Genomic DNA, 144179 nt, shown 5'->3' with positions numbered 1-144179 from the left:
CCTGGACAGGAAGCTGCTGCTGGCCTTCTACCACTCGTCCATCGAGAGCCTGTTGACGTACTGTGTCTCCACCTGGTACAGCGGCTGCACTGAGGCGGACAGAGTGAGGCTCCAGAGGACAGTCAAAACAGCGCAAAGGATTATTGGCTGCCCTCTCCCCTCACTGTCGGACATCTACACCGCCCGGTGCCTCAGAAGGGCTCTCAACATCGTCAAAGACAATACCCACCCAAACTCACACCTGTTCGACCTGATTCATCAAATCAAGGACCAATAGACTGAGAAACAGTTTCTTTCCAAGAGCCATCTCCATTCTAAACTCACACACACACACACACACACACACGCACCCCCCCCCCCCCCCCACACACGCACCCCCCCCACACACACACACTTTTCGTTCTCACACACACACAGCTGCGCAGCGCCACAATTCACGCACACACGTTGTACAAAAGACTCATATTTCCTTATTTTTTGCAGGCAGTGTTCGGGCAGCTAGGCGGGGTCCTTCATCGCTCTGGCGCCGCGGTCGAGAGAGAGAGAGAGAGAGAGAGGGGGACAGGGCGAGAGCGCGAGAGTGCGACCAGTCGGAGCAGTTACGGCGAAGTTAAAGTGTGCCGCCGATAGAAGTTCGTGATTTGATCCGTGTGTTTTCCTCTGAGCTGAAAATGTGCCAATCTCGAGTGTGCGTCCATGTGAGGTGAGTCGCGTTGCCTTTCAGTGTTTATCTTTCTTCTGACGGCGAAGCTTAAGACTTCCTCCTGCTACCAACGAGTGAATGCGGTTAGCATTAGCTGGCGCTACGTTGTATGCTCGCGTATGTTATTTGGCTTGTCTACCTGCTTGATGTCAAATGGATAAGCATATTTAACTTCTATGTGTAGTTGCTTATTTTGGTTTATTTCTCCCTGTTTAGAGACCACACATACACATCTCCAGGCCATATATAATCCTTATTGCCAGCCCTATTTGACATATATCCATAACTACGGACACCCAAACACACAAGACTCATCCAACCACTCGACGTTTCACCTAGTGGCCTCCACGGCAGGAAACCACACAAAAGGGACACATTGTAATGGACTTTAATGGACACTGTTGTGAATTTGGATGTTAATTGCCAAACTGTTGGATAAATTGCTTAAAGCAGCCACCTGCCTCCTCCTTATTCCGCCATCCTGCACCATTTGCCCTTCCAAACAACCCGGCCGCGAAGTGGCGCTCTGGCCGGCGCCCCAGGCTCCAGTAAGATAAAAAATCTGAACCACCTGATTAACAGTCAAGACTGACACACACTGCTATCGACATAGCCTCCACAACATTGATGGTCCTTCGAGCCGGATCGTATATCAAACTCGAGCCTGATAGGATGGATGTTCCCCAGTATGAAGCATATGGTGCACGTCCCCGCCGCCACAGGCACCCCCCCCTCCGCTACGAAGACTATGAGACCAATCTAGATGGCCTTGGATCTCAACGGTATGGGCAGACGACCTCCAAGGGAGTGGCCGAGATGACACCCCTTTCCTCCCAGTGTTCCACCCCCTCCCGTACGCAGCCGAGTCGGGATGCCGTTCTCCAGCAAAACAGTGCCTCCTACACGCCTGAGGAACAGCTAGCCCAACCGATGCGTACATACAGGGAACCTGGGGGGGTTTGTGATCCCTCTTACTCTCTCCATACCTCGAGCCCTGCCAGCCACGAAGTCTTGGTCTCCGGAATGGAGTTACAGGAAATCCAACGGGAACGACACCTGCTCCAACAGTTCCAACAGCGCATGATGGCCGACCTCCATGAGTTAAAGGCAGTCAGTGCAAATATCCAGCAATTGGTTCAGGCCACATGTGTCCCCCAACCATCCAACAGAGTCCCTAGTCATCATCTCAAGCCAGCAGAAGAGGCGGATGAGGATTGGCCCCTACCGCCACCGCCGTGTGTCTGGGAGGACATGAATCAACCTACAGGTGAATGCCTCAGCCGATTAATGGGAGAACTTCAAGTGCCGAAGCACGAGAATTCGTCGGCTCCTACCCATAATCAACCCAGAGTAGATTACTCAACCCACGCCCACCAGGCTAACCTAAGTCAGCCTCCTGCATGGCCCGGTGGGGCTACATCAACACCGAGGTTGACCTCCACACCTCATGAAGTGCCTCTTCACCTCCCACCAAGCCACGCTATGCAAGCTCCTTGTCCCCCACCGTTGCAATCTTCTGCCTATATGCCCAAGCAGTCCTCAACTTATGCCTCGCCCTCGAATCAGAGCACAAACGTGAATGTAGTATACCATGGGCCCCATCCAACCATTCCTGATCTCAATCACAGAGACCCTGGTGAGTTTGCTCACCTTAAGATTGCCTTGGAGAACTTGTTACCAGCCGACAGTTCTGAACTGTTCAGGTATCAAGTGCTGATAAACCACCTCAAGTTGGAGGAAGCTAAACTAATCGCTGATGCTTACCTCCACTCCCAGACTCCCTTTACAGACACCATGGCGGCTCTGAATGAAAAGTTTGGACAGCCCCACCAGTTAGCCTTGAAGAAGATTGCCTCAGTGATGGACTCTCCCGATGTCCGAAGAGGAGACTATGCTGCCTTTGAAAGATTTGCCCTGCAAATCCAGGCACTGGTAGGGATGCTGAAGACGCTTGGCCCAGATGGAGAAGTGGAGCTGCAGTGCGGATCTCACGTTGCCCGCTTAATTAGTAAGCTACCCCCAGAGCAGCGAGCTGAGTTTCGCAGATGCATGTTCGCTCGGCGCGGCAATAGCTACACCCTTGACGACCTCGCCCAATGGCTCAAGTATGAGTCTTGGTGTCAAGACCTAGACGGCCAGCTAAACCCAACCAAGAACAAAGACAAGGAGAAAATCTCCAAGTTTGACAAACGGCCACACCAGCGCCCCGTAACAGTGCTCCATGGCTCCGATAACACACCAAAGGAGGCGCCGCCACCAAGTACTTCCCCTGCCGAAGCCAAACCTCCACCACGTTGCGCCTTCTGTGACAGCCTCGAACACCACCTCAGCCAGTGTGGAGCCGTCAGCCAACTCAACAAATACCAGCTCACTGAGTGGATTAAGTCCAACAAACGGTGTTGGCGCTGTGCTCGTTCCCATCGAGCGGCGCAATGCAACCTAAAGAAGGCTTGTCCGCTCTGCCAAGGTCGTCACCTACGTGTCTTGCATGACATCAACACAGGGGAAAGAAGAGGAGCAACTCCAGCCGTTTCACCACAAGATGGTGGTGAGAGTTCTACCAGAGTGTTATACCTTGGCAGGCCCACAGTGAGCGGAAGGACCCTGCTTAAAGTTGTCCCTGTGTCCCTACACCATGCTAATCGCACCCTCGAGACCTACGCTGTGCTAGATGATGGGTCTGAAAGAACCATGTTACTGCCGATTGCCGCCCAGAAGTTAGGCCTTCAAGGCCCCCCTGAAAGCCTGCCACTACGCACGATCAGACCGGATGTTCAAAACGTTCAAGGCAGTCGCGTGTCCTTCATGATTTCACCCAGGGCTAGGCCACGGACTCGATATCGTGTCAGCAACGCCTTCACTGCAGGTCCTATCGATTTAGCAGACCAGACTTATCCCATAGAATGGCTCCAGAGAAAATATCGACACCTGTCAGGCGTCCCCCTTCAGGCTTTCCAGGATGTCAAACCGCTGCTGCTCATCGGCAGCGACCATCCACACCTTGTCACTCCCACTGCGCCGGTGCGCATGGGACCTCCTGGCAGTCCTGCTGCTGTCCACACCCGGCTGGGCTGGACACTCCAAGGCCCCTCAAGTGTCATCTGCCTGTCGACCGACCCTCAACAGTGCCTATTTGGCTCTGTGTCACCTCAAGTGAGCGACTTGATAAAGCATGTAGAGCGACTGTGGCGGACAGACATCATCCCCCTTCAAAGAGACAAAGCAGTGACACGCTCAAAGCAGGATAACATGGCCATCAGCCAATTGGAGGATAAAACCACACGTGTGGAAGTCGATGGTGTACTACGCTATGCTACTCCGTTACTGCGTTGCAGAGACATGCCACGACTTCACGCAACCATCAATGCCGTCATGCCCACCTTGAGAGGAGTAGAAAGGAGACTCCACAAGGACCCCGAGAAGACTGAGGTATACCGGGCAGAGATGGAGAAGTTGATCCGAACCGGATCGGTTGTCAAGATCAACCAGCCAGACGTGAACCAAGGGGGCGAGTCATGGAACATTCCCCACCATCTCGTTAGCCACAATGGAAAACATAGACTGGTGTTCAACTGCTCATTCCAGCATAAAGGCCAGAACTTGAATGATTACCTCCTACCTGGGCCCAGCTTAGAGGCATCGCTGTTAGGGGTCCTCCTCAGATTCCGTGAGCACCCTGTGGCTGTTAGTGGAGACATCAAGTCTATGTTCCACCAAGTTCGTCTCCTGCCCGAGGACCGCCCCCTCCTGCGCTATGTGTGGCGTGACCTGCGGCCAGAGGACCCGGTGTCAGTATACGAGTGGCAAGTACTCCCGTTCGGCAGCACCTGCAGCCCCTGCTGTGCTGCGTTTGCCCTGCAACGCCACGCAAGGGATCACAGCCAGCCTGGTGATGAGGTAAGGACCTCCATTGAACGATGCTTTTACGTTGACAACTGCCTCCAAAGTCTTGCCTCCACCACAGCAGCAAGAGACCTGGTGGACAAGCTCAGATCCCTGCTGTCGTCTGCTGGATTTGTTCTGCGTCAGTGGGCCAGTAACGAACCCAGAGTCATTAACCACCTTCCAGAAGATGCTAGGTCTGACAGCGCGGACCTCTGGCTCACACATAACAAAACTGACAGTCCTGAGTCAACTCTTGGCCTCAGTTGGCACTTTTCCACGGACTTGATGGGCTACAAACACCGGCCAGTGCAATATGGTGAGCTCACCATGTGCAACACCTACAAGGTACTCGCCAGCCAGTACGATCATTTAGGCTTCATCCTGCCATTCACCACCCGAGCCAAGATGCTTGTGAGGAACCTGTGGGACAAGCCAAGAGAATGGGATGACCCTCGGCTTCCTCCCGACCTCCTTCAACAGTGGAAGAATTGGGAAGAAGAGCTGCGTTTCCTGCCAGAAGTGCACTTCCCCCGTCCATACCTACCAAAGAGAGTTCATGCGCCAGTCAAGAAAAGAGAGCTGCACATCTTCTGTGATGCATCTGAGCAAGCTTATGGGGCAGTGGCTTACCTCAGGACGGTGGCAGATGATGGCTCAGCCCACTTAGCCTTTGTGATGGCTCGATCCAGGGTTTCCCCAAGACGCTTGCACTCAATGCCAAGACTGGAGCTGTGCGGCGCACTAACAGGAGCTCAGATTGCCAAGCTCCTGGATGAAGAACTCACTCTGGAGATTAGTGAGACTGTCATGTGGACTGACTCGACCACTGTGCTGACTTGGTTGCAATCAGAATCATGCCGCTTCAAAGTCTTCGTCGGCACTCGTGTGGCCGAGATCCACGAACTTACCTCTCAGCACCGCTGGCGCTATGTTGATTCCCCGCAGAACCCTGCGGATGACATCACCCGTGGCAAGGCGCTGCAGGACCTGGTGCGTCCCAATCGTTGGTGCCAAGGTCCTCCCTTCCTCCTTATGAACACAGATCAGTGGCCAACAGATCCAATCGGTCTCTCGGCCGATCCACCAGATCCCACTGAGCTCCGCAAGCAAACGTTCTGTGGCATGACAAGTTTAGCCTCCGATCCAGTCTCCACAGACTTGCTCCAATATAACACGTGGAAGGATCTAGTCCAAGCCACCACCCAGACGCTTCATGGGGCGGCCACAGATAACGTGTGCATCAGCGCTGAGGTCTACCGCCAAGCTGAAAGACTCCTTCTAAGGAGGGCCCAACAAGACAGCTTCCCTGAAGAACTCCGCCTTCTCAAGGCAGGTAAGCCTGTCGCCCACAGTAGTCGTCTTCTTAACCTGTCTCCAGAGTTCGATCACACGATAGAGCTCATCCGAGTTGGTGGTCGCCTACGACGTGCGGAGGATCTGGCCTACGATAACCAACACCCATTGGTGCTTGACCCATCACATCCCGTGACCCGCCTTCTCATCCAGGACTTTGACTGTCGCTTGAAACACGCGGGCCCAGAACGTGTCTTTGCTGAGATTCGCCGCACGTACTGGATCCTGCGAGGCAGAGAAGCCATCCGTCGCTTTCAGAGAACCTGTGTAGAATGCCGACTTTGGCGAGCCAAACCGACTGTGCCCAAAATGGCTGACCTGCCAGCAGCCCGGCTTCATCTCCACAAACCGGCGTTCTACTCCACCGGAGTTGACTGCTTTGGTCCGTTCAGTGTCAAAGTGGGGCGGCGCTTCGAGAAGAGATGGGGCATCCTGTTTAAATGCCTCACAGTCCGAGCGGTTCACCAAGACCTCCTGTCAGCAATTGACACCGACTCCTTCCTTATGGCCCTCCGTCGCTTCATAGCTCGGAGAGGAACCCCAGCCGAACTATACTCAGACCAAGGGACTAACTTTAAAGGCGGAGAAAGAGAACTGCATGAGGCCTTTGCAGCAATGTCACCGGCCCTCCAGACAATTCTAAGCCCCTTTAAGATCCATTTCCACTTCAACCCGCCTGGTTCTCCCCACTTTGGAGGTGCGTGGGAGCGAGAGATTCGCTCTGTTAAGACGGCCCTATACACCACCGTTGGAGCGCAACCCTTACAAGAAGAGGTCCTCCGCACCGTCCTCATCGAGGTCGAAGGAATCCTCAACTCTAAACCCCTTGGCTACGTTCCCTCGGACGTCAGTGACCTTGATCCTGTGACGCCCAACTGTCTGCTGATGGGGCGGCCTGACGGTTCCCTACCTCAAGTCGCCTACCCCAAGGAGGAACTACTCAGCCGTCGCCGGTGGAAGCACGCCCAGCTGCTCGCTGATCATTTCTGGACCCGCTTCATCCGGCTTTACCTACCTGGACTCCAGTCCCGACAGAAGTGGCAGTCAACTCCAGCCGACGTCGCCGAGGGCTCTGCGGTCATGGTGGTGGACCCCCAGCTTCCTCGGGCCCTTTGGCCTACTGGGCGCATCATTAAAGTTCACCCCAGTCCTGATGGTCACGTCAGGTCCGCAGATGTGAAGATCAAGAACAGCATCTACACCCGGCCAGTTGCTCGACTGGTCATCCTGCCTGCCCTTCCGGCTGAAGATGGGCGGCCTCCTTGAACTGGTTTGGACAGTATCGCCTTTGTTGGTTTCAAATGTACGTTATACATTTGGGGGCGGCTGTACAAAAGACTCATATTTCCTTATTTTATGCAGGCAGTGTTCGGGCAGCTAGGCGGGGTCCTTCATCGCTCTGGCGCCGCGGTCGAGAGAGAGAGAGAGAGAGAGAGGGGGACAGGGCGAGAGCGCGAGAGTGCGACCAGTCGGAGCAGTTACGGCGAAGTTAAAGTGTGCCGCCGATAGAAGTTCGTGATTTGATCCGTGTGTTTTCCTCTGAGCTGAAAATGTGCCAATCTCGAGTGTGCGTCCATGTGAGGTGAGTCGCGTTGCCTTTCAGTGTTTATCTTTCTTCTGACGGCGAAGCTTAAGACTTCCTCCTGCTACCAACGAGTGAATGCGGTTAGCATTAGCTGGCGCTACGTTGTATGCTCGCGTATGTTATTTGGCTTGTCTACCTGCTTGATGTCAAATGGATAAGCATATTTAACTTCTATGTGTAGTTGCTTATTTTGGTTTATTTCTCCCTGTTTAGAGACCACACATACACATCTCCAGGCCATATATAATCCTTATTGCCAGCCCTGTTTGACATATATCCATAACTACGGACACCCAAACACACAAGACTCATCCAACCACTCGACGTTTCACCTAGTGGCCTCCACGGCAGGAAACCACACAAAAGGGACACATTGTAATGGACTTTAATGGACACTGTTGTGAATTTGGATGTTAATTGCCAAACTGTTGGATAAATTGCTTAAAGCAGCCACCTGCCTCCTCCTTATTCCGCCATCCTGCACCATTTGCCCTTCCAAACAACCCGGCCGCGAAGTGGCGCTCTGGCCGGCGCCCCAGGCTCCAGTAAGATAAAAAATCTGAACCACCTGATTAACAGTCAAGACTGACACACACTGCTATCGACATAGCCTCCACAACACACGTCTCAGTCAAACAAGCAGTCTGCTTACCAAAAAATTCAAATAAAAACCACCGAAAATAATGCCCTTATTCCCTAAATTTTAATGTGAAATTGTGAGTAGACCTTGTCCAAGTGCGATCATTTCTCGATTTATCGACACCGGAGGGAACCTTCTAATTTTCGCGGAAACCTCGTTTCCCTTCTCTAGGTTGTCGTCTTTTCTCTAAAATCTGCTCAATTTCTCACCGAGTTATGGCCCAATTCGCCACCTTCAACACCGAGGAAACACTACTCAATTTGTTCACCATGCTATCCGTATCTCTAAAATTTGCTCAGTTTCAACGAGTCACAGCTCAGTTTCAACGAGATATGGTCAATTCGCTACCGATGAGTTATGGCCTAATTTGTTACCGATTATTTTTATATAACTCCTTGGACTAGCACGATGCAGTTTTGTTACCGTACTGACTAAACGGTCGAGGCCTGGCCTCTGCGCGCGCTGTCTCACTCACCTCTTTCACTCCCCTTCCAATTGTTTTAACATTTTAAAATTTTAAAATGGTGGTACAAAATAATTTGAAAAACAATACCTGGTTTCCTCTGGATCAGCCTTGTCCGATCGGCAACCGGCATCCGGGCGGTGCACCGTCGCAGGAACTTGGAGGCCTCGCTTTCTCAATGTTGAAGCGCTGACGTCAGATTCAATGGCGTCCAAGGATCCGAGACGACGCCCGTCCGAGTGCGGTTGCCCGCATTCTCCACCAAATAAATGCCGGGTTTAAATGGCCCTGACGCCTTTTGGGAGAGCTTACTGAAATAACTTACTAAATCTAACGACCGAAATAAAACGCAAGCTGAAAGGCCAGGAGGAAACAGACACCGTTGTTCATTTTCACCGCCGGCGGGGGAAAAGAGTGGGACAGAGAGGCCGCGAGCAGAAGCTCGCCTGCTCGCAGCCGCTCCATGCAACTCCTCTACCTGCGTGAAGTTGGCCCCCAGCACAAACGAAACAAACTATTTCCCCCTATTTTTGCAAGAAATGGGGGGCCAACTTCACACAGGTAACTCCTCTCACTCCTCCTCTCACCGGCTCTGCTTTTATTAGCTTGACTCAAGAATCACAAGAAATTAAAATACAATGAAGGTCTGTTTAGCCTAAACTAAATCACCAGAAGACAGGAGATTACTTAACAATGGTGGTCTGTCCTAGACTAAACTAATCAGCAGAAGACAGAAAACAATAACTAATCATCAGGAGACAGCAAGCATAAAATGACAACTCACGGTGTAAAGGTTACTTTAACTAAACGCATCTTCAGGATACTGTGTCTGTGTGTAGTTAAAGCAACGTGTGTATGTGTGTTCCAGCTGTGCGTGTGTGCTATAACATAAATGTCAGTATGTGTGTGTGCAAATATTAATGAGTGTATATAAACATGATCAAAAATACACAAAACTGATTACATAAAGTTACTTTAAGTCAATGTGATCCTCAATTTATCTTACAACAGTGCTACCTTGACTTGTGCCTGCCGCACACGGAGCAATGCGTGCGATGCCAACTTGGACCGGACCATGGGGGCATTTCACAAAATTACGTCCTACGATGTAAGCCTCCATTTTCTAGCAGCACAACAGTGATGAACGAGCATCTAAAAAGGAAGCACGTTGCGGCTGATGCCCGATTTCATTCTGGACAAAGTCACAGACGTTTCTGGAAGCGAGCTGAAGTTAGCACACACAGGCTATTGTGTGCGTCTGATGGAACACCTGTTGTGGGACCCTAACTTATTGATGCAGACCACTGGGGGCCATCGCGACATAATGCAAATTGATAGAATAGGAACCCTTCAAGTGAAATATGTTTACAAATATTTCTTTTTGCATTAAGAGATAGAACTAAATGTTCCTGGTCTTGTTGGTAGAAAAGGGGGTTGTGACGTTCACCCTTTTTCAGCCCATAGTAAGCCAAAGATGCAGATGCATTCCTTGCAGCATGCGCTTGTTCACTGATGAGATCCGTGCAACCCTGGATGGATGCATTCAATGTATTTTAAATGTTTGGATGAGGTGAAACTACGCACATGTGCACAAAACAGTGCAGGGCCACCCGAGGTTCATTGACTCTCACCCAACCAAGACAGTACAAAGTTCATAAATAAATAGGACCAATACGTTCTTGATTAAAAAAACGTATTAATTTGTGTTTTATCCACTAAAATTGATCAACAGCCATTGATGTTTTTGCCGCAGTGTGCCCATTTTTTAGAGTGAGGCAGAATTGATTCCATAAGGAATTGCTTGAACAAGATATAAAACCCAGAAAATGTAAAATGTTAAATAATCAGTTCAAATTTTAAACTGAGGAAAAAAACATGGAGTTTACCCCCCACTATTGGTTATTCTTTGGCATTTATTTTCTGCACTGATTTCATTTGGCATAAACAACTGTTCAGCAAACCCGCAAGTAAAAGGCAATATTTAAAAATAAAACGGCAATAACCTTGAACGATTTCCCCAAACAACTTAATGTTGTGATGCATATTTTTAACGATAGAAAGTCGTTCTTTACAAAGCAAATAAGAGTCAGACGCGTACAAACCTGCTTTGTGTAGCACAAGATAAGGCTGGTTCCAACCTTCGCCCAGCAGTTGAAGATGTTGCTCGTTCTCTTCTTTTATTCCACAAAGTACCTCTTTGTACTTGGGTGTCGTTCTTTCACACATTTTCAAACGCCAAACTTAGTGATGGGTCCAGCGACACTGAGACGTCGATGCGCGCGCCGAGCTTCCAGGGCAAACCCCGTGTCGGTGCGCGTACCGCTTTAAGAAAGTCACGTGACCACTACCGGAATCGTGTGGACACGGCGGTCGCGCGCCAAACTGTGTTCATTGGGACGCGCATCTGTCAACAGGATGGACGCTCAAAACAAGCATCGAGTTATTGGCGCATTACTTTGCGTTAAATATCCACAAGATGGAAGACGTCACTGTTGATGCGCACTCAGAGGCGCAGCGCGAACGTCAGCAGGACACGTTGCACGTACGGAAGACCCGCTCTTATACTGGAAGTCCATGGAGGCAACGTTCCCTCACCTATTTATAGTAGCCACACAGGCGTTGTGCACACCGGCCTCTTCAGTGCCTTGTGAGAGGATCTTCTCAAAGGCGGGGGAAATTGCCTCAAAAAAAGAAATAGACTGAATAACAAAACGCTGGAGAAACTAATTTCTTTTGAATAAAAATATAGAATTACAATGAGTCCATTGTCATTCACAACACTTTTACTTGGGCATTCAGACAGATGTTCTCTTAATTTATCAACTGCGTCTCGAATATCAAAGATTTTTTTAATGAAATTGCATGTATGTAAAAATAATGTGAAAGCAAATGCCTAATCAGAATCAGAAATCCCTTTGTCATTGTACTCAAGTGTGCAACGAGATTAGAGAGCTCCCCTCTCCAGTGCAATACAACAATAATTCAGTTAAATATATAAATTAGATAAGAGAATAATTAGTGCAATGGAAAGTAATAAGAAATAGGATATATAAAAACACATCACGTCGCTAATCAATGGAATTGGATAAAATTAGTTTGACAGATCAGTGTCAGATGACCCTGTCAAATATTTCCTGCAAGTCCACCAGGTGTCAGTATTCAGCAACACAGTGTCAACACAGTGTCAATACATTGTGTCACTGTGTCGAAACGATACAGGATGCCTCATCTACCCATCACTAGGCAATAGCGAGCGCAAAGGCAATAGCGAGCGCAAAGGCAATAGCGAGCGCAAAGGCAATAGCGAGCGCAAAGGCAATAGCGAGCGCAAAGGCAATAGCGAGCGCAAAGGCAATAGCGAGCGCAAAGGCAATAGCGAGCGCAAAGGCAATAGCGAGCGCAAAGGCAATAGCGAGCGCAAAGGCAATAGCGAGCGCAAAGGCAATAGCGAGCGCAAAGGCAATAGCGAGCGCAAAGGCAATAGCGAGCGCAAAGGCAATAGCGAGCGCAAAGGCAATAGAAAGGGCAAAGGCAATAGAAAGGGCAAAGGCAATAGAAAGGGCAAAGGCAATAGAAAGGGCAAAGGCAATAGAAAGGGCACATAGGCGAGAGCAAGTTGGGTCAATAATCCGACGCGTCTGTGTGCGCGTCGAGGGCTTAAATAGTCAGAAATCAGGAGATGATGGGGTGCAGCTGGGAAGTCTCGTGAGCGCGTCCCGCTCGCGGCCGCGTCTCTGGGCAACGCGCCGTCGACCACGCCCACTCGGCTGCAACAAAGAGGCACGATCGTGACACAAACTCAAACAGAAAATTGCATATAACAGAGCTACAAAACATCTGGAACCTCTTTCTGAGAAAGACACTGTAAGGATCGAGGGACCTAATTGTTGGGACAGAAAAGCGACTGTCCTTAGCGAAGCCGGACCAAGATCTTACATTGTGGAAACAAAGGATGGACAAAGAGTGAGGAGGAACAGGATGAGTCTTTTGAAGGTTCCCGGGGACGAGTGATGGGTCCAGCGACACTGAGGCGTCGATGCGTGCGCCGAGCTTCCACGGCAAACCCCGTGTTGGTGCGCGTACCGCTTTAAGAAAGTCACGTGACCACTACCGGAATCGTGTCTACACGGCGGTCGCGCACCAAACTGTGTTTATAAGGAAGCGCATCTGTCAACAGGATGGACGCTCAAAACAAGCATCGAGTTATTGGCGCGTTACTCTGCGTTAAATATCTGCAAGATGGAAGACGTCACTGTTGATGCGCACTCAGAGGTGCAGCGCTATATGTCAGCAGGACACGTTGCACGTACGGAAGACCCGCTCTTATACGTTGTGCACACCGGCCTCTTCAGTGCCTTGTGGGAGGATCTGCTCAAAGGCGGGGGAAATTGCCTAAAAAAAAAAGATATAAATAGACTGAATAACAAAACGCTGGAGAAACTAATTTTTTTTAATAAAAATATTTAATTCTAATGAGGCCATTGTCATTCACAACACTTTTACTTCGGCATTTAGACAGATTTTCACTTAATTTATCAACTGCGTCTCGAATATCAACGATTTTTTTTATGAAAGTATGTATATGTAAAAATAATGTGAATGCAAATGCCTAATCAATGGAATTGGATAAAATTAGTTTGACAGATCAGAGTCTGATGACCCTGTCAAATTTTTCCTGCAAGTCCACCAGGTGTCAGTATTCAGCAACACAGTGTCAACACAGTGTCAATACAGTGTGTCACTGTGTCAAAACGATACAGGATGCCTCAACTACCCATCACTACCGAGGACTGCAAGAAATCTTCTGATAAGGCTGAGGCTGCAAAGCAGGCGGATACATCGAAGGAGCACAGACCTCAACCACCAGCAATTTCTGGGATTACTGAACCTCTTCGAAGATCAACAAGAGTTAGACGACAACCGGACAGGCTGATTGAAAATGTTTAATGTTGTGTTATTGTTCCTAAAATGGTTGTAGAGCTGCTTGTTGTCATAAAAAAATGGGTAGATATTGATCAGAAGTGAAAATAATTGATAATAAAACAAAATTATTATAATAATAATAAAATAAAAAAAAAATAATTTAAAAAAGTCATAGGCATTGTTTAACGTTTGAAAGGGAGATGTAATGATAGCAGTTATATCATTAGTCACTAGTTAGCAGTATTGCCTGACGTGTGTTTGGTTACCAGACGAACAAGTGTGTACACACATAGACGAGAATGCAAGTCAATAACTAAAGAGACACAAGCTTGCAGCATCACTGGACCTGCGTGACTTCTTAAGATAGAAGACAAAACTTTACAGTAACCATTGAAAAAACGGATAGTCACCATAATTTAAAAAAAAAAAAAAAAACGTATCGTAAACATACTAAAGCTGTTGCTTTATGTTATTTACAAAGAATTTTTGTTTAAAATCCCCCTGGCTCTTCTTTTTGTCTTTTCTATATTATGTATGAATTAATAACTGTGTTTGGTTGTTAATGTTAATAAAGGTTTCCACAAATAAAATTGACTTGACTTGACTTTTTTTTTTTTTTACAAAAAACGTATGAGTAAATATTTATCATCTCATCAATATTTGCACCATAGAGTACTGAGTTTTGAGATCCTTACGATAATATTTCTCAAAATTATATTTCTTGTCAATTTAGCTTAGTTAAGGGATATTTTAATGACAATCTAACATCAATCTACAAAGACAGAAAACAAATTGGTGGTGGGGAGGCGCGAATCTTTACCTTCTTGGTAGGGGCGGGCGTGAAATAATTGAGAAGCACTGCTAGTATTTGCAGACATTATATTCATACAATCTTGCAGCCCGAGTGAACCACAGCATTGTTGCAAGTTCGGTAGGAGAAACGTAAACGTCCCACTGTTGTTCCAGCAGCGGCTACTCGGGGCATAGGCGGAAGTGACGTAAGAGCTGACGCGCAAATGTGGCGTTAATTTAGTTTTTTTTTTTTATCAACCGAATTAAAATATTATATAAAATATATATTAAAATAGAACAGCCAGTGTCAAAAACAAACGCAGAGGCAAAGAAATATATTTGAAAAATTCGTGCTTAAAGCATGACGTCATTAGCAAGCGCGCAGCTTCCGAAGGCCCGTCCACACCGGAACAAAAACACCCACTGCTAAATTCTTCTGATTTAGTGTGGAACTGACTGTAATTTTCTCAAAGGATGTCCAGTGCTACTCTAAAGGACGTCGACATAATTCATTAAGTCTTTGTGTCCCGATAACCTCATCTTTGCGCGTTGATGCTTTTTGGTGTAGTTAGCTTAGCTTGTTAGCTAGCTAGCCGCTAACGAAAAGAGGCACACGACTCATCGCCAAGCAGAGATCAAGTACGGATTTTTTGGAATTATCATTTGAAAATGTGTGCAAGAACGACGCCCAAGTACAAAGAGGAACTTTGCGGAATAAAAGAAGAAGAGAACGAGCAACATCTTCAACTGCTGGACGAAGGTTGCAACCAGCTTCGTGTTGTGCCACTCAAAGCAGGTTTGTACACGTTTTACTCCCATTTGCTTTGTCAAGAACGACATTGCATGCATCACAACAATAAGTTGTTTGGGGAAATGCGTTCAAGGTTATTGACGTTTTATTTTTAAATATTGCTTGTCGGCTTGCTAAATATTTGTTTATGCCAAATTAAATCAGTGCAGAAAATAAATGCCAAAGAATAACCAATAGTGGGGGGTGAACTCCATGTTTTTTTTCTCAGTTTAAAATTCGAACTGATTATTTAAGATTTTACATTTTCTGGTTTTTATATCTTGTTCAAGCAATGACTTAGGGAAGGAAGTCTGCCTGACTCTAAAAAATGTGCACACTGCGGCGAAAACATCAATGGCGGTTGATCAATTTTAGTGGATAAAACGCAAAATATTACGTTTAAAAAAAAACAAGTACGTATTGGTCTTATTTGTTTATTAACTTTTTACTGGATTGGTCGGGTGACAGTCAATGGACCTCGGGTGCGTAGTTTCACCCCATCCAAACATTTCAATTACATTAATGCATCCATCCAGGGTTGCACGGTTCTCATCAGTGAACAAGCGCATGCTGCAAGGAATGCATCTGCATCTTTGTCTTGCTATGGTCTCAAAAAGGCTGAACGTCACAACCCCCTTTTCTACCAACAAGGCCAGGAACATTTAGTTATAATAAATAATAAAGTTCCTGTGGCCCAGGTGGTTTGCATCTCCCCCACAACTCAAAGTTCTTGATAATTTATGCAAATGACAATGATGATGTATCAGTGCGAGGTCTTGTGTTACTTTGTTACTCATTATTGACACCCTATGGCTGTTCAGCATCATTGCAGTTACAAAATAATTCAGTGAACTCTAATAATATTATGGTGTATCTTAGTCTAATTTTAATTCATATTGGATAACTTTTAAATATACATTATTCAAATATGTCAACATGAAAGTCAGAGTGAAAGTGTTGTTGCTTAATTTATGTGTAGGGATTTTGATTCTTCACACGTAATTTTGTTTAAAAATTTATTGAGAAACAGAAATTTTACCAAAAAAAAAATTAAAAAGGGGAATGTTGGAACGTACTAGCAGGCTAAATGTCATTTTGGGGAAAAGAAAACAAAACAAAAAACAAACATAAATCATGCAATAAATCGTGACTCTGATTCCAGGGCCCCTTTAATTCTTTTAGGTATACAGATTAGAATGGAAGCAAAAAGTACCCACGATGAAACCATCTCTAAATGCAAAATGAAAAATTTGTAAATATATTTCACTTGAAGGATTTCTATTCTATTAATGACATAATGTTGCGATGGCCCCCAGTGGTCTGCATCAATATGTTTGGGTCCCACAACAGGTGTTCCATCAGACGCACACAATAGCCTGTGTGTGCTAACTTCAGCTCGCTTCCAGAAACGTCTGTGACTCTGTCAGGAATTAAATCTGGCATCAGCCGCAACGTGCTTCCTTTTTAAATGCTCGTTTATCACAGTTGTGCTGCTAAAGGGAGGTTTACATCGTAGGACGTAATTTTGTGAAATGTCTCCATGGTCCGGTCCAAGTTGGGGTCGCACGCATTGCTCCGTATGCGGCAGGAACAAGTCAAGGTAGCACGGTAGAAAATAAGACAGTCGCCGCATGAGCTTTGATTTGACCAAACCAAATTTGTCTTTTTGTGTCCTGCAGACGTCAGTGAAAACGATCTCCGTTCTGTGAAAGAGGAGCCAGACTTGACTCACAACAAAAAGGAGGAGGAGGAGGAGGAGATCAACAAGTCACCAGTGAACGTTGTCCCAATAAAGACTGAAGATGTAAACAAGGATGAGAGTGAGGACAACAGAGGGGCGGAGCCTCCAAGCAGCAGCTCAAGTCATCACGTGACAACATAAGGTGATGAAGACCACTGGGGGCCATCACAAGCACATAATGAGGACACATCATCAGATGCTCTTGACGATGATGATACTAATGATGATGATGGGCATGGCAAAGGTGAAAGGGCATGTCACACTGACAATTGGGTATGTTCTCAGTGTGGGAAATCATCAACTTCAAAGTTGTCTTTAAAACGGCATACAAGGACACACAGTGGAGAAAAAACTTTTTCATGCTCAGTTTGTGGAAAATGCTTCTCTGAAAAGTCACATTTACAAATCCACACGAGAACACACAGTGGAGAAAAACCTCTTTGCTGCTCAGTTTGCGGTAAATGCTTCACTCAAAAGTCTCATTTAGTAAGGCACACAAGAACGCACAGTGGAGAAAAACCCTTTTCATGCTCAGTTTGTGGCAAAAGCTTCTCTCGAAAGTTTGATGTAACAATCCACACAAGAACACACAGTGGAGAAAAAACTTTTTCATGCTCAGTTTGTGGAAAATGCTTCTCTGAAAAGTCACATTTACAAATCCACACGAGAACACACAGTGGAGAAAAACCTCTTTCCTGCTCAATTTGCGGTAAATGCTTCACTCAAAAGTCTCTAGTAAGGCACACAAGAACACACAGTGGAGAAAAACCCTTTTCATGCTCAGTTTGTGGCAAATGCTTCTCTCGAAAGTCTCCTTTAGTAAGGCACACAAGAACGCACACTGGAGAAAAACCTTTTTCTTGCTCAGTTTGTGGCAAACGCTTCTCTCGAAAGTTTGATATAACAATCCACACAAGAACGCACAGTGGAGAAAACCCTTTTTCTTGCTCAGTTTGTGGAAAATGCTTCTCTCAAAAGGCACATTTAACAGAACACGCAAGAACCCATAGTGGAGAAAAACCTTTTTCCTGCTCAGTTTGTAGGAAAAGTTTCACTCAAAAATCAACTTTAACAAGGCACGCAAGAACGCACGCTGGCGAAAAACTCTTTTCCTGCTCAGTTTGTGGAAAGAGTTTCTATCGTAAGTCGCATTTAACGAGCCACACAAGAACACACACTGGAGACAAGCCATTCCGTTGCAGCGTTTGTGCTAAAAAATTCTTTTCTAAAAGTGGTGCTGAGAGTCACAATTGTGCTGGTGAGAATTGCAGCGATCCTTGAAGCTTAAAAAATGACAAAAAAAACTGAAGGAACCGACTCTTTGTGGTAAGACGTGAATGTGATTTTCAATAAAATATGATGAAATTGAATTTTGCAAAGATCTTTTATTGACACAAAGCCAATGTGATCAGTGTCAGAAGAACCATTGTGTCTGAGTGATGATGAGTTTTTTGTGTGTTTACATCAAACATGTAAATGAAATTAATTGCCTTTGCCTGGAACAACATTTGTTAACATTATGCTTTTCAGTTTTCTTTTTAATCGTACTTAATGGAAAAGGTGTGAGAAGAAACGGTGCTTATGAAATCTGTGCCTTCCACAATCATCAATAAAATCACTTGTTCCACTTGCTCAACTGGCCTTCATTACACTGTGAAAAGGTGAAAAACTGAACTAGAAGTTGAACTATAAAAAGAACCAGAAAGAGAAACGCAAATAGTCTGTTTCTCTCAAAGGTTTTGGAATGTCAGGAGTTGGCAACTTGATGGCGACTGGAGTCAGCGCTGGTTTTCTCGCTGTGTTTGGCTGGCTCGTATATGTATGGTTCATTGAACATAACTCAAACTCTTCAAATATGCCCTCACATACATTTAATATTTCACTTTCTGAATAAATTTCTGACTTGCTAAAACCACTTTCTAGATTGAGCTCTATCAAGCGTTTGGGGTTTGTTGCTAAGCAGGATCTCACTTCGGAAAAAACGTATCATTTTGTCAAATATACCAAATATTTTTTTTCATGCTATATTATATTTTTTCTACATTGGATTACCTTATTTTCACAGTCATCAGGCGCACTTTAAAGTCCTGAAACTCGTCCAAGAAAGCCAGGGCGCCTTTTGAGGTGGAGCGCCCATTATGTGGACCAAGTGCAACAAGTGCACCGCTGGGCTGACTGCGAACATTTACTGCCTGCACACCGCTTATATAGAGAGAGAAGGCGGGCGTGGCTAACGACAGCAGGGGGCGTGAGAGGGGAACGATGGGCGTGAACGACAATGCAAAGGCACCCCCCCAGTGCAAAGCAGCCCCGATGCCTCTATGTATACCAGGTGCAACACGTTGCTCAGGCAATTAATCAGCAAAAATGGCATCAATGAAGAGACACTCTTACGAAGCACAGTTCAAGCTACAAGCCATCAGCTACGCAAATGTTCATGGGAATCGAGCAGCTGCGAGGGAATTAAAAATCAACGAATCCATGGTTCGCAAGACGAGGAAGCAGGAAGACAGAGTCAAGAAAGTCAAGAAAACTACACTGAGTTTTCGTGGAAGCAAGGCAAGATGGCCCGTGTTGGAAGACCAGCTCGAGCAATGGATTGCTGCTCACAGAACAGCTGGGAGAAGCGTATCTACCATCACCATTCGACAGAGGGCAGTAATGCTTGCTGGCGAATTGAACATCGTACATTTCCAAGGAGGGGCGTCTTGGTATTTTCGTTTTATGAAACGGCGCCATCTATCCATCCGGGCAAAGACGACCGTCGCACAGCAACTCCCAGAGGATTACAAGGAGAAGATAGTCGCCTTCCGCTCTTACTGCAGCAAAAAGATTACCGACAAACGTATCCAGCCCAGTCACATCACCAATATGGACGAGGTGCCGCTAACTTTCGACATCCCGGCGAGCCGCACTGTGGAGAAGAAGGGGGTCAGCACGGTAGCAATCCGCACAACGGGGCACGAGAAGTCGGCTTTTACTGTTGTCCTAGCTTGCCATGCTAACGGACAAAAATTGCCACCTATGGTGATTTTTAAGCGGAAGACGCTGCCTAAAGAGAAGTTTCCTGCCGGCGTTATCATCAAGGCCAATCAAAAGGGCTGGATGGACGAGGACAAAATAAGAGAGTGGCTGAGTGAGGTGTACGTAAAGAGACCCGTTGGTTTTTTCCATGCGTCACCGTCGCTGTTGGTCTGTGACTCCATGCGTGCCCATCTGACAGCCGCTGTGAAAGGTCAAGTCACGCATATGTACTCAGAGCTTGCCATCATCCCGGGAGGCTTGACAAAGGAACTCCAACCACTCGACATTAGTATAAACAGGGCGTTCAAAGTGAAGTTGCGTGCTGCGTGGGAGCGATGGATGGCGGAGGGCGAACACAGCTTCACAAAGGCTGGGAGACAGCGAAGAGCAAGTTATGCCACAATTTGCGAGTGGATTGTAGGTGCTTGGACGAACGTGTCTGCTAGCTCTATTGTAAGAGCTTTCGCGAAAGCCGGCATTACATCCGAGGAGCCGCTCAGCAGTGACACAGAATTGGACAATGACGAGAGGGAACCTGGCATGTTTGTGGGAGAACTTGCCCAACTGTTTGTATCTGATACGGAAGAATCTGATTTTGAAGGATTTGTGGATGACTGATCAATATTAATGTGAGTACATTGTTAAATAAAATACAACCAAACTCAGTTTTGCTCCTGTTGCCTTTTTAAAAACAGCTAGCCATGCTATCTTCTGTTTTAGTGTGTATGCATGTTAACTAAGCTAGTGTATGGTAGGCTGGGCCTACACTATTATGCTATTCAGTTGATTTGGGGTGATAGTTTTAGTTTTAATGTAACTCCGTGACCGCACATCGTTTGTTGATTAGTGATTTGCTCACGCCGGCATTGTGTCGGCATCCCAACTGAGGGGCTGCGCCGCAGCGAGACGGCGAGGCAGACTGATAATGACTCTCGTGTTTAGTGGAGAACTGTCCCTCTGTTTATCTTGGATAGAGAAGAAATGGACTTGGTGCATTTTTGGATAAGGACAACTTCAGCACGTTGTTAAGAGCTAAAATAAAATACCACAGAACTCCCGCTGCCATTTTAAAAACACGTGAGCGCGACTGAGCAGCTAGCGCGACTGCTCGGTTGCTTGGTTCTGTTTGCGCCCAATGATACGGTGCGTTCTATCTATGTATCAAATACAGAAATAGCACCCTCACCTGGGACTGCGCCCTTTGATACGGCGCGTCTTTTGGCCGCGTCTCTCCAGCCATGACGACATGAACAGGAACAAGCGCTGGAAGGAAACGCCCCCACTCCAGCTGGGCAAAAACAAAACAAAAACATGACAGGACAAAAAGGACCATGACGCAAAGGGATTAGGTTTTTGGGACAGGTTTTAATTGAAACATTTTATGATCATGTTTAAAGAAAATCTTTAGAACAGGAGATGTCTCGCAATTGATGAGAGGTTTACCAAGTATAAAGTTGGATTAAATAGTTCGGCAGCTGATTTATTAACTGATGTGTATCAAATGTAACAAAGGTGGACGACAGATGTTTTATGACTATGCGACACCAGCCCTGACATGACAACTTTTAAGGGACAAGACAGCATTCCATAAATACCAGACTGCTAACATCCGCATCTATGAGCTGTTTGACGTCACAGGTGCCGGATCGTCAGCTACGTCCAGGAGGAACAGGAGAAACGATTTCATGGAGACTGAATGGGAAAATCTACAAACGCACAGTGGTAAACTTTGGCATATGCTGGCTAAATTGAGGCTAAATTAGCGCCGAGGGAGGGGTCTCTGTGTGGAATTGGAAAGTATCTTTTTGGTAAATGAAAGTCTGACAGAAAAAGTGTTTGTATGTCTACGTGGTTTTTGAGTGAATGTTAAAGGGACGGGCCTCAGGAAAGAAACCTGATGAAGGGCACCGGCAAGCCCTTACAGTACTTAGGATGCAATGGGCGGACAGGTCTGATCAACCTGGATCCCTATTGCACTCCCAAGTACTGATTTTCAAATTGTTATTGGAGACAGATTGGACTAATCAAATTCAAGCATCAAGTGAATGATTGATTGACATTATTACACAAAATTTATGCAAAACTGAACGTTTCAGAAGAGAGGTAATTTACCCCTTCTCACTGGCAAGTGCCACTCCTCCAGTTCTCTCCACAGGTTCTAGGTGACATGTGACCCGTGTGACTAGAAGGTCGGAGAACGCTTCAAATAGCGCCGCATCACGCCCATCCCGGAGTTTCTCCTCAACAAGAAGGGAGATATAAGATATTCTAAGTTAGGGTCCACAAAAACAGATTAAGATATAGTTGTTGCTTTAGCCTGCTCATGTGCTCCGCAGTTTTTATTATTATTCACATTGGGTGCACGAAGAGATAACACACACCCAGTCCAGGATAGGGCACAATTTTGTTGTATTGTTAAGACTTTTCCATAATATACGGCACCACAGCGGTGATACTTGAGGTTAATTTCAGTTAAGTTGGCGGTGGCGCTGTTTTTATGAAAATTACTCACTTAACGCAAGGGTAGGTTCTTCGTAGAGGGGATTACAGAGTTACATGCGGGACAAAATTTACTTGTCAGGAACTGTCCTTACTTGAGGCCGAGGCCAGACCTACAGACCAGCATGACGGTCACCGGCTGAATGGGGACACCTCAGGTGAGATTGGCCGTGCCGTGCATCAGATATTTCTGGCCCCGTTGGGGCCGATGTTGCTGTATCTTTCAGGTGGGGAGCGGAGGAGACAGGCCTGGTCTATGTGGCCAGGGCGAGACGTGAATGGAGTGAGACTTCCGACAGTGACCCATCCAATAATGTCGTCATTCCGCAGCTGTTCCAGTTGGCCGTCCTTTGGGCGTGTCCTTCCGGTTACGGACATCATGTGAAACAGTCCATCAATGAAAAAATGCTAATCAGTCTCAGGAGTACACATTTTTTTTTACATCATTTTGCACGACATCAGAAAAGGAAAATGTGGGATTGGATTAAGGAGCGTTACTAAAAATTGTTGTACTTGCAGGTTCAGGTGGCCAAGAGGGCTAAAAATTATAAAATAAAAAAAATTTTAAAAAGGGGTGGGGCAGCTAATGCATGCAGCTCCCATTGCACCTGCGCCTTCCGCTTCTGCTGCTCCTAGGCAAGGTTCGGTTGACGCGGCACCACAGCAGATTGGCTGTCCGTACCCGGCCGGTCAACGAGGTCTGGATTGCGGTAACAGAGGTAGGGGTGGTTATAGACGGGGGTTGTGAGTGGGGTGTGCTCTTGCTGCGGGGTCACTGGGTGATGAGCTGTCCATACCGAGCCACTTCCTGGAATGTGCCATCCTCTGGTCCGGTGCCATTCCTGTCGCCCAGAGCTCAACCAGCGCAGGGGGCGCCACCGTTACCCACTCCCAACGCACTCTTGACACCAACCCGCTGGTACCCCATTCCATGACAGGGGGCCGCGGAGCATATGTGGTGCTCTCCTCCATTCCAGTGGCTGAACTGAAACATCTGAGGGCAGCTCTGAAACCTGGTTCTCCATCCTCCCGCGGTGGGTATGCCCTGTTCCTGATCCAACCTCCACCCATTCACCAATTGACCCAGTACATTGTACACTGTACATATGATCGCACACATGATTTGGTTTATCAAAATGCATTCATTCAAATTTAGTCAGGAGTTCATCTTGCATTAGGATTATATATGTGTTAAGTCTACCGGCGTTGCCTCGCATGCGTGCCTTGTCCCTGAGCAGCAGAAATGGTATGAATTGTTTACTTTTGCTGAGCCACAAATCACATTGACTATTGATGCGCGTCTTCATACTAAAGATCTAGGCCCCATGGTAAAGCGGTGTGTAGAGGCAGTTGGCTGGGTTTAGACGTCTATTACAAATGTTGAATACTCCGCGTCACAAACAGGGTATCATACTTCAGCACCCACTACAAATTCTTCGGTTTTGGGAACGTGACTTAATTTCAAAATTTTACGAAACGGGTCACTCGGGAGAGGTAGCTTTGTGTGCGTCTCTGCCGGAGGGTTTGTGGACACGGGGCCCAACTGATTTTGGGCTCTGCTCCACAGCTCCCCCAATTGTTTTACTGTCTCTACACCCTCGCTCAGTTGACAGAATCAGAGTTGGCACAGCCTGGAGGTGGAGGGAGGCATTCGGGAGACAATAGGAGGTGAAGACTGCAGCGGTCTTGGATTTGTCTACATCTTGGAGAGCACCTATTCTTCCTGTAAAAAATGGTTTAATTTGGTATCTGCGTAATTCTAGTTTGGGATTTTTATTTATTTATTTTTTTTTTTATCATAAATGGTTACTATTTCATTTGGGTTGCTTTAAAGATTTGCCAAAAAACGGTCAAAATTGGAGCATTAGCTCAGGGCTTAATTTATAATCTCTAGACAGTTAGATATTTGAACTCAGTGAACTACATTTTTTTTAATTCAGGAATAATTTGCCCATCTTGCAAAGCCAAATTCTAACATTGTGCCATATTAGCTGGATATCATTCAGACATAAATGCAAACCAACACTGCTGGATTCTGGTGATTATCGGCAAAACTAAATGTATACGTTGGAAAATTGTTTCTGGGGGCAATGCCTGTGAGGATGCCACTGTCTAGATTATATACAAAGAAAGCTTTTACAACAGTTTGGGAATTGAAATAGATATAAAATTTGGTGGGTCTACGTTAATTACAATATCTTATTCAAGTGCCTGATACAAGCTTCACAAACAAGTTTAAAAAGTTGATTGAGTGCAATTAATGGTTACCAGACAAACAAGTGTGTCTGCACATAGATGAGAATGCAAGTCAGTAAATAAAGAGACACAAGCTTGCAGCATTACGTTACCTGCGTGACTTCTTAAGATAGAAGACAGAACATTACATGGTACCAGGTCGCGGGTCAAGAAAAGGACTGACGCGAGATGGACTCCGTAAGGCCACCAGAAGCGCTGAAAATGACGGGAAATGTGGACGCGAGTTCAAGCAACAATTCCTGCTCTACCTTGCCGACGTGGGAGTCGGAAACAGAGCGGACGAAAGAAAAATAGCCCTTTTGCGAACCAATGCCGGAGCCGAGGCCATTGAGGTATTCAACACCTTTGTTTATGATGAACCCGAAGATAAAGACAAGTTTGAAAAGGTCCTGTGGATTTAATTGCAGATCCACTTGCAAGGACATTTTCAAATCGGACCTTTCAAGAGAAGCTATATCGTCCAACACTCACTCAGTGGTGCGTGAGTGTGTTTCTGGATATTATTTGTCCAGCCGTGGTGTCATAAATGATGGTATTTTGATGGGGATTCATTCAAGTAGAACAAAGTAGGACTTCACTGAAGGCACAGGTATGAAATGCACTGAAGTAACTTAAAAATTAAAAGTAAAAAAATTACGATTGTTTCAGAATTTGCAAGAAAGAACTCAATCTGATCGAAATGTTGTGCTTTGACGAATGTTGATAAATAATATTTTCCAGGAGGTATTTATTTCTTTGTTGTTTATTCATTCAATTCTATACTTATTTCAATATTTGAGTATTGTTTTTCTTTCAATATGTCGTATATTTTGTCTTTGAAGTGTGGGTCCTTGCTGCCTTCCGGAGAGGCAGCCGAGCAAGGCTGGATTGGTGATGGAAAAGAACTGGTTCGAAAAAGATGTTTTTCTCGTCACATGCTGATGTCAAAAGAAGTCTCCCCAAAAACGTGTGCGTGTGTGCGCTCCGCGCGTGTGTGAGCCCCCTCTCAGACATTCCCTTCTTATAGGGAATGCCCAAAAAGGACATGAATATCTAATTTTCCCTTGTTGCATATGCATTCCCATCCCGCTAGTCTTCTGGATTTCCCTCCAAAAGTCCCCCAGAGGGAGAGAAGGTGCGTCTCCCCGTTGATACGACCAGTCTACTCGTGACCACCTTAAATTACTCTCATACCCTGGAAGGTCACTGACCTGGCGAGAGAATTGCCCCCACCATAAACAATGCTCAGGCCTATTTTCTCTCAGGGCAGTATCTGGTTACATCGGAACTTCAGAACCAAGACTTGTCACTTCTGTGAGCTCCAGTCCCTTCATAGTTTCATAAAGAGAATTACTTCCCAGATCTATATTAGGCCATTTAAAAAAAACATGAATTTTTAAAAAATGTATTTCAATGTATATTTAAGCTTGCTGATGTAATACTACAATATTTATTCAATTATTTTAATGTGGAATTATATCAATATTAATTTAAACCTTTTTATTTCACACTTGAATATTTCTTAACATATTTGTTCATTTGAATATGTATGCAATTTAAATTATTCCATCCATCCAGCCATTTTCTGCCGCTCATCCGGGGTCGGGTTATTGAATTAATTTAATACATAAGTATTTTTTATATTTCAATATTTATTTCAATACTGGGACTCTTCTCAATGAGTTCAATATTTATGAAATGTTTCGATATTTCTTATTAATTGAATTAAGTCTGTATGTGGTTTCCAATTTTAATATTTCCCGATTTAATTATATAACTAATCCAATGTATAAAAAGCATAATATAGCATGAACAAAAATATTTGGTATTATATTTGACAAAATGACAGTTTTTCCAAAGTGAGATTCTGCTTAGCAACAAACCCCAAACACTTGATAGAGCTCAACCTAGAAAGTGTATTTAGCAAGTCAGAAATTTATTCAGAAAGTGAAATATTAAATGTATATGAGGGGATATTTGAAGAGTGTGAGTTTTGTTTAATGGACCATTCATACCCGAGCGAGCCAAACACAGCGAGAAAACCAGCGCTGACTCCAGTCGCCATCAAGTTGCCAACTCCTGACATACCAAAACCTTTGAGAGAAACTGAGACTATTCGCGTTTCTCCTTCTGGCTCTTTTTATCGTTCAACTTCTCTATCTGTTTTTAACCTTTTCACACAGCGTAATGAAGGCGAGTTGAGCAAGTGGAACAAGTGATTTTATTGATGATTGTGGAAGGCACCGATTTCATAAGCACTGTTTCTTCTCACACCTTTTCCATTAAGTAAAAAGAAAACTGAAAAGCATAATGTTAACAAATGTTGTTCCAGGCAAAGGCAATTAATTTTATTTACATGTTTTATGTAAACACACAAAAAAATCATCACACAAACACATTGATAATTCTGGCTCTGACCCCATTGGCTTCGTGCCAATAAAAGAGCTTTGCAAAATTAAAATTTTCAGATTTTATTCAAAATCAAAATTTACATCTTACCACAAAGAGTCAGTTCCTTCAGTTTTTTGTTGTCTTTTTTTAAGCTTCAAGGATTGCTGCAATTCTCACCAGCACAATCGTGTCTCTCAGCACTACGTTGAGTGAAGAATTTTTTTGCACAAACGCTGCAACTGAATGGCTTGTCTCCACTGTGTGCTCTTGTGTGGCGTCGTAAATGCGACTTTTGAGAGAAACTCTTGACACAAATTGAGCAGAAAAAGGGTTTTCTCCAGTGTGTGTTCTTGTGTGACAAGTTAAATTTGACTTTACAGAGAAGCGTCTACCACAAACTGAGCAGGGAAAAGGGTTTTCTCCAGTGTGCTTTCTTGTGTGGCTTGTTAAACTTGACTTTTGTGAGAAGCATTTTCCACAAACTGAGCAAGAAAAAGGTTTTTCTCCACTGTGTGTTCTTGTGTGTTCTGTTAAACTTGACTTTTGAGAGAAGCATTTTCCACAAACTGAGCAAGAAAAAGGTTTTTCTCCACTGTGCTTTCTTGTGTGATATGTTAAATGTCCCTTTTCAGAGAATCCTTAGCCACAAACTGAGCAAGAAAAAAGGTTTTTCTCCACTGTGCGTTCCTGTGTGCCTTACTAAATGAGACTTCCGAGAGAAGCTTTTGCCGCAAACTGAGCAAGAAAAGGGTTTTTCTCCACTGTGCGTTCCTGTGTGCCTTACTAAATGAGACTTCCGAGAGAAGCTTTTGCCGCAAACTGAGCAAGAAAAAGGTTTTTCTCCACTGTGCGTTCTTGTGTGCCTTACTAAATGAGACTTTTGAGAGAAGCTTTTGCCACATACTGAGCAGGTAAAAGATGTTTCTCCACTGTGTGTTCTTGTGTGGATTGTTAAATGAAACTTTCGAGAGAAGCTTTTGCCACAAACCGAGCAAGAAAAAGGTTTTTCACCACTGTGAGTTTTTCCGTGCCCTTTTAAAGACAGCTTTGAAGTGAATGAGTCAGTGTGACATGCCCTTTCACCTTTGGCTTGCCCATCATCATCATCATCATCATCATCGTCACGTGTCCTTATTATGTACTTGTGATGGCCCCCAGTGGTCTTCATCACCTTCTGTTATCACGTGATGACTTGAGCTGCTGCTTGTAGGCTCCGCCCCTTTGTTGTCGTCACTCTCATCCTTGTTTTCATCTTCAGTCTTGATAGGGAGAACGTTCACTGGTGACTTGTTGATCTCCTCCTCCTCCTTCTTTTTGATGTGAGTCAAGTCTGGCTCCTCTTTCACAGAAAGAAAATCGTTTTCACTGACGTCTGCAGGACACAGAAAGACAAATTTGGTTTGGTCAAGTCAAACCTCATGCGTCGACTTTGTCTTATATTGTTTCTACCGTGCTACCTTTACTTGTGCCTGCCGCATACGGAGCAATGCGTGGTCCCCAACTTGGACCGGACCATGGGGGCATTTCACAAAATTACGTCCTACGATGTAAACCTCCCTTTCGCAGCACAACTGTGCTCAACGAGCATTTAAAAAGGAAGCACGTTGCAGCTGATGCCCGATTTCATTCCTGACATAGTCACAGACGTTTCTGGAATATGTATTATAATTCAACTAAGATACACCATAATATTTTAAGAGTTCACTGAATTATTTTGGAACCGCAATGATGCTTAACAGCCATAGGGTGTCAGTAATGAGTAATAAAGGAACACAAGACCTCCCACTGATACATCATCATTGACATTTGCATAAATTATCAAGAACTTTGACTTGTGGGGGAGATGCAAACCACCTGGGCCACAGGAACTTTATTACCAGGAACTAAATGTTCTTGGCCTTGTTGGTAGAAAAGGGGGTTGTGGCATACTCCCTTTTTAAGCCCATAGTAAGACAAAGATGCAGATGGATTCCTTGCAGCATGCGCTTGTTCACTGATAAGATCCGTGCAACCTTGGGTGGATGCATTCAATGTATTTTAATTGTTTGGATGAGGTGAAACTATGCACACGTGCACAGAACAGTGCAGGGCCACCCGAGGTTCATTGACCGAGCCAGTAAAAAGTTAATAAATAAATAATACCAATACGTACTTGATTTTTTTTTTTAAAAAAACTTAATATTTTGTGTTTTATTCACTAAAATTGATCAACCGCCATTTACTTTTTCGCGGCAGTGTGCACATTTTTAGTAAGAAATTGCTTGAACAAAATATAAAAACCAGAAAATGTAAAATGTTAAATAATCAGTTCAAATTTTATACTGGGAAAAACATGGAGTTCACCCCCCACTATTGGTTATTCTTTGGCAAACGTTTTCCGCACTGATTTCATTTGGCATCAACAAATGTTCAGCAACCCGGCAAGTAAAAGGCAATATTTAAAAAAAAAAACGGCAATAACCTTGAACGATTTCCCCAAACAACTTAATGTTGTGATGCATATTTTTAACGATAGAAAGTCGTTCTTTACAAAGCAAATGAGAGTAAAACGTGTACAAACCTGCTTTGTTCTCTTCTTTTATTCCACAAAGTTCCTCTTTGTCCTTGGGTGTCATTCTTTCGCACATTTTCAAATAATAATTCCAAAAAATCCGCACTTGATCTCTGCTTGGCGATGAGTCATGTGCCTCTTTTCGTCAGCGGCTAGCTAGCTAACAAGATAAGCTAAGAAGCTAAGCTAACTACGCCGAAAAGCATCAACGCGCGAAGATGAGGTTATCGGGACACAAAGACTTAATGAATTATATCGTAGTCCTTTAGAGTAGCACTGGACATTCTGTGAGAAATTTACAGTCAGTTCTACACTAAATCAGAAGAATTTAGTGGTGGGTGTTTTTGTTTCGGTGTGGACGGGTCGGTGGATGTGGTCGAGGCCCTTTTTTTTTTTTTTTTTTTAACAAACTTTATTGAACATTTTGAATAGACAGTACAACAGTATCACAAGTTCACTTCAGGTATTAAACTAACATATACATTTTCATCCTTAAATAGAATTCACAACGAAGGGTAATGAATGTAGAAAAAAATTTATAATATAAAATAAAATAAAATAAAAATACACAGTAAAACATGAACAATGTCTCTGGATATATGTAATTAAGGCTTTTAAAGGAAAAAGGCATTCAAAAATGTCAATATCTTGTTGCTTTTCTTGTTGTTAATTAATTTTGTGGTCGAGGCCCTTCGGAAGCTGCGCGCTTGCTAATGACGTCATGCTTCAAGTGCGTATTTTTCAAATATCTTTCTTTGCCTCTGTGTTTGGTTTTACCCATGGATGTTCTATTTTAATATATATTTTATATAATATTTAAATTCAGTTGATACAAAAAATAACAAAATAATTAAATTAACGCCACATTGGCGACTCAGCTCCTACGTCACTTCCGCCTCTGTCCCGAGAAGCCGCCGCTGCAACAGCAGTGGGACGTTTCCGTTTTTCCGACCGAACTTGCAACAATGCTGTGGTTCACTCGGGCTGCTAGATTGTATGAATATAATGTCTGCATATACTAGCAGTGCTTCTCTATTATTTCACACCCGCCCCTACCAAGAGGAAAAAGATTTGCTCCCCCCCACCACCAATTTTTTTTCTGCCTTTGTAGATTGAGATTAGATTGTCAATAAAATATCCCTTAACTAAGATAAATTGATAAGAAATATAATTTTGAGAACTATTATAGTGAGGATCTCGAAACTCAGTACTCTGTTGTGCAAATATTGATGACAGTATGGCAGTTGAAATGAGTACACACGACTGACTACGAACACGTCTTTTTTCCAAGACTGCCAACAACAACTGAAGGACAATCAGAAATTGGCGCCCACAACATTCACATGAATACGCCCCCACCCGGGATGCCTACTGGGTCAGAGGCATGGTCGTAATGTCCGCCACAATAGGACAAATATTTGTCATGTCATGTCATTATCCACACTGCTTATCCTGTCCAGGGTCGCGGGAGGGTGTGTTCGTTTTTTGTACTCAAGAAGAAAAGGGTCAACTAAAGACTCAACAACTGATTAGAGTTCCGATATTTAGTTTCTTCAATTTCTGGAGTTCAGGAAATAGTACAAAGACAGATATCTGGGTGGCTTTTTCTTAATCTCACGAGAAAACTGCACTCGGGCGAGCACAGTCGAAAAATGCGCGCCATCTTTCAGCCCAGCTTCAGTTTTTATAGGAGTTTTTTTATGTCAAGGGTCATGTAGGTTGAATCAGTCGGCCTCGCTCGGGTCCACGTCCGAGGGAAGGTCCTCCCCAGGTTAGTCATCGTCTGTATAGTTGATTCCCGTCTGGTCCCCAAGACTGGCACGCCAAGGCTGGCCTTCTCCGGCGGGCAGTCTCTCCGTCTCTCTCCTCTCTGGCATTCCTCTGGAATCTTGTCGGTGTGCATGTGCACGTGTATATGCAGGTGTATGTAAGTGTCTGTGTGTGTCCATGCATATGTGCATGTGCTCTGATTTCCAATTCTTCAGTTTTTCGGAATGTGTTTTTCTTTTGATAGCGTCTATGTGAGTCCTCCAGTGCCCAATTTGGTATGTTTGCATCTCTACAGCCAATGTGGAGAATGTGCTTCGTCGTATTTGTCCATGAAGTGCTGTGAATGTGAATGCAAGTCATGGAAATGCTATGTGTGCAAATTTGTTCTCACTACCCAAAATTTCAAAAAAGTTCACACATTTAAACTAAGTACTCTAAATTTAGCATATGAGAAAAATATAATAAATCAGAAAACAGGACTACAATCCCAGTTATTCTTGTGACCCGTGCTTCTACTTTCATCTGATAAATGCTTTTTGTTTCATCAATGTTTAACATATTCCGTAAATATGAACCTGCTAAATTAAATAATTGACCTTCTGTCCCGTAAGTGTTTAAAATAATGCCAGCAATCATAATACAATCCTTCATTTATTGCAGTCATCTTATCATTGCAGTTGTCAGGGTCGCCGGTCGGCGAGGAGGAGGTGGACCCAGAATGCGAGGAAGCTGGAGAAGGTGTAACTTAAGCAATTTATTAGGGGACCAAAATAATGACAGACAACGGGGCAGGGTGCAAAATAAGAAAGACGAACTTAACGTGGCAAACTGGATCACAAGAGTGAGGAGCAAGGACAGGGACAAATGCTAGGGGGCGAGAGCGGGGGCGAGAGCGGGGGCGAGAGCGGGGGCGAGAGCGGGGGCGAGAGCGGGGGCGAGAGCGGGGGCGAGAGCGGGGGCGAGAGCGGGGGCGAGAGCGGGGGCGAGAGCGGGGGCGAGGACAAGAGCATGAACGAGATCAGAGAGCGGTCGTGACAGTCCGTAACGGAGCAATGCACTGACAATGAGTTGTTGGAGTGAGGTGTTCAAATAGTCCAGTAATTAGGGGAGCAGATGGGCATCAGGTGTGTGAGGGTAACGGGGAACAGGTGCGTGGCTGGTGGGGAACGAGTGCTGGAGGGAACGTCCCACTCAGCTGACTAAATAAACAGAATGAGCACATGGCAGGAAGGTGAAGAAAATAATAACAAAAACACTGACATGACCGACACGGGTTATGACAGCAGTATTTTTTATCATTGCAGCATTTTATTAATTTTCCCTCTGTACCATAGACAGACATTCGGAGTGTTTCCTTACACTTGTAAATGTTGTGGGATGTAAGTGTGTATATACACATGGGGATTTGTGTGTTTGCGTATATATTGTGTATATTCGCATAGGTTTGCTTTTTCTGAATGTCTGCTGCTAATGTTATACATTAACGGCCACATTGCACCACCGCCTCTGTGTGATCTATTTCTTTGCTGTCGTAACACTGCAAATTTACCCATTGTGGGACTATGAAAGGACATCTTTATCTTTATCTTTAAAAACCTTGTGTTGGTGCTTGCTAAATAATTTTCCATAAGGTTAAGATTGAACAAAATGGTGAAACAAAAATTTAAAAAGTAAATACTGTAACTATGAAACATTGAACACTAAATTATTCCTAAAACACTTCAATGAATCTTGAAATTAATAGTGAATTATTGTAGTTTATCGAATACTGAAACGAATAATGAAATATTAAAGTCCTTAAATAAATACCGAAATAACAAATAAATAAAACAGTGACATATTTTAATTTGAAATTCGCAACCACATCGCAACCTGTCGAAAAACCCTGTAAAAAGGCAAAGGTGCAAATATCTTGACATAAAGTATCACTTTATCATGTCAACTGATAATAATAGGGAAATACATTTGGAATACTATCCAACCAACAACATGGTGTCAGATGTGAAAACAAAACCAGCAACAAAAGTCAAATTCAATACATCGCTGAAGTTCATATTTGGGAACTAAAATGTTTGTTCATGTGCATACGGTTTAAATCTTACGTTTTTTCTCTGTTTCGAAGAAGATAACAATGATTTGCATCGCAAATGGCGACATCTGTCGGTGAGTTGGTGACAGTGCTCGACACAGCCAGCAGCCAATCATGTCACAGCGGGGTGTGTCCTGTTCTTCCGCTTTCGTAACGAACAGGAAGTCCTTTCCTTGCGACTTTGAAGAACGTCGCTCTTTCATTCGTCTCGTCGAACAAAGAGAAGCACACGAGTTAGCGCCAAGCAAAGACCAAGTGCGGATTTGTTGAGATTGACGTTTGAAAATGTGTGCAAGAACGACACCCAAGTACAAAGTGGAACTTAATGGAATAAAAGAAGAGAACGAGCAACATCTTCAACTGCTGGGCGAAGGTTGCAAGCAGCCTCGTGTTGTGCTACACAAAGCAGGTTTGTACATGTCTTACTTTCATTTGCTTTGTAAAGAACGACGTTAAAATATGCATCACAACATTAAGTTGTTTGGGGAAATCGGTCAAGGTTATTGCCGTTTTATTTTTTAATATGGGGGGGGGGCTAGCAGCGAGAGGGTGCACAGAGCTGAAGGAAGCAGGACGGCTGTAAAAATGAACAACAATGCCTGCTTTTTCCCTGGTGTCAGTCACCTTTATCTGGTGCACTAAGCTATTTCAGTCAGCAGCAAATTAAGCTCTCCCAAAGGCCTCAGGGCATTTCAACCTGACACCTCAAGTTTCAAAACTATGCTTACAGGTTAATAAAAGGTCACAAAAACATGGACCTCTTAAACAGGAAAACGTGAGTTCAGTGGTAACAGAGTTGTGTCTATGCTGGCAGTTGAGCAAGAAGCCACAAAAACAGATGCACGTCTTGAACCGTGTTTGACAGGAAACCGTTTAGCTCGCATTTAACAGAAGTGTGACCCAAACATGTCTTGTAAGCTGAAACCGTTCGAACAACAGGAAGAGCGTGGACGGGTGTGATGAAGTCAAAGTGTTCATGTTTTTGCATATACAAATTGCTTTGCTGTGCTTCAATAAAACGCCGCACAGGAGCGGGAAAGCTTTTCTCTTTGGCGGACTGCTCCTTGCAAGTGACAAAGACAATCTTGGCTGGGTGATTCATTTGTGCAGGCTTGTCTCGTTTTTGACAAAAACTCTGACATATCTTGTTCAAGCAATTCCTTACGGAAGGAATTCTGCCTGACTCTAAAAAATGTGCACACTGCGGCGAAAACATCAATGGCGGGTAATCAATTTTAGTGGATGAAACACAAAATATTACGTTTTTTTAAAAAATCAAGTACATATTGGTCTTATTTATGAACTTTGTACTGGCTTGGTCGTGTGAGAGTCAATGAACCTCGGGTGGCCCTGCACAGTTTTGTGCACATGTGCGTAGTTTCACCTCATCCAAACATTTAAAATACATTTAATGCATCCATCCAGGGTTGCACGGATCTCATCAGTGAACAAGCGCATGCTGCAAGGAATGCATCTGCATCTTTGGCTTACTATGGGCTTAAAAAGGGAGAACGTCACAACCCCCTTTTCTACCAACAAGCCCTGGAGCATTTAGTTCTATCTCTTAATGCAAAAAGAAATACTTTTATTTTACTTGAAGGATTCCTATTCTATCAATGTCATTATGTTGCGATGGCCCCCAGTGGTCTGCATCAATATGTTAAGGTCCCACAACAGGTGTTCCATCAGACGCACACAATAGCCTGTGTGTGATAACTTCAGCTCGCTTCCAGAAACGTCTGTGACTATGTCAGGAATGAAATCGGGCATCGGCCGCAACGTGCTTCCTTTTTAAATGCTCGTTTATCAGAGTTGTGCTGCTAAAAGGAGATTTACATCGTAGGACGTAATTTAGTGAAATGTCCCCATGGTCCGGTCCAAATCGGGGTCGCACGCATTAATCTGTGTGCAGCAGGCTCAAGTCAGGGTAGCACTGTAGAAAATAGGACAAAGTCGCCGCATGAGCTTTGACTTGACCAAACCAAATGTATGTTTGTCTTTTTGTGTCCGGCAGACGTCAGTGAATACGATCTCCGTTCTGTGAAAGAGGAGCCAGACTTGACTCACATCAAAAAGGAGGAGGAGGAGGAGGAGATCAACAAGTCACCAGTGAACGTTGTCCATATAAAGACTGACGATGAAAACAAGGATCAGAGTGAGGACAACAGAGGGGCGGAACCTCCAAGCGGCAGCTCAAGTCATCTCGTGACAACAGAAGGTGATGAAGACCACTGGGGGCCATCACAAGCACATAATGAGGACACATTATCAGACGCTCGTGACGATGATGATGATGGGCAAGCCAAAGGTGAAAGGGCATGTCACACTGACAGATGGATATGTTCTCACTGTGGGAAATCATGAACTTCAAAGTTGTCTTTAAAACCGCACACAAGAAAACACAGTGGAGATAAACCTTTTTCCTGCTCGGTTTGTGGCAAAAGCTTCTTTTTTAAGTCAAATTTAACAAGTCACGCAAGAACACACACTGGAGAAAACCCTTTTTCCTGCTCAGTTTGTGGCAAGAGTTTCTCTCTAAAGGCAAATTTAACAAGCCACACAATAACACACAGTGGTGAAAAACCTTTTTCCTGCTCAGTATTCGGAAAAAGTTTCTCTCGAAAGTCCCAATTAACTGCGCACTCAAGAGCACGCACTGGTGAAAAACCTTTTTCCTGCTCAGTTTGTGCCAAGAGTTTCTCTCAAAAGTCGCATTTACGAAGCCACACAAGAACACACAGTGGAGACAAGCCATTCAGTTGCAGCATTTGTGCTAAAAAAATTTCCACTAAACAAAGTGCTGAGAGACACAATTCAGGGTTCGCGGTTAACCGCTTCCCGATTGCCCGGGGCAAGTGAAATTTGGCCACGTGCAAGATAAAATTATGGGCAACTTACCCGACCGGGCAAGCATTTTTTTAAGCAGCCAAATATCTTTAATTTCGACGAAAACTGTGGTGTGATCCGTTTGTGTGCACTGTATGGTGATGGTTTAACCCAGACACCCCCTTATGTTGTGGTATGGTCCATTGGCCTTATCGGGGGCAATGGGCGGGCGCTACGGGGATCAGTTAGTTCAGTGAATGTCGAGTTAAAGTGGACGACAATAAATCCCGCAGTATTGGAACTCGCTGTAGTCGCATCCTCATTTGAAGTTTGAAAAACACAACAAAAACCGACGATATTTCGGCCGAAAATTGACAGCCGGAAGTTTTCTTACCTTCTGCGCATGTTTAAAGTGGCGACGAGTTCGCCCGAACATTTCGGATTCCTCTGACATGACAAAAATACCTCGAATATTTTTAAGTCGACAATTCAGTTGCGAGTAAGGAAGGGAGTAATATTCGATTATTGGCTGTTAATTCATTAGCTCCATGATGTGACCTGACATGTGTTCTGTTTATGCTATGAAACTTATGGAGGCAGCAACACAGGCACTGGTCTTAAAGGAATACACAAATTTCCCACACTCATAATTTACTCATGTGATTACTCAATTAATAGGCTGGACTTAAAATTGATCATCTGGATTGCTGTCATATCATTTTTCCAATTTAACATGCAGATTTGTTAATTATTAAAACTACAATTAACATTTTCATTAACTGCACAGGATGATACATGCTGTTGTGAGCAGGGTTTCATGGTTGATGATGAAAACAAGATTAATTTATGCTTATCAGATTATATGTTTATTTACATTTGTGGCGCACATTTTACAACCATAAACATTTTATTCTTAGAGAAAAAAAATTGTCACTTGCCCAAGTCAGGCAAGTAATTTGGCCAATCGGGCAAGGCAAATTTTAGTGGCACTTGCCCTATGGGCAAGCAGTTTTTAAAGTTAACCGCGAACCCTGACTAGACCTTTCTTTTCTTTATCTTCTGCACATTTCTCCCGCACTAGTCCCTATTTACTTAGTTCCTATCATTTTTTTTTCATTTATTTATTTATTTTTTCATACTTTTTCTAATGTTCTTTCATAGTGTGGTTACTTTGACATCTTTGAATGTTTTAATCATTTATAGAGGCCTCTTGTTTAAACAATAATTGAAACTAACACAGGGACATTTTCCATGACCAATCAGCCAGCAGACCCACACGCACAAGCTCACTTTAACGACCCCAAAAGCCCCGACCGCTTGGACACAGGCGCACAACACCCATTGTGAGTAAAAGCATCTCACCGAAAGTTCAGCCGGCCGGCTGTTGAACGCCTGCGCCCCAGCACCCTGAGACCCTCAATGGAGCAAAATGCCAAAAATGTGGTATATTTTGTTGTTGATGTGTGGGTCTGGCTCAACTTCCCTCCGGACAGGTCGCGGAGCATGGCAGAATTGGTGATGGAAAAAGATTCTCTGACACAGCCATTTTGGTGAGAAAGAGATTTTATTCTCGTCACATGCTGATGTCAAAAGAAGTCTCCCCAAAAAGAAAAAAGGGAAAGGTGTCCCCTCTCTCCGGCCTTCCCTTCTTATAGGGAATGGCCACACCAGACATGAATATTGAAGGTTTGTATTACGATTGCTGGCATTATTTTAAACACTTACGGGACAGACGGTCAATTCTTTAATTTAGCAGGTTCATATTTACTGAATATGTTTGACATTGATTAAACAAAAAGCATTTCTCAAATGAAAGTAGAAGTACAGTGCATCGATAAGATTGACTGGGATTGTAGTCATGGTGTTTACTGATACATTCATATACTAAATTTATGACTTAGTTTAAATGTAAGACCTCAACAGGGTTCGCGGTTAACTTTAAAAACTGCTTGCCCATAGGGCAAGTGCCACTAAAATTTGCCTTGCCCGAGTGGCCAAATTACTTGCCTGACTTGGGCAAGTGACAATTTTTTTTCTCTAAGAATAAAATGTTTATGGTTGTAAAATGTGCGCCACAAATGTAAATAAACATATAATCTGATAAACATAAATTAATCTTGTTTTCATCATCAACCATGAAACCCTACTCACAACAGCATGTATCATCCTGTGCAGTTAATGAAAATGTTAATTGTAGTTTTAATAATTAACAAATCTGCATGTTAAATTGGAAAAATGATATGACAGCAATCCAGATGATCAATTTTAAGTCCAGCCTATTAATTGAGGAATCACATGAGTAAATTATGAGTGTGGGAAATTTGTGTATTCCTTTAAGACCAGTGCCTGTGGTGCTGCCTCCATAAATTTCATAGCATAAACAGAACACATGTCAGGTCACATCATGGAGCTAATGAATTAACAGCCAATAATCAAATATTGCTCCCTTCCTTACTCACAACTGAATTGTCTACTTAAAAATATTCGAGCTATTTTAGTCATGTCAGAGGAATCCGAAATGTTCGGATTTGAACGAACTCGTCGCCACTTGTAAACATGCGCAGAAGTTAAGAAAACTTCCGGATGTCAATTTTCGGCCGAAATATCGTCGGTTTTTGTTGTGTTTTTCAAACTTCAAATGAGGATGCGACTACAGCGAGTTCCAATACTGCGGGATTTATTGTCGTCCACTTTAACTCGACATTCACTGAACTAACTGATCCCCGTAGCGCCCGCCCATTGCCCCCGATAAGGCCAATGGACCATACCACAACATAAGGGGGTGTCTGGGTTAAACCATCACCATGCAGTGCACACAAACGGATCACACCACAGTTTTCGTCGAAATTAAAGATATTTGGCTGCTTAAAAAAATGCTTGCCCGGTCGGGTAAGTTGCCCATAATTTTATCTTGCACGTGGCCAAATTTCACTTGCCCCGGGCAATCGGGAAGCGGTTAACCGCGAACCCTGTGTCGGTTTGCCGAACATTTGTTTATGCCAAATGAAATCAGTGCAGAAAATAAATGCCAAAGAATAACCAATAGTGGGGGGTGAACTCCATGTTTTCCCAGTATAAAATTTGAACTGATTATTTAACACATTTTCTGGTTTTTATATCTTGTTCAAGCAATTCCTTACGGAAGGAATTCTGCCCGACTCTAAAAAATGTACACACTGCGGCGAAACATCAATGGCAATTGATCAATTTTAGTGAATAAAACTAAGAATATAAATTTTTTTTTAAAAATATCAAGTGCGTATTGGTCTTATTTATTTATGAGCTTTGTACTGGCTCGGTCAAAGAACCTCGGGTGGCCCTGCACTGTTTTGTGCACGTGTGCATCGTTTCACCCCATCCAAACATTTAAAATACATTGAATGCATCCATCCAGGGTTGCACGGATCTCATCAGTGAACAAGCGCATGCTGCAAGGAATGCATCTGCATCTTTGGCTTACTATGGGCTTAAAAAGGGAGAACGTCACAACCCCCTTTTCCACCAACATTTAGTTCCTGGTAATAAAGTTCCTCTAGCCCAGGTGGTTTGCATCTCCCCCGCAACTCATAGTTCCTGGTAATTTATGCAAATGACAATGTTGTGTTACTCATTACTGACACCCTATGGCTGTTAAGCATCATTGCAGTTCCAAAATAATTCAGTGAACTCTTAAAATATTATGGTGTATCTTCGTCGAATTTGAATACATATTGGATAACTTTAAAATATACAGTCATAATTCAAATATGTCAACATGAAAGTCAGAGTGAAAGTGTTGTTGCTTAATGCTTATGTGGAGGGATTTTGACTCTTCAAACATAATGTTGTTTTAAAATTTATTTAAAAACTTGAAATTTTATAAAAATAAAAAGGGTAATGTCGGAACTTACTCGCAGGATAAATGTCATTTTGGGTAAAAAAAAAAACCCAAACGTAAATCATACAATAAATAGCCACTCTGATGCCAGGGCCCCTTTAATTCTTTTAGGGATCCAGATTATAATGGAAGCAAAAATACCCACGATGAAACTTTCTCTAAATGCAAAAAGAAATACTTGTAAACATATTTCACTTGAAGGATTCCTATTCTATCAATTACATTATGTTGCGATGGCCCCCAGTGGCCCCCATCAATAAGTTAGGGTCCCACAACAGGCGTTCCATCAGACGCACACAATAGCCTGTGTGTGTTAACTTCAGCTCGCTTCCAGAAACGTCTGTGACTATGTCAGGAATTAAATCGGGCATCAGCCGGAACGTGCTTCTTTTTTAAATGCTCGTTTATCACTGTTGTGCTGCTAGGAAAGGGAGGTTTACATCGTTGGCCGTAATTTTGTGAAATGTCCCCATGGTCCGGTCCAAGTTGGGGTCGCACGCATTGCTCCGTGTGCGGCAGGCACAAGTCAAGGTAGCACGGTATGAACTATATAAAAAATAGTCGCCACATGAGGTTTGACTCGACCAAATTAAATGTGTGTTTGTCTTATTGTGTCCTGCAGACATCAGTGAAAACGATCTCCGTTCTGTGAAAGAGGAGCCAGACTTGACTCACATCAAAAAGGAGGAGGAGGAGGAGGAGATCAACAAGTCACCAGTGAATGTTGTCCCTATAAAGACTGAAGATGAAAACAAGGATGAGAGTGAGGACAACAGAGGGGCGGAGCCTCCAAGCAGCAGTTCAAATCACCACGTGACAAAAGGTGATGAAGACCACTGGGGGCCATCACAAGCACAAAATGAGGACACATTATCAGGCGCTCGTGACGATGATGATGATAATGAGCAAACTAAAGGTGAAAGGGCATGTCACACTGACTCATTATCTTCAAAGTTGTCTTTAAAACTGCACAAAAAAACACACAGTGGAGAAAAAACATTTTCCTGCTCAGTTTGTGGCAATAGTTTCTCTCAAAAGTCAGGTTTAAAAACGCACACAAGAACACACACTGGAGAAAAACCTTTTTCTTGCTCAGTTTGTGGCAAGAGTTTCTCTCAGAAGTCGCATTTAACAAACCACACAAGAACACACAGTGGAGAAAAAACATTTTCCTGCTCAGTTTGTGGCAAGAGTTTCTCTCAAAAGTCAGGTTTAAAAACGCACACAAGAACACACACTGGAGAAAAACCTTTTTCTTGCTCAGTTTGTGGCAAGAGTTTCTCTCAAAAGTCGCATTTAACAAACCACACAAGAACACACAGTGGAGAAAAACCTTTTTCCTGCTCAGTTTGTGGCAAGAGTTTCTCTCAAAAGTCAAATTTAACAAAACATAGAAGAACACACACTGGAGAAAAACCTCTTTCCTGCTCAGTTTGTGGAAGATACTTCTCTAGAAAGTCAAATTTACAAATTCACACAAAAACACACTGTGGTGAAAAACCTTTTTCATGCTCAGTTTGTGGCAAAAGCTTCTCTGATATGTCAAGTTTGACAAGCCACACAAGAAAGCACACTGGAGAAAACAATTTTTCTTGCTCAGTTTGTGGTAAAAGCTTCTCTCAAAACTCAACGTTAACAAGCCACGCAAGAACACACAGTGGAGAAAAACCTTTTTCCTGCTCGGTTTGCGGTAAATCTTTCTCTGTAAAGTCAAATTTACGAATCCACACAAGAACGCACAGTGGAGACAAGACATTCAGTTGCAGCGTTTGTGCTAAAAAATTCGATCTGAAGCTTAAAAAAAGGACAAAAAAACTGAAGGAACCGACTCTTTGCGGTAAGATGTGATTTTGAATAAAATATGATAAATTAAAATTTGCAAAGCTTTTTTATTGACACTAAGCCAATGTGATCATTGCCAGAAGAACCATTGTGTCTGAGTGATGATGATTTGTTTTGGTGTTTACATCAAACATGTAAATAAAATAAATTGCCATTGCCTGGAACAACATTTTTTAACATTATGTTTTTCAGTTGTCTTTTTAATCGTACCTAATGGAAAAGGTGTGAGAAGAAACGGTGCTGATGATATCGGTGCCTTCCACAATCATAAATAAAATCACTTGTTCCACTTGCTCAACTGGCCTTCATTACGCCGTGAAAAGGTGAAAAATAGAACAAGAAGTTGAACGATAAAAAGAACAAGAAAGAGAAACGCAAATAGTCTCAGTTTCTCTCAAAGGTTTTTGTATGTCAGGAGTTGGCAACTTGATGGCGACTGGAGTCAGCGCTGGTTTTCTCGCTGTGTTTGGCTGGCTCGTACATGTATGGTCCATTGAACAAAACTCAAACTCTTCAAATATCCCCTCACATACATTTAATATTTCGCTTTCTGAATAAATTTCTGACTGGCCAAATACACTTTCTAGGTTGAGCTCAATCAATCGTTTGGGGTTTGTTGCGAAGCAGAATCTCACTTCGGAAAAAAACTATCATTTTGTCAAATATACCAAATTTTTTTTTTCATGCTGTATTATATTTTTTATACATTGGATTATTTATATATTGAAATAGGAAAATATTAAAATTTAAAATTGGAAACCACATACAGACTTAATTCAATTAATAATAAATATAGAAACATTTCATAAATATTGAACTAATTGAGAAGAGTCCTGATATTGAAATAAATATTGAATTATAAAAAATACTTAAAAAATCAATTCAATAACCCGACCCGGGATTAGCGGCAGAAAATGGCTGGATGGATGGAATAATTTAAATTGCATCCAAATTCAAAAGAACAAATATGTTAAGAAATATTCAAGTGTGAAATAAAAAGGTTTAATTTAATATTGATATAATTTTGCATATTAAAATAATTGAATAAATATTGTAGTATTACATAAGCAAGCTTAAATATAAATTGAAATAAATGAAAAAAAAAAGTCATGCATTTTTAAATGGCCTAATTTAGATATGGGAAGTAATTCTCTTTATGAAACTATGAAGGGACTGGAGCTCACAGAAGTGACCAGTCTTGGTTCTGAAGTTCCGATGTAACCAGATACTGCCCTGAGAGAAAATAGGCCTGAGCATTGTTTATGGTGGGGGCAATTCTCTCGCCAGGTCAGTGACCTTCCAGGGTATGAGAGTAATTTAAGGTGGTCACGAGTAGACTGGTCGTATCAACGGGGAGACGCATCTGCTCTCCCTCTGGGGGACTTTTGGAGGGAAATCCCAAAGATTAGCGTGATGGGAATGCATATGCAACAAGGGAAAATTAGATATTCATGTCCTATTTGGACATTCCCTATAAGAAGGGAATGTCTGAGAGGGGGCTCGCACGTTTTTGGGGAGACTTCTTTTGACATCAGCATGTGACGAGAATAAAATCTTTTTCGAACCAGTTCTTTTCCATCACCAATCCAGCCTTGCTCGGCTGCCTCTCCGGAAGGCAGCAAGGACCCACACTTCGAAGACAAAATATACTACATATTGAAAGAAAAATAATACTCAAATATTGAAATAAGTATAGAATTGAATGAATAAACAACAAATAAATAAATACCTCCTGAAAAATAGTATTTATCAACATTTGTCAACATTTTTCTTTCTTGCACATTCTTAAACACATTCTTTTTTTACTTTTACTTTTTAAGTTACTTCAGTGCATTTCACACCTGTGCCTTCAGTGAAGTCCTACTTTGTTCTCCTTGAATAAATCCCCATGAAAATACCATCATTTATGACACCACGGCTGGACAAATAATATCCAGAAACACACTTACGCACCACTGAGTGAGTGTTGGACGATATAGCTTCTCTTGAAAGGTCCGACTTGAAAATGTCCTTGCAAGTGGATCTGCAATTAAATCCACACTTTTCCCTCCTTCGGCCATTGTGGTTCAAAAAAAGCAAGAATATATTTTAGATTTTCGAACGGTCGCCAGTTACGACTTTTTGGTGTGTTGGTTCGGCATAGCGCCGCACTGCCCCGCAGTATTGGAACTCACTGGAGTTGCATCTTCATTTGAAGTTTGAAAAACACAACAAAAACCTACGATATTTCGTCCGAAAATTGACAGTCGGAAGTTTTCTTACCTTCCGCGCATGTTTATAAGTGGCGACAAGTTCGTTCAAATCCGAACATTTCGGATTCTGACATGACTAAAGTAGCTCGAATATTTTTAAGTAGACAATTCAGTTGCGAGTAAGGAAGGGAGTAATATTTGATTATTGGCTGTTAATTCATTAGCTCCATGATGTGACCTGACATAGTGTCAGTGACTGTGTTCTGTTTATGCTATGAAAACAAGACTGTGTAATTGTAATTCTGTTGTAATTCTTTCGAGGCACTGTCCGAAAAAAAAAAATTCATGCAATTTGTAATCAGACACTTTGTCATCCAAAAAGTCACTCAGGGCAAGGTAATTTAATCTTTGGGCAAGAGAAAAAAAATTGTCACTTGCCCAAGTTGGGCAAGTAATTTGGCCACTCGGGCAAGGCAAATTTTAGTGGCACTTGCCCTATGGGCTAGCAGTTTTTAAAGTTAACTTCGAAGCCTACGAGTGAACCACAGCATTGTTGCAAGTTCGGTTGGAGAAACGTAAACTCCCACTGCAGTTGCAGCAGCGGATTCTCCGGGCAAAGGCGGAAGTGACGTAAGAGCTGACTCGCCAATGTGGCGTTAATTTCTTTTTTTTATTTATTTTTTATCAACCGAATTCAAATATTATATAAAATATATATTAAAATAGAACAGCAAGGTGTAAAAACAGAAACAGAGGCAAAGAAATATATTTGAAAAATACGTGTCTGAAGCATGACGTCATTAGCAAGCGCGCAGCTTCCGAAGGACCTCGACCACATCCACCGACCCGTCCACACCGGAACAAAAACAGTCCACCGCTAAATTCTTCTGATTTAGTGTAGAACTGACTGTAATTATTTTACAGGATGTCCAGTGCTCATCTAAAGGACGTCGACATAATTCATTAAGTCTTTGTGTCCCGATAACCTCATCTTCGCGCGTTGATGCTTTTTGGCGTAGTTAGCTTGGCTTGTTAGCTTGCTAGCCGCTAACGAAAAGAGGCACATGACTCATCGCCAAGCAGAGATCAAGTGTGGATTTTTTGGAATTATCATTTGAAAATGTGTGCAAGAACGACACCCAAGTACAAAGAGGAACTTTGTGGAATAAAAGAAGAGAACGACCAACATCTTCAACTGCTGGGCGAAGTTTGCAACCAGCCTCGTGTTGTGCCACACAAAGCAGGTTTGTACACGTTTTACTCTCATTTGATTTGTAAAGAACGACTTTCTATCGTTCGAAATATGCATCACAACATTACGTTATTTGGGGAAATGCGTTCAAGGTTATTGCCGTTTTATTTTTATTTTTTGCTTTTAACTTGCCGGTCTGCTGAACATTTGTTGATGCCAAATTAAATCAGTGCAGGAAATAAATTCCAAAGAAAAACCATTAGTGGGGGGGGTAAACTCCATGTTTTTTTCCAGTATAAAATGTTAACTGATTATTTAACATTTGACATATGACAATGTCAAAGTGTTCATGTTTTTCCATTCTTTATGAGTTTGCATTTACAATTTGCTTTGCTGTGCTTCAATAAAACGCCGCACAGGAGCGGGAAAGCTTTTCTCTTTGGCGGACTGCTCCTCGCAAGTGACAAAGACAATCTTGGCTGGGTGATTCATTTATCAAGGCTTGTCTCGTTTTTGACAAAAACTCTGACATATCTTGTTCAAGCAATTCCTTATGGAATGATTGAACCTGACTCTAAAAACTGTGCACACTGTGGCAAAAAGATCAATGGCGTTGATGAATTTTAGTGGCTATAACACAATGGATTAAGTTTTTGAAAAAATCAAGTATGTATTGGTCTTATTTATTTATGAAATTTTTACTGGCTCGGCCAATGAACCTCGGGTGGTCCTGCACAGTTTTGTGCACGTGTGCGTAGTTTCACCTCATCCAAACATTTAAAATTCATTTAATGCATCCATCCAGGGTTGCACGGATCTCATCAGTGAACAAGCGCATGCTGCAAGGAATGCATCTGCATCTTTGGCTTACTATGGGCTTAAAAAGGGAGAACGTCACAACCCCCTTTTCCACCAACAAGTCCAGGAACATTTAGTTCCTGGTCATAAAGTTCCTGTGGCCCAGGTGGTTTGCATCTCCCCCGCAATTCAAAGTTCTTGATAATTTATGCAAATGGCAATTATGATGTATCAGAGGGAGGTCTTGTGTTACTTTGTTACTCATTACTGACACCCTATGGCTGTTAAGCATCATTGCAGTTACAAAATAATTCAGTGAACTCTAATAATATTATGGTGTATCTTAGTCTAATTTTAATACATATTGGATAACTTTAAAATACACCTTATTCATATATGTCAGAGTGAAAGTGTTGTTGCTTAATTTATGCGTAGGGATTTTGATTCTTCACACGTAATTTTGTTTTCAAATTTATTTAGAAACAGAAATTTTATAAAAAAAATTAAAAAGGGGAATGTTGGAATGTACTAGAAACAATATAAGACAAAGTCGCCGCATGAGGTTTGACTTGACCAAACCAAATTTGTCTTTTTGTGTCCTCCAGACGTCAGTGCAAACAATCTCAGTTCTGTGAAAGAGGAGCCAAACTTGACTCACATCAAGAAGGAGGAGGAGGAGATTAACAAGTCACCAGTGAACGTTGTCCCTACAAAGAGTGAAGATGAAAACAAGGATGAGAGTGAGGACAAGAGAGGGGCGGAGCCTCCAAGTAGCAGTTCAAGTCATCACGTGACAACAGAAGGTGATGAAGACCACTGGGGGCCATCACAAGCACATAATGAGGACACATTATCAGATGCTCATCATGATGATGATGGTGATCATGATGATGATAATGGGCAAGCTAAAGGTGAAAGGGCACGTCACACTGACTCATTAACTTTGTGTTTAAAAGGGCACAAAAAAACACACAGTGGTAAAAACCCTTTTTCTTGCTCAGTTCATGGTAAAAGCTCTCAAAATGCAACGTTAACAAGACACACAAGAACACACACTGGAGAAAAAACATTTTCCTGCTCAGTTTGTGGAAAATGCTTCTCGGAAAAGACGTATTTAACAGAACACACAAGAACACACAGTGGTGAAAAACCTTTTTCTTGCTCAGTTTGTGGCAAGAGTTTCTCTCAAAATTCAAGTTTAACAATCCACACAAGAACACACATTGGTGAAAAACCTTTTTCCTGCTCAGTTTGTGGCAGAAGCTTCTTTGATAAATCAACTTTAACAAACCATAGAAGAACACACAGTGGAGAAAAACCTTTTTCCTGCTCAGTTTGTGGCAAGAGTTTCTCTCAAAAGTCAAATTTAACAAAACATAGAAGAACACACACTGGAGAAAAACCTCTTTCCTGCTCAGTTTGTGGAAGATACTTCTCTAGAAAGTCAAATTTACAAATTCACACAAAAACACACTGTGGTGAAAAACCTTTTTCATGCTCAGTTTGTGGCAAAAGCTTCTCTGATATGTCAAGTTTGACAAGCCACACAAGAAAGCACACTGGAGAAAACAATTTTTCTTGCTCAGTTTGTGGTAAAAGCTTCTCTCAAAACTCAACGTTAACAAGCCACGCAAGAACACACAGTGGAGAAAAACCTTTTTCCTGCTCGGTTTGCGGTAAATCTTTCTCTGTAAAGTCAAATTTACGAATCCACACAAGAACGCACAGTGGAGACAAGACATTCAGTTGCAGCGTTTGTGCTAAAAAATTCGATCTGAAGCTTAAAAAAAGGACAAAAAAACTGAAGGAACCGACTCTTTGCGGTAAGATGTGATTTTGAATAAAATATGATAAATTGAAATTTGCAAAGCTTTTTTATTGACACTAAGCCAATGTGATCATTGCCAGAAGAACCATTGTGTCTGAGTGATGATGATTTGTTTTGGTGTTTACATCAAACATGTAAATAAAATAAATTGCCATTGCCTGGAACAACATTTTTTAACATTATGTTTTTCAGTTGTCTTTTTAATCGTACCTAATGGAAAAGGTGTGAGAAGAAACGGTGCTGATGATATCGGTGCCTTCCACAATCATAAATAAAATCACTTGTTCCACTTGCTCAACTGGCCTTCATTACGCCGTGAAAAGGTGAAAAATAGAACAAGAAGTTGAACGATAAAAAGAACAAGAAAGAGAAACGCAAATAGTCTCAGTTTCTCTCAAAGGTTTTTGTATGTCAGGAGTTGGCAACTTGATGGCGACTGGAGTCAGCGCTGGTTTTCTCGCTGTGTTTGGCTGGCTCGTACATGTATGGTCCATTGAACAAAACTCAAACTCTTCAAATATCCCCTCACATACATTTAATATTTCGCTTTCTGAATAAATTTCTGACTGGCCAAATACACTTTCTAGGTTGAGCTCAATCAATCGTTTGGGGTTTGTTGCGAAGCAGAATCTCACTTCGGAAAAAAACTATCATTTTGTCAAATATACCAAATTTTTTTTTTCATGCTGTATTATATTTTTTATACATTGGATTATTTATATATTGAAATAGGAAAATATTAAAATTTAAAATTGGAAACCACATACAGACTTAATTCAATTAATAATAAATATAGAAACATTTCATAAATATTGAACTAATTGAGAAGAGTCCTGATATTGAAATAAATATTGAATTATAAAAAATACTTAAAAAATCAATTCAATAACCCGACCCGGGATTAGCGGCAGAAAATGGCTGGATGGATGGAATAATTTAAATTGCATCCAAATTCAAAAGAACAAATATGTTAAGAAATATTCAAGTGTGAAATAAAAAGGTTTAATTTAATATTGATATAATTTTGCATATTAAAATAATTGAATAAATATTGTAGTATTACATAAGCAAGCTTAAATATAAATTGAAATAAATGAAAAAAAAAAGTCATGCATTTTTAAATGGCCTAATTTAGATATGGGAAGTAATTCTCTTTATGAAACTATGAAGGGACTGGAGCTCACAGAAGTGACCAGTCTTGGTTCTGAAGTTCCGATGTAACCAGATACTGCCCTGAGAGAAAATAGGCCTGAGCATTGTTTATGGTGGGGGCAATTCTCTCGCCAGGTCAGTGACCTTCCAGGGTATGAGAGTAATTTAAGGTGGTCACGAGTAGACTGGTCGTATCAACGGGGAGACGCATCTGCTCTCCCTCTGGGGGACTTTTGGACGGAAATCCCGAAGACTAGCGGGATGGGAATGCATATGCAACAAGGGAAAATTAGATATTCATGTCCTATTTGGGCATTCCCTGTAAGAAGGGAATGTCTGAGAGGGGGCTCGCACACGCGCGGAGCGCACACACGCACATGTTTTTGGGGAGACTTCTTTTGACATCAGCATGTGACGAGAATAAAATCTTTTTCGAACCAGTTCTTTTCCATCACCAATCCAGCCTTGCTCGGCTGGCTCTCCGGAAGGCAGCAAGGACCCACATTTCAAAGACAAAATATACTACATATTGAAAGAAAAATAATACTCCAATGTTGAAATAAGTATAGAATTGAATGAATAAACAACAAAGAAATAAATACCTCCTGGAAAATATCATTATTTATCAACATTTGTCAACATTTTTCTTTCTTGCACATTCTTAAACACATTCTTTTTTTACTTTTACTTTTTAAATTACTTCAGTGCATTTCACACCTGTGCCTTCAGTGAAGTCCTACTTTGTTCTCCTTGAATAAATCCCCATCAAAATACCATCATTTATGACACCACGGCTGGACAAATAATATCCAGAAACAACACTTACCGCACCACTAGGTGAGTGTTGGACGATATAGCTTCTCTTGAAAGGTCCGACTTGAAAATGTCCTTGCAAGTTTATCTGCAATTAAATCCACACTTTTCCCTCCTTCGGCCATTGTGGTTCAAAAAAAGCAAGAATATATTTTAGATTTTCGAACGGTCGCCAGTTACGACTTTTTGGTGTGTTGGTTCGGCATAGCGCCGCATGCCCCGCAGTATTGGAACTCACTGGAGTTGCATCTTCATTTGAAGTTTGAAAAACACAACAAAAACCTACGATATTTCTTCCGAAAATTGACAGTCGGAAGTTTTCTTACCTTCTGCGCATGTTTACAAGTGGCGACAAGTTCGTTCAAATCCGAACATTTCGGATTCTGACATGACTAAAGTAGCTCGAATATTTTTAAGTAGACAATTCAGTTGCGAGTAAGGAAGGGAGTAATATTTGATTATTGGCTGTTAATTCGTTAGCTCCATGATGTGACCTGACATCGTGTCATTGACTGTGTTCTGTTTATGCTATGAAACTTATGGAGGCAGCGCCACAGGCACTGGTCTTAAAGGAATACACAAATTTCCCACACTCATATTTTACTCATGTGATTAATATTGCCTTTATTAGTCCCACTATGGGGAAATTCGAGATTCGAACCCAGGCCTCCTGGGGAGACTGGGTCCGGAACGCGGCGCCTTAGACCACTCGGCCATCCTGGCAGCCAATTAATAGGCTCCCCTGGACTTAAAATTGATATCTGGATTGCTGTAATATAATTTCCCCAATTTAACATGAAGATTTGTTAATTATAAAAACTACAATTAACATTTTCAATAACTGCACAGGATGATACATGCTGTTGTGAGGAGGGTTTCATGGTTGATGATGAAAACAAGACTGTGTAATTGTAATTCTGTTGTAATTCTTTCGAGGCAGGAACTGTCCGAAAAAAAAATTCATGGAATTTGTAATCACACACTTTGTCATCCAAAAAGTCACTCAGGGCAAGGTAATTTAATCTTTGGGAAGGAGAAAAAAAATTGTCACTTGCCCAAGTTGGGCAAGTAATTTGGCCACTCGGGCAAGGCAAATTTTGGCACTTGCCCTAAGGGCAAGCAATTTTTAAAGTTAACTTCGAAGCCTGCGAGTGAACCACAGCATTGTTGCAAGTTCGGTCGGAGAAACGTAAACGTCCCACTGCAGTTGCAGCAGCGGATTCTACGGGCAAAGGCGGAAGTGACGTAAGAGCTGACTCGCCAATGTGGCGTTAATTTATTTTTTTAAATTTTTTTATTATCAACCGAATTCAAATATTATATAAAATATATATTAAAATAGAACATCAAGGTGTAAAAACAGACACAGAGGCAAAGAAATATATTTGAAAAATACGTGTCTGAAGCATGACGTCATTAGCAAGCGCGCAGCTTCCGAAGGACCTCGACCACATAAAAAAAAAAAATAAATAAATAAAAAAATTAATAAAAAATAAATAAATAAATAAAAAAAAAAAAAAATAAAAAAAGGACCTCGACCACATCCACCGACCCGTCCACACCGGAACAAAAACACCCATCGCTAAATTATTCTGATTTAGTGTGGAACTGACTGTAAATTTCTCACAGAATGTCCAGTGCTACTCTAAAGGACGACGACATAATTCATTAAGTCTTTGTGTCCAGATAACCTCATTTTCGCGCGTTGATGCTTTTCGGCGTAGTTAGCTTAGCTTGTTAGCTAGCTAGCCGCTAACGAAAAGAGGCACATGACTCATCGCCTAGCAGAGATCAAGTGCGCATTTTTTGGAATTATCATTTGAAAATGTGTGAAAGAACGACACCCAAGTACAAAGAGGAACTTTGTGGAATAAAAGAAGAGAACGACCAACATCTTCAACTGCTGGGCGAAGTTTGCAACCAGCCTCGTGCTGTGCCACACAAAGCAGGTTTGTACACGTTTTACTCTCATTTGATTTGTAAAGAACGACTTTCTATCGTTCGAAATATGCATCACAACATTACGTTATTTGGGGAAATGCGTTCAAGGTTATTGCCGTTTTATTTTTATTTTTTGCTTTTCACTTGCCGGTCTGCTGAACATTTGTTGATGCCAAATTAAATCAGTGCAGGAAATAAATGCCAAAGAAAAACCATTAGTGGGGGGTAAACTCCATGTTTTTTTCCAGTATAAAATTTGAACTGATTATTTCACATTTGACATATGACAATTGTGAGAGTATGTAAATAGTTTGTGTATTTTTAATCATGTTTTTTATACACTATTTGTATCAATGATAATTACACACACACTCACAGACACGCACATCATTGCTTCAGCACACATGCGCACACCCACACGCTTGTTTTAAGTTTCACTTTCCATAGGTTTCGTTTTTCTCTGAATAAAGTCCAGAGGGATGGGCGAAGGAGTCAGTGAGAGTGCGGGAGAGTGAACTGGCAAGACGTCTACTTCACTTCCTGGCTTCTCCTCCCATCGCGATGGAGAAAAGACAAAACCTTCCCTGGTTATTCCTCTAGTTCTCTGCATTTAATTCAGTCTAATGAAGGCGTCAGGACCTTTTAAACCTGACATTTATTGGTGCCGGTCAACCCGGGAGCCACACCCGGGCGGGCGAACGTCGCTGGATATTTCGGGGGCCAACGAATCTGACGTCAGCGCTTCACCATTTGAAAGCGGGTCCCTGAGCTGCGGCGCGGCCGTCCGCCCGGATGTCGGTTCCCTGTCGGACCAGGCGGATCCGGAGGAAGCCAGGTATTGTTTTTCAAATTATTTTGTGCCACCATTTTAAAATTTTAAATATTAACACAATTCGTAAGGGGTGATTTATGTGAGTAAGGAAGCGCGCGCCGGCCGTTTTGCAGTAGTTCGGTCGAAAAGAAAAGAAACTGGATCGTGCTCGTCTAAGGAGTTATAGAAAAATAATTAGGCCATAACTCATTGAGAAACTGGGTTTCTCGGGAGACAGGGTCTCCCTTACGGAAAGCACGGTTGCGTTGATTGACGGTTCTGCGGTCCGTCTGATAAAAAAAAAGAAGAAAGGAAAAAAACCGGATCGCGTTATTCAAGGAGTTACAAATAGTATTAGGCCGTAACTCATTGAGAAACTGGGTTTCTCGGGAGACTGGGTCTCCCTTACAGATAACGCGGTGGTAAAAAAGAACGTCCTGCGGTACGTCTAAACCGGATCGTGTTGTTTAGGGAGTTACAAAAAGAAGAAATTAGGTCGTAACTCGTTCAAACCGACAGCACGGTAGAGTCTATTAAAAGTTCCTCGGTGTCGATAAATAGAAATTATCGACGACTTAGAGGTCTACTCACAATTTCACATTGAAATTTAGGGAATAATAAGGCATTATTTTTGGTGGTTTTTATTATTTTTATTTGAATATTGTTTGTAGCTGCGCAGCTGTGTGTGTGTGTATGAGGACAAAGAGAAAAAAAAAAGGTGGGGGTTTGAGAAAGAGCGTATGTGCGTGAGGGGGCGTGCGTGCGTGTGTGTGTGTGTGTGTGGGTTTGGAGAAGTAGCTGACCAGACAACAGCAAAAGAAGAGGTCTGGCTGGGCCAAGCCTGAAGGATCAGGTTTCAGGGTAGTGAGAGAAGAATTTGCAGAGAAGCTGAAGAGAAAAAAAAAAAAAAAAAAAAAACCCGCACACACAACACCAGATGTGGAATGATCATTTTGCTGTATGCAAAGTGAGTGAATGGTGTGATTGGGGATTACAAATACCATTTGGAATTTTATCCCGTATAATGCAATAAGGGTTATAAACAGGAATAGTATTTGAGGATGACAGAGAGTGTTGTTGAAGAAGGTAAAGAAGGGGCGGGGTTGCAACTGCCCCCTGCATCCTGAATTACCCCCCCACCACCCACATTATCAGGTAACGCCACATAGAATGACAACTAGATCAGACAGAATTGCATCGATAAGACAAAAACCCCCAGAAAAGATAGACAAACCAAAAAAGCGCTCACCTCAATGTGCTGCGTGTATAAGTGACAGTGTGCATTTGTGGCAGAGGCTGCACTCGCCCTACAGGGCTGCACATACATAATTATGAGCGATATTAGATAAATTAAAGTATTTATTATGGGCAAAAGATAAAGATGGATTGTGTTGCTGTTATTACTAACATGTTATTCTTGTTTGAAGTTGTTCAGTGTTGAGAACTGTGTGTGTCGTTTTGTGGGCCCGTGTATATGTCTGTGTGTCTGTCTGAGTGTCTGTCTGTGTGTCTAAATGTCAGGGAGAGTGATCAAAGTGGTTGGAATTATGCTAAAAGGATTGATGAAGTAGAGATAAAATGGAATCAAGGATTAGTAACCAACAAAAGGCTACTTATGAGTGACGAGATCTTATTGAGAAAAATAATTCCCAAATTTACAAAAGAAATTAATAAAGAAGATGATTTGAGGAGATAAATTCATTTAAATTTGAAATTAAATAAAATAACTTATACAACGGGATAGGCTTAAAAGAAAAGAGAGAAATAGCCTGATGTGCGTTTTCTGAAAAATAAAGAAATTGAACCCAGACGACTAGGCTGGTTTAAAAAGATGAGTGAAGATAAGGAAGTTCATAAAAAAAACAGGATCTTGATAAAATTCAGTATTTAGACTCATGGAAAGCTGAACATGGTTTTAATGGTCAGTTAAAAACACGAAAAATAGCCGCATTGCAGAAATCAATCATAGCAAAGACAAAGAAAGACCACAAAAAGATGAAGAAAAATGGCTTTGAGGAAACAGAATATTGGATGAGGGTAGCCTTAAAAAGAGAAGAGGGTGACAAGAAACAGAAAAGATGAGACATTTGGGCAATACAAAGTGAGAATGACAGCTGTGTTTCAAAACCACAGCGGGCTGCAGGAAGATGGTGATGTGGATGGGGCATTTCAACAGCAGTTGAAGAATGCTTTACATGCAGGATCAAGAGAGGAAATTCATAAGTGGGTAAATAAACATTACATTTGCCTGCCAACAGGTACCCTGGAGGAGTATGTAAATCACGCCCTCCATGCTGAGAAGATAGAAAATAAAAAGAAACAGAGGTCTATAGACACTTTTTATCAGAATAAAGGTCAGAAAGTCTTTTATCAAGGTGGAAGAGGCTGAGACAAGGACGCCTTCCCACCGGAGATGATATTTTTTACAGTTGTGGCAGATCAGGACACTTTGCCAGAAACTGCCGTCAACCACACAGGAAGACCACACTAAAAGAAGGCCAGATAGCAAGAAATTGCCTTGAGAAGAAGCAGCCTTCAGCATGACTAAGATAGAAAGATTAAAGAACAGATGAGTTTTTAAATGAAGAGGTTTTCCTAAATTTACAAAAGATATTGGCTTTTGATTAAATGATTGAGCTGAAATAACCGTATTGGTAATGGGACACCAATTACCCTTTTTATGTGACATTGGTGCAGATAGGATTGCTTATAATAAATCAATTTCAAATGATAGGGCAAGTGAGAAAGGTGCCATAGTCAGATTTGCAAGTGGAAAAATTAATAGAGTAACAGAATTAGAACCTGTGTGGTTGAGGGACCCAGAAGGCCACTGAGTTGGTTGCATGAATTGAAATTAGTTTTATTTTTACAGAATAATGAGAGCCCAAGTTGTGGGGATGTGATTAATTTACAGAAAAAGTTTAGTGATGAGATAATTTATATTTACATGATTCAATAGACAAGATATATCATTTTGATGATGGTTTTTACTTAATTGTATACTTGCGTCTCCTTCAGAAAGGGAGAAGTAGGTGTTATGAAATTTTAACAATTGGATGAAGCTTCTGAAAGTGAACATGAGGAATTTTTGCAAAAACATAGGTGTTTCTTGATTTTTTAAATTTTGATTCGAGACATTGGTAGGTTTGAGTGGTTGTGGAAAAACTACAGTGAATTTGGAAATTAGGAGCAGACTGTGGAGAGACTCCTGTGAGGAGGAGGATAGAAATTAGATTTTGCTTTTTGGTGAATTGAAGAAATAAATATTTTAGATTTCATATTCCAGTTGATGATGTTTATATTAAAGTAGGCCAGAGATGCAATGAAATGCAGAAATATAAATGATACAGGAAAAATTTGGCAAGGGCTATAATTTTCATTAAAGCAGAGAAGAAATTAGAAATTGCAAATAACATTGATGTGTACTTGTCCACTTTGAAGTAGAATTAACATGTTCATTTTGTGATAAGAAATTTGTGATTATGTGAAAAAGGAAAAAGAGAATTACAGGCTTTTCAAATAAAACAACCTAATTTAAATTGGCCAACTTGTAAAATGGAAAAGAAGATTCTAAATTATGCACAAAAAGCTTGAACGTGTTGAGCAGAAGGAAGGAAAAGAGAAAACATTTAAAAAAAAAAGAAGGAAGCAGAGAGTCTTGTGATAAACAATAACTTTTCAGGACGAAGAGAGAAGCAACAGAAGATCACATGGCGAAAGAAAAAAACTAACATAAAAAGTGTGTGTAGAAGGACTTCTACATCAACATGCGTTTTGCTTATTAGGCCGTGATACACTGACAATTGGACTTTAATATCAGAATCAATAAGCAAGGGCGAATTTAAACAAGAGTCAAAACTTTAAAAGGACGCATTGTCAGTGATAAGCGGGAAGAAAAATAGTAATAAAACTTTGCCAGACCACTTTTGTGTAAACACCTTCCTTGGCACTTTCATGACCTCCATTAAGTCCCTGACCTTTCATAGATAAAGTTGGAGCCCAAAGTCTCTCAGGGCTGTAATTTATGCGGCAGAGAAAGAGCCCAACAGGTTTAGGGTGAGTTTAAAACAATAGTATCATGGCCATAAAATGGGTTGTGTATGTTGGAACTTGTGGAGATACACTGCAAGATTGGATTTACAAAGCATCTTAATGCACTACCAAATTATTATTATAAGCCATTTGGGCAAACAGTGACTGCAAAAAATGGCTTCATGGACTTGTGTTGCTGCAGAAACACAGGAAAGTGAATCCATTTGCATATTAGTCACAACAATTTGGATTTCGTGGCAGAGAACCACTTAAGAGTGTGATCAAGAGCTTTCACTGCTGTTTTAAGGAATGAAAAAATGACATTCCATCACACAACATTCACATTGCACGGCGATTTAATTGTAACAGGGACATTAATAAGGTGCGATGCATTTAAGCCCAGCGTCATTCTTTTTCCACGCACCATTTAGAAGGCGCCACACGACTGTGGAGCCATCCAAATTTTCACCAAACCCAGGACTTGACTTTTTGACATTTTTTCCTCCCGACTGGAGGAGTTAAGACGTGTAAGACATGAAGACCAGGTGCACCTTCCAGACTGATAAGAAAGTGTCTGAGAACCAAGGTTGTAGGAAGAAATCACGCTGACTTTTATGCGATGGGAGTATTAGTAGTGTGATACCAACAGATAACTTGTAAAAGAGAAATTGTTAGGATAAGCAGGAAGAGCGTAGGCGGTTGTGAGCTAATTAAAATTTGGGGTTTTCCATTTTCTATGAGCTGTATGGTTACAATGTGAACTGACAAATGTTTATGTGTTCTGTCGACATTGGGCAAACGGCGTTTTAAAAAAATCACAGAAGATGAAAGAAAAATTGTGCATAAAGCACGTCTAAATAAGTATTTGTAAATAATAAAAAAAAAAATTTCTGGACAGAAAATGACACGATTACGATTGAATAAAGGCTGGAGCCAAGCCATAACCCCAAAGTCAACATAGCACAAGAGGTTTAATGAAAGCACACACACACACACACACACACACACACCCACGCACCCCCCCCCACACACAGTAAATCAACTTGACAAGTTGATCTCAGGCCAGGGAAAAAGGCATCACTAATTGAACATGCACATGTGAGAACAAAGGTGCAAACATTGCTGAGGACAGGATCAGCAAATTGGCAGATGGCAAATCCTGGCTGCCTAATTCATTGATTAGAGGAATGAGATGATTGACACACGAGCAGATAGTCGTGTGTCAACAGGGGGAAGTATGATATGAAATTGTTCCCATATATAGACTTTTCAACAAAAAACTTTTTTTTAGACAAAGTGTTATTTGTTTGGGTTGCAATATTGTTTGGTTATAATTAAAATGTTTTCAAAATGGATTAAGTTGTTTCCATCAACACATGCTGATGCTAAAAACGATTGGGAAAAGTGTTGTGTAATCGAATTATCCTGACATTTGGAATTTCCAGAAGTGATTTGAAGTGAAAATGATGCATTTTGTGAATGATGTTGTAACAAGTGGGACAGTTGTTAAAAAATGGACTCAAAGCGTCACTGTGCATACAGTCTGCAGGACTTGTGGAACGCACTAATTGAACTGTTATGGCCAGACTTATCAAGACAATGAAAAAAAAGAGACAATGGCCAGACTGTGTTTCAATCACAGCAATGAGGACAATGCCAGCCGAAGGAAGGACACTATCCCCTATAGACTCTCAGGTTCATCAGAACCACCAACGAAAAATATGTTGGACCGAAAAAGATCCAAAAGACGCCAATACTGGTCAAGTGCTGTTCTGATTTACAGAAATTACGTCCGTGTGGGAGACCAACTCTTCTTCAAGGTGTTGAAACGACTTCGTTGGGGGGGAAGTGAATGCTGAGATGGCCCTCGCCAGATGATGGCGGTGACCCCAACGCAGCAAAGGTCGCGGGGCGTGGCAGCTGGATCCACCAGTTGCAGTACAAGCTTCACCGGTTTCCAGCTAAAGGCCTAGCAACGCGAATCCCTCGAACAGGACCACACCTGAGTCACAATCTCGGACCACGCGCACATCAGAACCACACCACCAGCCACAGATACGAATGTTGAAGCCACAGAATAAAAAGATTAGATATGGTTTGGAAATTAATGACGTACATAAAGAAATTTTAGCCTTGATTGAAGAACATAATTGCATTTAAAGTTTTAAAAATGAAACAATTATTGATGTTATGACCACTATGAAGAATTTGAAAGACAATATATCGGGATAATTATGGTTTTCATTTTTGTTATGTGTAGACTGTTTTTGTTGCATTATTTTTATGACAAAAATGATGATTAATTGCATGTTTGTTGCCCAAAAGTAACATTACAATCTGATTGATGTTGAGTATGACAAACTCGAACTGGACAATGACGGACTCGAACTGGACACTGAAACGTAAAAAGAATATGGACTTGTCGCCCAAGCCCCACACGTGCATACACATACACCACACACGAAGATCCGGGAGGTAAAGACGGCTGTCTCCTCCTACAGCGAGGCAAGGGGCCTGCATCGAGTCCCCCAGAGACAAGCTCTGCGTGGAGACAGTTTTGTTATTTTTCACTAGGCACATTGAAATGTATTTTTATATGTTTTATTCCCTGATGGTCATCAAATGATGAAGATCTCGTTCCACGTCGGAAGAGAGGAGAGGAATTTTTGTCCCTACTGAGGGTTTTTCGCCTCGCCACGGATGACCACACTGTTGTATGATTTCATAATGATGATCTGTCCTAAAGCCGTCGGGACATGATTTTGAATTCACAACAGGGGGGAATGTTAGGATATGTCACCAATTTTGTGTATTCATAATCATGTTTCATACACTATTTGTATCACTAATAACTGTATACACACAGACACTCATTTAGCACACATGAGCACAGCTTGAACACACACACACACACACACATTCGGTTTCAAGTTTCTGAATCTTCGAGCTGAAGTTTTAAACTGACTGTTGTGATTGGTTGTTTCCTGCCTGCCTGCTAGAATTCCAGAAGACAGCCCCCCTCTTTGTCTCTTTATGTCCGGAGGAGAGTCAGAGGAGGGGGTCAGATGAAGGGAGTGTGTTCGGCCTCCGGCTCTCTCTCTCTCACCAACTCGCAAATTGGAAAATAAAACTTTGCTTGATTGACTTTGGACATTCAGCCATCATTATTTAAATAATTCCCAGTGTAAAAAAGGCGTCAGGGCCGTTTTAAACCTGACAAGCGACAACTATATCTTAATCTGTTTTTGTGGACCCTAAATTACAATATCTTATATCTCCTTCCTTGTTGAGGAGAACCTCCGGGATGGGCGTGATGCGGCGCTTTTTGAAGCGTTCTCTGGCCTTCTGGTCACACAGGTCACATGTCACCTCAAACCTGTGGAGAGAACTGGAGGAGTGGCACTTGCCAGTGAGAAGGGGTAAATTACCTCCATTCTGACACTTTCAGTTTTGCATAAATTTTGTGTATTAACGTCAATCAATCATTCACTTGATGCATGAATTTAATTAGTCCAATCTGCCTCCAATAGCAATTTGAAAATCAGTACTTGGGAGTGCAATAGGGATTCAGGTTGATCAGGCCTGTCCGTCCATTGCATCCTACGTGCTGTTAGGGCTTGCCGGTGGCCTCAATCAGGTTTCTTTCCTGAGGCCCGTCCCTTAAACATTCTCTCAAACCTCATAGACATGCAAACCCTTTTTCTTTCACTTTCATTCACCAAAAATGTACTTTCCAATTCCACACAAAGACCCCTCCCTCAGCGCGTCCGCCTTGATTACACTGAGATTTGTGCTGGCAGAACCTTAATTTTGCCTCAATTTAGCCAGCGTATGCCAAAATTTACAACTGTGGGTCTGTTGATTTTCCCATTCAGTCCCCGCGATGTAGTTTCTCCTGTTCCTCCTGGACGTGGCTGACGATCCTGCACCTGTGACGTCAAACAGCTCATAGATGTGGACGTTAGCATTCTGGTATTTCTGGAATGCTGTCTTGGCCCTTAAAAGTTGTCATGTCAGGGCTGGTGTCGCAAAGTCATAAAACATCTGTCGTCCACCTTTGTTACATTTGATACACATCAGTTAATAAATCAGCTGCCGAACTATTTAATCCAACTTTATACCTGGTAAACCTCTCATCAATTGCGAGACATCTCCTGTTCTAAAGACTTTCTTTAAACATGATCAGAAAATGTTTCAATTAAAACCTGTCCCAAAAACCTAATCCCTTTGTGTCATGGTCCGTTTTGTCCTGTCATGTTTTTGTTTTGTGTTTGCCCAGCTGGAGTGGGGGCATTTCCTTCCAGCACTTGTTCCTGTTCATGTCATCATGGCTGGAGAGATGCGCCCACCAGCCACGCACCTGTCACTCGTCAAGTCATTGATTACTGCACTATTTAAACACTCCACGCTGACTACTCAGCGTCGGAATATTCCTCTTGCTCATGTCCCAAGTTGTGAATTCTAGACACCTCGTTATTGCATTCCGTGTAACTTGTTCCCGTTCATTGTTAGTGTTTCCGTTTTCTTTTATTGATTTTCTCGGTTGAGCTCGCTCATCAATTGGTTTTCCTTGCCCTTCTGTGGTAAGCGATTTTTGTTCATTTTGTTCCTTGCCTTTTGCAAGCCTTTTTCGTTCCCGTCGCTATTCCCCTGGTGTCAGTTTTTCCACTCGCGTCTTTAGTTGCACTTTGTCGGTATTGCGTATGATTTTATATATATATAGTGTTCCTGTTTTTGTAAAAATAAATATCTTTGTTAAAATTCATCTCTCTGTGTCTGCGCTTGAAGAGTCCTGATCCTATTTTCCAGCTGTGATGGAAAATACCATAACAAAATATTCCGACCATGGACTCTGCGGACACAGAGAAGATTTACAAGGCTCTGGCCAGCCAAGGACGATTGGTGGGACAGCAGGAGACTGAGCTTGCGGACCCCCGCAACGCAGTTGGCCAGCTGGCCCACCGTTTTGAGAATTTCGATGCCCGCATAGGTAGCCTGCTGTCACGCACTGTCTCGGGTTCCGACCCAATTGCCTTTGCGACCGGAGCTCTCCCGCCCGGCTACCACAGTCGCGAGCCAAATTTACCTCACCCCTCCCATTATGGGGGGGAACCTGGCCTTTTTGGGGAGTTTATTCATTAATGTAGGTTAAATTTCGATCAAGAGCCCCTCACGAATGTTCATGACAGCACCAAGGTAGCATTTATGATGAGTCTCTTGACTGGCCAAGCTAGTGCTTGGGCCATGGCTGTGAGCAATGCCCGACCAGACCTCCGGTCTTCTTTCCCTGCTTTCCTGGCTGAGTTTCAGCGGGCATTCCATCACACAGTTGAGGGAAAGGAGGCTGGAGGTGAACTGTTAGATTGCACTCAGGGCAGCCGATCGGTGGCTGACTATTCCATTTCTTTACGCATTTGCACGGCGGAAAGTGGTTTTGATGACTGTGCCTTAGGAATAAACTCGGCTTTAAAGGATGAGCTCGCCGTCCGCGAGGTTACGGCATCACTGGAGGAGCTCATCAGCCTGGCGATCCGTCTGGACAAACGCCTGAGAGAGAGAACCGAGAGAGAGGAGCAGAGCAGCTTCACACTGAGCCAGCGCACCCCCGGGTCCTAGTGCCTCTTCCTTCTGATGAACCTATGCAGCTGGGAGGAGGTCGGCTGGATGCGGTGGAACGACAGCGATGGCTCAGGTCGGGGTCTTGCTTCTACTGCGGCTTACTGGGCCACCGGGTGTCTTCATGTCCGACACGACCCTCACGCCGGGCACCACCACAGAAGCAAGGATAATTCTGTAAGTCGGCTATCCGCCACCTCGAGCACCCCGACTCCGGGGAAGAGAACTCAAGCCTCGAGGTCAGAGGACAAATGGACATACGACCTGGGGACACTAAAAGACTTGAGATGGACGGGGAAATTATTGGACTAAGTGCTAGTATCCACATTCGTGCCCTCGTTGATTCGGGAGCGGATGATTGTTTCATTGACCCCGGGTTGGTCGCTAAATTAGGTTGCTCGGTCAGAGAATTAGGAAAACCCGAGAGAGTTTGCGATCTCGACGGGCGACTCCTGGCGGATATTAAACGGGTAACGCAACCGTTAACCTTAAAATTATCAAGTAACCACGTAGAGAAATGGTCCTTTTTTTGTCATGCCCTCCAGAGCAGCCCCGATTGTTCTTGGGTTACCCTGGTTGAGGTCTCACAAACCGGTAATAGATTGGGGTAGGCTGTCTTTTGAAAATTGGAGCCCTTATTGTTATGCCCATTGTTTACGCTCAGTGGAAGAAGGACTTAGTACCCGTGCCACGCCACTTGAGATGATTTGCTTAGGTAATGTTCCTGAAGTTTATCATGACCTCCGCTCCGTTTTTAGCAAAGATAGGGCTCAATCCTTACCCCCGCACCTTCCATATGATTGCGCCATCGAGCTCCTTCCGAACTCGACCCTTCCTTCTGCTCGCCTGTATAAGTATCCCAGCCCGAGCAAACAGCAATGAAAGAATATATCACCAATTTTTACCGCCGCTTTATTTAGAATTACAGTCACCAAGCATTACCCCTCACTCGTCTCACATCCGTCAAGACAATCTTTATCTGGGATCAAAGGGCTGAAACCGCGTTCCGTGGCCTCAAACGAGCCTTCACCAACCCACCTATATTGCGTCACCCTAACCCTGAGTTTCCTTTTGTTGTAGAGGTGGACGCTTCTGATTCAGGAGTGGGGGCGGTGCTATCTCAGCGTTCTCCAGTCGACCAGAGACTCCATCCCTGCGCCTTCTTATCCCGCCGGCTCAGTGAGGCCACTACGATGTGGAGAATCGGGAACTGTTGGCGGTGGTCCTCGCGCTTCAAGAATGGAGACACTGGCTAGAAGGCTCCATAGAACCGTTCACCGTGTACACTGACCATAAGAATCTCTCATACATCCGGACTGTAAAAAGACTTAATCCTCGCCTAGCACGTTGGTCCTTGCTCCTCAGCCGATACAATTACACCTTAACATATCTCCCTGGGTCCAAAAACACCAAGCCGGACGCCCTGTCACGCATCCATGATCCAGTGGAGGAAAGGCCGGGACCTGACAGCGTGGTGCCAGACCATTGCTTGGTGGGATCCTTGCAGTGGGAGATAAAGCAACAAATCCAAGGGGCACAGGACGATGCCAACAACCCATCTGGGTGCCCAGTGGGCCGGTTATTTGTGCCGGCCCAACTTCGCACAGAAGTACTAAAGTGGGGCCAATCCTCCAAGGTGGCATGCCATCCCGGGGTTCGTCGTACCCTCGGGCTCATCTGTGCATCGAGTAAAGCATCGCATCAGCCTCCAGCGGGGCTTCTGCGCCCCTTGCCAATACCTCCACGACCTTGGTCACACATAGCCTTGGACTTTGTCACGGGTCTGCCTGCCTCTCGGGGCAACTCCGTCATACTCACCATTGTGGATCGCTTCTCCAAGTCTGCTCACTTCGTCGCCTTGCCTAAGCTTCCATCTGCCCTAGAGACGGCCAACCTGCTTGTGCTTCATGTTTTTAGGCTTCACGGAATCCCGACGGATTTGGTGTCCGACCGAGGCCCACAATTCGTGTCCCGGGTGTGGAAGCGATTCTGCCTGTCCCTGGGGGCTACGTCAAGCCTGTCATCCGGGTACCACCCTTAGTCCAATGGACAGTCTGAAAGGACAAATCAGGACCTGGAAGCTGCTCTGCGGTGGATGTGTCTCGATCGGCCATCCTTGTGGGCCGACCATCTGCCATGGGTGGAGTATGCGCACAACACGCTGGTCTCGTCTGCCACGGAGCGCTCCCCCTTCATGACCGCCTATGGCTACCAGCCTCCGCTGTTTCCATCCCAGGAGGGGGTGGTGGAGGTTCCGTCCATCCAGTTCCATCTTAAGCGGGCGCATTGCGTCTGGAGGGAGGCCAGGGCGGCCCTGTCCTGCACCGCCGAGCGCAATCGGCGGATCGCTGACCGCCGTCTGCGTCCCGCCCCGGTCTACAAAGTGTTCTGTTCTGCTTCAGGGTTGCATTCACTCACACGATCGCTTGAACTTTCACACGATATATTGTATGCACCACACGTAACTTTAAGCATGTTTTGTTGTGAGTGTGGGACGCAAACCCCACTCTCTCCTTTTTATCATCACTCACCAGACATTAACACTCTACTTTCTCCTACACACCCTAACATTAAACCAATTGAGCATCATAAGACATAGACCCGGGAATTATAAACATGGGACACAACAACCCAGTAGAACGCAGCACAGCAAGGGCCACAAATTGCCACGGGACACACACAACGTATAGACAATTGCACAACAAATACATGTCACAATTAACATTCAGACAACAGCACAAATACACAACAGAGCAAGTGAACCACATTGGAACACCCTGAAATCAAGAAACTGTCAACAATATCGGAACACCTTAAAATCTATTCTATATTCCAGCAACCGGAACGCTCCACGCCTCGGTCAACCACGTATACCGTGACTGCCCGCTCTTTTACCGTGACTGCGCACTCTTTTTTGAGGTTGCAGTGCGACCATCAGCTCGTCAGCTGTGCACTTCCCTCCACCGTGTATGCCTCTGCAGCGACAGATAATGGCGGTCCGAAAGATCCAATCTTTCCCAGCCTCAGGCCACTTATATACTATACTATACTAACTATACTGAGCGTCACTTTATTGGGATCGCCGTGCACACGTTCTGCTAGTCAGCTGTGCATCCCCTTCTTCGACTGCCAGAGCAGGAGTCCCCCTTTTTGACTCCGGGTGCTAATTTCTGTTGCCGGCCAACAACAGTAGCCCCCTCCTTATTTCACCTGCGTACGCTTCCAATATTACTAGTAATCCAGGCGCAATCTACATTCTATACAAAGCATTCCTGAAGTCCAGAAACAATATATCCAGAAACACTGACAAAATTTAACGGTCTAATAATCGGCCACGTCTTTCCACTCTACAAAATAACAAATCAGGAGACTTTGAATAAACAGGCTCTCCCCTACCTTTGTTCTGATTGTCCAGGCCTGGAATATTGTAGAGTGTGAAGAACAAGCCGCAAGGACTCCCTTTTTGAGAAAATCACGTCGGGGTCACCAAAAATGTTGGAGTTGAGCCACCGAGAAAACGAGAAATATTTCGTAAATGAACCTGAAAAGCCAAACTTACTCCAAATGCGTGTTCGTTTTTTGTACTCAAAAAGAAAAGGGTCAAATAAAGACTCAACAACAGCTGATTAGGGTTGCGATATTTTAGTTTCTTCGATTTCTTGAGTTCAGGAAATAGTATCTGGGCGGCTTTTTCTTAATCTGACGAGAAACTGTACTCGGACGAGCACAATCGAAAAATTTTGCGCTGATCTCAGCCCAGCCTCACATTTTCTAGGAGGTTTTCTTTGTCAAGAGTCATGTAGGTTGAATCGGTCGTCCTTGCTCCTTCCCACGTTCCACGTCCAAGACTCACCTTCTCAGGCAGGCGGCAGTCTCTCCGTCTCTCCTGCTCACATTCCCCTGTAATCTCGTCAGTGTACAGATTGTGTGTTCTATGTTTTCCCAGATCAAATTGTTATGTTTTTGGTGTTCCTGATCGCGTCCCTATGACGTCCTCCCCTGCCCAACTTGATATGTTTGTATCTTCTATGGCCTATGTGGAGAATGTGTTTTGTCGTATTTTCCATGAAGTGCTATCTGGTTTGTCATCAGTTTGAGCTGAGCAGACTGAATCTGTCTGTTCTGAATGAGAGTGTGGGTCATAAAATTCTACGTGTGCAAGTTTGAGGTCTTACATTTAAACTAAGTCATATCAATTTAACATATGAATGCATCAGTAAACACCATGACTACAATCCCAGTCAATCTTATCGATGCACTGTACTTCTATTTTCATTTGATGAATGCTTTTTGTTTAATCAATGTTGAACATATTCAATAAATGTGAACCTGCTAAATTAAATAATTGACCTTCTGTCCCATAAGTGTTTAAAATAATGGCAGCAATCGTAATACAATCCTTCACTATTAATTACATAACGCCTACAATAAAGCATAACTTTAACTCTATTGATGAAAGTAAAGTTTAATTTAGGCTATCAAGTAACTCGGTGGTGGGCCTTCAAGGTCTTCTCAGCTGGTCAAACATAACCAATAGAAAAAAAAAATGATCATCATCGTTGCATTGATGTCATATTATAGCTGAGCGTTGTACCAATCAGAATTCCGCTCGCTCGTGTTGCCAGGCAGGTTTCACAATAGCAGGAGTGGGCATTATGCATTCCGAGGCCTTAAGATGCAATTGTGCGAGCATCTCTTCTGTCAAAGTCAATGAGCTTTCAAATTTGTTAGACGGTTGCGATAGCCAATCAGATCACGAGTTGGTTACAGTGAGCCTTCTCGCTGGCCTTATGCTGAGGGTGATGAATGCGTTTTGTGATTGGAGACTCACTTGTGAGGGGGCGGCGCGATGCCGAATGAACACACCCGAAAGTCGAAATTGGCGACCGTTCGAAAATCTAAAATATATTCTTGCTTTTTTTAAACCACAATGGCCGAAGGAGGGAAAAGCATGGATTTAATTGCAGATACACTTGCAAGGACATTTTCAAGTCGGACCTTTCAAGAGAAGCTATATCGTCCAACACTCACTCAGTGGTGCGTGAGTGTGTTTCTGGATATTATTTGGTGTCATAAATGATGGTATTTTGATGTGGATTCATTCAAGTAGGACAAAGTAGGACTTCACTGAAGACACCTTAAATTACTTCCATACCCTGGAAGGTCACTGACCTGGCGAGAGAATTGCACCCACCATAAACAATGCTCAGGCCTATTTTCTCTCAGGGCAGTATCTGGTTACATCGGAACTTCAGAACCAAGACTGGTCACTTCTGTGAGCTCCAGTCCCTTCATAGTTTCAGAAAGAGAATTACTTCCCAGATCTAAATTAGGCCATTTAAAAATACACAACTTATTTTTTCATTTATTTCAATTTATATTGAAGCTTGCTTATGTAATAATACAATACTTATTCAATTATTTTAATGTAAAATTATATCAATATTAATTTAAACCGTTTTATTTCACTCTTGAATATTTCTGAACAAATTTGTTCTTTTGAATATGTGTGCAATTTAAATTATTCCATCCATCCAGCCATTTTCTGCCGCTCATCCAGGGTCGGGTTATTGAATTTATTTAATAGATAAGTATTTTTTCTAATTCAATATTTATTTCACGATTAGGACTCTTTTGAATTAGTTCAATATTTATAAAATGTTTCTATATATCTTATTAATTGAATTAAGTCTGTATGTGGTTGCCAATTTTAAATTTTAATATTTCCCTATATCAATATATAAATAATCCAATGTATAAAAAATATAATATAGCATGAAAAAAAATATTTGGTAGATTTGACAAAATGAGTTTTTCCAAAGTGAGATTCTGCTTAGCAACAAACCCCAAACGCTTGATAGAGCTCAACCTAGAAAGTGGTTTTAGCTCGTCAGAAATTTATTCAGAAAGCGAAATATTAAATGTATGTGAGGGGATATTGGAAGAGTTTGAGTTATGTTCAATGGACCACTCATATACGAGCCAGCTTAACACAGCGAGAAAACCAGCGCTGACTCCAGTCGCTATCAGATTGCCAACTCTTGACATTCCAAAACCTTTAAGAGAAACTGAGACTATTTGCGTTTCTCTTTCTGGTTCTTTTTATAGTTCAACTTCTAGTTCAGTTTTTCACCTTTTCACGGCGTAATGAAGGCCAGTTGAGCAAGTGGAACAAGTGATTTCATTGATGATTGTGGAAGGCACTGATTGCATAAGCACCGTTTCTTCTCACACCTTTTCCATTAAGTACGATTAAAAAAAAGCATAACGTTAACAAATGTTGTTCCAGGCAAAGACAATTAATTGCATTTACATGTTTGATGTAAACACACAAAAAAATCATCATCACTCAGACACATTGCTTCTTCTGGCAATGATCACATTGGCTTAGTGTCAATAAAAGAGCTTTGCAAAATTCTTTTTTTCATATTTTATTCAAAATCAAAATTTACATCTTACCACTAAGAGTCAGTTCCTTCAGTTTTTTGTTGTCTTTTTTTTAAGCTTCAAGGATCGCTGCTATTCTCACCAGCACAATTGTGACTCTCCGCATGCTGTTTAGTGGAGAATTTTTTAGCACAAACGCTGCAACTGAATGGCTTGTCTCCACTGTGTGTTCTTGTGTGGCGTCGTAAATGCGACTTTCGAGAGAAGCTCTTGGCACAAACTGAGCAGGAAAAAGGTTTTTCTCCACCGTGTGTTCTTCTATGTTTTGTTAAAGTTGACCTATCAGAGAAGCTTTTGCCACAAACTGAGCATGAAAAAGGTTTTTCACCACTGTGTATTCTTGTGTGGATTGTTAAATTTGGCTTTTGAGAGAAACTCTTGCCACAAACTGAGCAGGAAAAAAGTTTTTCTCCACCGTGTGTTCTTCTATGTTTTGTTAAAGTTGACCTATCAGAGAAGCTTCTGCCACAAACTGAGCAGGAAAAAGGTTTTTCACCACTGTGTTCTTGTGTGGATTGTCAAATTTATCTTTTGAGAGAAACTCTTGCCACAAACTGAGCAGGAAAAAGGTTTTTCTCCACCGTGTGTTCTTCTATGTTTTGTTAAAGTTGACCTATCAGAGAAGCTTTTGCCACAAACTGAGCATGAAAAAGGTTTTTCACCACTGTGTATTCTTGTGTGGATTGTTAAATTTGGCTTTTGAGAGAAACTCTTGCCACAAACTGAGCAGGAAAAAAGTTTTTCTCCACCGTGTGTTCTTCTATGTTTTGTTAAAGTTGACCTATCAGAGAAGCTTCTGCCACAAACTGAGCAGGAAAAAGGTTTTTCACCACTGTGTTCTTGTGTGGATTGTCAAATTTATCTTTTGAGAGAAACTCTTGCCACAAACTGAGCAGGAAAAAGGTTTTTCTCCACCGTGTGTTCTTCTATGTTTTGTTAAAGTTGACCTATCAGAGAAGCTTTTGCCACAAACTGAGCATGAAAAAGGTTTTTCACCACTGTGTATTCTTGTGTGGATTGTTAAATTTGGCTTTTGAGAGAAACTCTTGCCACAAACTGAGCAGGAAAAAGGTTTTTCTCCACCGTGTGTTCTTCTGTTTTGTTAAAGTTGACCTATCAGAGAAGCTTTTGCCACAAACTGAGCATGAAAAAGGTTTTTCACCACTGTGTATTCTTGTGTGGATTGTTAAATTTGGCTTTTGAGAGAAACTCTTGCCACAAACTGAGCAGGAAAAAGGTTTTTCTCCACTGTGTGTTCTTCTATGTTTTGTTAAAGTTGACCTATCAGAGAAGCTTCTGCCACAAACTGAGCAGGAAAAAGGTTTTTCACCACTGTGTGTTCTTGTGTGGATTGTCAAATTTATCTTTTGAGAGAAACTCTTGCCACTAACTGAGCAGGAAAAAGGTTTTTCACCACTGTGTGTTTTTCTGTGTCCATTTAAAGACAGCTTTGAAGTGAATGAGTCAGCATCACATGCCCTTTCACCTTTAGCTTGCCCATTATCATCATCATTAGTATCATCATCATCGTCATGAGTGTCTGATAATGTGTCCTCATTATGTACTTGTGATGGTCCCCAGTGGTCTTCATCACCTTCTGTCACGTGATGACTTGAGCTGCTGCTTGGAGGCTCCGCCCCTCTGTTGTCCTCACTCTCATCCTTGTTTTCATCTTCAGTCTTGATAGGGACAACGTTCAGTGGTGACTTGTTGATCTCCTCCTCCTCCTCCTCCTCCTCCTCCTTTTTGATGTGAGCCAAGTCTGGCTCCTCTTTCACAGAACAGAGATCATATTCACTGACGTCTGCAGGACACAAAAAGACGAACACACATTTGGTTTGGTCAAGTCAAAGCTCATGCGGCGACTTTGTCTTATATTGTTTCTACAGTGCGGCACGGTGGCCGACTGGTTAGCATGATGGCCTCACAGTGAGAGACATCATCGGTTGTGGGTTCAATGTCCTCCCCGTGCCTGCGTGGGTTTCCTCCGGGTACTCCGGTTTTCTCCCACATTCCAAAAACATGCATGGGAGGCCGATTGAACACTCTAAATTGCCCCTAGGTATGAATGTGAGCGCGGATGGTTGTTCGTGTCTGTGTGCCCTGCAATTGGCTGGCAACCAGTTCAGGGTGTCCCCCGCCTACTGCCCGAAGATAGCTGGGATAGGCTCCAGCGACTCAAAGTGAGCAGAAGCGGTACAGAAGATGGGGATATATATATATATATATATATATACACATACATACAGTGGAACCTCGGTTCTCGACCATAATCCGTTCCTGAACCCTGTTCGAAAAGCGAATTGTTCGAACACCGAAACCATTCCTTTGCTGCTTGCACTGACTTTCTTTGGAGGCATGATTAGGGGCTAAAACACTTCGTACACCTATATAAAACGCGAGAGCAAAACGCAGCACGTCCGCACGCGACAACAGTTGGTCACGAAGAGAGCAAGAGAGCGATCTACACCCGCACGCCGCTCAGCATCCCACCCTCGCGTTGGCACTCACGCGTCGTACCGGCGTTCGAACTCCGATGTTTGTTCGAACTGCGAACACTTTATATATATCAGGGTTCGCGGTTAACCACTTCCCGATTGCCCGGGGCAAGTGAAATTTGGCCACGGGCAAGGTAAAATTATGGGCAACTTGCCCGACCGGGCAAGCATTTTTTAAAGCAGCCAAATATCTTTAATTTCGCCGAAAACTGCGATGTTATCTGTTTGTGTGCACTGTATGGTGATGGTTTAACCCAGACACCCCCTTATGTTATGGTTTGGTCCATTGGCCTTATCGGGGGCAATGGGCGGGCGCTACGGGGATCAGTTAGTTCAGTGAATGTCGAGTTAAAGTGGACGACAATAAATCCCGCAGTATTGGAACTCGCTGTAGTTGCATCCTCATTTGAAGTTTGAAAAACACAACAAAAACCTACGATATTTCGGCCGAAAATTGACAGTCGGAAGTTTTCTTCCCTTCTGCGCATGTTTACAAGTGGCGACGAGTTCGTCCGAACATTTCGGATTCCTCTGACATGACTAAAATAGCTCAAATATTTTTAAGTAGACAATTCAGTTGTGAGTAAGGAAGGGAGTAATATTTGATTATTGGCTGTTAATTCATTAGCTCCATGATGTGACCTGACATGTGTTCTGTTTATGCTATGAAACTTATGGAGGCAGCGCCACAGGCACTGGTCCTAAAGGAATACACAAATTTCCCACACTCACAATTTACTCATGTGATTCCTCAATTAATAGGCTCTCCTGGATTTAAAATTGATAATCTGGATTGCTGTAATATCGTTTTCCCAATTTATTTTAATTATTAAAACTACAATTAACATTTTCAATAACTGCACAGGATGATACATGCTGTTGTGAGGAGGGTTTCATGGTTGATGATGAAAACAAGATTAATTTATGTTTATCAGATTATATGTTTATTTACATTTGTGGCGGACATTTTACAACCATAAACATTTTATTCTTAGAGAAAAAAAATTGTCACTTGCCCAAGTCGGGCAAGTAATTTGGCCACTCGGGCAAGGCAAATTTTAGTGGCACTTGCCCTATGGGCAAGCAGTTTTTAAAGTTAACCGCGAACCCTGCATATATACACTTTACGCAAGTGTCCAAATTCACGTGGCCTCCGAGAACTAGCCTTATAATCTGTCCTCGTTTCCTTGGAGTTTCCATGGAGACGGGCCCTGAGTGAAGGCTACGAGAATGCAACCTTCGCAGCCTTAAAATCCTCGCTCTTCCTCTACGCCGTTCTACACTCGCAAGATGCAAACTACCGAAGCCACGTGTTCCGCCTCATCGGAGTGCACTTTCAGGTGTAAGTATAAGTTATTTATATGCAATATTAAAACATCACTCATGAGAAATATTGGGCAGCATTGTTTGGATATTTAGCTCCAGATTAAGATAATTTTATTAGTTGCGATATCGGCCAAATGTAACTAAGGTAGCTCTAAGAACTATTGCATAGGAGGTAGGGCTGGGCGATAAACCGAAAATTTACCGTTACCGAAATTTAGTACAATGACCGAAATCATTTTGCCCATGTCGGTAAATTCAGTGTTTAAAAAAAAGAAAAAAGAAAAGCCTTTTCTGTCTGCGGCAATGTTCATGCCCCTTTAAGACCGCAACAGCGCCTCTAGTCACGTGACTCCAACAGTCTGCTCGAGAAAGAAAACAGACGTCGCTGTCGTAGCTGGGATTCAAATCCAGAAGCTTTTTCACCACCCACAACACAACCATGTTGTGCTGAAAGTTCAAAGTGAGAAGCAAGGTTCGACAAGTGACAACAGCCCATTAACGGAGGCGACACCATACGAGAGAACGTCTCAGAGGAGGACGCAATAGCCTAGCACATAGCTAAAGATAAAGCTCCTCTAGTTCCAGTGGCGCGCACAGGATTTAAACGCTCCATGGAAGCCATATTTCCCGATATGGACTACATCGGGCCGGGAGCTTAGACATGTCAAGCATTTTGCATCCTCATCCGACTTGTGGTCGGGTCGCAACATGGATCCCTGATTGAGCCTGACTGGGCATTACATAGATGACAAGTGGCGACTGCGCACCAGAGTACTCGAGACGGCACATTTTCCCGATGATGCCCACTTGTTTATTTGGCTTGCATTGACATTTTCTTTCATTTTATTTAGCATTTTTTTATTTGACATTATTTACATCATGAGAGCATCTTGGCGCAATCTATTTGCAGAAAAAGATTTTGCAAGAGGTACCCTTTTTTTTGTGACATTGTTCAAGTCATGCAAAGCAAGCTATTTTGGAATTTATACAAATGATTTTTGTACTTTTATTTTTCATTGAAAGTAATGTGTACCAGTTGGTCAATAATAAAAACAGTCAATATGCATTTCCTGCATTTATTTAGATTTTTTTTAGTCCACGGGGGGAATTTATCGTGCATTTATCGTTATCGAGGTAAAATTGGTCAATTTCTCGCGATATTGATTTGAGGTCATATCGCCCAGCCCTAATAGGAGGTACGGCTGAAACATTTGAATTGCCTTATTTCTGCATGTTAGCATTATTTTATTTAATCTTTTCCTTACGTTTTAGGGAGCAAGGAGATGACCGCGCTGATCAAGCTGTGCGGGGAGTACGACAGCCTCTTTACAGGGGCCAAGTTCTCCGCAGCCACAGCATGGAGGCAAAAATACAATTTCTAGCAGGAAAAATATTTGACGGGTTATTGTCTTATTTCCATCCATTTAAACTCAAAATATCAAAAAGAAAACGCATAAGAATGGTGAGACCCACTATAGCAATTTTATTCCATTCATCAGCCATTTGTGTTTGAATTAGATTTGCGCTAACACGCAGCTGTTTATTCTAGCACAGAATGTGCCCTGTATAAATTCCATGTACCCCCGACAATGTGCTCCCCAATTACTGATATTAATGAATGATATAATCTGCATGTTACCCATAACACCAGGATTTCTGACTAATATTTGCATCTTTTTTACCCGTTTTTTCTTCCTTTATTTTTGCATGTATTTTTATTTATTTAATACAGGACCATCGTGGAAAAACTTGAGCTGCAAGGCAAAGTTACGCCCCTGCAGGCAAAAAAAAAAATGGGATAATTTAAAAATGAAGTATAAAGTATGGAAGTCCACATTTTTTTTCTTGTGTGTGAAAATGAAGATATAATTGTTTTATCTTTTTGCTTCTTTTCAGATAAAGGATTGCGAGCGAGCGAGCCTGCGCATGTATTTTAAATGTTTGGATGAGGTGAACTACGCACATGTGCACAAAACTGTGCAGGGCCACCCGAGGTTCATTGACACTCACCCGACTACGCCAGTACAAAGTTCATAAATAATTAAGACCAATACGTACTTTTTTTTTTAACTTATTGTGTTTTATCCACTAAAATTGATCAACCGCCATTAATGTTTTCGCCGCAGTGTGCACATATTTTAGATTCAAGCAGAATTCCTTCCATAAGGAATTGCTTGAACAAGATATAAAAAACAGAAAATGCAAAATGTTAAATTTTCAGTTCAAAATTTATACTGGGAAAAACACGGAGTTTACCCCCCACTATTGGTTATTCTTTGGCATATATTTTCTGCACTGATGATTTGGCATAAACAAATGTTCAGCAAACCGACAAGTAAAAGGCAATATTTAAAAATAAAACGTTAATAACCTTGAAGGATTTCCCCAAACAACTTAATGTTGTGATGCATATTTTTTAACGATAGAAAGTCGTTCTTTACAAAGCAAATGAGAGTTAGACGTGTACAAACCTGCTTCGTTCTCTTCTTTTATTCCACAAAGTTCCACTTTGTACTTGGGTGTCGTTCTTTCACACATTTTCAAACGCCAATCTCAACAAATCCGCACTTGACCTCTGCTTGGCGATAACTCGTGAGCTTCTCTTTGTTCGACGAGACGACTGAAAGATGGCGTCGTTTTTTTTTTTTTTAAATAACAAACTTTATTGAACATTTTAAATAGACAGTACAACACAACAGTATCACAAGTTCACTTCAGGTATTAAACTAACATATACATTTTCATCTTTAAATATAATTTACAACGAAGGGTAATGAATGTAGAAAAAAATGTATATTATAAAATAAAATAAAAATACACAGTAAAACAGGAACAATGTCTCTGGATATATGTAATTAAGGCTTTTAAAGGAAAAAGGCATTCAAAAATGTCAATATCTTGTTGCTTTTCTTGATTTCAATTCGATCAGGAAAGGGGTAAATCTGGGAGAGGATCTTGAGAATTTCTGTTTGTGGATAAAAAATTTTGCATAAAGAATGATGAAATTAATTAAGTATGCAAAATTGTTATCGTTTGGGTTACTATAATAGCAAACAATATCCTTCAGATTAAGAACACAGGGGGTTTCAGATGGTTTAAAGAAATGAAACGTTAAATCAGCCCAAAATTGCTTTGTGATCATACAGTCAAAGAATAAATGAGATATTGTCTCAGTTTCATTCCCACAGAAAGAACAAATATTGCTAATATCAATGAATTTGGAAATTAAGGAATTAACCGGATATATATTATGTAAGATATTAAAATGTATCACCTTGGCTTTATTAGTAATACAGTATTTATAAGTTAAAAGCCATGCTTTTTTCCAATTTACGTCCATAATCTGAGAATTCCAAAAAGATTTCCCTCTGGGCACAATTTTGTTATTTTTTAATAGAATTCGACGTATATGCTGATTATTACATTTTATGTCTATTAATTCAATTCCGTCTAGTGTTAAAATAGAATCTGTCGGAGCAGCTTTACTATATTTTAAGTGGTTTGCCATAAGCTGAACCAGACCATTAGGAATGGCACGTATTACTAAATTAAAGATTTTGAAAGGAATTGGAAAGTTGTGTACAGACATGAATTGCTCATAAGATAGCATATTACCCAATTCATCAAATAAATTTAGGAGGTGATTAATTCCTTTTTCGTGCCATTTGGGAAGAAATAGAGACTTGTTTCGAACAAGTATATTGGAGTTGTTCCAAAGGAGAGTTTTGTGAGGTGAGAAATTGTGGACAAAGGCCAATACCCACGCAAGCAGGGCCTGTTGATAAAATTTGGAGAGTTTGATAGGTAATTTGGTTGGCACAAAATTACACTGAAGAAGAAAGTGAAGTCCTCCAATTTTGCTGAAGATGTAATTAGGAATAAAATACCAGATTGAATTTGGATTAGAGAGACACTTCCTTAACCAGGTGATGTAGCGGCCCCTTGGTCTTGAAATAATGGCGGAGAGTTTCAACTGGTGTCGAGAAACTTTTATTGCTGAGCAATGGTCACATATACTGCACCGTGAAAACTATTAAGCAGAAAAACAAACACAAACTGTAACAGTAGTATATAAAGTAATTCACATTTTAGTACATTTAGTATTTTATTGCATTGTCATACCTCGTTACGCTTTCCAAGGGCGCTAATAAACTGTTGTCTTTGCCTGGGCAGACGTTGATACACTGAGCGCGCCACCGGTAACGTATCAGGACACGATTTGTGACGTCGTGACCCGGAAGTTAAATAGACAAAACGAAGAAGAAATGAACCCCCTTAAACAAACACGGAAACGCCACTAGGTGGCACTGCAGGTCCACGACCTCCCATCCACACACATAAACAAAACAACAGCAATGCACCTTATCGGGCATTTACACTCCCACCAAATCCTAATACAATGAATGAACAATATACAAAGCGTGAATGAGTTGTACAGGATTTTCTTACATCTATTAAACCTGTCTGGTTAACTATGTGTGTGGGTTATCGAACAGACGAACCAACAAACAAACTGTCTCATTTAGTCACCTAAAAGAAGCACTAATTTTTGGATAGGTCTCTCAATAATTGAAGGTCTAAAAGAAGGGTCCGTTTGCTTTTGAGATTTTCGCTCTCCAACTTGCAATTTAACGCGACGCACCAAGCCATCACTACTTTGAACCGTCTCAATCACTCGTCCAAGTTGCCACAGATTCCTTGGGAGGTTATCATCCTTAACAATGACAATGTCATCTACTCGGATGTTGCGACGAGGTGAGTGCCATTTCTGTCTTGTCGATATGTTCATCAAGTATTCCTTTTTCCAGCGGCTCCAGAACTGTTCGATAAGATATTGGACTCTTCTCCATCTCTTATTGGCATACAGGTCTTCCTTAACAAACATCCCAGGGGGAGGAAGAGCTACTTTGGATTTCATCATAATGAGGTGATTCGGTGTTATTGGTTCAAGTGCATTTGGATCATTAATTCCGTCTACTGACAATGGGCGGCTGTTCACAATAGCCATGGCCTCATAAAATAGTGTTCGGAGGGAGGGATCATCAAGTCGACCTGGGCATTGTGCAAAGGTGCTGTCCAACACATTCCTGACAGTCCTGATCTGGCGTTCCCAGACACCACCTGCATGACTGGCAGAGGGGGCATTAAACACAAACTCACACTGCTTCTCAGCCAGGAAGATTTCCAGCAGCTTAGCGTCACATTGTTTCAGCCCTTCCTTGAGTTCGTTTCTGGCACCTACAAAATTAGAACCTTGGTCACAGTGGAGTTGTCGAACAGTTCCCCTAAGACTAATGAAGCATCTCAATGAGTTGATGAAAGAGTCTGTTGACAAATCTTCAAGCATTTCGATATGAACAGCCCTCGAGTACAAACATGTGAAAATCAAGCCGTATCTTTTGTGTTCCTTCCGGGCTTTCTTCACAATGAAAGGACCAAAACAGTCCATGCCGCTGTACGTGAATGGTGCTGAGGCTTCAACTCGTTCTTTAGGTAGTTCTGCCATTTGTTGGGTCTCTGTTGGCCGCCTAAGTTTCCTACATAACACGCAGGCATGTATTAGCTTGGAAACCAGCTTGCCTCCTCCAATTACCCAGAATCCGTTTGCCCGAAGCTCATTTAGCGTCTGGCTCCGACCCTGATGGCATGTTTTAGCATGGAAATGGGACACAATCAGCTTGACAACGTGGCTGTTAGCTGGTAAGATGACTGGGTGCTTGACTTTGTGACAGAGCGAGGAGCCTTTTAATCTTCCACCAACACAGAGAAGTTCGTCAGACCAGATGGGGTTGAGACTGAAAAGAGTGTTTGTGTTTGGAAGATATTGTCCATCCTGAAGTATCTTGATCTCAGAGGCAAAGGCTTGTTGCTGAACAATCTTAATCAATCCTTTTGCAGCCCTTTCGCGCTCATCAACCGTCACATGTTCGCTGTGCAGTTTCTGCTTAGATCCTAGTCTCTTGATTCTTGCAACTACCTTAAGAATCATTGTCCAAGAAGAAAACTGATCCAGACGTCTGAGGATGTCACTATAGTTCTTCGTTTCAGTTGCAAGTACTTGAATAATCTTCACCTCTGGATCGCCAACAAGCAATTCTGGTGGGCTGCTGGCCGTTAGATGCAATTCACGCTCCCAGAGAAACTTCGGCCCTCGCAGCCAGTTTGTTGAATGTATATCTGAGGCACAAAGACCTCGAGATGCATGATCAGCAGGATTTTCAGCAGTATCCACATACTGCCACTGACTGGGATCAGCGTTATCCCTTATCACTTGCACTCGATTCGCAACAAATATGTGGAACCTACGAGCATCGTTGTTAATGTATCCAAGCACGACTTGAGAATCTGTCCAAAATACCTCTGCATCAATTTTCATGTCAAGCTCACATTTTAACATGGCACTGATTTTTGTAGAAACCACTGCTGCGGCAAGTTCTAGCCTAGGAATACTTGTCACCTTTGATGGGGCAACCCTTGCCTTTGCAAACACAAGACTGCAGTGTACATCATTCTTGTCGTTTGTGTACCTTAGGTAAGAACATGCACCGTAACCGACGCAGCTGGCATCCGAAAAATGGTGCAACTCTACTTTCACAATGTTATGCAGGTCACATGGATGGTAACACCGTGGAATTGAAATTTCTTTCAACTTGTGAAAACCATTTAACCACCCCTCCCACCGTGGGGTAACATCTTCTGGGAGAGGATCGTCCCATCCGATGCCTCTGTGACAAAGTTCTTGAAGGATAAGCTTTCCCTTCAGACTGAATGGTGCGATGAATCCAAGCGGATCATAGAGAGAGGCAATGATGGACAGGCAACCGCGTCGGGTTGAAGGCTGATCTTGCAAACTAATATTGAAGCAGAAAGCGTCCGTTTTAATGCACCATTGAATTCCGAGTGCACGCTCTGAAGGGGATGGATCTAATCCAAGGGGTTCGATGGTTGCTGCTCTTTCCGAAGAATTTAAGAACGTGAGGGCTGCTTCCTTATTCGAGTTGAATTTACAAAGGCGCAGGCCTCCTCTACTGCACAATTCTTGTGACTCAATGATCAGTTTCTTGGCTTCTGCGACTGATGGAACGCTGACTAAACCGTCATCAACGTAAAAACCTTTCTCCACAAATGTCGAAGCTAGTGGAAAGAGGGATTTGTGTTGTCGTGCCAGATGTTTCAAACCAAAGTTGGCGCATCCTGGAGAGGAGGAGGCTCCGAAGAGATGAACTGTCATCCTGTACTCCTGTGGTTCCTTCTCCAAATCTCCACCTTTCCACCAGAGAAATTTCAAATAATTTCGTGATTCAGGAGTAACAGAGAACTGATAGAACATTCTTTCGATATCGCATATGATTGCTACTGCTTCCTTCCTGAAACGACAAAGGACACCTACCAAGGGATTAATTAAGTCAGGGCCGGTTAACAGCGTGTCGTTTAAAGAAATACCATGGAATTTGGCTGAACAATCAAATACGACTCTTAATTTGTCCGGTTTTCGGGGATGAAAGACGCCATGGTGCGGAAGGTACCACTCACTCTCTCCCTCAGATGCTGCCGGGGCAGGCTCCGCTTCACCTTTGTTAATAGTTTCTTCCATTGATTTGACGTATTGATCACAATATTGTTTATTGGCCTTTAACTTCTTCTTAAGACACTGTAGTCGAATTGTAGCTAGTCTCTTATTGTTTGGTAGGTTCGGTGGACCGTTACCTTTGAAAGGAAGGGGAAACTCATAATGTCCGTCTTTCTTTTGTGTGATGCGATCACTGAGGAACTGTATGAAATAGACATCATCCTGCGAAACATATTTATCTTCAGAATTTCTGTCGATGAAGTCTGATTCGAGAGCCTTCAGAACATCTGTAGTTGATGGACTTGGGATTTCCTTTACTGTCAGCCGATGCACAAAACTTTGACTTCCTTGTCTGTCTAGGTGGGGGTTTGATGAGCCAACAATACTCCATCCTAGTTCTGATCTCTGTGCATACGGTTGCATTTTGTCACCAATAACAACTTCAAGAGGAGCTAGTGCAGATGGACAGTCATGTCCAATCAGGAGTCCCACATCACAGTCTTGAAGTGGTGGTAGCTTATCTGCCAAGTGTCTGAGATGAGGCCACAATAATGCTGTTTCTTGTGTTGGTACATAAGACTTATCCACTGGGATGAAGTCTCGGCTGTAAGCCTTTTGCAGTGAGATGTGATTCTTGGAGTGCAGTCCTCTAACTTGAAGACCTTGGACGTTTTTGCTTGGTATGATTGTGTCAATAGCTGTCATAGTACTAAGTTTCAATTTTATTGGTCGTGCATCCACCTTCAGTTTGTCCAGTACATCCCTTAAAACAAACGTTGAGTCACTCTGTGTGTCCAGTATTGCATATGTGAGAACTTCTCTGTGTGGTTCTAGTACTGAAGATACAAAGACGGGGACAATACTCGAGGTGGCAGAAGCATGTCGTGTTGATGTATGAGACACAACATTGTGCAATTCCTGGTTCAGAGGTTCATTTGCGGAAGTGGAGTTATTGCTTATTGCTTCCACAGGTCTTTGGTTTCTGTCTTCGTGCAAACAGGTAGGGTGACGACGACTGCATATCTTACAAGTATGCCGTTTCTTACAATCTTTGGTAATGTGACCTTTTCTTAAGCATCCAAAGCAGAGGTGATTTTCATAAATGACTGCCCTTTTTTCTTCGCCACTTTTTGCTGCAAAGACGGGACATTTTGCGATCCCATGCTCTTCACTATCACAGACTGTGCAGGGCGGCTTTGCTTTAGTGCTGTTTGCTTCTTGATTCTCTTGAGCATATGTACTTACTTGTATATTTGTGTTTAGAGAGCTGGCTTTCTTCTGCGATTTTTCTTCTGTAGATTTGAAATTTATCAACAACGGAGAAGCAATGGGGTTACAAGCAATCCGTGCTTCTGTGTTCAGGAACTCAGTGAAGCATGCGAGATCTGGATAGTCTCCAGAGGTGTCAAGTTCTGCGACAACTATTCGACTCCACCTGCGCACAATCCATTCTGGTAATTTTTGGAGCAACTTGTGGTTTTCTTCGCAATCATTAAGAATAGCTAGTCCTTTAACATGTGGGATTGCCTCTGTGCAGCCTTGGAGGAAGTCTGCAAACTCCCGTAGTGCTTGTGAATTGTTAGCACCGATCTTTGGCCATCTCGCAAGCTTATCTCGGAAAGCCCTTTGTATGATGAATGGGTTCCCATATCTGTCCTGTAAGACTTTCCAGGCTCCTTTGTATGCATTCTCTGAATCTCGATAAAAGAAACTTTCTACAGCTGTGAGCGCCTCTCCTGTGAGATAATTTTTTAAATAAAACATTTTTTCACTCGGTGGGAGGGGTTTCCTATCAATAAGAGCAATGAATGACATCTTCCACTCTGTAAACCTTAAAGGGTCACCACTGAACACAGTTGGTTCAGGTGTTGGCAAGCGACTCATGCTTATTGAACTTGCGATTGCTTGGGCTAGGCTGCCAGATTCCCGAGTCATTGAGATTTCAGGGGGAGCTGCTTGATGAGGATGGAATGACACAGCATCTGGATTCAATTGAGGTTTAGTTTCTGTTCCATAGTAAGCGGGGTAAGTTTGGTCATGAAACTCTTCGTGTTTCTCAAAACCTCCGAAACTGTCATATGCTTTCATACGAGCTGCTGCTATAGCTACATCCTTTTCTGTTTGCAACTGCTGCAATTTTGCTCTCTCTTGTTCCAACTGTTGTTGCATTTCCACCTCCTTTTGTTTCATTTCTGAAAACATCTTTGCCTCTTTAAGTTTCCATTCACACTCTAGCTTGTGGAGATGTGCTTGTTGTGCTTGAATTTCTTTCATCGCCTTCGCTTGCTCTACCTTTGCAAGAAGCTCTGCTTGTGCGTCTGCTCTACTGCTGTGAGTAGCTGTTGAGCTGGAGTTATTCGAGCAGCCTGATGACTCTGAGACGATTGTTTCGGTTTGGGTGTGGCCAAAAATAGATCCATACTCATCTTTGCTTAATATTTCTCTCACCCTTTCCTTCTCAAGCTGGTCATTAAATTCTTGGTTAACAGTCTCGAGACGTTTCGTAAGAAGATCACATATTTCCCCTGTTAGCATCACGCAGGCATCCATTTTTTTGACAATCTCGGGCGTAGTGTTACAATTACGTAGGATGGGTTCATACTGCTGGCTTACATCATTATGCTTTGCTTGAATGTGTTGCTTTAAGATGAGAAGGTCTTCCGATGAACAGAGGGTTTTTAGTTTTGTCCTTGTCTCCTTTGCGGCCAGCTTCCAATGATCAAAGGCCTTGTTAAAAGCCTTCTCACGTTTTTTAGTACCTTGTTCATTCATCTCTTGGCCTTTCTCTGTTAACTTTCTTTCGCGAGAGCTGGATCTGAGCTGTGTGTCGGTAGGACTGACTGCACCCTCTGCTGGAAGCGACATACTGTTTGTTTGTTCGTCTGCTCTAAGTCAAGTAGCCTTTGATTGTGCTATGCCTGAATTAACACATTTAAGCTGTAGTTACACCTTACTACAGAGTAACATTTACATCAAGCATTAACAAATAATGCACAACCCAAAGGATTCTTAGCATACAAGCAGGATGTCAGAAATAAAGGGTGTGCAGATTAACGGAAAGAGATGAAGAGGTGTAACATTAATTATGCAAAAGCACATGTACCTTGAACTCATCACCAATTTTAGAAACATGAGCAGTTGTGAATTAGTTCACAACATTTACCTTACAACAGCAAGTTATTATCAGGAAAGTTCAAATCTGCTAAATTTGCATGTCCATTTGAATTCTTGCCAGGTTATGAGAGCTGATTCATGGCAGTGTAGACTGGTTGGTACCGGGTTGGTGGGTGTCTTTGGTTGATGGTGATTAACTCTTCACCAGGGATGGCAAGGCTTTGTGTTGCGTCGAGTTTTCACTGTAGCGGCCCCTTGGTCTTGAAATAATGGCGGAGAGTTTCAACTGGTGTCGAGAAACTTTTATTGCTGAGCAATGGTCACATATACTGCACCGTGAAAACTATTAAGCAGAAAAACAAACACAAACTGTAACAGTAGTATATAAAGTAATTCACATTTTAGTACATTTAGTATTTTATTGCATTGTCATACCTCGTTACGCTTTCCAAGGGCGCTAATAAACTGTTGTCTTTGCCTGGGCAGACGTTGATACACTGAGCGCGCCACCGGTAACGTATCAGGACACGATTTGTGACGTCGTGACCCGGAAGTTAAATAGACAAAACGAAGAAGAAATGAACCCCCTTAAACAAACACGGAAACGCCACTAGGTGGCACTGCAGGTCCACGACCTCCCATCCACACACATAAACAAAACAACAGCAATGCACCTTATCGGGCATTTACAGGTGATCCTAAATGTGTTAAGAACATCACAGAAATTCAGGACTTCAAGACCCCCCTCCGCTTTGCAATTAGCTAGTACTCTATTCTTGAGTTTGTGGGATTTATTTTTCCAAATGAAATCTAAAAATATCTTATTTATTTCAGTGACCGTTGACTCTTTCACAAAAAGAGACAAAGATGGATAAACAAGACGAGATAAACCTTCTGCTTTTGAGAGGAGTACCCTTCCTATTATAGATAAATCCCTTTGGAGCCATAAACCAAATATCTGTCGAGATTTTTTAAGTCTGTCTGAAAAGTTTAAATGCTGTCTAACCATAAGATTTTTAGATATGAAAATTCCTAAATACTTAACTGACGATTTCAAAGGGATATCATCCAATACAGAATCTTTGTAGTCATGTAAGGGTAGAATTTCACATTTGGTTTTATTTAGTTTTAATCCCAAAGCCTTGGAAAAGTCATCAATCAATGCTATAGAATGAGCTATCTGGTTTTTATCTTTTAGGAATAAGGCGGTGTCATCTGCAAGTTGAGAGATTCTAAGTTCCCTGCCAAAAATGGTGATCCCTTCCAGTATTCTGTCATTACGAATATAAATAGATAATAGCTCTGTAACAATAATAAACAAGAAGGGGGAAATTGGGCAGCCCTGTCTGACCCCTCTGTTGACAGAGAATCTATTAAATGTTTTCTGATTTACCATCACAGAGCTATCGATATCTTTGTAAAACATACGGACAACGTTAACAAAGTTATTCCCAAAACCAAAAGCCCGAAGAGATTGGAAAAGAAATGCGTGTTCAACCGTGTCAAAGGCTTTATAAAAGTCCAGGAACAAAATAAGAGCCTTAGATTTGACATCATCTGCGTAATCTAGCAAATCCAAGACTAGTTTTATATTACAGCTGATGTGGCGATTTTTCATAAATCCTGTTTGTGTTTCTGCAATGATGGAGTTCAGGTCTTTCTTCAGCCTGTTTGCATAAACTAAAGCCAAGATCTTATAATCTATTGTTAATAGTGTAATGGGGCGCCAATTTTCTATTAATAAAGGATCTTTATTAGGTTTGGGAATAAGCGATATAACTCCTTGCTTCATTGTAGTTGTCATCTCTCCCCGACTGACGCACTCGCTGTACATTAAATTTAAAGGAACATTGATATGATCCCAGAAATGGACGTAGAATTCAACAGAGAGTCCGTCAATTCCGGGGGATCTCCCCTTTTTCATGGATACGAGAGCATCTTGAATTTCTGCCATGGACAAATTTGAGTCACAAGATAATCTAAAATCCTCTTTGATCAGAGGAATACTGTGGAGTTTCTTCATAAACCTCTCACAGTCGTTTTCGTTAAATTTCGTTTCATATAAATTTTTGTAAAATTTACTGATAAAATCAGATATCAACTTTTGATCTTAGGAGGGAGTTCCATCAATATTAAGAGCAGTAACTGAGTTTCTTTTAATGTTTCTTTTCTCAAGAGCAAAGAAATAACTAGTATTTCTTTCCCCATCCTCTAATCACCGGGCCCAAAATGCTCCTTCTGCCATATCTAAATATACTTGGTCCAATTGTAGTTGAATCTCTTTCAATTCAAGTTGTTCTTCTTCGGTTAGATTGTTAGTTTTTAATAAATAGTCAAGCTTATCCAGCAGATCAGATTCATGGAGGTTTTTCTCTCTCTTTAATTCTTTACTTCTTTTTATAGAAACACAGCGGACCTTAAATTTGAAAAACTCCCATTTCCTACTAAAGTTGTTGTCCGCCCGATCATTTAGAATGTCATTTATTAAGGATTTGATGGAGTTATTGAATGAATCGTCACTAAGTAAAGAGTTGTTAAATTTCCAGTATCCTCTTAAACCAGGGTTTTCTTGGGTTTTACCCAATTTTAAAATTATTTGCATGTGATCTGTTAATGGGGCATATTGATGATAAACTTCTTTTACAAATTGAAGAATAGATGATGATATTAAAAATAAATCTATTCTAGATTTCAGTGTTGCATTTCTATTACACCAAGTGAATTCCACCACATTGGGGTTAAAAAATCGCCAAGCATCAGTCAGGGAGAGATTAGAGCAAAGTAATGACAGAAGGTTATTTGTTGATCTCTGGGATAATCTAGGAGGATATCGATCCTTTGTGTCGTCTGGGCACTCGTTAAAATCTCCACAAATAATGGTGACAGCTCCTTGGTATTTTTTGTTGAGGTCCTTTAATTTTAAATTTATTAATTCAAATAATATTTTATTAAGACTGTGAGAGTTAAATCCGTATATGTTGCAAATGATAAATTTAGCATTGTCTTGTTTAACTATCAACAGAATCCATCTACCATCACTAGCAGATATTGTCTCAAGAACTTCTCCCTTGAATTTATGCAAGAAAATCAAGACCCCTGCAGAATGATTAGTGCCATGGCTAAAATAAGATAGATTCCCCCATTGTGTTTTCCAAAAATTAACGTCTGACTCACTAGAATGTGTTTCCTGAAGTAAAATTAAGTCAGCTTCTGATTTTTTACAAAACAAAAAAATTGCCTTCCGCTTAGTAATATCCCTCAAACCTTTAACATTTAAGGACACAACATTAAGAGACTTAAACAAATGATCCATGAAAACAGAGTAGAACACTTGAAATTTTGAAATACCAGACAAGAAATGCGCTTTTAGAAAATAAAGATCTTAAGAGGTGGCGATTAACAACCATTTAAATTATCTAAGCATTTAGTAAAAGAACATGTTGCTCTCACAGCACAATCGTGAGTTAAACAAATTTGAAGAATAAAGGATCTAAAGTATGTGTAGACTATTTAGTGATTGAAGATGTCAGACAGTTGTAGGACGAGTGATTAGTGCAACAAAGTATAGGAATGGTTTGAAGAAAAAAAGAAAAAAGAAGAGTTTAGTAATAATAAATAAATATATAAAAAAGAAAATAAATAAATAATAAATAAATAAATGAATAATAATTAAATAAAATGTGTATATTAATATATATAAATAAGTAAGACAGAAGATATATAAAAAAATAATAAAATAATAAAATAAAAAACAAACAAACACACACACACATACGCACACACACCCACACACATAAATATAAGGAACCTTTTGTAATCAAAACGAATCTTTTCTAAAAAATTCAAAACAACCTTGTATTCGAAATATACTAGTGTAGAAATTAAATAAATTATAAACTATAAAACAACCAAATAATTAAAATAACAAATTATTTAAAATCAAGTTCACATTAAATAATAATTGTCTCCAAAAGGGGTCCCATGAAAGTCTGCACAGTCTCAAACATTCTACAGTTTTGTTCCGGATTAGCCCACTTTAGTCAAAAAGACCAATTTATTTTAAGTTACCTGTGGAAAGTCCATCTTCTTCCCATTTATGAAGACGAAAGGACCACGGAAAACAGCTTTTTCCCCTCTTTCTCTTGCTTTCTGAACCAAAGGCCAAAGCTTTATCCTCTGGGGACAAAGCTTCGGTGATCCTCAGCTTGTTGTCAAGAAGAAACTTGGAACCTCTCGCCTCCTTCCAAACAGCATCCCGATGTCGTCGCAAAGCAAACAGGACTATAGTTGAGCGAGTCGAGCCGTCTGGACGTCTCTGTCCAATGCGGTGAACGATGTCAATCCCCTCCTTCAAGCAACCTCGGGTGGATGGTGCAGTTCCCTCCAGGATGGTGATAACTTTGGACCTGATATTCTCGTTGTCTTCTTCCTTTATTCCGTGAATCTTCAATGACCAGCGATGGCTCTCTGCAATACTTGCTTTCAGGAGTTTATTTTCAGCCTGGAGTTTCTTAATTTCCTTCTCCATTTGTACTCCTTTTTCTTTTTGTTGTCTAACATCTAACGTTAGTTGTTGGACTGTCGCAGTTAGTTTTGCAAGCTCTTGTGAAGTGGCCTCCGTTGTTTTCTCAATGGTTGAAATTTTCTGAAAAGTCTCATCGTGTTTAGCAGATAGAGCCTTAATTGCCGCTAGTATACCACCTTCATCTTCGCTTTGCTCTTTTCGGTGCCGGTTTTTTTTGGAGTACCGTTCTGGGGCATTTTAAAGCTTGAAAGTTCCATATTTCCATCAACTTCTTCCATTGTTACCGCGGCAGTTGTGTCGTCGCTGGGCATGACTGAGGACTCCGCGGTCGACAAGTTATTGCTTTTCTTCCTTTTCTTCCCTTTAACTCCCTTTCCCATCCAAAAAAAACGTGTCTCACTTCAAAATACAAGGTTGGATGCGTGAAAGCTTAAAAAAATCAACTTGTACTTACATAACTTGGTGTTAATCACAAAACCCCTTGACTATCTGAACAACATACGTTCTCTTACGTCGCAGCCATCTTGGCTCTCTCCCTGCATTCGTTATTTATTTATTTATTTATTTTTTTTTTTCTTTATTGCAAACTGCAGAAAATACAACAATTAGACAAATGTAAAAGTCATTATAGTAAATCGAACAATTGGACAAGAAAACGATCATGAATATAGTGGAAAAGAATAATATAACTGTAAAATATTTGCTTGTAGGACTGATTTTCAGGAGTTGATAACCGCTGCAGTATGTCCAGTTAGAACACAATATTGTCCAGATGAGGAATAATCAAACCAGTTTGGTCCATGTAAACTTTAATTTGTTTCGATATGGATGTGTGTATGTGTGTGGTTTATGCTAATGCACGCACACCTTGTGGTTGGATGGCTTCGGAGAGAAATGACTGTACATCCCTTGTCTGTTACCTTTCGTGGGTCCTAAAATAGGTGGCTAAAAAACATGCCCATCTAAAATTCAATTGTATGAACAGGCGAGCCACCAGAGGGTGCTACAACGGCATACTACAAAACAACCTGACCTTTTTAACAGCCGCCCCCAAATCTGAGAAGCAGATTTGTATCCCTTGAAGCCAGTTAATTGTCTTCTTCTGGTGGAAAGGCGGGCAACTTTATGAGGCGAGACATCAGTCTTACGAAAATGTTGTCATTCACGCGAACCTCTGCCGGTCGGATCCTATTGTCTCTTTCCTGTATAGTAGTCTTAACTATTCCGACAAGCCAAAGGGCTCTCGGAGACTGTGGGTCCGCCAACATCATCACAGCTCCGACCCTGAGGTCATCCTTGTCCTCTGTCCATTTGTTACGAGTTTGTAAGGCGGGCAGGTGATTTTGTGTGAAGCATTTCCAAAACTGGTCACCGAGAATTTGGCCATGTCTCCAACGCTTCCTGCTCAGAAGATCGGATTCGGGGTACACCACCTGTGGCAGAGATGAATCTTGCCGCCCCGTCAAGAGTGTATTTGGTGTAATGGGATCGGGATCTGCGATGTCAGATGGGTCATGATGGGTTTGAGTGACCCAAAGTTTTGTACTTTCCGATGCGCACTCAACGGGAAGGTGTTCAAGCGTTTCTGGGTGACTGGTTGCCCACTGCCTGAGTTCAAATCCACCTTCTGCCGGCAAATCTCGTAGTTTGTTGGCTAGTGACTTAGCTTTCTCGACTGATGGTAAACTTTTCAGCCAATTGTCTATGTAGAGACAACGCTCAATTGCCGCACGCACATCTTCATTAGGTTGACTGTTATTTGTCACATGCATTTGCAAAGCAAACGTAGCACAGCAAGGGCTTGAGACGGTTCCGAACAACAGAACTAACCACTGGTACACTTCAGGGGGTTCAGTCACTGTGTTCCGCCAGAGAAATCTCAGGTACGACTGATCTTCTTTTTTGCGTCTTAACTCAGATAAAACCGAGATGCTCATCATTGGACCAGCGCGTCATCGGTACCTTTTCAAAGACACCACTCTGAATATCGATAAATGTAATATTATCCAAAAGGATTCAACAAAAAATCTCGGTGTTATATTTGACGCAACTATGTCTTTTCAAATGCACATTAAAAATATTACTCGAACTGCGTTTTTTCATCTGCGTAACATTGCTAAAATTTGCCCAATTCTATCAACGTGTGACGCGGAAATCTTAATCCATGCGTTTGTTACGTCTCGCCTCGACTATTGTAACGCTTTGCTCTCGGGTCTCCCCATGTCGAGTATTAAAAGTCTGCAGTTAGTTCAAAATGCAGCAGCTAGACTCTTAACTAAGACGAGAAAGTTTGATCATATTACCCCGATATTAGCCAATTTGCATTGGCTTCCGGTCCACTTGAGATGTGATTTTAAAGTTCTGCTACTTACTTTTAAAATATTGCACGGCTTAGCACCTTCTTATCTCGTTGACCTCGTGGTACCATATGTTCCGTCCCGAAACCTTCGCTCACAAAATGCTGGTCTTTTAGTGATGCCGCGAGCCAAAAAGAAGTCCGCAGGTTCTAGAGCGTTCTCTATTCGGGCACCAATGCTTTGGAAAGCACTTCCCTCAGATATTAGAGGCGCCACCTCAGTAGAAATGTTCAAAACACTATTAAAGACGCATTTATACTCTTGTGCATTTAGCTGAAATATTTGTTGGCCTGTTTACTGCCGCTTTTTTTTCTTTTGTTTTCTTTTCTGCCCCCTTTTCCCCCGGCTGGGGGATTAGGTGACGGTGACCCACTAGGAAGTTTAAGGCATTGACCAACTGGGCATGCACCTGTTCCAGTGATGTCGTCTTCCTGCAGCGCGACATTTGATCAATTTATTTATATACTTTAGCATCTAATTTAATTATTTGTTGGCCTGTTTACTGCCGCTTCTTCTCTTTTCTGCCCCCTCCTTCCCCTGCTTGGGAATTAGGTGATGGGGACATGCTTTGAAGATTACGGCACTGACGAACCGGGAAGGGACCTGCTCTGCCGAAGTCGTCTTCATGCAGCGCCTTTTCTGATTTCCTTATATTTCAGCACTTCATTGAACTACTTGTTGGCCTGTTTGCTATTTCTGTTCTTTCTTTTCTGTTCCCAATTCCCCGAATTAGGTGATGGCGATTCACTTGGAAGTGGCTGTACTGAATTTACACCAACTGACCGGTACAAGATCGAAGGCTCATCCTCGGATATGCTGCCATGGAGATTACGGCCCTGGATGAGGACCCACTCCACTGAAGTCATCTTCCTGCAGCACTTCATTCAATTGACTCTTATATTATCTCATCTATTATTGCATAGCATCATTGTATGTGTCAAATGTTGCCCAGTTGGCATCCATTGCAGCCTGGTCATCCTGGAAGGGGGATTCCCCCATCTGTGGTCCCTTCTCAAGGTTTCTCACTTTTCCCCTAATGAGGTTTTGTGAGTTTTTCCTTGCCCTCCTGGGGGTTAAGATCGGGGATGTCGATTGTGGCTATGTAAAGCTGAGACTGTCTGTGATTAAGGGCTATACAAAGAAAATTGACTTGACTTGACTTGAATCTTCGGGAAGGAGACGTATCTGGTGGGACATTCCCTTTATGTCGCTGCTAATGGACACCATATTCTTTCTGAACCGCAACAAGATCCCCAAAAGACTTGAGGTGAGTCTGGGGCCGGGCAGCAGATGTTCATTCGGTGATAGTCCTTTATACTTGAGTGAACAGTTAAACACTATTCGGTTTTTGGCATTGTGCATTACCGTGTGATGGGGAATGTACCAACCTTTGCTGGAATCGACTTCGTCAGGTGTGATTTTCTTGGTGTATCCCAAGGTGGGTAGCTTGTTGATCTCGTTTTTATAAGCTATCAACTTACTATTATCCTTTGTTAACCTTTTCTCCATACTGCGTGAATGAGGTAGAACAGCTTCTTTGGGTGCGACCAGCTGTGGCAGATTCTTTCTCCACGACAAGAGTGTGGCATATCTGGAGGCACCATTTACGTCACCCTTGACAGGTTTTTGGGATAACGTCTCGAGTGCTTCAGTGTCATCCCTGGACCTGGTAACCACCCTCTCACTTCGATAAGGCAAGATGTCCAACTGCCATAAACGTTCGACATGAGTAAGAAGATTGGCTTGGGGTGGCTGAGTGGAGGTGAAATGGCATTGCGCGGAGTGGGGGGAATGCTTCAGGTACCTGGAAGGCCTTGCAGGGTCCAGCCCATCGCTGTCTTGATTGCAGCTGGACCGTCAAGTGGTCCGCGCCGGACACGCTCTGTTGGTAGGATGAGGTGTGGATGGTCCGACCCTATTAGGAGCAGTGGTTGTGCATTATTTATTTCTGGGATTGGCAACTCTCTCAGGTGATGATATTTCGTCTTGAGGGCGGCTACTGGGTAGGAATGACTTCCTAGAGCTATAGCTCTTTAGCTGTAAAGGTATCTTGTATTTGGTATTTATAATTGGGATTGGTCGCTGAGGACACTGTGAATGACATAGAGGCACCATGAATGATACAGACATCTTGCCGGACAGTGCGCAGGTGTAAGTCCTCCGGGCTCCCCAGGATACCTAATGCTTGAGCTGCCTCGTGAAGTAGAAAAGAACGCTCCGATCCATCATCGAGCACAGCATGGGTGTCGAGTGATGCATCTCCATGTCTCAGGGTGACAGGAATAATTTTGAGCAGCACTTTATTGTGTCCAATTGGTCTGTCCACATAGAGTGTTTCGGCGGTAGAATTTATTGCACGGGGGCTGTCGGCCATGATCGGATGGATGGATGTGGGAGTGGGAAATTCACCGGCATTTACCTCATGAAGCACTTCCAAGTGTTTCCCTTTGCATTTATTACATCTTGCCTTTAAAGTGCATTGTGATGAGAAATGGTTACGCCCACATCTCCAGCACCTCTTGTATGTCTTAATCCAGTTATTAATTTGCTCTTTTGTGAGAATCTTAAAGTTTGTACACTGGTTTAGATAGTGTTGAGTGGTGTTACAGAATGGGCAGAATTTCTTTGGTTCTATTGTAGTTTCTTCGGGTTCGCATGCAACTGTTGTGCTTTCTATTTGATTATGATCACTACCAAGGAGGGCAAATGTACCTCTAGGCCTAACCCCTAGTGCTTGCTCTTTCTTGGTGAAAGGGCGGTCTCTGCTGGCGGTTTGGGGGGACTGCATACTATCGTCTTGTACCCTGACTTCGTATTCGAGCCAATCTGATAAGTGTACTAAGGTAGGGATGGGGGTTCTAAGAGGGTTAATATGTCTCTTGAAGTCTGCTCTGAGATGATGCGGCAACTTAGTTAATACTCGGGTGACATGTGATCCACATTTTAGCTCCGTTTGGCCTATGTCGCCCAACTGGTCCAGCATTCCCACTAGGGCCTGAACCTTTAGAGCAAACTTTCGGAATGATTTTATGTCACCGCTCTTGATGTTCGGTTCGTCCATAAGCTGGGCGATACGCTTCAGTGCTAACTGATGGGGCTGACCGTATTGTTCATTAAGAGCATCCATAGTGTCACTGTATGGATAACGACTGCTACAGTACGAATCGGCTATAAGTAGTGCCTCCTCTAGCCTGAGATGATCTAGTAAAATCTGGTATTTAAATTGTTCTGTCGCATCCCGTGGCAGGAGATTATCGAGTGCGACCCTAAGACGTGTGAACTCTCGTGGGTCTTCATTTACAAAATGGGGAATAGTAGGAGTTGGCCCTCGATATGTTGGTTCACCACGAGGTGGTGAAAATGTACGTTGGCATGTATTGTATCTAGGGGGGTCATATCTGTTCTCTGGACCATCACTTTGTGGGTTGTAGCTTGAATCAATGTAGGTGGACATGATTCGTCTTTGATCGCCTGACTCATAGTGATGCTGGTGGTGAGAATAATACTGTCTATTACGCTGCTGGGTGAGTTTATGACGGCATTCACGTAGATTCTGAGACTCATGGTCACGCTGGCAATGGTGTGAAATTGAAAGTTCACGACGGTGATAGTGAGGACTTGCAGACTCACGAAGATGTTGACGCGAACTTGAAGCTTCACTACGGTGGCTGCGCGGACTTGGAGGCTCGCGACGACGATGATGTGGACGACGGTGCTGACGTGGACTTGAAGACTCACAACGAGGTTGATGAGGACGACGACGTGGACTTGGAGACTCACGACGGCGTGGACTTGGAGACTCACGACGACATGGACTTGGAGACTCACGAAGGCGTGGACGCGGAGACTCACGACGGCGTGGACTTGGAGACTCACGACGGCGTCGACACGGAGACTCACGACGATGCTGACGTGGACGTGGAGACTCGCGACGATGTTGATGAGCACGGAGACGTGGGCTTGGAGACTTACACCAACGTTGGCGTGGACTTGGAGAGTCACGACGGTGCTGTTGTGCACTTGAAGACTCACGATGACGATGATGATGTGGGCTTGAAGACTCACGACGGCGTTGGCGTGGACTTGAAGGCTCACGACGGTGTTGGTGATGACGATGACGTGGACTTGGAGGTTCACGACGGTGTGGATGAGGACGATGACGTGGACTTGAAGACTCACGACGGCGTTGGTGTGGACTTGAAGACTCACGACGGTGTTGCTGATGACGATGACGTGGGCTTGGGGACTCACGACGATGCTGACGTGGACTTGTGGACTCACAACGATGCTGACGTGGACTTGAAGACTCACGACAATGCTGACGTGGACTTGGAGACTCACGACGATGCTGACGTGGACTTGTGGACTCACGACGATGCTGACGTGGACTTGAGGACTCACGACGATGCTGATGTGGACTTGAAGACTCACGACGATGCTGACGTGGACTTGTGGACTCACAACGATGCTGATGTGGACTTGAGGACTTACGACGGCGTGTACTTGGAGACTCACGACGATGCTGACGTGGACTTGAAGACTCACGACGGCGTTGGCGTGGACTTGAAGACTCACGACGGTGTTGCTGATGAAGATGACGTGGACTTGGAGGTTCACGACGGTGTGGATGAGGACGATGACGTGGACTTGAAGACTTACGACGACGTGGACTTGGAGACTCACGACAATGCTGACGTGGACTTGGAGACTCACGACGATGCTGACGTGGACTTGTGGACTCACGACGATGCTGACGTGGACTTGAGGACTCACGACGATGCTGATGTGGACTTGAAGACTCACGACGATGCTGACATGGACTTGTGGACTCACAACGATGCTGATGTGGACTTGAGGACTTACGACGGCGTGTACTTGGAGACTCACGACGATGCTGACGTGGACTTGAAGACTCACGACGGCGTTGGCGTGGACTTGAAGACTCACGACGGTGTTGCTGATGAAGATGACGTGGACTTGGAGGTTCACGACGGTGTGGATGAGGACGATGACGTGGACTTGAAGACTTACGACGACGTGGACTTGGAGACTCACGACGATGTTGTCGTGGACTTGAAGACTCACGACGATACTGACGTGGACTTGGAGACTCACGACGATGCTGACGTGGACTTTGAAGACTCACGGCGATGCTGACGTGGACTTGAAGACTCACGACGACATTGGCGTGATGACTCCTTTTTTCTAAGACTGTTTTCACCACTCATTTGTACTGCTTCTTGATTATTTGGTGGTTGTATTGACTGATCGTATGTCAAACAGGAGATTATGGTCTCTTCCGCTGGACTGTCTTCAGAAAATTCTTGTTCATTTACAGATTCCATTAGTTGAGTATGTTCAGAGTCATTCTCGTGATGTTCAGTTGTAACATCATAGTCTTTTAAGTAGTGTGGAGGGTGAGTTAAACGTTTAGGTCTGGTTTGTACTTCTTCCTGAGAGGACATCGTTGTCTGCAGTAATTATCGAATCCGGCTCGAAGGACCATGTAAAATATTTGCTTGTAGGGTTGATTTTCAGGAGTTGATAACCGCTGCAGTATGTCCAGTTAGAACACAATATTGTCCAGAAGAGGAATAATCAAACCAGTTTGGTCCATGTAATCTTTAATTTGTTTCGATATGGATGTGTTTGTGTGTGTGGTTTATGCTAATGCACGCACACCTTGTGGTTGGATGGCTTCGGAGAGAATGACTGTACATCCCTTGTCTGTTACCTTTCGTGGGTCCTAAAATAGGTGGCTAAAAACATGCCCATCTAAAATTCAATTGTATGAACAGGCGAGCCACCAGAGGGTGCTACAACGGCATACTACAAAACAACCTGACCTTTTTAACAGTATCCATATTTTCTTTTACATTCAAATTAAAATATGACATACACTTTCTGTCTTGGTCACTGACTTCAGCCACAATTTCTGAACCTAACTGCATGTTAAATAATATTTCTGCAGACAGCTGTTGTGGAATGCGCTATTTAAATAAAGTAGTATTGTATTATTCTAATTGAGATTTTAGAAACTTGCCTGTTAAAGATGATGACATAATTGTCACTCCTTGCTTTGGTCAGCAGGTGGTGTCATGTGTTTAAAAAATGCAATATGTTACACTGAAATAGAACAAATTTTATTAGCAATCACAAATTCTTACAAACATCAATTTACCTGACAGAAAGGCAACGTTAGGATATCTGTTCACGAACAGCCTTTGGATGCAAATGGAATGGCAACTGGAAAAACTCTCGTAACAGAGCAAATATTTTTTTAACAATTTAGAATGTATGAACACTACATATCAACAGCAATTAACCATTCGACCCTTGATGGGCAACTCTGGGTCTTAAAAAAAGTGTTGTGAGTCTTGGGACATCTTTTTTCCCCCAATTATTATTTTTAATTATTATTTAGAAACTTCAACGGACCTTAATTAGGGAACTTTTGGGAATTTGGAGGGAAGCCGGAGTACCTGTAGAACAGCCATGCAATCATCGGAAGAACAAGCCAACTTCACACACAAAAGGACCTCAAAATTGTGGAACGTGATGATCACTCGTACAACATGCCTTTTTCAAAGCTAAATTAATCAAATCAAATGTATATAACTGCAGCACAGGATGAGAAGTTATCACATCCACCTAAAAAGTTGCATGCTCAAATCCAGTCTTCAGCCTTCTGCGTGGCATTTGGCATGTTCTCTTGATCATGTGGGTTTTCTCCATGTGCTCCAACTTTCTCCCACATTCCTGGTCCTGGTCTGGTGAACAATCCACGATGAACCCCGCTTCTCACACAAAAATAAGATAGTGCTCCATCTAACATGGAACCATCATAAAAATAAGTGGAGCAGAAAATGTGGAAACTATGGCAGTGTATTAATGTACAAACAGAAAAGCCTACTCTCTGCATGGTGTCAGATTTAAAGAATGTCCATTTCTAAGTAGTTACTGGACAGAATGTTGTCAAACTCTGTGCGGAATTCAGGGTAAGAGCTGTATGTGCATGGTACTTCAAGTGTGGCTCCACAGGTATGGGCAACAGGCCTTCTGTTCAGTCCACTTTCACTATTGAAGCATACCAGAATGTTGTCAACACAGATGACAGAGGAACCAGTCCAGAAACGCAGGATTTTTTCAGCTTTGGTTTGATCAGCATTTTTTACATAACATTGGAGATAGTTAAAGGTTGCTTGCTCTCCTTGAGACATCACCATCTTTGTTGTTTTAAGCAGTTGCAACACTTTTTTGCCTGTGGCCTTCTTGGAGTCATACAGGGACAACACACTTCGCTTATCTGGTAATTTGTGATGCACAAGTATCATTATTGTGGCGAAACAATCAAGTATAAACTTGGGCTCTTGTAGAAGGGCTTTATGAGCCATTGTTTGAATGGCAGGCTGTAAGCTAGTCTTTGGTGGGAGGAAATGGGAACCCATTCTTGTAAATACATCAAGCAAGTCCTCTTCATCACTTTCCTCTATTGTGCCCTGGAGGCCCTTCTCAACTGCTGATCTCTCAATGGGAGGAAGGTAGTTAAGGAATGATGATGTAAGGATGTCTACATCAACTGAGTCAATGCCATGGATGCAGGCTAACATGAAAGCTTTTGATAGCCTCACTGGCATGACACCATGGTCTAATAACCCTTTCACCCAGATCCGGCCAACCGCTTGCCATTCAGCCTCACAAAAATCTGGCCTCAGCCTTGGAACCCGCTCTGTTTCCCCCTCACACTGTTCAAGAAATTTTTCCCAGAATGCAGTGTAACCTTCCCTTGACACGCCAGCATCATCAATAGCTTTTTCATTTACAAACTTAATCTTTAAATTGAATTCCATTATACTACTGTCCATAAACACTGACAAAAGATCATCAACAATCTTTATCCTACAAATCGATGCATGCCATGTAGTCCTTGGATCGCTATGGTTGTCAGGTGAGGTTGTCGGGGACAGGAGACTGCTTGAAATTGAGAGCACGTCTTGCGTTTGATTTGGTCCACTGTCCTGAAAGAATAAACATTCAAACAACAAAAATAATGTTTAGTCAACAAAGCAAAGGTGAAATGTGAAATGAACTTTGACGATAATTGTGTGAGTATCAAAATAATGCCTGATCCTATGTGTCCTATAATGCAAGTAAAAACCTAACAATAATTATAATGCATCATATTTATATAGCGCTTTTCTGGACAATTACCAGACACTCAAAGTGCTCACAATGAATACATTATTCATGCACTCATGCATTCACACGATGGTGGTGTTAAACTACGTATTTGCCACAACTGCCCTGGGCAGGTTGACAGAAGCGTAGCTGCGAGTGTGCGCCTACGACCCCTCCCGACCACCACCAAACATTCACACCAAGCCATACATTAATGTGAGTGGCTGTGGAGGACACATGATTGGATGGAGTGGGAATCGAATGGTTGTACCTCTGACCTGGCCCCTACCTCCCAAAAACCAACAGAACTACTATAAATAGTCAACTTAAAATTTATGTTAAGGATTAAAATTAAAGTGTTGCTTCAGATTATTTAACAACAAACATTTCCGAAATTACATTTTTGTTTTCAAGAAATTCACACCTTAAGCATTCTTGCAATTCTCTGGAAGTATGTTTTATATATGTGACGTCGCACAAAAACTGAATGCTGCTTCTCCATGATAATGTTCCCCTCAATCCCTGAAACTGTAAATGTAAACTGTAGGACCATTAAATGACAAAATACGATATTAAATTACTTAACAGTTGTGTAAAATAAGTCAGTAGTTTAGAGAGTGTGTTTGGGGTAACTTGCAATGGAGCCTACCTGTGCAGTCACCTCTTGTTGAGTGGACTGTCCAACTTGCGAAGGCAGGTCATTAGCAGCAGGAGGGAGAGGAGGTTGTGAAGCCTGTTCGGTCCCACCTACATCCCAGAACTCTGAAGAATTAATTGAACACAATGTATTAAATGACAAACGTATTATTCGTTAAACCTCAAGTTAATGGCCTTGTCAAACAATTTATTACGCTGTTATTTACTGTATACTGAGTCTTTCTAAAATGGAATTTTACATATTTTTATAACGCCCCCAAAATCTCAATATATTTCAGAAAAAGAAAAGTATGACAGTATGAAATGTACAGACTTTAATTAGCAGATTAAGCCACTCTTTCAAATGATTTAAAACCTGCATTAGTATTTCTACCTTACCCCAACAATTACTACAGACTCATCTTGATATATTCTCCCAAGGCTGTCCTCTGGATCCCATTCAACTGTATCTGCTTCTTCAAAAGTGTCGGGGGAGCTGTACTCCATCTCTGTTTGTGAGAATCCATTCGGAACTGCTCTGGTCATGTCCATAATTTCAAAGCAAGCATCAGGGGAAGTCTTTAGAATTTGGGAGATTAATCCAAACTGCATCCTGTCCGTTTGTGTTGATGTCTGACTCCTTCCCCTGGCCAATGTTTGTTTCATTATTTGCTGTTGAGGTTGAAGAAGATGGTTGGGATTTTCCTGCCTCTTCTGCTCTCCCACTCTCAGAAAGTCGTCGTTGTTTGTTTAACCTTGTGTGGGGGTTCGGGTTTGTGGGGCCTGGCGAGGTTATTGTTGTTTTCAGGTCTCCGGCAGTTTCCAGCCAGGCACGCCTCCGGCTTGAGAGGGCGTCGGCTCCTGCGCACCTGCAGCTCATCAACAGCAATCACCGCAGGGTTAAAGCTCAGCGCTGCCAGGAGCCAGACGCCGGATTATCCCGTGACCAACCGTGGCACCTGGCTCATGTCGGCGTTCACCTTGCTCTCGCCTGGTTGCCGTGACATGCGTTCGTCGTTAACCTCTGAATGTCCTCGTTCTCCCTCCAGCCGCCCAGCGCCCGTCCGAGCCCGCTCCTCTGCTGCCTACCGTCGAGTTCCTGACCGCCGCCTGCACCTTGGCCGCCCCTACGCTGCCTGCCTGCCGTTCACCGCTTCCGCCTCCTCGCCGGCATCTTCCCTGCCTCGCCGATCTCCTCGCCCGCGCTCCTCCCGCCAGAGCGCCTGTCTGCCTCCCGCTGCGCCGTCACCGGCCCGCCTTCTCCCGCTGCTGCAGGCTCGTCTGCCCTGTCGCGTCGCTCCTCCACCAGCCACCCATCCCCGGCTCCCGAACTCGCTGCTTCCCCTCCTATCATACCAATAAAACCTCCTCTCCTCTCCACGCTTGCTTTTGGGTCCTGTTTTCACTCCACTTGGTTCACCGAACCGCCACACCTTGCTTGTAATTGCAAACTCTGCAACAAATACAGTGAACTCTAAAACAATTGTCTGCAACAATTTAAAATCATCTAATGGTAAGCACTTTATTCTGATTAAATGCTGGGCAAACACTACAGATTAGGATAAAACACATTAGAAATAGTATTAAATAGCTGTGAATTTTCCCTCAGTCTTTGTGATGCATTTTTTAGCAAACATGTTCATTGTTGGCACACATGTTTTTCTTTTTTGAGTAGCAAAAAGACTTCACTTCTGTTTTACTTAAATCGAGCATAACAAATAATGCATCAACTGGCACAAACCTGTTCGCCTACGTCACTGTCAGATGAGTGTCCGTGATCCAGTCCATTTCTATACAGATCACCTCCGTCAAGGTGAGATCCATCTTCATTCAACTGTGAAAGTCCTCCCTTCATGTTGGTGACAGATAAAGTATCTTCACTGTGTTCATCCACTTGACATGTGGAAGGAACTTCTTTTGTGCAAATGTAAAATCTCAGCAGCTTCAGTTTGTTTTTTTCATAGAGTCTGCCAACCGTTTCATCTAAAGTAATCTGATTTCTTTTAAAGTCACATACCTCAAAAGTAAAGTCACCAACTGATCCTTTGGTTGAGCTTCCATCTGGGAAAAATAACTCTTTTCCCAATTCCAAAATCTGAGCAACAGTTGCTGTTTTTTCCATAATGGCATGCCTTGTTCCTCCACCATTGGTTGTCCTAACTTGATGGTATATTCATTGCCATAAAAATGGAGCCATCCTATTTCAATCTTCCTGCAACTCGTTTCCGCAGAAATTTTTTTTTCTCTTGCCATTCCCCTGTCGTGGTTTTGGAGCACACCTGGAGTTCCACTCAGTACACCTTTTTTCCTTGATCTTATTTTGTCCCTTAATGTCTGTATGAGAGTTTCATTATCAGCACTGGGCATTTTCTGTCGACAAAAGCAAAGGACAGCTACTCGATCACCGTAGGAAGTGATATATTTGCCCAATTGCTCGTCAGTCAAAAGGGAAATTACTGCCATGTCAACCTGCAAATATGAAATATGAGAATAAATACTTGCAATGTTTACTTACTTAATAACGTATTTTGTATATATTCACATGAGTAATGGCACACAGCAGTCATAATTAAATGTATTCAATATTAAACATCTGGAAGTGGCAGTACATTTACTATTTTTGTAACGTAGTTTTTAATTTGTGTTAAATATCTTCAATACTATAAGAGCATTAACAGTGCAGCTCGACTAGATAGAAATGCTGGCTTCACCCCTCCCCCAGTTAAGTTCACACTGTATTTTTACCTCTATGTTACTAAAAAATAGTTACTAAAATAATAGTCAATCAAATTTATGCTTTTCTTGCCACTCAAGAGGTAAACAGTTTGCACGCTAGTATTATGCAAAACAGAAAGTTAACAGTAGGGACCCATATTGCTATTATTAAGGAATTATGTTAGAGTGAATTGTATGTTGCTTGTCGCTTTTCATGCGCATAATGTCACCGTGAGGGACATCTCTTGACCGCAAGAAACGTTCCAAGCCCTCCTCCATGATTAGTGCCGCCTCCAACGTACTGTCGTCTCTTGAACAGCCGCGCATTCAAGGCAAGGGTAGGCAAACTGACCCGGAAGTACATAAACGCGCATTAAAAAAAAAAAAACATTCACTCTAAGAAAAAACTAAACAACTTTGCGTTCCCTCGCAAAGTCTGCCAGGGAACGCAAACTTTGCGAGGGAACGCAATCTTTGCAGGGAACGCAAAGTTTTTTTTTTTTCTCTTCCGTGTCCCCTAAGGGGCTCCGTACAAGTCAGTGAACGTTTTACGACGAAAGAATCCTTTTTTGTTTAGCACTCGCTTCAGATGTCTTTCACTTATTTGAAAACCGTGCTTAATATCCAGAACTGATTTTATTTCTTTGTATTTCAAGCCAATTTCAAAGTAAAATTCAATTAAACTCGCCCACGGGTGAACACACGCCATCTTTGCTGCGTTTGTTTACACGGAAGATGACCCGGAAGTACATAAACGCGCATTAAAAAAAAAAAAACATTCACTCTAAGAAAAAACTAAACAACTTTGCGTTCCCTCGCAAAGTCTGCCAGGGAACGCAAACTTTGCGAGGGAACGCAATCTTTGCAGGGAACGCAAAGTTTTTTTTTTTCTCTTCCGTGTCCCCTAAGGGGCTCCGTACAAGTCAGTGAACGTTTTACGACGAAAGAATCCTTTTTTGTTTAGCACTCGCTTCAGATGTCTTTCACTTATTTGAACACCGTGCTTAATATCCAGAACTGATTTTATTTCTTTGTATTTCAAGCCAATTTCAAAGTAAAATTCAATTAAACTCGCCCACGGGTGAACACACGCCATCTTTGCTGCGTTTGTTTACACGGAAGATGACCCGGAAGTACATAAACGCGCATTAAAAAAAAAAACATTCACTCGAAGAAAAAACTAAACAACTTTGCATTCCCGCAAACTTTGCGAGGGAACGCAAAGATTTTGCGAGGGAACGCAAAGTTTTTTTTCTCTCTTCCGTGTCCCCTAAGGGGCTCCGTAGAATCGCGAACTCATAGAAACTACGACACAACGCCACTTTACTGCAGCTTGTTGTGAAGATACAATCACATCGCTGGTACTGTGCTGTTCCTTTACTGCCCTCTGCTGTCGAAACACGCACATGTTTCAAATCAACCTGGAAAATGGATTTCCCTTCACATCAACCATCCCAAATGAACCAAACTGTGACCACATATTTCGTGGGTCACACTTTGCTGTGCTACAATAAAACGCCGCACAGGAGTGGGAAAACTTTTCTCTGGGCCTTCTCACTGAGAGGTTTGGCGGACCGCTCCTCACAAGTGACAAAGACAATCTTGGCTGGTTGATTCAGTTGTACAGTCAGAAGGCTTGTCCGGTAGTTTTGTAGAAACTTCTCTGACAGTTCCCAAATACGAACTTGAAAAACGTATTCAACTTAACTGCCGTTGAGAGAAACTGAGACGATTTGCGTTTCTCTGTCTGGTTCTTTTTATAGTTCAACTTCTCGTTCAGTTTTTCACCTTTTTACACAGCATAATGAAGGCCAGTTGAGCAAGTGGAACAAGTGATTTTATTGATGATTGTGGAAGGCAACGATTTCATAAGCACCATTTCTTCTCACACCTTTTCCATTAAGTACGATTAAAAAGACAACTGAAAAGCATAATGTTAAAAAATGTTGTTCCAGGCAAAGGCAATCATATTCATAATGTTTGATGTAAACACCAAAACAAATCATCATCACTCAGACACATTGCTTCTTCTGACACTGATCACATTGGCTTAGTGTCAATAAAAGAGGTTTGCAAAATTAAATTGACATTTTATTCAAAATCACATTTACATCTTACCACAAAGAGTCGGTTCTTTCATTTTTTTAATCTTCAAGGATCGCTGCAATTCTCACCAGCACAATCGTGTCTCTCAGCACTACGTTTAGTGAAGAATTTTTTAGCGCAAACGCTGCAACTGAATGGCTTGTCTCCACTGTGCGTTCTTGTGTGGCTTGTTAACTGTGAATTTTGAGAGAAACCCTTGCCACAAACTGAGCAGGAAAAGGGTTTTACTACAGCGTGCTTTCTTGTGTGGCTTGTTAAACTTGACTTTATAGAAAAGCTTTCACCACAAACTGAGCAGGAAAAAGGTTTTTCACCACGGTGTGTTCTTGAGTGCGCTGTTAATTGTGACTTTAGAGAGAAACTCTTGCCACAAACTGAGCAGGAAAAAGGTTTTTCACCACTGTGTGTTCTTGTGTGGATTGTTAACGTTGACTTACGGAGGAAGCTTTTGCCACAAACTGAGCAGGAAAAAGGCTTTTCTCCAGAGTGTGTTCTTCTATGTTTTGTTAAATTTGACTTTTGAGAGAAACTCTTGCCACAAACTAAGCAGGAAAAAGGCTTTTCTCCACTGTGCGTTCTTGTGTGATATGTTAAAGTTGACTTTACAGAAAAGCTTTTGCCACAAACTGAGCAGAAAAAAAGTTTTTCTCCAGAGTGTGTTCTTCTATGTTTTGTTAAATTTGACTTTTGAGAGAAACTCTTGCCACAAACTGAGCAGGAAAAAGGCTTTTCTCCACTGTGCGTTCTTGTGTGATATTTTAAAGTTGACTTTACAGAAAAGCTTTTGCCACAAACTGAGCAGGAAAAAGGTTTTTCTCCAGTGTGTGTTCTTCTATGTTTTGTTAAATTTGACTTTTGAGAGAAACTCTTGCCACAAACTGAGCAGGAAAAAGGCTTTTCTCCACTGTGAGTTCTTGTGTGTCTTGTTACCTGAGACTTCTCAGAGAAGAATTTTCCACAAACCGAGCAAGCAAAAGGTGTTTCACCAATGTGTGCTTTTGTGTGACATGTTAAAATTGACTTTCGAGAGAAACGCTTGTCACAAACTGAGAAGGAAAAAGGGTTTTCTCCAGTGTGTGTTCTTGTGTGCCTTTTTACATTTGACTGATTAACAAAACTCATGCCACAAACTAAGCAGGAAAAAGGTTTTTCACCACTGTGTGTTCTTGTGTGAATTATTAAATTAGACCTTTGAGAGAAACTCTTGCCACAAACTGAGCAGGAAAAAGGGTTTTCTCCAGTGTGTGTTCTTGTGTGCCTTTTTACATTTGACTTATGAACAAAACTCATGCCACAAACTGAGCAGGAAAAAGGTTTTTCACCACTGTGTGTTCTTGTGTGGCTTGTTAAATGTGACTTTACAGAAAAGCTTTTGCCACAAATTGAGCAGGAAAAAGGTTTTTCTCCACTATGTGTTCTTATGTGCTGTTTTAAAGAGAATTTTGAAGTTAATGATTTCCCACAGTGAGTACATACCCAACTGTCAGTGTGACATGCCCTTTCACCTTTGGCTTGCCCATCATCAGCATCATCATCATTCGTATCATTATCATCATGAGCGTCTGATAATGTGTCCTCATTATGTGCTTGTGATGGCGCCCAGTGGTCTTCGTCATCTTCTGTTGTCACGTGACGACTTGAACTGCTGCTTGTAGGCTTCGCCCCTCTGTTGTCCTTGTTTTCATCTTCAGTCTTTATAGGGACAACGTTCACTGGTGACTTGTTGATCTCTTCTTCTTCCTCCTCCTTTTTGATGTGAGTCCAGTCTGGCTTCTCTTTCACAGAACAGAGATCATATTCACTGACGTCTGCAGGACACAGAAAGACAAATTTGGTTTGGTCAAGTCAAAGCTCATGCGGCGACTTTGTCCTATTTTCTACAGTGCTAACTTGACTTGAGCCTGCTGCACACGGATTAATGCGTGCGACCCCGATTTGGACCGGACCATGGGGACATTTCACAAAATTACGTCCTACGATGTAAACCTCCCTTTCCGAGCAGCACAACTGTGATAAACGAGCATTTAAAAAGGAAGCACGTTGCGGCCGATGCCCGATTTCATTCCTGACATAGTCACAGAAGTTTCTGGAAGCGAGCTGAAGTTAGCACACACAGGCTATTGTGTGCGTCTGATGGAACACCTGTTGTGGGACCCTAACATATTGATGCAGACCACTGGGGGCCATCGCAACATAATGTCATGGATAGAATAGAAATCCTTCAAGTAAAATAAAAGTATTTCTTTTTGCATTAAGAGACAGAACTAAATGTTCCTGGACTTGTAGGTAGAAAAGGGGGTTGTGACGTTCAGCCTTTTTAAGCGCATAGTAAGCCAAAGATGCAGATGCATTCCTTGCAGCATGCGCTTGTTCACTGATGAGATCCAAGCAACCCTGGATGGATGCATTAAATGTATTTTAAATGTTTGGATGAGGTGAAACTACGCACGTGCACAAAACTGTGCAGGGCCACCCGAGGTTCATTGACTCTCACACGACCAAGCCAGTACAAAGTTCATAAATAAGACCAATATGTACTTGATTTTTAAAAAAAAAACAGAATATTTTGTGTTTTATCCACTAAAATTGATTACCCGCCATAGACGTTTTCGCCGCAGTGTGCACATTTTTTAGAGTCAGGCAGAATTCCTTCCGTAAGGAATTGCTTGAACAAGATCTGTCAGAGTTTTTGTCAAAAACGAGACAAGCCTGTACAAGTGAATCACTCAGCCAAGATTGTCTTTGTCCTGGGGGTTAAGATCGGGGATGTCGATTGTGGCTATGTAAAGCCCTTTGAGACTGTCTGTGATTAAGGGCTATACAAATAAAATTGACTTGACTTGACTTGCAAGGAGCAGTCCGCCAAAGAGAAAAGCTTTCCCGCTCCTGTGCGACGTTTTATTGAAGCACAGCAAAGCAATTTGAAGATGCAAACTCATAAAGAATGGAAAAAGATGAACACTTTGACTTTATCACACCCGTCCACACTCTTCCTGTTGTTCGAACGGTTTCAGCTTACAAGACATGTTTGGGTCACACATCTGCTAAACGGTTTCCTGTCAAACACGGTTCAAGACGTGCATCTGTTTTTGTGGCTTCCGGCTAAACTGCCAGCATAGACACAACTCTGTTACCACTGAACTCGCGTTTTCCTGTTTAAGAGGTCCATGTTTTTGTGACCTTTTATTAACCTGTAAGCATAGTTTTGAAACATGAGGTGTCAGGTTGAAATGCCCTGAGGCCTTTGGGAGAGCTTAATTAGCTGCTGACTGAAATAGCTTACTGCACCAGATAAAGGTGACTGACACCAGGGAAAAAGCAGGCATTGTTGTTCATTTTTACAGCCGTCCTGCTTCCTTCAGCTCTGTGCACCCTCTCTCTGCTAGCCCCCCAATATTAAAAGATAAAACGGCAATAACCTTGAACGCATTTCCCCAAACAACTTAATGTTGTGATGCATATTTTTAACGATAGAAAGTCGTTATTTACAAAGCAAATGAGAGTAAGACGTGTACAAACCTGCTTTGTGTGGCACAACACGAGGCTGCTTGCAAACTTCGTCAAGCAGTTGAAGATGTTGCTCGTTCTCTTCTTTTATTCCACAAAATTCCTCTTTGTACTTGGGTGTCGTTCTAGCACACATTTTCAAATGATGATTCCAACAAATAGGCACTTGATCTCTGCTTGGTGATAACTCGTGAGCTTCTCTTTGTTCGACGAGACGAATGAAAGATGGCGTCGTTTTTTTCCCTTCGAGAAAATGGTCGTCACAAAGCGGAAGAACAGGACACACCCCGCTGTGATATGATTGGCTGCTGGCTGTGTGGAGCACTGTCACCAACTCACCGACAGATGTCACCATTTGCGATGCAAAGCATTGTTATCTTCTTCTAAACATAGAGAAAAACCTAAGATGCACATGAACAAACATTTTAGTTCCCAAATATGAACTTGAGAGATGTATTGAATTTTACTTTTGTTGCTGGTTTTCTTTTCACATCTGACACCATGTTGTTGGTTGGATAGTATTCCAAATGTATTTCTCTATTTCTCTAACAGTTGACATGGTAAAGTGATACTTTATGTCAACATGTTTGCCTTTTTACAGGGTTTTTCGCCAGCGACGTGGTTGTGAATTTTAAATTAAAATACATCACTGTTTTATTCTCTAAATGTTAGTCTTAAAAAATGATTTCAGTGTTTATAACAACTAACTTAAATATTTCATCATTCGTTTCAGTATTCATTAAACTACGGTGATTCATTATTTATTTCAAGATTCATTGAACTGTTTTAGTAATAATTTAGTATTCAATGTTTAATCGTGACATTATTTACTTTTTCAATATTTGTGTCACTACTTTGTTCAATCTTAATATTATGGACAATTATTTAGCAAGTAAGGTTTTTGTTATTTATTGTGGCCACCTGCTTTTGAAGAAAGTGCCTTTCGCTTCTTGTACTCGAGGATTCTTTGCGAAGCCAAAACAACACGACCTTGACTGATAAGTAGGCTCAACGCAGAAAAAGTATCTTTTTGTTTTAAGATTACACAGTTCCTGTCAAATAAATCTTCATCTTCCTGTGTGCATCAGTATCTTCCCACGCACTTCTCCCACTGAGATCACTCTGCAGACTGACCCAAAAAACAATTTATTTTCCAGACTCATTGATCTTCCCTAACTGCTGAAAATTCCACAACAATCTGGGGTCAGACGTGGGATAGCTGACGATCCGACGGTGAAATTCAGGGACGCTGGCGGATGGCCTGCGGGGTTCAATTAAGACAACAGCAGCAACAAACTGCGTGATGTTGATCATCTCCTCCGTGGTGACTCCAGTCGCCATCAAGTTGCCAACTCCTGACATTCCAAAACCTTTGAGAGAAACTGAGACTACTTGCGTTTCTCTTTCTTGTTCTTTTTATAGTTCAACTTCTCGATCGGTTTTTCACCTTTTCACACAGCGTAATGAAGGCCAGTTGAGCAAGTGGAACAAGTCATTTTTATTGATGATTGTGGAAGATACCGATTTCATAAGAACAGTTTCTTCTCACACCTTTTCCATTAAATACGATTAAAAAGACAACTGAAAAGCATAACGTAACAAATGTTGTTCCAGGCTAGGGCTGGGCGATATGACCTAAAATCAATATCGCGATAAATTAGGCAGTTTTACCTCGATAACGATAAATGCGCGATAAATTCCCCCTGAGGACCAAAATCAAAATAAATGCAGGAAATGCATATTAACTGCTTTTTTTATTGACCAACTGGTACGCATTACTTTCAATGAAAAATAGAAGTACAAAAATCATTTGAATAAACATTCAAACTAGCTTGCTTTGCGTGACTTGAACAATGTCACAAAGAACAGGAGAAAAAGGGTACCTCTCACAAAATCTTTTTATGTAAATATATTGTGCCGAGATGCTGTAATTCCATTTGCAAAGGCCTAGATTTGTGTAAAGGTATCGTATAAACAATCTAAATAATGCCATGTGCAAAGGCGCTAGTCGCCTGTAAACAAAATGCTAAATAGAATGGGAAAAAAATGTCAATGGAATGCCAATGCCAAATAAACGCATGTGCTTCATCAGGAAAATGTGCCGTCTCGATTACCCTGGTGCGCAATCGCCACTTGCCGTCTATGTAATGCACATTCAGCCGCAAACAGGGATCCATATTGCGACAAGACCACAAGTCGGATGTGGATGCAAAATGCTTGACATGTCTCCGCTCCCGTCCCGATGTTGTCCATATCGGAAGTGCTGTTTGCGGCAAATATTTTCGTACCTCTTGTCGGCTACTTTCATGAGGCGTTTGAATCCTGTCCGCTCCATTGTAACAAGAGGAGCTCTATCTTTAGCTATGTGCTCGGCTATCGCGTCCACCTCTTAGACGTTCTCTCGTATGGTGTCGCCTCCGTTATGGGCTGTTGTCACTTGTCCAAACTTGCTCCTCACTTTGAACTTTTAGCACAAGCTCCAAGTCAAAGCATGGTTGTGTTGTGGGTGGTGAAAAAGAAAAGGTTGGACGCGCTGTTTCTGGTGCTTACGACGCACTTTGTAGTTCATGTTTTTTTGCTTAAACATCGTCTTTATGGAACCAAAACATTTCCAAACGACAGATGTCCACTTTATTTTCGGGACAAGCGCGACAGGAACAATTTCAACTAACGTTACTTCGTCCGCAGCCGTGTCAGCCGCTTCAGGATTTGAATCGCCAGCTACGAACGCGTCTTGTTTACATTCTTGTTCAGAAGGGAGGAGTCACGTGACTACACGCGCTTGAGCCGTCTTAAAGGGGCATGAGCATCGCCGCAGACAGAAAAGACTTCTTTTTCTTTTTTTTTTTTAGACACCGAATTTACCGACATGGGCAAAATGATGTCGGTCATTCTAATAAATTTCGGTAACGGTAAATTTTCGGTTTATCGCCCAGCCCTATTCCAGGCAAAGGCAATTAATTTTATTTACATCTCGATGTAAAATCACAAAAAAAAAATCATCACTCAGACACAATGGTTCTTCTGGCAGTGATCACATTGGCTTAATGTCAATAAAAAAGCTTTGCAAAATTAAATTTATCATATTTTATTCAAAATCACATTTACATCTTACCACAAAGAGTCAGTTCCTTCAGTTTTTTTTGGTCCTTTTTTTTAAGTTTCAAGGATCGCTGCTATTCTCGTAGGGCTGGGCGATAATCCGAAAATTTACTGTTCCTGAAATTTAATACAATCATTTTGCCCATGTCGGAAAATTCAGTGTTAAAAAAAAAAAAGAAAAGTCTTTTTAGTCACGTGACTCCACCCAGCTGAACTAGAAAGAAAACTGACGACGCGGTCGGTCGTTGCTGGCGATTCAAATCCAGAAGCGGCTGACACGCGAAGTAACGTTAGTTGAAGTTGTTCCAGTTGTGCTTGTCCCGAAAAGAAATTCGACATCTGTCGTTTGGAAATGTTTTGGGTTCCATAAAGACGATGTTTAAGCAAAAAAACATGAACTACAAAGTGCGTCGTAAGCACCAGAAACAGCGCGTCCAACCTTTTCTTTTTCACCACCCACAACACAACCATGCTGTTGACTTGGAGCTTGTGCTAAAAGTTCAAAGTGAGGAGCAAGTTTGGACAAGTGACAACAGCCCATAACGGAGGCGACACCATACGAGAGAATGTCTCAGAGGTGGACGCGATAGCCGAGCACATAGCTAAAGATAGAGCTCCTCTAGTTACAGTGGAGCGCACAGGATTTAAACGCCTCATGAAAGTAGCCGACGAGAGGTACGAAAATATTTGTTGCAAACCGTACTTCCCGATATGGACAACATCGGGACGGGAGCGGACACATGTCAAACATTTTGCATCCACATCCGACTTGTGGTCGGGTCGCAACATGGATCCCTGTTTGAGCCTGACCGTGCATTACATAGATGACAAGTGGCGACTGCGCACCGGAGTACTCGAGACGGCATTTTCCTAATGAAGCACACTTGTTTATTTGGCACTGGCATTGCATTGACATTTTTTTCCATTCTAATGAGCATTTTGTTTACGGGCGACTAGCTCCTTTGCACATGGCATTATTTATATTGTTTTCAACATACCTTTACATAAATCTAGGCCTTTGCAAATGGCATGACAGCATCTCGGCACAATCGATTTGCAGAAAAAGATTTTGTGAGAGTTACCCTTTTTCTCCTGTTCTTTGTGACATTGTTCAAATCATGCAAAGCAAGATATTTGGAATGTTTATACAAATGGTTTTTGTGCTATTATTTTTCATTGAAAGTAATGTGTACGAGTTGGTTAAAAAAAAAAACAGTTAATATGCATTTCCTGCATTTATTTTGATTTTGGGGGGAATTTATCGTGCATCGATCATTACCAAGGTGAAATTGCTCAATTTATCGCAATATTGATTTTAGGTCATATCGCCCAGCCCTATATTCTCACCATCACAATCGTGTCTCGCAGCATGCTGTTTAGTGGCGAATTTTTTAGCACAAACGCTGCAACTGAATGGCTTGTCTCCATTGTGTGTTCTTGTGTGGCTTTGTAAATGTGACTTTTCAGAGAAGCATTTTCCACAAACTGAGCAGGAAAAAGGTTTTTCTCCACTGTGTGTTCTTGTGTGATTTCTTAAATAAGACTTTTGAGAGAAGCATTTTCCACAAAATGAGCAGGAAAAAGGTTTTTCTCCACTGTGAGTTCTTGTGTGCCTTGTTAAAGTTGACTTATGAGAGAAGCTTCTGCCACAAACTGAGCAGGAAAAAGATTTTTCCCCACTGTGTGTTCTTGTGTGGCTTGTTAAATGAGCCTTTTGGGAGAAGCTTTTACCACAAACTAAGCAAGAAGGAGGTTCTGCAGTGTGTGTTCTTGTATGTTCTGTGAATCGGGACTTTAGAGAAAATCTTTTACCACAAACTGAGCAAGAAAAAGGTTTTTCTCCACTATGTGTTGTTGCGTGTTTTCTTAAATTAGACTTTCCAGAGAAGCTTTTGCCACAAACTGAGCAGGAAAAAGGTTTTTCTTCAGTGTGTGTTCTTGTGTGGATTGTAAACGTTGACTTATGCATGAAGCTTTTGCCACAAACCGAGCAAGAAAACTGTTTTTCACCACGGTGTGTTTTTCTGTGCCCTTTTAAAGACAGCTTTGAAGTGAATGAGTCAGTGTGACATGCCCTTTCACCTTGAGCTTGCCCATCATCATCATCATCATCATCATCATCATTGTCATGAGCATCTGATAATGTGTCCTCATTATGTGCTTGTGATGGTCCCCAGTGGTCTTCATCACCTTCTGTTGTCACGTGATGACTTGAGCTGTTGCTTGTCGGCTCCGCCCCTTTGTTGTCCTCACTCTCATCCTTGTTTACATCTTCGGTCTTTGTTGGGACAACTTTCACTGGTGACTTGTTGATCTCCTCCTCCTCTTCCTCCTTTTTGATGTGAGTCAAGTCTGGCTCCTCTTTCACAGAACGGAGATCATTTTGTCTGACGTCTGCAGGACACAAAAAGACAAACATACATTTGGTTTGGTCAAGTCAAACCTCGTGCATCGACTTTGTCTTCTTTTGTTTCTACCGTGCTACCTTGACTTGTGCCTGCCGCATTAATGTTGTGATGCATGCAATGCGTGTGACCCCGATTTGGACCAGACCATGGGGGCATTTCACAAAATTACGGCCAACGATGTAAACCTCCCTTTCCTAGCAGCACAACAGTGATAAACGAGCATTTAAAAAGGAAGCACGTTGCGGCTGAGGCCCGATTTCATTCTGGACAAAGTCACAGACGTTTCTGGAAGCAAGCTGAAGTTAGCACACACAGGCTATTGTGTGCGTCTGATGGAACACCTGTTGTGGGACCCTAACTTATTAATGGGGGCCACTGGGGGCCATCACAACATAATGTCATTGATAGAATAGAAATCCTTCAAGCAAAATATGTTTCCAAGTATTTCATTTTGCATTTATGGATAGTTTCATCGTGGGTACTTTTTGCTTTCATTATAATCTGGATCCCTAAAAGAATTAAAGGGGCCCTGGCATCATAGTCGCTATTTATTGCATGATTTACGTTTGGTTTTTTTTTGTTTGTTTTTTTTTTGCCCAAAATGACATTTAGCCTGCTAGTACGTTCCAACATTCCCCTTTTTACTTTTTCATAAAATTTCTGTTTCTAAATAAATTTTAAAACAAAATTAACGTTTGAAGAGTCAAAATCCCTACACATAAATTAAGCAACAACACTTTCACTTTGACATATTTGAATAACGTATATTTTAAAGTTATCCAATATGTATTAAAATTAGACTAAGATACACCATAATATTTTAAGAGTTCACTGAATTATTTTGTAACTGCAATGACGCTTAACAGCCATAGGGTGTCAGTAATGAGTAACAAAGTAACAACAACTCCCATTGTTCCGTCATCATTTTCATTTGCAAAAATTACCAGGAACTATGAGTTGCGGTGGAGATGCAAACCACCTGGGCCACAGGAACTTTATTATCAGGAACTAAATGTTCCTGGGCTTGTTGGTAGAAAAGGGGGTTGTGACGGTATCCCTTTTTAAGCTCATAGTAAGCCAAAGATGCAGATGCATTCCTTGCAGCATGCGCTTGTTCACCGATGAGATCCGTGCAACCTTGGATGGATGCCTTAAACCAGGGGTGCTCATTAAGTCGATCGCGATCTACCGGTCGATCGCGGAGGTGGTACTGGTCGATCGCGGCGTGACATTAAAAAAATATCATCCTAGCATCAATGCCGTCACTTGATTAATATACAAGGCAGCCATTCAGATGACAACTGAATGTTGCCATTCTGTTGACCAATCAAATCAAACAACGGCTCTAAGTGCAGCAGAACTTACGATGTCAGCCTATCATCCATCCCCGTTACTTGATTGACATACAGGACAACCAGTCAGATAACAACTGAATTTTGACCTTTAGGTCACCGCTCATGCGTAAACAACGACGCAAAGTGCTAAGCTAGTCGGCGAATTGTGTCAGATTTTAAGCCCTCGCTAAAGTTTATGGTCACTAAAATGAGTGAAGGAGCTGGACCAAGTAAAAAGGCAAAAGCATATCAATTCCATACAGAATGGGAGGTGGACTTTTTTTTCACAATGTCATTTTCGAAGTGCGTTTGCCTCATATGCCATTCTATCATCGCAGTACCAAAGAAGGGAAATGTGGAGCAGCATTTTCGGACTGTTCAAGAAAGATACGAAAACGACTTCCCGCCGAAAAGCGAGCTAAGAAAGAGAAAGGTGAATGAACTAAAATCCCAGTTGACAAGACAGCAGTCATTTTTCACACAACATACTTCCAAAGCGAAGGCGGCCACCGAAGCATCGTTCCGGGTGTGTCACGCCATTGTTAAAAACAAGAAGTCCTTCCAAGACGGAGAGATGGTAAAAGAGGCATTCGTTGAAGCAGCTGACTCATTGTTCCGGGACTTTAAAAATAAGGCAGAGATATTATCTTCAATCAAAGCTCTGCAGTTGTCAAGACATACAGTTACACGTCGCTGTGATGCCATGGCCGAGGATTTAACCCAGCAAATGTGGACGGACATCAGAAATTGTGAATTTTTCTCACTGCAGTTGGACGAATCTACGGATGTGAGTGACACAGCCCAGATGTGCGTTTTCATTCGCATGGTGTTAAGTGATATCACTGCAAAAGAGGAGCTATGAACAGTACTTCCCATGAAAGAACAGACGCGAGGAGAGGACATATTTCAGACGTTTAAAAACTTTATCGAGAAAACTGAGCTCCCAATGTACAAATTGGTGTCTATCACCACAGATGGAGCACCTGCAATGGTTGGGCGTGTGAATGGATTTATTGCCAAGTGCAGGCAGGATGATGCGTTCCCAGACTTCTTGAATTACCATTGCATTATCCACCAACAAGCGCTATGCGCTAAAATGCTTAACATGAAAGAGATCATGGATGTGGCAACGAAGATCGCATGTTCTATTCGAGCCAGATCTCTTCAAAGACGGTTATTCCGTGCACATCTGGAGAAGGCTGGCTGCGACCACTCTGAGTTGTTGCTACATACTGACGTGAGATGGCTTAGTCGTGGGAAATTCCTCAAAAGATTTCGAGAGCTCTGTCCGGAGATTAAGGAGTTTTTCCGTGTATCTGGACATGCAGAATACAAGCAGCTAAATGACGGCCAGTGGCTGTTAGACTTGGCATTTTTAACCGATCTGACAAACTTGTTGAATGACCTTAATCTTGAGCTGCAAGGAAAAGACAAAACAGTGACCAATATGATCAGCTCAGTTCACGCTTTCAAACGAAAGATGCAACATTTCTCCACAAAGCTGCAGCGCCATGATTTGGCAAATTTCCAGAACCTGGCGTCAGAGTTGGAGACGCAAGGGAAGGCCTGTGAGCAACTTGACAGTGCACGCTACACGGAGCAGATCACCGGTTGTCTGTCAGAATTTAACAAACGCTTTCAAGACTTTTCTTTGCTTGAGCCAGTCGCTACATTCATGTGCTATCCTTTTCAGGAAGATGTTGAGGTTGATTCACTCGCATCAAACATTGCATCACTGTTTCACTTGAACTCTTCTGGAGTGGAAGATGAGATTTTGACTCTACAAACCGACATTGAACTGAAGTCGAGAGCTCATGGACAGTTCTGGAACTTACTCACGGAGGAAAAGTACCCTAACATGAGGAAATGTGCTATCTCTTTGACTGCATTATTTGGCTCCACTTATTTATGTGAGTCAGCCTTTTCTTACATGAAGATCATTAAGTCCAAATACCGTTCCACCATGACTGATGAACATTTGGAAGTGTGTTTGAGGCTGGCTATCAGCAGCTACTGTCCGGACTATGCATCCCTGGCTGATTCAATTCAGTGCAAGTCATCAAAGTAAACTCAGTTAATTTAAAAAATGTTAATAGTTAATTATGTGTGTTTTGCAATATTGGCTCATTTGGTTATGTAAGGTACATCAACATACATTGTACGTACAAATAATCCTTAATACATTTGAAAATAAATAGATGTTTTGCATTTTTGTAGTGGGTAGATCATTTTGACTCGGTCATTTTGAAAGTAGCTCGCATGCTGAAAAAGTGTGAGCACCCCTGGTCTAGATTATATTAAAAGAAAGCTTTTACAACAGTCTGGGAATTGAAATAGATATAGATATAAAATTTGGTGGGTCTACGTTAATTACAATATCTTATTCAAGTGACTGATACAAGCTTCACAAACAAGTTAAAAAAAGGTGATTGAGTGCAATTAATGACGGTAGTGTTGCGATTATTTAGTTAAGAAATTTAATTGCGGGACGGCACTAATTCATTTGTTACTTTTTGTTGGCTCATATAACTTTGATTGGGATCAACCCCACTAGGGGGTGGGGTTGACAGGGGGGGGTCATAGTATATTTCTTGCCGCATGCATTTTTTGTGGCCACAGGTTGCGTTTTCATTTTCATGGTAAAATATTTTTCGGCGGGGATTAAAGGATTGTATTACGATTACTGGCATTATTTTAAACACTTACAGGACAGAATGTCAATTATTTAATTTAGCAGGTTCATATTTACGGAATATGTTAAACATTGATGAAACAAGAAGCATTTATCAAATGGAACTAGAAGCACGGGTCACAAGAATAACTGGGATTGTAGTCCTGATGTTTTCTGATTTATTATATTTTTCTCATATGCTAAATTTATAGTACTTAGTTTAAATGTGTGAACTTTATTGAAATTCTCAGTAGTGAGAACAAATTTGCACACATAGCATTTCCATGACTTGCATTCACAGCACTTCATGGACAAATACGACGAAGCACATTCCCCACATTGGCTGTAGAGATGCAAACATACCAAATTTGGCACTAGAGGTGTCACATAGACACTATCGCAAAAAATACATTCCGAAAGACATAACAATTGGAGATCGGAGCACATGAACACGCATGCATACACACAGGCACGTACTTACACCTGCACATACACGTGCACATACACACGTACACATGCACACCGACAAGATTACAGAGGAATGCCAGCGAAGAGAGAGACGGAGAGACTGCCCGCCGGAGAAGGCCAGCCTTGGCGTGCCAGTCTTGGGGACCAGACGGGAATCAATTTATCCAGACGATGACTAACCTGGGGAGGACCTTCCCTTGGACGTGGACCCGTGCCGTGGGAGGGAGCGAGGACGACCGATTCAACCTACATTACCCTTGACATAAAAAACTCCTATAAAAACTGAAGCTGGGCTGAAAGATGGTGCACATTTTTCGACTGTGCTCGCCCGAGTGCAGTTTTCTCATGAGATTAAGAAAAAGCCGCCCAGATATCTGTCTTTGTACTATTTCCTGAACTCCAGAAATTGAAGAAACTAAATATCGGAACTCTAATCAGTTGTTGAGGTTTTATTTGACCCTTTTCTTCTTGAGTACAAAAAACGAACACGCATTGGAGTAAGTTTGGCTTTTAAAGGTTGATTTACTAACTAGTTCTCATTTCCACGGTGACCCAACTCCAACAATAACATGACAAATATTTGTAATCTCATCAATATTTGCACAACAGAGTACTGAGTTTCGAGATCCTCACTATAATATTTCTCAAAATTATATTTCTTATTAATTTAGCTTAGTTAAGGGATATTTTATTGACAATCTAACATCAGTACACTCAGACAAAAATATAATGGTGGTTGGGGGGCGCGAATCTTTTTCTTCTTGGTAGAGGCCGGCGTGAAATAATTGAGAAGCACTGCTAGTATATGCAGACATTATATTCATACAATCTTGCAGCCCGAGTGAACCACAGCATTGTTGCAAGTTCGGGAGGAGAAATTTAAACGTCCCACTGCTCTTGCAGCAGCGGCTTCTCGGGGCAAAGGCGGAAGAGACGTCAGAGCTTACGCGCCAATGTGGCGTTATTTTAGTTATTTTGTTAATTTTTTTTATCAACCGAATTAAAATATTATATAAAATATATATTAAAATAGAACAGACATGGGTAAAAACAAACACAGAGGCAAAGAAATATATTTGAAAAAATGCGTGCTTAAAGCATGACGTCATTAGCAAGCGCGCAGCTTCCGAAGGACCTCGACCACATCCACCGACCCGTCCACACCGAAATAAAAACAGCCACCGCTAAATTCTTCTGATTTAGTGTGGAACTGACTGTAATTTTCTCATAGGATGTCCAGTGCTACTCTAAAGGACTACGACATAATTCATTCAGTCTTTGTGTCCCGATAATCTCATCTTCGCGCGTTGATGCTTTTCGGCGTAGTTAGCTTAGCTTGTTAGCTAGCTAGCCGCTAAAGAAAAGAGGCACATGACTCATCGCCAAGCAGAGATCAAGTGCGGATTTTTTGGAATTATCATTTGAAAATGTGTGCAAGAACGACACCCAAGTATAAAGAAGAACTTTGTGGAATAAAAGAAGAGAACGAGCAACATCTTCAACTGCTGGGCGAAGTTTGCAACCAGCCTCGTGTTGTGCCACTCAAAGCAGGTTCGTACCCGTTTTACTCTCATTTGCTTTGTATAGATCGACTTTCTATCGTTAGAAATATGCATCACAACATTAAGTTGTTTGGGGAAATCGTCCAAGGTTATTGCCGCTTTATTTTTAAATATTGCCTTTTACTTGCAGGTCTGCTGAGCAATTGTTTATGTCAAATGTAATCAGTGCAGAAAATATATGGCAAAGAATAACCAATAGTGGGGGGTGAACTCCATGTTTTTCCCAGTATAAAATTGACATTTAAAATAACAAAATAAAATTTTCTGGTTTTTATATTTTGTTCAAGCAATTCCTTACGGAAGGAATTCCGCCTGACTCTAAAAATGTGCACATTGCCGCGAAAACGTCCATGGCGGTTGATCAATTTTAGTGAATAAAACACAAAATATTAAGTTTTTTTTAAAAAAAAAAAAGATTGGTCTTATTTATTTATGAACTTTTTACTGGCTTCGTCGGGTGAGTCAATGAACCTCGGGTGGCCCTGCACTGTTTTGTGCGTAGTTTCACCTCATCCAAACATTTAAAATACATTGAATGCATCCATCCAGGGTTGCACGGTTCTCATCAGTGAACAAGCGCATGCTGCAAGGAATGCAGCTGCATCTTTGTCTTACTATGGTCTCAAAAAGGCTGAAACTCACAACCCCCTTTTCTACCTACAAGTCCAGGAACATTTAGTTCCTGGTAATAAAGTTCCTGTGGCTCAGGTGGTTTGCATCACCCCCACAACTCATAGTTCCTGGTAATTTATCCAAATGACAATGATGATGTATCAGTGGGAGGTCTTGTGTTACTTTGTTACTCATTGCTTACACCCTATGGCTGTTAAGCATCATTGCAGTTCCAAAATAATTCAGTGAACTCTAAAAAAATATTATGGTGTATCTTAGTTGAATTTGAATTCATATTCCAGAAACGTCTGTGAGCGATGTCAGGAATGAAATCGGGCATCAGCCGCAACGTGCTTCCTTTTTAAATGCTCGTTTATCACTGTTGTGCTGCTAAAAGGAGGTTTACATCGTAGGACGTAATTTTGTGAAATGCCCCCATGGTCCGGTCCAAGTTGGGGTCCACGCATTGCTCCGTATGCGGCAGGCACAAGTCAAGGTAGCACGGTAGAAACAATATAAGACAAAGTCACCGCCTGACCTTTGACTTGACCAAACCAAATTTGTCTTTTTGTGTCCTGCAGACCACTGTGAAAACGATCTCCGTTCTGTGAAAGAGGAGCCAGACTTGACTCACATCAAAAAGGAGGAGGAGGAGGAGGAGATCAACAAGTCACCAGTGAACGTTCTCCCTATAAAGACTGAAGATGAAAACAAGGATGAGAGTGAGGACAACAGATGGGCGGAGCCTACAAGCAGCAGATCAAGTCATCACGTGACAACAGAAGGTGATGAAGACCACTGGGGACCATCACAAGTACATAATGAGGACACATTATCAGACGCTCATGACAATGATGATGATGATGATGATGATGGGCAAGCTAAAGGTGAAAGGGCATGTCACACTGACTCATTCACTTCAAAGCTGTCTTTAAAAGGGCACAGAAAAACACACAGTGGTGAAAAACCTTTTTCCTGCTCGGTTTGTGGCAAAAGCTTCTCTCGAAAGTCTCATTTAGTAAGGCACACAAGAACGCACAGTGGAGAAAAACCTTTTTCTTGCTCAGTTTGTGGCAAAAGCTTCTGTCAAAAGTTTCATTTAACAATCCACACAAGAATGCACAGTGGAGATAAACCTTTTTCTTGCTCAGTTTGTGGCAAAAGCTTCTGTCAAAAGGCACAATTAACAAGGCACGCAAGAACACACAGTGGAGAGAAGCCTTTTTCATGCTCAGTTTGTGGCAAAAGCTTCTCGCGAAAGTCTCATTTAGTCAGGCACACAGGAACGCACAGTGGAGAAAAATCTTTTTCTTGCTCAGTTTGTGGCAAAAGCTTCTATCAAAAGTTTGATTTAACAATCCACACAAGAATGCACAGTGGAGAAAAACCTTTTTCCTGCTCAGTTTGTGGAAAATGCTTCTCTCTAAAATCAACTTTAACAAAACATAGAAGAACACATAGTGGAGAGAAGCCTTTTTCATGCTCAGTTTGTGGCAAAGGATTCTCTGAAAAGGGAAATTTAAGAGAACACACAAGAACACACAGTGGAGAAAAACGTTTTTCTTGCTCAGTTTGTGGAAAATGCTTCTCTCAAAAGTCAAGTTTAACAGAACACACAAGAACACACAGTGGAGAAAAACCTTTTTCTTGCTCAGTTTGTGGAAAATGCTTCTCTCAAAAGGCACATTTAACAGAACACACAAGAACACACAGTGGAGAAAAACCTTTTTCATGCTCAGTTTGTGGCAAGAGGTTCTCTCAAAAGTTGTATTTACGACGCCATACAAGAACACACAGTCGAGACAAGCCATTCAGTTGCAGCGTTTGTGCTAAAAAATTCTCCACTAAGCATATTGCTGAGAGACATAATTGTGTTGGTGATAAAAGCAGCGACGCTTGAAGCTTAAAAAAACTGAAGGAACCGACTCTTTGTGGTAAGATGTAAATGTGATTTTGAATTAAATATGATTAATTGAATTTTGCAAAGCTCTTTTATTGACACTAAGCCAATGTGATCATTGCCAGAAGAACCAACGTGTCTGAGTGATGATGATTTTTTTTGTTTACATCAAACATGTCAATAAAATGAATTCCCTTTGCCTAGAACAACATTTTTTAACATTATGCTTTTCAGTTGTCTTTTTAATCGTACTTAATGGAAAAGGTGTGAGAAGAAACGGTGCTTATGAAATCGGTGCCTTCCACAATCAATAAAATCACTTGTTCCACTTGCTCAACTGGCCTTCATTACGCTGCGTGAAAAGGTGAAAAACTGAACTAGAAGTTGAACTATAAAAAGAACCAGAAAGAGAAACGCAAGTAGTCTCCGTTTCTCTCAAAGGTTTTGGTAAGTCAGGACTCAGCAATCTGATGGCGACTGGAGTCAGCATTTGTCACCACGGAGATGATGATTCTGCTGCTGTCTGAATTGGACCCGGGTGGCCACACGCCAGTGTCCCTGAATTTCACTGGCGGATCTTCAGCTATCCCACGTCTGGCCCCAGATTGTTGTGGAAATTTTAGCAGTCAGGGAAGATCAATGAGATAGTCTGGAAAATAAATTGTCTTTTGGGTCAGTCTGCTGAGTGATCTCAATGGGTGCGTGGGAAGATACTGATGCACACAGGAAGATGAAGATTTATTTGGCAGGAACTGTGTAATCTTAAAACAAAAAGATACTTTTTCTGCGTTGAGCCTACTTATCAGTCAAGGCCGTGTTGTTTTGGCTTCACAAAGAATTCTCTAGAACAAGAAGCGAAAGGCACTTTCTTCAAAAGCAGGTGGCCACAATAAATAACAAAAACCTTACTTGCTAAATAATTTTCCATCACATTAAGATTGAACAAAATAGTGACACAAATATTTAAAAAATAACTGCAGTAACAATTAAACATTGAATACTAAATTATTACTAAAACAGTTCAATGAATCTTGAAATAATTAATGAATCAACGTAGTTTATTGAATACTGAAACGAATAATGAAATATTTCAGGACTTATATCAGCACTGAAATCATTTTTAACACTCTAACATTTAGATAATAAAACAGTGACGTATTTTAATTTAAAATTCGCAACAACGACGCTGTAACCCTGTAAAAAGGCAAAGGTGCAAACATGTTGAGATAAAGTATCACTTAATCATGTCAACTGTTAATAATAGGGAAATACATTTGGAATACTGTCCAACCGACGACATGGTGGCAGATGTTTTAACAAAACCAGCAACAAAAGTAAAATTCAATACATCTCTCAAGTTCATATTTGGGAACTAAAATGTTTGTTTATGTGCATCTTAGGTTTTTCTCTATGTTTAGAAGAAGATAACAATGATTTGCATCGCAAATGGTGACATCTGTCGGTGAGTTGGTGACAGTGCTCCACACAGCCAGCAGCCAATCAAATCACAGCGGGGTGTGTCCTGTTCTTCCGCTTTAGTGCCGAACAGAGAGCGGTTTTCTCGAAGGAAATCCTTTCAGTGAGACTTTGAAAAACGACGCCAACTTTCATTCGTCTCGTCGAACAAAGAGAAGCTCACGAGTTATCGCCAAGCAAAGACCAAGTGCGGATTTGTTGAGATTGGCGTTTGAAAATGTGTGAAAAAATGACACCCAAGTACAAAGAGGAACTTTGTGGAATAAAAGAAGAGAACGAGCAACATCTTCAACTGCTGGGCGAAGGTTGCAAGCAGCCTCGTGTTGTGCTACACGAAGCAGGTTTGTCTACGTTTTACTCTCATTTGCTTTGTAAAGAACGACTTTCTATCGTTAGAAATATGCATCACAATATTAATTTGTTTGGGGAAATCCGCCCAAGGTTAATTGCCTCTCTCGTGTCTTGAATATTTCACAAGTTTGTCTAAGTCAAAGATTTTGAATTTATTCACCTTTCCTCATCAACAAGTATATTATTCTCATTCTCTTGGTGCAAGCTGTTAAAACAACTGATAAAAGTGTGAGAGTAAGAAGTCCTCTTTTTTGTGGATCGTTTTCGAATTCATTGATGTTAGCGCATCTGTTGCAATCGTGGATCTGTGACGAATTTCACCTCCGAAGAAAAAGAGAGACGATTTCGTCGTATTTGCAAAAGAGTAGCTCATGGCGTGGTAAACGTACTCCAAAACATTTGAGTCTTGCAAGGCTTTCGTTATTGTGAGTGTTTCCAATTTCATAAAAATGTATTTTAGGTCAAATGTGTACTTTATTTTGAACGCACGTGCATAGAAGTGTATTGTTTCATTAGGCTAACTGCTCATGTACTGCTCATGTGCAGTATATTAATGCACTCTATTTTTATTTCTTCTTTGTTGCAGTTACTATATTTCTAAATAAAATACCTCACAGTTGTTGTTTGTAAGGACAAGAGAACTTGATAAAAGCAAGAAAAGTACGCCTTGTCTATGGAGTTTTCTTCTTTATTTTTAATTATTGCGTTTTACTTGCACGTCTGCTGAACATTTGTTTCTGCCAAATGAAATCAGTGCAGAAAATGTATGCCAAATAATAACCAATAGTGGGGGGTAAACGCCATGTTTTTTTTCACAGTTTAAAATTTGAACTGATTATTTAACATTTTACATACATTTAATAGAAGGTCACAAAAACATGGACCTCTTAAACCGGAAAACGTTCGTTCAGTGGAAACACAAGTGTCAATGCTGCCATTTAGCAGGAAGCCACAAAAACAGATGCACGTCTTGAACCGTGTTCGACAGGAAACCGTTTAGCTCGCATTTAACAGAAGTGTGACCCAAACATGTGTTGTAAGCTGAAACCGTTTGAACAACAGGAAGCGTATGGACGGGTGTGATAAAGTCAAAGTGTTTTTCCATTCTTTATGAGTTTGCATATTCAAATTGCTTTTGTTACAGGCCCCAGGTTGGCAGGCGTGTTGACAGATAATAATCCTGCAAATGCAGGAAAAATAATGAGAACGGAGATCAGTTGCTTTTTCAACGGATCTTGTCAGAATCGCGAACTCACAGAAACTACGACACAACGCCACTTTACTGCAGCCTGTTGTGAAGATACAATCACATCGCTGTTACTGTGCTGTTCTTTTACTGCCCTCTGCTGTCGAAACACGCACACGTTTCAAATCAACCTGGAAAATGAATTTCCCTTCACCACATCAAACATCCCAAAATGAACTAAACGGTGACCACATATTTAGTGGGTCACACACTCCCCGACAAAGAGCAAATGGCTCCCGAGATTTAAAACTTATATTTGTACTTAACCAGGAAAACATTTAATTCCCACAAAAGCATGTTCCCAAATACCGTATCCTCGACGTAGGTGTAAATATTTATTCGCAGCAGTTCCCATAAGGCGCTAGTGTAGTAAAAGGCAGTGTCTGGTAAGGGGGGAAATAGGGCATGGGAAGGGGCTGTGTTCCCCACACTGGCATAGCTTGAACTGAATAAAGTGCAAGTGGACCCATCAGTTCCTGTGGTCGATAGGATGGCTGCCCAAGTGAATCATAGGTTAAAATGTGTGTGTGTGTGGGGGGGGGGGCGTCTCCTTTCCTGAGTGGATCTCCTAACGGGCTCCTCCTGCGATGCCACAGAGTCGGAGATGAGTTGTTCAGCCTCATATCCACCATGTTGTTGAAAATCTAGGGATTCTGGCAACATTTGAAAATTGTCCTGGTTTTGCTGATGCTCATGGTTAGATTTCATAGCCTGTGACTGCAGTCCAGTGTGTTTTGGAGTTCTCAACCAGTATTGTAACCTAGGCGTCATATCATCAGAGTTCTCTGAGTCTGTGATGTGTGACCTATCTCTCCATGTTTCTTGTTATTGTTCTGCTGTTTTTTTCTTCGTTGTGATGGACTCTTCAGCTGATCAGGTAAATCTGCAGGTAAGTCATGAACGATGTGAAGGAGGTTTCGATGAAGTATCCGTATCTTATCACCCCCTGCCTCGGGACACACTTTGTAAACCGGGCTGTCACCCACTCGTTCTTTCACGACATAGATAAGTTGTTCCCAATAGGACCTCAACTTCCCTGGTCCACCTCTCGCATTCATATTGCGAACAAGGACTCTGTCGCCCGGTTGGCGCACAACTCCTTTGACGTGGCGGTGATAATTCCGTTGGACTTTTGACTGTTCTCTGATAAAATTTGATCGGCCTGCTTCATTCTCAGAGACCACTTATTCGCATATGTCTGCGGTGTGTCAATCTGGTCTTTGGTTGATAAGCCAAAAATCACATCTACTGGGAGACGCGGGTGCCGGCCAAACAGGAGGTAATGGGGAGAGAAGCCTGTTACCTCATGTCTGGTGCAGTTGTCTGTATGCACAACCAGAGCTAAGTGCTGTTTCCAGTTACTCGTGTCTTTTTCCTCCAATGTTCTCAACATCTGCAGCAAAGTTCTGTTGAACCTCTCAGCTGGGTTGTCCTGAGGGTGATATGGGGTTGTCCTTGAGTGAGTAACTCCAGCCAGACGTCCCAGGGTCCTGAACAGGTCCTTTTCAAATTCACGGCCTTGGTCGTGATGCAACCGGGCTGGGTAACCAAATAGTGGTATAAAGTCATAAAATATTTTCTCAGCCGCTGTTTTGCCAGACTTATTTTTTGTTGCACAAACTTGGGCAAACCTGGTAAAGTGGTCTACCACAACTAATTTTTATTCATAGCCACCATTGCTGGGTTCCAAATGCATGTAGTCTATTGAAACAAGTTCTAGTGGTGCTGAGGTGGTAATGCTCCCCATTGGTGTTCTGATGTGTGTTACAGGTTTCTTCTGTTGGCACTTCAATGGCACTTCCTGGTCACATACAGCTCTATTTCCTTCTTCATGAATGGCCAATCGAAGCGGTCTCGCGCAAGGTGGATGACCCTCTCTGCTCCAATGTGGCCCATGTCATCATGGAGATGTTTTAGTACTATAGAGTGATATTGTGATGGTAAGAGGAGCTGTTGTCGCTGACCAGTGATCCGATACAAAAATTGATCTTTCATGTGGAGCTTTCCCCACTCATGCATCTGCCTGCTCACTACGCCACTAGCTCCCTTTCTGTCCCGATCGGTTAATTCTGTCTTTGTTCCCTTCAATCGGACCAACTCACCTATGGCAGGATCGGCTCTTTGCGATGCAACTAGTTCACTGTGACTAATGGTGAGTGGGGACACCTTCATATAGACTTCTGAGCCTGAAGTCAGATTTAGTGCGGCAACATAGGCAACATCTTGCTTTCTTGCACTCTCAGAGCCTTCCCATGTAGCTTGGATGGTTTCTCTCGTGAGCTCCTCAGTGCATTCCCTGACATAGGAGTCGATGTTAAGCGGGATGCGAGAGAGGGCGTCTGCATCGATATTCACTTTTCCCGGCCTGTACTTTACTTCAAATCGGAAGTCTGCCAGCTCACCCACCCACCTATGGCCCACTCCATTCAATTTAGCTGTTCCATTTATATATGTGAGGGGATTATTGTCAGTATACAGTGAACCCCCGGTTATCGCGGTTAATGGGGACCGAGACCACCCGCGAAAACTGAAAATCCGCGAAGTAGCGTCGCACCTTAAAAAAAAAAAAAAAAAAAAAAAGACAAAAAAAAACACCGTGTATATATATACTTCGCACCTATATATATATATATATATATATATATATATATATATATATATATATATATATATATATATATATATATATATAAATATATATAGGTGCGAAGTAGCGGCACACCTTCAAAAATGCTTAAAAAAATATATATAAATATATATATATATGTATATATATATATATATATATATATATATATATACTGGTAGAGAGAGAGAGAGTGAAATTCATGTTATAACAAAAAAAAATTATTATTAAAACTTATTTTTTTATTCCCCAGGCATTATTTTTGTATTTATTCAATTACTTCTTTTTGTATTTATTTAATTACTTCGACTTTTACCTGCTGGTACGCCGTCCGGTGTGCCCTGTGAATGTTATGATCCTCCAGCAGAGCTGGAGGATTGAACAGGACTCTCCAAACGCAGACACGGGAAAAAAGGTGGTGATACAAAGATATTTATTATAATCACAATATAGTCAGTGTAATCAGCGCGTCTCGCAGCAGCTGACGAGACGATCGCTGGAGGAACGCCCACACAGCTGAAAAAACAAAAACACACGCGGCATGACAGGCACGGATCATGACAGGCACGGATCATGACAGGCACGGATCATGACTGTGAAATGAAAGGTGGCATTCTTCATTTATTTATTTATTCATTCATAACTGACAGCCTCGCCCTCCGCCGGTGCCCGGGCGGAAGTTGCTCCTCTTCGGCTTACTGTGACGCGAGCATGCCCTCCTCCTCGGGAGCTTCCATTCGGTTAAACTTAGGGCCCGCTTGGCACCGCCCGTGCCCGGGGAAGGTGCTCATCTACGGCTTAACTGCCACGCACGCCGGCCGGAGCTCTGATACGGTCCGAACCGCGCGAAACGTCGCCACCAATCGTGTCCGGGGGAACCTGCTCTTCTTCGTCTACTCTCTTCTTCGTCCACTCTCCTCTTCGGCGCACGCCGGCCGTCTAACCGCTTCAGCGCCCCCTTGTGCCGCTCGGCGAAACTACAATGCCCCCGAATATTTTTTAGACCCGCGAAGCACTGAACCCGCGAAAGGTGAACCGCGAAGTAGCGGGGTTTCACTGTATACCGTGAAATGTGGTGCATAAAACAAATAATCCCGAAACATGTCTCACGTTGCCCACTTTAGAGCAAGGCACTCTAGGTTCCCAGAGTGTAAATTGTAATTTTTCTCAGCGGGAGACAGAGTTCTTGATGCATAAGCTATCACCCTTAGGTTTCCATGCTGTTGCTGATAGAACACGGCACCAAGTCCATTCTCAGAGGCATCAGTGTGAAGCACAAAGGGCAGTTCAAAGTCTGGACTGCACTTCATCTCCTATGACTGCTGTTACACTGAGATCTTCTTCCAAGAGGTCACAAAGAGGGAAAATATCTTGTCCCGGTAAATATTTTTCCTTCCAAGCACGGTCGACAATGCTGACAGTGGCTCCAGTATCTAATAGAGCAGTTATAGCGTGACCGTTCATAATAGATTTTAAGAGGGATTTTCGCCCGATTAGTGGGGCTAACCTTTGAGGGGTTTGGTGTGTCTGAATAGCTGTGGCACTCATGTCCCATTTTTCTGCTGCAACACCTTCATGATGGGACGTATCATTTGGGGCGATCAGTGGATGTCCCGTTCCTCTGAGCGGCGTCCGTTTCCCGACTGCTTCTGTCTTTTCAATCAACTTATGGCACGATGACCCTCCTGCCCGCAAGGGAAGCAATGAGGACAATCTGGAAGGGCCTTGGCAATGCATTATGGGCATCCATACCGTCGAGCTGTCTTGCTCACTGGTCTGGTTTTGTCTGAGTCATCTCGGTAGGTTGTTTGACAGGGCCCTTTTGGTGCTTCAGCTGGTGTAACCATTCGTTTATGCGTCTCCATGGCTTGCGTCAAAGCCTCAACTTGAAAACTTAATTCTTGTATAACATTATCCTTACTATTAACTTTAGTCTCTTCCACAGTGTGGAGTGCCTCAGCTGGTACAGCAGTCGTGCTGTGGGCTTGGTGACCTTGCGTTTGAAATTGGGTCCAAGACTCAGTTTCCTTTCACTTTCCTCCATCGTGGTCTTCGGCCCTTGTCTTCGGAGCGCGTCATCAGAGACAGTGGGGTAAGCGAGCAATGGTTTTAGCTCTCGCCTGACATCTTCGTGTTTCTCCCCCATGCCCTGATAGACTGCGTTCAAGAACACGCCCTGGAGTGTAGCCGCATCATATTTGATAAGTGTATTTGGCTGTTTTGACGCAAACATTTTTGTTTGTTCGAACCCTATCAAACGGTAGAGGAATTGTTGTGGAGCTTCACTTTCCAACTGTCTAGCACACATCAATTCTTGGAAGAGCTCAGTGCTGCCCTTCTCACCAAGGTGGGATTGTAGGAAACTTTTTAGCTCTCTAAGAGTAAGATCTTCCTTATTGGTTCACATGTCTTTATAGTTTCCACTTTTTGTTACTCGAAGTATTCCCCGAATGATCTCTTCGTCAGTGTGCTGTTCTTTGGGTTCCCCCATCAATCTGTTTACATAAACTGTGATAGCTAATGTCTGATGTTGTAGCAGTTATTTGCCCTCCATGTATCTTAATATCTTTTCTCTGTAGCAAAGAAAGATCTCTGAGGGAAATCATACCTTCTGGTAAGAGAGCTCCTGTAGACGTGAAAGGTGAGTTGGAAATTGGTTGTAGAGTTGTGATGGTAAGAGTTGGGTTGGGCCTATCAGGCTGGCTCTGGATAGGCCGTAACCTAGACTAGATGTAGAAGCGCTCTGTCTAAATGTGTTCTGCACCTCTTCTAAGCTCCTGAGGAGTTGACGCATTTCGGTATCAGTATCATGAATCGCCGTCTCAATAGCAGCATCTAATGATTCATGTCTTCGACAAATTTTTGCAGCATCACCTGACGTGTGGTGACTTAACTGAAATATCAGTTCCAGTTTCTGGATCATTTTGTGTCCACAATACACCCCTACCCCGGTTTTCAAAGGTCATATCAACAATAGCTTGTAGGCCCAACAAGCCTGACATACCATCATCTTCCAGTCCTGCGTGTTTTAAATTATACATATAATCAGAAATATCTCAACACAAGCCTCCTCGTCGCCTCTGCTCAGTTTGGTTAAGTCAAGTCCTTCCATCAACTCGAGCTTGAGGGTGATCCCATAGGCTTCTTCAGCTGTTAAAAAGTGCAGTTTCTTCCTTATGGACCAGCTTAGTCCCTTCCTGGCGTCGTCAGACATCGTGTGTGTGTTGTGGTCGGCCTGGGCAAACAGTCCTGCTCTCTCTTGAGTCGTTCACTGGAAACCTCTCCACTCCAACAACACGCTGTCACGGTCTAAGTCCTCGGGTCCAATAATCACTGGATCAGCATACAGTTGTTCATCAAGCAATGCAGATCCCGGACGAGCCCGCAAAAATCTGTTACAGGCCCCCAATGAACCAAACTGTGTCCACATATTTAGTGAGTCACACTTTGCTGTGCTTCAAATAAACACCGCACAGGAGTGGGAAAGCTTTTCTCTGGGCCTTCTCACTGAGAAGTTTGGCGGACCGCTCCTCGCAAGTGACCAAGACAATCTTGGCTGGGTGATTCATTTGTGCAGGCTTGTCTAGTTTTTTACAAAAACATATCTGACATATATTGTTTAAGCAATTTCTGATGGAATGATTTAACCTGACGCTAAAAACCGTGCACACTGCGGCATTAACATCAATGGCGGTTGATCAATTTTAGTGGATAAAACACAAATTATTAAGTTTTTCCAAAAATCAAGTACGTATTGGTCTTATTTATTTATGAACTTTTTACTGACTTGGTCGGGTGAGAGTCAATGAACCTCGGGTGGCCCTGCACTGTTTTGTGCACATGTGCATAGTTTCACCTCATCCAAACATTTAAAATACATTAAATGCATCCATCCAAGGGTGCACGGATCTCATCAGTGAACAAGCGCATGCTGCAAGGAATACATCTGCATCTTTGGCTTACTATGGGCTTAAAAAGGGAGAACGTCACAACCCCCTTTTCCACCAACAAGTCCAGGAACATTTAGTTCTATCTCTTAATGCAAAATGAAATACTTGTAAACATATTTTACTTGAAGGATTCCTATTCTATGTTGCGATGGCCCCCAGTGGTCTGCATCAATATGTTAGGGTCCCACAACAGGTGTTCCATCAGACGCACACAAGAGCCTGTGTGTGCTAACTTCAGCTCGCTTCCAGAAACGTCTGTGACTATGTCAGGAATGAAATCGGGCATCGGCCGCAACGTGCTTCCTATTTAAATGCTCGTTTATCACTGTTGTGCTGCTAGGAAAGGGAGGTTTACATCGTAGGACGTAATTTTGTGAAATACCCCCCATGGTCCGGTCCAAATCGGGGTCGCACGCATTGCTCAGTGTGCGGCAGGCACAAGTCAAGGTAGCACGGTAGAAACAATATAAGACAAAGTCGCGACATGAGCTTTGACTTGACCAAACCAAATGTGTGCTTGTCTTTTTGTGTCCTCCAGACGTCAGTGAAAACGATCTCCGTTCTGTGAAAGAGGAGCCAGACTTGACTCACATCAAAAAGGAGGAGGAGGAGGAGGAGATCAACAAGTCACCAGTGAATGTTGTCCCTATAAAGACTGAAGATGAAAACAAGGATGAGAGTGAGGACAACAGAGGGGCGGAGCCTGCAAGCAGCAGTTCAAGTCATCACGTGACAACAGAAGGTGATGAAGACCACTGGGGGCCATCACAAGCACATAATGAGGACACATTATCACGCTCTCCTCCTGACGATGATGATGGGCAAGCCAAAGGTGAAAGGGCATGTCACACTGACAGTTGGGTATGTTCTCAGTGTGGGAAATCATTAACTTCAAAGTTGTCTTTAAAACGACACACAAGAACACACAGTGGAGAAAAAACTTTTGCTTGCTCAATTTCTGGCAAAAGCTTCTCTGATAAGTCAACTTTAACAAAACATAGAAGAACACATAGTGGAGAAAACCGCTTTTCCTGCTCAGTTTGTGGCAAGAGTTTCTCTCAAAAGTCACATTTAACAGGGCACACAAGAACACACAGTGGAGAAAAACCTTTTTCCTGCTCGGTTTGTGGCAAAAGTTTTTCTCAAAAGACTAATTTAGCAAGCCACACAAGAAAGCACAGTGGAGAAAAACCTTTTTCCTGCTCATTTTGTAGCAAAAGCTACTCTCAAAAGTCACATTTAACAACTCACACAAGAACACACAGTGGAGAAAAACCTTTTTCCTGCTCGGTTTGCGGTAAATGTTTCTCTCGAAAGCCAAATTTAACAATCCACACAAGAATACACAGTGGAGAAAAACCTTTTTCCTGCTCCGTTTGTGGAAAATGCTTCTCGCTAAATGCACCGTTAACAGAACATATAAGAACACACAGTGGAGAAAAACCTTTTTCCTGCTCCGTTTGTGGCAAAAGCTTCTCTCATAAGTCAACTTTAACAAGTCACACAAGAACACACAGTGGAGAAAAACCTTTTGCCTGCTCAGTTTGTGGCAAGAGTTTCTCTCTAAAGTCAAGTTTCATGAAACACACAAGAACACACACTGGAGAAAAACCTTTTTCCTGCTCCGTTTGTGGCAAAAGCTTCTCTCATAAGTCAACTTTAACAAAACATAGAAGAACACACAGTGGAGAAAAACCTTTTTCATGCCCAGTTTGTGGCAAGAGTTTCTCTCAAAAGTCTTATTTCACAAAACACACAAGAACACACAGTGGAGAAAAAACTTTTTCCTGCTCAGTTTGTGGAAAATGCTTCTCTGAAAAGTCACATTTCCGAAGCCACACAAGAACACACAGTGGAGACAAGCCATTCAGTTGCAGTGTTTGTGCTAAGAAATTCTCCACTATACAGAGTGCTGAAATACACAATTGTGCTGGTGACAATAGCAGTGATCCTTGAAGCTTAAAAAAACTGAAGGAACTGACTCTTTGTGGTCAGATGTAGAATTAGAATTAGAAATCCCTTTATTGTCATTGTACTCAAGTGTGCAACGAGATTAGAGACATGTGTAAATGTGATTTTGAATGAAATATGATAAATTGAATTTTGCAAAACTCTTTTATATACATTAAGCCAATGTAATCAGTGTCAGAAGAAGCAACGTGTCTGAGTGATGATGATTTTTTTTGTGATTTTACATCAAGATGTAAATAAAATTAATTGCCTTTGCCTGGAACAACATTTGTTAACGTTATGCTTTTCAGTTGTCTTTTTAATCGTACCTAATGGAAAAGGTGTGAGAAGAAACTGTGCTTATGAAATCGGTGCCTTCCACAATCATCAATAAAAACACTTCTTCCACTTGCTCAACTGGCCTTCATTACGCTGTGTGAAAAGGTGAAAAACTGAACTAGAAGTTGAACTCTAAAAAGAACAAGAGAGAGAAACGCAAATAGTCTCAGTTTCTCTCAAAGGTTTTGGTATGTCAGGAGTTGGCAACTTGATGGTGACTGGAGTCAGCGTTTATTTGTCACCACGGAGGAGATGATCCCCATCACGCAGTTCGTTGCTGCTGCTGTCTGAATTGGAAAAGTGAATTACCATAGTTTAATGAATACTGAAATGAATAATGAAATATTTAAGTCATTAAATAAACACTGAAATAATTTTTTAACACTCTAACATTTAAACAATAAAATAGTGAACATTTTCAATTTAAAATTCGCAACCATACAGAGGTAATTAAATTAAAAAAAGAATTATTTACTAAATCATGGACAAATTAAAGGCTTCAAATTTTGAAAGATAAAAAATAAGGAATCAAATTTTATGTATTAATTAATTCAAAAAATAAATAAAATAATTCCACACATATTTAAATGAACAAATATGAAGACAAATATTCAAGATTGAAATAAAAAGTATTTAAATATATTAATATATTAAAATCTTTGAATACATATTGGAGTAATACATAAGCAAGCTTAAATAATTACATGAAAATCGAATTAAATACTGAAAGCGGTAAAAAAAAACTGAAAGAAAAAATACTTAAATATTGAAGTGGGTATACAATTAAATGAATAAACAACAAACAAATACCTCATGGAAAAGATAATTTATCAACACTTGTCAAACCACAATGTGAAATTTTGATCTGGGATATTTCTTTTTTGCATATTCTTAATCTTAATTATTTTTATGTAAAGCTCTTTGAGACTGTCTGTGATTAAGGGCTATACAAATAAAATTGACTTGACTTGACTTCAACAGCTCAATCTATGTGAAATATCCCCGTGGGCGAAAAAAAATATCTCATGCAAAAAATAAAGCAAGGCACCATAGCGCTGGCGAAAAAGCCTGTAAAAAGGCAAAGGTGCAAACTTGTTGACATAAATTATCACTTTATCACGTCAACTGTTAATAATGGGAAAATAGATTTGGGATAGTCACTGATGGTGTAGTGCAGAGGTATTCAATTAAAAGTTACAGAGGTCCACGACTAAAATTTCTTCCAATTAAAAGGTCCGAACCAAAGTCCAACTTCCCTTAATGTCTAGCCTATGTTTACATTTTTAGTTTCAATATTTAGTCATTTTCAACAGAGCGCACTTATATACTAAATATTTAGCAATGTTCACATTAAACACCTTTTCCAGTCAAACAAATATAAGGCGTGCATTTCACGTTCAAGAAAATGTGGCTCCAGGAAGTTAAGTTTGCCACTTCCAGAAAAAAAAAATCAAATATCTCCTGCAGAAATATATCAAGTGCTTAGCATTGAGTTAACATCTTTTACCTTTTTTTCCTCTCAAATCAAAGAGGTATCAGCCTAGAAAAAAACGGAAAGCCTAATTATCCAAGTAAAACAGGTCAACATGTTCAGTGCAAAATCAATAAAAATGGCTGTCCTCATGAAAAACTAATTCAAAATGAGCTTTGACACCACCTTTTCTTTTGAATATTTTTTTAACATCTCTTAATGAGAAAAATGAGTTTGTGACTGCCCTGCCAGTCATTTAAAATCTGGGTTGGAACGGAGTCAGGGCCATTGGGATTTGGTAGATTATTTCACACATCTGGCCTTTGTCTTTTCCTTTAAATAATGTTTGTGCAACCGCATTTAAGCACTCCTTCACAACTTCCCTATCAATTAATGTTTTTTTTTAGGTTTCCCCAAAATCCATGATACTTTTAGTGAACATTCGTTTGCATGCCGCTGGGCTGTAGACGAAAATGTAAAAATCTGTTATATTGCACTCGAAGTTCGATGTTTCTGCGTGTGCTCACCTCAAACTTCAGCGGATAACTTTGCATAAAAGGGCTTTGTTTCGTAGTGGCGCTTCGCAATATAGCGACGGTTTCGGAGCATATGGTGCACACTGGTTTTGAATCGGCTGCAGCCAGAACGAAACTAAATTTCTCCGTCCATTCGTTGAAAACAACACGCATCGTCCTTGCTAACTGTTTAGCAAGGCATACTGTCAGCAGCACTTTCTTCCGGTCTGCTGTGCAATTGGCAGTGGATCGTAAACAAAAGATTTGATTGGCTCAAATCAGTTACGCCTTTTCCGTATTAACTAGAGTTGCAGCGCCAACCTTTGCGAATGCGCCCTGAAAAAAATTCATCGTAGATCAGTCATGGGTCCGGTCCGAACCATCGCGCGGTCCGGATCCGGATCCGGACCGGATCCGGACCGCAGTCCGCCATTTGGTGATGCCCGGTGTAGTGGTACATTCGCCTGACTTGCGTGCGGACAGCATGGTTTCGGTTCTCACACAATGACAGTGTCTCTATCTACCTTGTGCCTGGCTGGCGACCAGTTCAGAGTAAAGTGTGCCCTTCGCCCATAGGCAGCTGGGATAGGCTCCCGTGATCCTTTACATCAGGGGTGGGAAAACTTTTTGATTGGCGGGCCACAATGGGTTCTAAAATTTGACAGGCGGGCCGGACCAGGAGCAGATGTATGAAGTGTTTTGGTAACCTCACCTCATCTGAGAAAAAAAAATACATTTAATTTTAAATGAAAAAAAAACCATTAAAACAATATATATGTCTTTGAAAAACCACAATATTAAGAAAATAAAACATGAACAAGGTTTATTCATTTATAGTTCGGCGGACCGGATTAAAACATTTAACGGGCCACATGTGGCCCCCGGGCCGTAGTTTGCCCACCCCTGCTGTCCAGGATAATTGGTATGAAATACTGTCCAACCGACAACATGGTGGCAGATGTTTTAACAAAATCGGCAACTAGAGTAAAGTTGAATACGTTTGTCAAGTTCATATTTAGGAACTGTCATAGAAGTTTCTGCAAAACAACCAGACAAGCCTTATGACTGTACAAATGAATCAACCAGCCAAGATTGTCTTTGTCACTCACGTGGAGCAGTCCCTCGAACCTTTCAGTGAGAAAGCCCAGAAAGAAAGCCAAAGTTTTCTTCTCCTGCGTGGCTTTTAGTGAAGCACAGCAAAGCTGTTGAGTGTTATTGTATGACTGCTTGTTACTGTAATGTGCTTATTTGCCACAAGGGGTGCTGTCGCTGACAGATGATGTTAACATGCGATGTTTGGCGGGAGTTCACGCCTTATTTCTCTCTCTCTGCTTTTGGATCTTGTGAAGAGCAATTCGTGTGTGTTGCTGAAATAAACTACGCCAGCCTAAAGAGAAAAGTTGTCTGCATATCAGAATTAATCTTCTGCTGTGACTTGGCATTAAGGTTTTGTACTGTTACTCTTGCATGTATAAGTGTACACAAGTCAAGAGCGAGCCAAACTCCATTCAAAATGAAGACGGGAGTCAGGAAATAGCGTCCAAGCTCCAAGTGCTTTATTGGGCAGCACTGTCATATCCAATAAGAACCATAATGAAACTAAAACAGACAAATATGCATCGATAAATGACTGCTTAATTAAAGTATGTGCATATGAAAATGCAAATGAATTATAGCACGTTTTCTATAAACACTGTATATGGTAATTAGTTAGGACACAAGCCTTTTGAAGATACTATACAAACATGAAACATAAAGCTCACCAAACGTGGTTTTATCACAGTCTATAAACATTGCGATTAGTCCAAACGTATCACAGTATAAAACTAACACTGCTAAATAACTTTCTATCGCAAATGCGTAACTTACAGACGATGCTTTCGAAGGCACAAACAACACGAAGCTTATAGCAGGTGGCAAACTGATAGTAGTTACGCTACTTTTGATCGGAAAGGAACTTGCAAGCTGGAATCTAAAATGGCAGCCAAACTGTTTCTTGTCAAACCGGATGTCAAAATAAAAGCATTAAGAACTTTTCTGACACCAAAATAAGAGACAGAATATACTTCGCAAATTGAAAGGCAGAACAGGTATAATCCTACGATGTCACATAACCGTGGAATGTATCAGGTTAAGGGCCCAGAGTCACGAGAATAGATTCTGAATACAGTAACGAAGTGCATGTTAGCACGGTGAAGCAACGATAGCGAGTTAGCTGCAAAGTATAGCTAGTTTAGTGGCGGGAGTACCGTGGGAAGCTTAATCTAGTATAGGCGTAGGAGTGTTTCATGTGCTCTAATCTCTGTTTGTTATGACTGGTTTGTGATGACATCAGAGCGGTGCGACAAAAAGAAGTGTGTTAGAGTGTTGAACTGTTGCCGATTGAATAAACGGGTGACGCTCCCAAGTTGATCCTAAGTTCCTATTATTGTTGACAAGATCTCAGAAAGGTCCTAAACTCGGATCTTACATTGGTGGCATCGGTAACTGGAGTGTTTTTGCTTTGTATTCTGGATCTCTTGGAACAATTTGAACTTGTTCGGGCGCTACGACGGAGATGTTCTCCCGCGGGAAAATGGAGGATACGTCGAAAGTGGAAGACGAGGCTATCCATTACCCTTCTGTATGTAACCGTTCTGTGAGTGACTTGAAAATTAAAGTGGAGCTGCCGCCACCGTTTAGTGGTGATGGTCAGATGCCGTTCGCTACATGGATTAAGCAGTTTGAAGCTGCGGTGCGCGCGCAGACAGCGGACTCTTCTCAATATTCTCCCCACCAAGCTGGATGGCGCAGCCTTCCCCCTGTGGGACAGTTTCCCTGCGGATGTACAATGTGATTATGAGCAGAAGAAAGAGAAGCTGCACTAAGCATTTGGACAGAAGCAATTCCTGTTGTACTTTCAGACGTGCATCTCAGCACGCCCGTGCAAGGTGGACGGAAGTTTGGAGGTGTATTCTGCTGACGTATCCAGACTTGTGGCTGAGGTGTTTCCAAGTTATGACAAGCCTGCAATAGAGGGGGAGAAGTTTTGGCGTTTCCTGGCGGGCCTCGATCCTGCCCTCCAAGCCAAGTGTCACGAGCAGGGGGCAATGGACATCGAGGAGGCGATGACTGTGGCTAGCCGCTGGGAGCGTGCTGGGTATGCACTGAAGACCAACCCGTTGGGTGGACCCGCCTACTCCCTCCCGCATCCTACCTTGGTGGCTAAGCTCGGAACGTCACAGGTCCCAGCTGGTGATGATATGGCTGGCGCCTCGGAGGGTCTCCTCCATGTGGTGGAGAATCTCACAAGGAAGATGGACAACCTACAGACGGAACTGAGGGAGCTAAGAACACGCCAGCAGGGAAGTGAGAATGGCCGAAGTGGCTCCCCTTTACAGCGAGAGCGTCTACAGGACCCGGGGCTGCGTGGAGGTCAGCGACGCACATGCCGCTGTGATTGCGGGGAGTACGGCTGTAGGTCGACCAGCGGCAACGTCAGGAGAGACGAGTGTGTGAGGGGCCATTCTCCCCATCGTGGGCTGCAGGAAGGAGGCGTCACCAGAGGATGGTGCCGAGAGAGCGAGGGGACTGGGATGCCAACACAGACTTCTCATCGCGCCAGCGGGACGACGGCGGCTCACGGGGCCATTACACTGAAAATGATTGACAGTCAAGTCGCGGTGTGAGGTTTCTATCACCTCATCGCCGATCACCGTATCCATCCCCACGTAGCCAGGAGTCGGGAAACATCAAGTAACTGTCATTGAGACCCAGATGTCATTTACGCCGACGCAGGGTCAAAAGGACTGTGAGGGGGCAGGGGCTCCTGCCTCCCTGGAAGGCTCATGCGACGGAGGTGAGTCTAAACCAACCGCCTATGTGAAAGGACTGGTGGGGGAAATTGATATAACGGTTCTGATTGACTCTGGTTCTAACATTTCGCTGATCTCAGAGGAGTTCAGAATGTCTCTACCAGTGCTTTGTGATGAGGTTTTGAGTCAACAATACACTGTTGCACCTTCAGTGGGGGGTCAATTGTTGGACACATTAGATACAATGACTCTTCCTTTGCAGATGGGGGCAGGGCCTGGCAGCCAATTGTTGATGTAGTACGGGGGTCCACACAGAAGGTTTTGTTGGGTTTTGATTTCATGTTACAAACTCGTGCTGTGATGGACGTTGGTCGTGGTCTGCTCCATATCAGTGATTTGGATATTCCTCTTATGCGCGCCACTGATTTCATACCTGAATGTTGTAATATTTCTGTGTCTTTTGATACAACTGTTCCACCCTGCAGTGAAATGTTGGTCCCTGTTAAGGTGGGCCTACCTCCCAAGGCTATGCCTCCAATGGGACCCTATCTAGGTTGCGTTGAGTCGGAATTCCGGGACACCCTTGGACTGGCCATTGCACGAACGGTGGCGCCAGTGGAGAATGGGTGCACGTTGGCTAGGGTGCTCAACCTGACCGGGAAGGAGCTGAAATTGCACTCTGGAAACCATCTGGGAGAAGTCCATCATGTGGACGAAGGTGATATATCCGCCCCAACCGAAGGCTCGGTGGCCACACAGGTAGCTTCTACACTATCGGATGTTTCGAACAGTATGTTGTCTGCTGAGCAAAAGCGGCGATTTACTTGAGAAACACAAGGGGCTGTTCCGGTCCGGCCGAGAGGGGAACTTGGTCCGGCAACCTAATCGAACATCGCATTCACACGGGCGAGCATACTCCGATAAAGAAGCGGGCCTACCGTACATCTCCAGGGAAACGGAAGGAGATGGAGAGACAGGTACAGTGCCTGTTGGACGACGGCATCATTTAGGAGAGCTGTAGCCCATGGTCCTGTGGTGCACGTCAGGAAAAAAGATAACACCTGGAGGTTCTGCGTGGACTACAGGGCTCTCAACTCTGTGACCATAAAAGACTCTCACTCGCTGCCACGGGTGGACGACACGCCGGACGCCCTCACAGGGGCCACCTGGTTTAGCACTCTTGATTTTTCGGACGGCTACTGGCCGGTGGAGGTCTCACCAGAGGACCGTGAGAAAACAGCATTCTCCACGGGCCAGGGCCTCTACCAGTTCAAATCCATGCCCATGGGCCTTACCAATGTGCCGGTGACTTTCCAGAGAATCATGAAGATGGTGCTGAAAGGGCTCCCGTGACATGTCTGCATGGTCTATTTGGACGATGTTCTCCTTTACAGTAAGTTGTTCGAGGAACACCTCGTTGCACTGGAGGAGGTCTTCTCCCGGATTGGCGCGGCGGGGCTGCGCCTGAATGCCCGCAAATGCCAGCTAGCCCGGGACGGGTCTTTGAAACTGTGTAAAACCGTAAGAATACTAGTCAATGTTACGTGAAGAGACAGAGATAGTCTATAAAACTGATAGAGGATAACAGGGCGTATCCTACGCGCGTGTAAAAAAAAAAAAAAAAAAAAGTAGAAAAGTACCGTTGTGTGAATGAAAAAGTGTGCATGGAGGCTTGCAACCTCATTTTGGAACAGGAAAATTAACTGACAACTGTCTGGGAAGCAAAGGCAAGAATTCCCGCCACTTGTGGTAGAAGCTCGGGAATTACCTAAAACAGAGTAATCGTCGGCCTGTTCTGGGACTGGAGGACAGTTGAGTCACCCTAGGTGAACCACTGACTTCCAACATGGGGAAATCAAACAGTAAAAAAGTTTACAAAAAGGATCCGAAGCAATAATTGACATGGAAGGACTGGAAATTTATAGAAAGCCAGAAAAAGTAAAACACTTAAAATCATGGATAACAAAATATGAATTTGCTGGTCAGCTTAATACACAAAAATAGTCGACTTACAAGATAAAATAAAAATAAAACGAAAAAATAATGAAAAAAAAAAAAAAAGATGAATAAAGAATACATTTCTGGCCTGTGGACTCCGGAGGCAGCTGACAGGTGCCGACTGGCCAAGCGGAATACAGCTTCGGTGGTTGCCGAAGCAAAAACTTGGGTGTGGGAGGAGTTCGGTGAGGACATGGAAAACGACTTCCAGACGGCTTCAAAGAAATTCTGGTCCACCATCCGTCATCTCAGGAGAGGGAAGCAGTGCACCATCAACACTATTTATAGGGGAGATGGGGTGCTGCTGACCTCGACTCAGGACGTTGTGAGGGAGAATAGTTCGAAGACCTCCTCAACTCTACCGACACACCTTCCTTTGAGGAAGCAGAGCCTGAAGACTCCATGGTGGACTCACCTATCTCGGGGGCTGAAGTAACCGAGGTGGTTAACAAGCTCCTCGGTGGCGAGGCCCCGGGGGTGAATGAGATCCGCCCGGAGTTCCTTAGGGCTCTGGATGTTGTGGGGCTGTCATGGTTGACACGCCTTTACGACATTGCGTGGACATCGGGGACAGTGCCTCTGGATTGGCAGACCGGGGTGGTGGTCCCCCTTTTTAAGAAGGGGGACTGGAGGGTGTGTTCCAATTATAGAGGAATCACACTTCTCAGCCTCCCTGGTAAGGTCTACTCAGGGGTACTGGAGAAGAGGGTCCGTCGGGAGGTTGAATCTCAGATCCGAGAGAAGCAGTGCGGTTTTCGTCCTGGCCGTCGAACAGTGGACCAGCTATACACTCTCTACAGGGTCCTTGAGGGTTCATGGGAGTTCGCCCAGCCAGTATTCATGTGTTTTGTGGACTTGGAGAAGGCGTTCGACCGTGTCCCACGGGGAGTTCTGTGGATCGTGCTTCGGGAGTACGGGGTACCAAGCCCCTTGATACGGGCAGTTGGGTCCCTGTACTACCAATGTCAGAGTTTGGTCCGCATTGCCGGCAGTAAGTCGGATTCGTTTCCAGTGAGAGTTGGACTCCGCCAAGGCTGCCCTTTGTCACCGATTCTGTTCATAACTTTTATGGACAGAATTTCTAGGCGCAGTCGAGGCGATGAGGGGATCTGGTTTGGTGACCTCAGTATTTCATCTCTGCTTTTTGCAGATGATGTGGTACTGTTGGCTTCGTCAAGCCGTGATCTCCGACTCTCATTGGAACGGTTCGCAGCTGAATGTGAAGCGGTTGAGATGAAGATCAGCGCCTCCAAATCTGAGACTATGGTTCTCAGTCGGAAAAGGGTGGAATGCCCTCTCCAGGTTGGGGAGGAGATCCTGCCCCAAGTGGAGGAGTTTAAGTATCTTGGGGTCTTGTTTACGAGTGAGGGGAGGATGGAGCGAGAGATCGACATGCGGATCGGTGCAGCCTCCGCTGTGATGCGGACGCTGTATCGGTCTGTCGTGGTGAAGAAGGAGCTGTGCCAAAAGGCGAAGCTCTCGATTTACCGGTCGATCTTCGTTCCTACCCTCACCTATGGTCACGAGCTGTGGGTCGCGACCGAAAGAACAACATCTGGGATACAAGCGACCGAAATGGGTTTCCTCCGCAGGGTGTCTGGGCTCTCCCTTAGAGATAGGGTGAGGAGCTCGGACTCAGTGTCGAGCCGCTGTTCCTCCACGTAGAGAGGAGCCAGATGAGGTGGCTCGGGCATCTGTTTAGGATGCCTCCTGGACGCTTCCTTGGTGAGGTGTTCCGGGCATGTCCCACCGGCAGGAGGCCCAGGGGACAACCCAGGACACGCTGGAGAGACGACGTCTCCCAGCTGGCCTGGGAACGCCTGGGCATCCCTCCGGCAGAGCTGGAAGATGTGGTTGGGGAGCGGGAAGTCTGGGCTTCCCTGCTGAAGCTGCTGCCCCCGCAACCCGATCCCGGATAAGCGGCGGATAATGGATGGATGGATCGATGGATGTTCGTTCTATTATGAAGCAAACACATGTACTACTGAAGTTATCTTACTCGCTATATTTTTAGTTTCTCTGTAACAATCACGTTATATACTTATTTTCCTGTCAATGTTGGTTCCAGTGTGAAAATGCTGGTAGACGTATTTGTAACTTACTTCATTTGTTCGATAAAAGACAACTTTCCGATGGCAAAGCATGATTCTCCTCTCAAGAACAAAATGTAAGTTAACTAAAAAGTGAAATAAAATGAAGAAAAGTTCAGGTTCCATTGTTCAAAATGAAATCTTAATACAAATATTCTTTTTGCGCCGATTCATTCAATCTGGAGCTCGTCGCAGATTATCCATTCATATAAATCCACCGTAAATGCGTCACATCGGCGTCGAACAGCGGAGCAATGTGTGTGGGCGTAATGTAAGTGTTGCGCTAAGCGGCCTTGGCTCTGGGGCCGTCTCCACGGAAACGAATACCGATTTCAAGGCTGGATTCGAAGGCCGTACGTGACAGCGTGAATTTGGACACCACGTGCGGTTGTGCCGCGCCGAAAAAGACGTCACGCGGCCGAAAAAGTAGCTTTCCGAGGTCGCAGCCTGTTAATTTGGACACGGCCAGCGTAAATTTGGACACCACGTGCGGTGGTGTCGGGCCGAAAAAGCAGCTTTCGGAGGTCGCAGCCTGTTAATTTGGACACGGCCACGGTTTTATGCTTACGATGCAAACTGTGCCTCATGTCGCGGTTCTACGAACCGTGAGGGAAGGAAGGAGGACCCGGAAGCGACAGGTGAGTGGGAAACAGGGTTTATTGAGGGCTGGAGTGGGGATGCGAGCTGGAGAGAGTTCACCACAAGGCAGGCGTCGTCCAGGACAACGTCGAAAGAAGCCGACGGGCAAGTGCCGGGTGGCGCGGACGAGGGTGCGGTCGAGCGAGACGCGTCGGGAGGCGAAGTCGGGCTGGCGTGGTAGCGCGAAGCACGGCGGAGCGGAGAGCGCTGGCGGGATGTTTGCCGGGCGGGATCTCGGAGGCGCTGGCGTGCGGAGCGGGACCAGACGGGTTCAGGTCGGCTAGAGGGGGGAGACGGCAGAGCAGGGGTCAAGCAAGCACGAGAGCAAGGCGAGTCAGGCGAAC

General features: G+C 42.6%; 5 protein-coding genes and 1 pseudogene across 6 annotated transcripts; 3 read left to right on the top strand and 3 right to left on the bottom strand.

Annotated features, from left to right (window-relative positions):
* The first annotated feature begins 14675 nt into the window (after nt 1-14675).
* LOC148341934 (uncharacterized) lies at nt 14676-17035 on the top strand. Its single transcript, XM_088288790.1, has 2 exons — nt 14676-15140; nt 16814-17035. The coding sequence occupies exons 1-2, from the start codon at nt 15014-15016 to the stop codon at nt 17014-17016; spliced, it is 330 nt and encodes a 109-aa protein (XP_088144916.1). The 5' UTR covers nt 14676-15013; the 3' UTR covers nt 17017-17035.
* Nucleotides 17036-33607: 16572 nt separating this feature from the next.
* LOC148341929 (uncharacterized) lies at nt 33608-133363 on the top strand. 2 transcript variants are annotated; one of them, XM_088288362.1, is made up of 3 exons: nt 33608-33843; nt 40760-40960; nt 131578-133363. In XM_088288362.1, exons 1-3 carry the CDS (start codon nt 33720-33722, stop codon nt 132993-132995), a joined length of 1743 nt encoding a protein of 580 aa, XP_088144488.1. In that variant the 5' UTR covers nt 33608-33719; the 3' UTR covers nt 132996-133363. The 2 variants fall into 2 exon arrangements, with proteins under 2 accessions (XP_088144488.1, XP_088144489.1); XM_088288363.1 differs by lacking the exons at nt 40760-40960; nt 131578-133363 and adding exons at nt 35449-35742; nt 40563-40623.
* LOC148341933 (uncharacterized) lies at nt 96958-99551 on the bottom strand. Its single transcript, XM_088284160.1, has 3 exons — nt 99405-99551; nt 99019-99165; nt 96958-98209 (listed from the first exon to the last, which is right to left on the bottom strand). Exons 1-3 carry the CDS (start codon nt 99549-99551, stop codon nt 97124-97126), a joined length of 1380 nt encoding a protein of 459 aa, XP_088140286.1. The 3' UTR covers nt 96958-97123.
* Nucleotides 100732-102097, bottom strand: LOC148341932 (uncharacterized; annotated as a pseudogene).
* On the bottom strand, nt 103541-107552 carry LOC148341931 (uncharacterized). Its single transcript, XM_088288601.1, has 2 exons — nt 107346-107552; nt 103541-105634 (listed from the first exon to the last, which is right to left on the bottom strand). The coding sequence occupies exons 1-2, from the start codon at nt 107467-107469 to the stop codon at nt 103872-103874; spliced, it is 1887 nt and encodes a 628-aa protein (XP_088144727.1). The 5' UTR covers nt 107470-107552; the 3' UTR covers nt 103541-103871.
* LOC148341930 (uncharacterized) lies at nt 114881-121722 on the top strand. Its single transcript, XM_088284109.1, has 3 exons — nt 114881-115010; nt 115506-115787; nt 120372-121722. Exons 1-3 carry the CDS (start codon nt 114881-114883, stop codon nt 121388-121390), a joined length of 1431 nt encoding a protein of 476 aa, XP_088140235.1. The 3' UTR covers nt 121391-121722.
* Nucleotides 133364-144179: the final 10816 nt, after the last annotated feature.

The sequence above is a fragment of the Idiotropiscis lumnitzeri genome, chromosome 2, assembly GCF_059441095.1.
Source record: "Idiotropiscis lumnitzeri isolate Australia: NSW breed Sydney's pygmy pipehorse chromosome 2, RoL_Ilum_1.0, whole genome shotgun sequence".
Lineage (NCBI taxonomy): Eukaryota > Metazoa > Chordata > Actinopteri > Syngnathiformes > Syngnathidae > Idiotropiscis > Idiotropiscis lumnitzeri.
Note: the sequence above shows the minus strand (reverse complement) of the source record. Positions and strands in the feature narration are given on the sequence as shown.

What these genes read in the sequence shown, in the direction of transcription:
- LOC148341931 (XM_088288601.1), bottom strand. Translation starts at nt 107,469, where the DNA reads ATGTGTGCTAGAACGACACCCAAGTACAAAGAGGAATTTTGTGGAATA. An exon ending in TGTTGTGCCACACAAAGCAG is followed by an intron (nt 105,635 to 107,345) that starts GTTTGTACACGT and finishes TGTGTCCTGCAG; the next exon opens with ACGTCAGTGAATATGATCTC.
- LOC148341930 (XM_088284109.1), top strand. Translation starts at nt 114,881, where the DNA reads ATGGCCGAGGATTTAACCCAGCAAATGTGGACGGACATCAGAAATTGT. An exon ending in TTTCATTCGCATGGTGTTAA is followed by an intron (nt 115,011 to 115,505) that starts GTGATATCACTG and finishes CTGGACATGCAG; the next exon opens with AATACAAGCAGCTAAATGAC. An exon ending in CTACACGGAGCAGATCACCG is followed by an intron (nt 115,788 to 120,371) that starts GTTGTCTGTCAG and finishes ATGATGGGCAAG; the next exon opens with CTAAAGGTGAAAGGGCATGT.
- LOC148341934 (XM_088288790.1), top strand. Translation starts at nt 15,014, where the DNA reads ATGTGTGCAAGAACGACGCCCAAGTACAAAGAGGAACTTTGCGGAATA. An exon ending in TGTTGTGCCACTCAAAGCAG is followed by an intron (nt 15,141 to 16,813) that starts GTTTGTACACGT and finishes TGTGTCCTGCAG; the next exon opens with ACGTCAGTGAAAACGATCTC.
- LOC148341933 (XM_088284160.1), bottom strand. Translation starts at nt 99,551, where the DNA reads ATGACCAGAGCAGTTCCGAATGGATTCTCACAAACAGAGATGGAGTAC. An exon ending in AGTCTGTAGTAATTGTTGGG is followed by an intron (nt 99,166 to 99,404) that starts GTAAGGTAGAAA and finishes ATAATACGTTTG; the next exon opens with TCATTTAATACATTGTGTTC. An exon ending in AACAAGAGGTGACTGCACAG is followed by an intron (nt 98,210 to 99,018) that starts GTAGGCTCCATT and finishes TTATTCTTTCAG; the next exon opens with GACAGTGGACCAAATCAAAC.
- LOC148341929 (XM_088288362.1), top strand. Translation starts at nt 33,720, where the DNA reads ATGTGTGCAAGAACGACACCCAAGTACAAAGTGGAACTTAATGGAATA. An exon ending in TGTTGTGCTACACAAAGCAG is followed by an intron (nt 33,844 to 40,759) that starts GTTTGTACATGT and finishes TGTGTCCTGCAG; the next exon opens with ACATCAGTGAAAACGATCTC. An exon ending in AAATCACCACGTGACAAAAG is followed by an intron (nt 40,961 to 131,577) that starts GTGATGAAGACC and finishes TGTGTCCTCCAG; the next exon opens with ACGTCAGTGAAAACGATCTC.